Genomic DNA, 144,179 nt, shown 5'->3' on the forward strand with positions numbered 1-144,179 from the left:
AGATGTTGCAATTGCTTATTTGTTAGACCCAGATAAGGCCTAACCCATTGAATATCTTTCACGGAGCGACACTCATTAGCCCAGTGAATGATTTCCTTTCTTACATTTGGGACATAAGCTAGGACATGGCCCAGAAGCACTTCCTGCTCTCGCCTGCTGAGGGTACTGTCTCTTCATATGACCTGGTTGACCACATCGAAAGCATCCAGTGCTTCCGGCACCACCCTTTCCTCTTGAAACCTGGGCTACAGCAGCAGCCAAGCCAGCATTAGTCAAGGGTCCTCCAAGCTCTCTGCACACCTTCATCCAGACCTCCAATCCGCTATTCTTATAAGGAATAATAGCTTGTCTACACTCCTTGGTGCACTGCTCAAAAATCAACTGTTTTACAAGCGGCATGGCTATGTCGGGATCCCCAAAAGTCTTGCCTGCAGCTTCCACAATTCTAGCCACAAAGTCTGCAAATGACTCAGTAGGGCCTTGCAAGATCTTCGTTAAGTTGCAGCTGACTTCTCCTCTGTTGGGGAGAGCCTTCCAGGCTTTGGTACACACCTTATTAATTTGTTCATAAACTTGAAGTGGATAATTGGTTTGGGTTGCAGCAAACCTCCCTTGCCCCAATAACATATCTTGATCCCAAGCGTCCTGCCCTGCCCCAGCATTCTGAGCTGCTTGCTCACCAGCAAATTCTATGAAAAAATGATTTCCAATCCAGATACTGACCCAGGGACATGCAAGCACAAGTGAGGTTCTGCCAATCGCTCCTCGAAAGGCAGACTCAAGCTGAGCCACCACAAAAGCAGCAGTCACTCCATATGCCCTTATGCCCACAGCCAGTCTCTGTATAATCTTCCAGTCTAATGGTTCATGTAATCTAGCTCCTTGTGCATCCTGGAACACTGGGTAGCACTGTGCTCCTAGCTCTCTCCATGTCTCTGAGTATAGAGACCGTCCGGACGTCCCCCCCCCCCCCCCCCCGATCATATGACAGCAGTCGCAGAGGACCTGGTGCCGAAGGCTGAACCTTCACTCTCACTTTTTTGAGACTGTCCACAAGGCTTTCTAAATTATCCTCGGACAGGTCCCCCTCTACAGCTACTTTCTACATCAGACTCCTGTGATCTCTCCTCTCTTACCTCCTCTCTTACTTTGTTCAAAGCCTCATTCCCTTTCTGCAACTCAGCCCCGCACTTCTCCATGTCCTTAATACAGTTACATACTAATTTCCATACCGGAAGCACCCCCTTGACGAGGACCCCTTGCTCCTCGGCAAACTTCAGATCCTTCCCTAATTTCTCCCAACTAGGCCCTGTAAGATGCCCTGAAACAGGGAACCACGGAGCCACCTGATGAACGGCCTTTAGAAAGTTTTCTCCTTTTTCAGCCCGATTCCTTTTACTTTCAACAAATCCTTTAATGCCTGGCGAACAGACTGCCCTGAAATTATGTTAGCCATAACTGTTTTTTCTTAATCGTCCCTAACCAGGAACCTTATTGTCTCTAACCGAGAACTTGAATCGTCCCACTTACCTGGGAGCTTTCCAGCCAGCTACCCTGACCTTTTGAAGGGGGAGAGGGTGGGTAGGGGAGTGGGGGTGGGTGGGTATGGGGTACTTTTGGTATAGCATTGGAAATGTAAATGAGCTAAATACCTAATAAAAAATGGAAAAAAATGAAAAAAAAAAAGAAGTTCTGGACACGAAGTGCTCTCTCAAAGTAGAAGTCCCCGTACGGGCCACCACTTGTTGCATCCACCCCAACCAGCAGGAGAGACGCAACACCACGTTGTCCTTCTTCAAGCAGGTTTATTCAGGCACACTTCGCATTGCAATGCAGGAATGGGAATCCGCTGAACAACCCTAGGGCATGCCTTAAATACCCTACTGACTCCTCCCAATCACCCCAGTCACGTAGAGGAAGTCCATTGGTTCACAGCAAGTAACGACACCTCAGGTGAGCTGAGGAGGCATGGCGTCCATCTGCACAGTGCAGGAGGCTGGGATGTGGCTAAATCAGAGGTAATGAGGAAGTCAGGCCCAGGTCATAAGACCTGGCAGCCATCCCTGGCGCCATGTTGGGGCAGTTGACGCACCTGCTCCTCACATACCAGTCTTTCATATTTCCTTAGTACGTTTATAGATTTGTCCACTTCACTCTTATCATCCATTGGCTTGTGTACTGGGAACAAGGATTAACTGACCAAGTATATGAGTTAGGGTACTTCACCAGACAGGCTATTTTAATTTGAAGTGTCACTTTCAGATGTCTTCATCATAGGTAAGTGGCAGTAAGTGCCCATGTTCAAAGAGAATCAAGCCAACAAAAGTATCTGCCTTCACAAATATCCAAACTGAGATCCTCCCTTGCTAGACTTGGGTTGACAAATACCATCAATCTATTTAGGTGCATCTGCAAATAGAGACAGACAAGCTGAAAACTTTAGTAAACAAAGAGATCCAGTTGTAGAACAATAACAGTACAGTTGATTTTTCTATAAAGGCCACTCTTTATCCTCTAGCTTATAATCAGGCCAGGACTGTGTGTAGAAAAACATTAGATATTCCATTCTTAAGGTGAATGGGAGAGATCCCAATGAGTAAGGCTACAGTGAAGGAGAGTCCTTACCAACATTGAAACATCTTCCACATCTTTGTCTCCCTTTGCAGCTTATCCTGAAGTTACTAGCTCTTATTCCTGTTCTCATGAGTAAGCATGAGAAATGCAAGCATCTATCTGATTAGGCACTTTGCTTTTTATATAAGTCTGATATAAATAGAATATGTAATGTATCCTCCCATTCTTTTTTTTTCCATTTTTTTATTAGGTATTTAGCTCATTTACATTTCCAATGCTATACCAAAAGTCCCCCATACCCACCCACCCCCACTCCCCTACCCACCCACTCCCCCTTTTTGGCCCTGGCGTTCCCCTATACTGGGGCATATAAAGTTTGCGTGTCCAATGGGCCTCTCTTTCCAGTGATGGCCGACTAGGCCATCTTTTGATACATATGCAGCTAGAGTCAAGAGCTCCGGGGTACTGGTTAGTTCATAATGTTGTTTCACCTATAGGGTTGCAGATCCCTTTAGCTCCTTGGGTAATTTCTCTAGCTCCTCCATTGGGAGCCCTGTGATCCATCCATTAGCTGACTGGGAGCATCCACTTCTGTGTTTGCTAGGCCCCAGCATAGTCTCACAAGAGACAGCTACATCTGGGTCCTTTCAATAAAATCTTGCTAGTGTATGCAATGGTGTCAGCGTTTGGATGCTGATTATGGGGTGGATCCCTGGATATGGCAGTCTCTAGATGGTCCATCCTTTCATCTCAGCTCCAAACTTTGTCTCTGTAACTCCTTCCATGGGTGTTTTGTTCCCAATTCTAAGGAGGGGCATAGTGTCCACACTTCAGTCTTCATTCTCCTTGAGTTTCATGTGTTTAGCAAATTATATCTTATATCTTGGGTATCCTAGGTTTGGGGCTAATATCCACTTATCAGTGAGTACATATTGTGTGAGTTTCTTTGTGAATGTGTTACCTCACTCAGTATGATGCCCTCCAGGTCCATCCATTTGGCTAGGAATTTCATAAATTCATTCTTTTTAATAGCTGAGTAGTATCCTCCCATTCTTCATCAGGGAACAGAAAAAGGGCAGCCTGTTAGGATTATCCATTCCTAAAGATGTAACTCTTTAATGCTTGTGACCTTACGGAATTATCTCTGTATTTTATCTGGCTTATTTTAACCTGTTTGTGCAAACCTTAATCCAGAAAAACACCTGAAATACATATATTGAACCTCACATAAGAAAGAAATCAGAAAAATTCTAAAAATTCTTATAAGTAAGATGGGGGTTGGCTTTCCTGTGGGTTTAACTTCCAATATTTTCTTTAAACACTCCTTTTGACATTTTCCTTCAAATGTATAATCTTTTTTTCGATTTTATTTATTTATTTATTATTAGATATTTTCTTTATATACATTTCAAATGCTATCCCGAAAGTTCCCTATACCCACCCTCCGCCCAGATCCCCTACCCACCCACTCCCACTTCTTGGCCCTGGCATTCCCCTGTATTGGGGCATATAAAATTTACAATACCAAGGGGCCTCTCTTCCCAGTGATTGCCGACTAGGCCATCTTCTGCTACATATGCAGGTAGAGATACAAGCTCTGGGGGCACTGGTTAGTTCATATTGTTGTTCCACCTATCAGGTTGCAGACCCCTTCAGCTCCTTGGGTACTTTCTTTAGCTTCTCCACTGGGGGCCTGGTGTTCCATCTTATAGATGACTGTGAGCATCCACTTCTGTATTTGCCAGGCACTGACATAGCCTCATATGAGACAGCTATAACAGGGTCCCTTCAGCAAAATCTTTCTGCCATTGTGCAATAGTGTCTGGGTTTGGTGGCTGATTATGGTATGGATCCCCGGGTGGGGTAGTCTCTGGATAGTCCATCCTTTCATCTTAGCTCCAAACTTTGTCTCTCTAACTCTTTCATGGGTATTTTGTTCACAATCTAAGGAGGAATGAAGTATCCACCCATTGGTCTTCCCTCTTCTTGATTTTCCTGTGTTTTGCAAATTGTATCTTGGGTGTTCTATATTTCTGGGCTAATATCCACTTATCAGTGAGTACATATTGTGTGAGTTCCTTTGTGATTGGGTTACCTCACTCAGGATGATGCCCTCCAGGTCCATCCATTTGCCTAGGAATTTCATAAATTCATTCTTTTTAATAGCTGAGTAGTACTCCATTGTGTAAATGTACCACATTTTCTGTATCCATTCCTCTGTTGAGGGGCATCTGGGTTTTTCCAGCTTCTGGCTATTATAAATAAGGCTTCTACGAACATAGTGGAGCATGTGTTCTTCTGAGTAAATGCCCAGGAGAGGTATTGCTGGATCTTCCAGTAGTATTATGTCCAATTTTCTGAGGAACCTCCAGACTGCCTTCCAGAATGGTTGTATAAGCTTGCAATCCCACCAGCAGTGGAGGAGTGTTCCTCTTCCTCCACATCTTCGCCAGCATCTGCTGTCACCTGAATTTTTGATCTTAGCCATTCTGACTGGTGTGAGGTGGAATTTCGGGGTTGTTTTGGTTTGCATTTCTCTGATGATTAAGGATGTTGAACATTTTTTCAGGTGCTTCTCATCCATTCGGTATTCCTCAGTTGAGAATTCTTTGTTTAGCTCTGAACCCCATTTTTAATGGGGTTATTTGAATTTCTGGAGTCCAGCTTCTTGAGCTCTTTGTATATATTGGATATTAGTCCCCTATCACATTTAGGATTGCTAAAAATCCTTTCCCAATCTGTTGGTGGCCTTTTTGTCTTATTGACAATGTCTTTTGCCTTACAGAATCTTTGCAATTTTATGACTTCCCACTTGTCAACTCTTCATCTTACAGCACAAGCCATTGCTGTTCTGTTTAGAAATTTTTCTCCTGTGCCCATATCTTCGAGGCTTTTCCCTACTTTCTCCTCTATTAATTTCAGTGTCTCTGGTCTTATATGGAGGTCTTTGATCCACTTAGACTTGAGCTTTGTACAAGAAGATAAGAATGGATCAATTCACATTCTTCTACATGATAACCACCAGTTGTGCCAGCACCATTTGTTGAAAATGCTGTCTTTTTTCCACTGGATAGTTTTAGCTCCCTTGTCAAAGATCAAGTGACCATAACTGTGTGGATTCATTTGTGGGTCTTCAATTCTATTCCATTGATCTAGCTGTCTGTCACTGTACCAGTACCATGCAGTTTTTATCACAATTGCCCTGTAGTACAGTTTAATGTCAGGAATGGTGATTCCCCCAGAGGTTCTTTTATTGTTTAGAATAGTTTTTGCTATCCTAGGTTTTTTTATTATTCCAGATGAATTTGCAATTGCCCTTTCTATCTCAGTGAAGAATTGAGTTGGAATTTTTATGGGGATTGCATTGAATCTATAGATTGCTTTCGGCAGGATAGCCATTTTTACTATATTAATCCTGCCAATCTATGAGCATGGGAGATCTTTCCATCTTCTGAGATCTTCTTCAATTTCTTTCTTCAGAGACTTGAAGTTCTTATCATACAGATATTTCACCTCCTTAGTTAGAGTCTCACCAAGGTATTTTATATTATTTGTGACTGTTGTGAAGGGTATTGTTTCCCTAATTTCTTTCTCAGCCTGTTTATCCTTTGTGTAGAGAAAGGCCATTGATTTGTTTGAGTTAATTTTATATCCAGCTACTGCACTGAAGCTGTTTATCAGGTTTAGGAGTTCTCTGGTTGAATTTTTGGGGTCACATATATACTATCATATCATCTGCAAATAGTGATATTTTGACTTCTTCTTTTCCAAATTGTATCCACTTGATGTCCTTTTGTTGGAGAATTGCTCTGGCTAGAACTTCAAGTACTATATTGAATAGATAGGGAGAAAGTGGGCATCCTTGTCTAGTCTCTGATTTTAGTTGGATTGCTTCGAGTTTCTCTCCATTTAGTTTGATGTTGGCTACTGGTTTGCTGTAGATTGCTTTTATTATGTTTTGGTATGGGCCTTGAATTCCTGATCTTTCCAAAACTTTTATCATGAAGGGTTGTTGGATTTTGTCAAATGTTTTCTCAGCATCTAGTGAGATCTACTGATCCCTATTATACTTCTCAGTCTAGGTAGGAGGCAAGCACTCAGAGTAAAGTCCACTTGTCAAAGATTGTTTTCTGTAAGTCAGACTGCCTAGATTAGAAGTGTTATAGTATAATTTACCATATTCAATCATGAGTTGTATGGCCATAGTTTAGAGCAATGGTTCTCAACCTTCCTAATGCTATGACCCTTTAACATAGTCCCTTCATCCCCAATCATAAAATTACTTCATTGCTACTTCGTAACTCTAATTGCTACTGTTATGGCCCATAATGTAAATATCTGCTATGTAGGACATCTGATATGAGACCTCTAAGAATCTTACAATCCACTGGTTGAGAACCTGTCACAGTACTATTATGTCACAGTAACTAAAAAGTAAAAAACAAAAGCATTTTTTTCTGAAGCAAAGTTCCCAGGACATGATGAATCTAAAATAAAGGTTAACACCAAACTTGGAGTAAAGGAGTCCTAGGTATCTTAGAGAAACACAAGATTAGGGATTCCAGACTGTGGTGATTTGAATATGCTTCCCCAAGGGTGTAGTACTATTTGGAGCTGTGGCCTTGTTAGAGGAAGTTGTGTCATTTTGAAGGTGGGCTTTGAAGCTCTACCCAGTGTGGAAAAGTCAGTCATCTCCTGTTTGCCTTTGCAACAATATGCAGAATTCTAAGCTCCTTCAACATCACATCTGCCTAGATGCTGCCATGTTTCTCACCATGATGTTAATGAACTAAACCTCAGAACCTGTCAGTTAGCCCTAATTAAATGTCCTTTATAAGAGTTGCTTTTGTTATGGTGTCTCTTTACAGCAATGAAAACCCTAAGACACAAACATTAAGACATATCTTACATCTCCAGCCTCCCAAGAAAACTGGTTCCTTGTCACCTCCAGATGTTGTCATTGCCCATTGGCAATCTTTGTGTCCGTGTGTGTGTGTGTGTGTGTGTGTGTGTGTGTGTGTGTGTGTGTACCCCTTTGGGATCTGTGAATTCCCAAGACTTGGCTCTAGGCTGATCAAATGTTCATGAACATTCTAAGCCTACCTCTTTCCAGTGCCAGCTTCCTTTGATACATGGGTAATATTGGAGGCACAAGGCTAGGAATTTTCTCAAGTCCCCTCTAGCAGACAGTAAATATAACATACAGCAATGTGTAAAAAATTAAATCAAAATGAAACAAACACCATAAAGCTCTGGTGTTATTTCTTAAGTATAATATGGAGTAAGTGAGCCCCTGAGAGCTCATTGGCACCAGGAAGTTTATGGGTGCCACCATGTTGATTCATACCATGTGGTTATATTAACCAAGCTAGTGGTAAAGTTATTTGACTTTCACATTTTTATAATGTCATTACCAAAGATAGCCACAAAATCACACAATTTAATACTATTGCCTCTGTCTTAATGAGGTCGTCACCCAAAATGGTGGTAAAAAGTGTTTACTTCCTATTCATGACCCAAATTGTGCCCATAAGGGCACAATTCCTCTGGGATCCAAACTTAATACAGATTATTTGTGTATAGCCACAGTCAGGCACACTGGTATGTGCCTCTAATCGTAACACTAGGGAGGCAGAAGCAGGTCAATCTTTGTGAATTGGAGGCCAGCCTGGTCTACATGATGAAACCATGCTCTAAAACACTACAAAATAAAATGTGAATGATTTTATTCATTTCTTTAAAGTGATATCTCAATTAGTTTAATGTTGATATAGGAGGAGATGGTACCTGTGGCCTACACAGTTAGGCCCAACATAACAAAGGAACAGAAGAAGAAAGTCCTTGGTGTTAATCCATAAAAATGAGTCCATATGTTTTAGCACACACATTTTAGCTGTGGGTAGCTAGCATTGTCGTCTGGATTGTTTTACCTCTTCTCAGTAGCCAGACACAAAATGTTGTTGGGCCCCATTTTATACTACTCAAGTATGGTGTGGGCAGAGATCAAATAGACATGTAACTCTTCACGTTGGCTGGAATTTAAGGCTTTTTGAAACCAACCTGTTAAAACAGGCCTAATTTAAAACCTCAGTGGCCTCATGTGTGGCACTTTACCAAGTTAGAGAAGTAGCTGCTGGATAGCATCATTTAAGGCTGGCAGACTTATCCATACCAAGAGACTACCCTTGTCTCTTCACGCAGACCAGATCCAAGGTTTTTCAAGTTCTCTGAAGGAGTTGCATGGTGAAGGAAGAAAAGGAGAAGCACATGCTCAGAGAGAGAAAACTGGCAGTCAAATGTATGTGTGGAGAGCTCACATGTTCAATCTATCCTTAGTTATGGTAGGAGGATCACATTAAAAGTGCTGATGCAGCATCTGGTCCAGCCAGTGGATCTTTGGTTTTTCTTTTTCTATTTTAGTTTAGAGCTCTTTTTACCTTATGTTTTTTCATATTGAGAAATATTGTATGCAACAGGCCTTCATGAAGATTTCTTGACCCCTAGGATAAGCCAACACCTTAAGGAATATTTGCTGTTCCTACTGCATTCCTTACCATTGGTTTGTGCACAGAAATCCTGATCACAGTAACTTCGCTGGGTCACCCCTCCCTGTGCTGTCCAGAGAATTCCAAAGATGGAACCTTTGCTAATGAGGAGAACACCAGAGGGCCACTTGCCCAATGACAGAAAACAAACAAACAAACAAACTTACAACATTTTTCTCCTGGAAGGAGGCCTAAGACTCTCTCTCCTTGTGTGAGCTAGGATCCTGGACTCAGATTCCAAATTGTTAGAAATAAGTTTGTGGTCTTAAAGAAAGAGATCATTATTCTAACTAAAGTGTTTAGATATGGGGCAGTGAACCATGCCAGGAAACCTGGTAAGGTTTAGAAGCCCTAGAACCCAGTCAGGGATGGTAGGAGCTTCACCTGCTTCTGACCAGGCCCTTGTCCCCTGTCACATGACCACAGCATCCCATGGAGAAGATTGTGATTATCAGTCAAGTAGGGACAGCTCCTTCAAGCCCCTCCACATGCAGATGAGACATCCCTAACATCTAAGACCAAGCTAATAGAAAGCATCTGCTGTCAGACCCCAACCCAACCCAAAAGTCTATATAAGATCCTATCCAGAAGGAATAAAAGTGTGTGAAAATTTCTTCATCACCTGAGAGCATCTGTCATATAAGAGTGTGAGGAGCAGGAGTGGCAGCAGTCCCAAGATGGCACCCGGGACTGCAGCCAAATCTAATGACTTGCACCTGACTTCCTTATACACCCTGATTAAGCCATGTCCACTGGGTGAACTGCGCAGGTACACCATGATGCAAGATTGGACCATATGACAAGTGGTGATTCTGGCCAATAGACTGCTGTTATGTGGACTGGGCTGATGGGGCGTGGTAGAGGGGTTATATAAGGGATTGCAATTGGGGGCTAGAGAGATTTTTTTTCCTGCATGCATGTTGAAAGGTTCCTGAATAAACTGCTTTGAGAAGAACGCTGTGTCGTAGCTCTTTTCTGCTGGTCAGAGACAGAAGCAACATAAGAGCTGTAGCACTTCCTGGGTAAGAGAACACTCAGAAGCTGTTCTGCATCTTGCTTGCTAGCAGAACTACCGCTTTCCCCACCCCTACCCCCACCCCCAACAGCTCGGCTTTGCCCACCACAGCATCACATTGCCTTGGAGAAACAAAGGCAGATGGCACAAGAGCAGTGGCGGCAATTGCACTTCCTTATTGCCTGAGACCTCTCCCCTTCTCTTGAACACTCCTGCTGGGCCAGCGATCTCCAAGGATAACACCAGTAAACAGACCAGCATATAGATGAGAAAAGCTTTTGATCAAGAAAGTGTGCTTGGAAGAACAAACATGACAAAATATATTCACCAATTCTATATCTTACAAAGGGCTAATATCCAAAATATATAAAGAACTCAAGAAGTTAGGCAACAGCAAGCCAAATAAACCAATTAAAATGGGGTACAGGCCTAAACAGAGAATTCTCAACAGACGAATCTCTAGTGACTGAGGAAACACTTAAAGAAATGGTCGACATTCTTACTCGTCAGGGAAATACAAATCAAAATGACTCCAAGACTCCACCTTATACCCATCTATAATCACAATCTTCTCCATGGCTAAGATCAAAACCTCAAATGACAGCACATCCTGGTGAGGATGCATAACAAGGGGAACACTCCTTCATTGCTGGCGGGAGTGCAAACTTGTACAACCACTTTTGAAATTAATTTGGCAGTTTCTCAGAAAATTGGGAATAGTTCTACCTGAAGACCCAGCTACACCACTCCTGGGCATATACTGAAAAGATGCTCCACCATACCACAAACTCCACTGTGTTCACAGCAGCTTTATTCATAATAGCCAGAAACTGGAATGCCCCTCAACCAGAGAATGGATAACGAAAATATGGTTCATTTTCACAATGGAGTACTAGTCAGCTATTAAAAACAATGACTTCATGAATATTAATATGAGGGGGGCACCAGGAAAAGGGTGGGCTGTGATTGGGGTATAAAGTGAATAAGAAAATAAATTAATGAAAAAAAGAAAATTAAGAACACAATAAGGTCATGAACAGAAAAAACAAAAATTGATTCTCATCACACACCAAACTTGAAAGCAATTTGATTTTAAACTTGCCAGTCTCCAGAACACTGAGAAGCAAACTACTACTACTCGTAAACTATTCTGCTTGCGTTATTTTCTTGTGGTAATCCCAGTAGACTGCAGTATCTTCCTGTCACATTTCTTCTCATCCCCTTGCCAACATCTTCTAGAATCAGCATGTACATTCCACTCTCAATCAAAACCATGACTTAGTGTCTGCTTTTGGGGTATATAATAGAGGCAACTTAAAATTTGATCCCTCTAAACGTAAATACTGAATTTATATCATCTTTTTTTCTGTTGGTGCTACAAAAATACATGTATTCCTATGTAATGAGACAGGAGTTATATCAAATTTATGTTCATCCACTGTACTATAAAAGAAAAACTTATTCTATGCTTTAGTTATTTTAGGAACACTTGGAAATGCAATGAAATATTCTTAACATGAATGTTCTTAAATGAAACTCATTTTAAAGCAATATACTCATATAAACTCATTGGAAAATTTCAAAGCAATAGTTAAATACCTCTTCCAATATATTCTGGGCATTTGTTCAAGAAGAATCAAAATATATTAGAATTTTGTTTTCATTCCACACAGATACTCTCAAGTGAAAGAAAATATCTCTCCTATATTTTCCATGTAGTATGGCATCTGGTTCTCATTTACAGACTTGTGTAATGAAGATCTGACTCCATGAATTTACTTATTCTTCTACCTGATAGTCCCCTAGAAGTGTTACTTTTCAAGAGAAAAATGTCTCATGGAAAATGTATACATTACCAGTAAGCTAAAAACTAACATTTCTCCTGGAATCTATCTCATGAAAATCTATAGAGTTTTTTCTCCATCTTTGAATAGTTAATAATCTTTGCTCATATTCTACCAACTTTTACATTGTATTCTGATATAGAAGGAGCAAAACAGAAGTACAAGAAGAATCGTGCCAAAAAGCATAATTTTTCATCAAGCATGGGGTTTGCCAGAGTGATGAGACAATTAGGTAAAGTAATGAAGCAATTCGGAGAGCAATAATAGCTAACAAAAATGTTCAATGCTTCTCACTTGGCATTTACTCAGGCAAATTCCATACATGGAGAACCTAGATGAATTATTTCCTCAAATTTATGGGGGTCATTCCTATAAATATTTTCTTTTTATAGAGACTGAAAAAATTGAGAGTTTAAGTTAAACCATTGAGAGAATGGTGGAATTGGGACTTAGGTCCAATTGCTCTGATATAAATATGCTTTGTACATCAAGAGCATTTAATGACTTAATTAAAACTAAGTTAAGTCATTTCTAAAAATGACATCTAGATATCTTTACTCTGTTAGTTTAAATCATAAATATAAGCAACATTATTTTTGAAGCTTATTTAACAATGTTACATTTGTATGAAAGTTTAAGGTAGAAATACTAATTTGGAACATACTTTCTACATGATTTCTTGAGTATTAAAAATGGAAAAGTATTACAATTTGATTGTAAAATTACTTTTACCTAAGTAAGCAAAATACTGGGGAAAAAAAGATGTCTAATGACTTAAGTGTTCTATCTTAAAATAGTAACACCAAGGTTTGGCCAATTCATTTCCTTATTTATCTACTCATTCATTAGTTCATTCATTCATTTATTCATTTGGTATTCTAGACATGGCTGTCCTGGAACTTGCTCTGTATACTAGGCTGGCCTAAAGCTCAGAGATCTGCCTTCCACTACTTCCTAAAAGTTGGAATTAAAGACTTACAGTCTGGCATGTTTGGATGATTCTTAAGCAAATTAAACAAACTGGAGAACAAGCAAGTAAGCAATGATTCTCCATGGTCTTTACCTCCAGGTTCCTGCCTTGAGCTCCTGCCCTGATCCCCTCAGTGATAGATTATGACCTAGAAAACATACACACACTAATAATGATTAAAGTAGTGTTTTACTGCAGTGTTTTACTGTACTACTTTTGAACATTTCATATGCAATCCTCACAGTAAACACTTTTGGTTTGGCTTCCAGATTGTTTTTCAGGAAAGATTTTGTGTAGCAGAAGTTAGCCTCACAAATGGATGGGTCTGGAGGGTATTATTCTGAGTGAGGTAAGCCAATCACAAAAGAACTCATATGATAAGCACTCACTGATAAGTGGATTTTAGCCCAGAAACTTAGAATACCCAAGATACAATTTGCAAAACACATGAAACTCAAGAAGAAGGAATACCAAAGGGTGGATACTTCGTTCCTCCTTAGAATAGGGAACAAAATACCCATGGAAGGAGCTACAGAGACAAAGTTTGGAGATGAGACAGAAAGAAGGACCATGCAGAGACTTCCCCACCCAGGGATCCATCCCATAATCAGCCACCAAACGCTGACACTATTGCATATGCCAGCAAGATTTTGCTGACAGGACCCTGATATAGCTGTCTCTTGTGAGGCTATGCCAGTGCCTGGCAAATACAGAAGTGGATGCTCACAGTCATCTATTGGATGGAACACATGACCCACAATGGAGGAGCTAGAGAAAGTACCCAAGGAGTTGAAGGGGTCTGTAACCCTGTAAGAGGAACAGCAGTATGAACTAACCAGTACCCCCTGAGCTCGTGTCTCTAGCTGCATATATAGCAGAAGATGGCCTAATCGGCCATCACTGGGAGGAGAGGCCCTTGGTCTTGCAAATATTACATGCCCTAATACAGGGGAATGCCAGGGCCAAGAAGTGGGAGTGGGTGGATAGGAGAGCAGGGTGTGTGTGTGGGGGTAGGGAACTTTCAGGATAGCATTTGAAATGTAAATGAAGAAAATAATTTAAAAAATGAAAAAAAAAAAATACCAGGCATGAAATCTATCCTGTGGAGTAGATTTTAAATCCTCTTCAGAAATTGGTTGGTTACTCCTATACCATTCATGCCAGTATTGTACCAGTGAGTATATCTTGACCTGCCAGTTGTTATTATACCTGACAAGGTTCACAGTCAGATACAACTGCTGATATCTTTTTCATCTCTAGTAGCATGCATAGACTCCTCTAGTACTTTGAAAGCAAACCAATAGGAATGAAACTTCCATTTCAATACCAGCTTGTTTTCTCTGTATCCTATGACTCAGGTATGCGGTTCTTACCATCAAGTTTTGGACAAAGGGGAGACTGAAAAAGAAAAATGTCAACAGTCTAAAATGCTTGAAGGGAATCTATGATACTCTGCTGTCTACCAATTTGAAAAGAGGTCTATACTTGGCACTAGGCATTTTATTGGGTAGTCAATAGTGTTTGGGGGAGGCTTCTGTTATAGGATAACTCCATTTAAATTCCATAAAGGTATCCATATACATATTTTTTGTGTACTATTTTTTTATTACGTATTTTCTTCAATTACATTTCCAATGCTATCCCAAAAGTCCCCTCCCCCCCCACTCCCCTACCCACCCATTCCCATTTTTTGGCCCTGGCATTCCCCTGTACTGGGGCATATAACGTTTGCCTGACCAATGGGCCTCTCTTTCCAGTGATGGCTGATATTTTTAAAAAGCCTTAATGTTAAAGCATCCCTATACCCTCAGCTGTGTTCCACCTTCCCACTCCCACTCCCTTTAAACTTTCTGTTTGATAATTCCCTTCCTTTCTTCATGCCATCAGCATTCTTTTCTCCTTTCCTTGAATTCTCTTCTTCACGTGGCCCCTTACTAGTTTCCTAACTTCTGTGGATATTCTAATTAAAACACACACACACACGCACACACACACACACACACACACACACACACACACACACACATCTAAACAGTTAAAGCTAGCAACCACATTTAAATATATATATATATATATATATATATATATATATATATATATATATATATATATATATGGCATTTTTCTTTCTGGATCTGGATCAGTTCACTCAGAATAATTGTTTCCAGAACAACCATTAATGTGGAAATTACATTTTTCATCTTTTTAAAAATTATCTTTAAATTTTTTTTTGTGCAGCTGCTATGCCCTTCATGGTCTATCCTCTGACAGTTCTTCATACCGTTCCTCCTTGCCGCCCATATCAAAGATGTCCCCACTCCCCACACCACCCTGTCAAGGCCCCCTACTCCCTGGGGCCTAAAGTCTCTCAATGGTATGTGCATATTCTCCCATTGAGGCCAGACCATGCAGTCCTCTGTTGTATATGTGTTGGGTGCAACAGACCATCTAGTGCATGCTGCCTGGTTTGTGGCTCAGTGTCTGAGAGATCTCAGGGGTCCAGGTTAGTTGAGATTTCTGATCTTCCTATGGAATTACCCTCCTTCTCAAATTCTTCCAGCCTTTTTAACCACAGGGGTCCCTGACTTCAGTCCATTGGTTGGATGTAAGTATCTGCATCTGTCTCAGTTAGCTGCTTGTTGGGGCTCCTAGAGGACAGCCATGCTAGACTCCTGTCTGTAAGCACTCCATAGCATTAGTAATAGTGTCAGGCCTTGGAGCCTGCCCCTTGAGAGCTGGATCCCAATTTGGGCCTGTCACTGGACCTCCTTTACCTGAGTGTCTTTTTGTTCTTGCAGTTCTTTTAGACAAGAACAATTCTGGGTCAGAGTTCTTGACTGTGGGATGGCAACCCCATCCCTCTTCTTGATGCCCTTTTCTTTCTACTGGAGATGGACTCTTCAAGTTTTTTCTCCCCACTGTTGGGCATTTCATCTAAGGTCTCTCCATTTGAGTCCTGAGAGTATGTTACCTCCCAGGCCTCTGGTACGTTCTTGAGGGTCCCTCCCGCAATGTTCCACCTCCGGGGTTTATATATTTCCATTCATTCTGCTGGGCCTCAGAGCTCCACTCCTGTTCTCCATCCCAATACTTGATCATGTTCCCCTTTTCCCCTCCCCCTCTCCTCTTCTACCCAGGTTACACTATCCCACTGTCCTCCATGATTTCTTTCTTCTCCCCCCCAAGTGGGACTGAAGCATCCTCAGTTGGGCCCTTCAGCTTGTTAATATTCTTGAGTTTGATTCTTGAGTTTCCTGGATATTCTGTGCTTTTGTTCCAGGCATTTTCTTTGAGGTAGTTTTTGTCACTGAGGTATGTTTCTTATATGCAGCAAAATGCTAGGTCCTGTCTACATATCCAGTCTGTTAGATTATCTTTTTTATTGGGGAATTGAGTCCATTGATGTTAAGAGATATTAAAGACCAATGATTGTTGGTTCTCATTATTTTTGTTTTTAGAGGTAGTATTGTGTTTGTGTGGTCCTCTCATTTTGGGATTGTTGTGAGATGATTAATTTCTGGGTTTCTCTTTGGTGTAGCTACTCTCATTGTGTCAGAATTTTCCATCCAGTATCCTCTGTAGGACTGGATTAGTTGAAAGATATTGTTTAAATTTGGTTTTGTCATGTGATATCTTGGTTTCTTCTTTTATGGTGATTGATAGTTTTTTCTGGGCTGGCATTTTTGTTCTCTTAGAGTCTGTATGACATATGCCCAGCATCTTCTGTCTTTTAGAGTCTCAGTTGAGAAGTCTGGTATAATTCTGAAAGGTCTGCCTTTATATGTTACTTGGTCTTTTTTCCTTAACGCTTTTAATATTCTTTTTTTGTTCTGTGTATTTGGTGTTTGGACTATTATGTGATGTGAGAATTTTCTTTTTTTTTTTTTTTTTTTTGGTCCAATCTATTTGGTATTCCCTAGGCTTCTTGTATATGTATGGTTATCTCCTGCTTTAGGTTAGGCAAGTCTACTCTTATGATTTTGTTTAAGAAATTTTCTGACCCTCTGAGTAAAGATTCTTCACCCTCTTCTATTCCTATTATGCTTAGGTATGATCTTTTCATTGTGTTCTGAATTTCCTGGATATTTTGGGTTAGGAGCTTCTTACACTTTGTATTTTCTTTGGCTGATATGTCAATATTTTCTATGGTTTCTTCTATGCCTAAGATTCTCTCTTCTATCTCTTCTATTCTGTTAGTGATGCCTGATCTCTTTCCTAAGTGCCCATCTCCCAAGTTGCCTCCCTTTGTGTTTTCTTTATTGTTTCTATTTCCATTTTTAGTTCTATTCCTTCCCCTGCTTGATTGCATTTTCCTGTATTTCTTTAAGCAATTTATTTCTTTCTTCGATATGGCTTTCTGTTTGCCAGTGTTCTCCTGTATTTCTTTAAGGGAGTTCTTTATATTCTCCTTAAAAGCCTCTATCATCTTCATGAGATGGGATTTTAGGGCAGTATCTCACTTTTCATGGGTATTAGGGTTGCCAAGACTTGTTGTGGTAGGAAAACTGGGTTCTGATGGTGTCAAATTGCATTGGGTTCTGTCACTTATGATCTTGTGTTTGCCTCTGGCCACCTGGTTCTCTCTGGTGTTAACTGGCCTGACTGTCTCTGACTGGAACTGGCCTCCTTGAAGGCAGGTAGAGCCCTGTGACCTAAGTTAGAGCTGGTCTCCTTGGAGGCAGGCAGTGTTGCCCTCTTGTGCCTCTTGTTAGAGCAAGCCTCCTGTGTCCCTGGTTACTATGACCTTCGGTGCCCCTGGTTACTGCAAACTTCCTGTACCCTTGGTTACTATGGACCACCTGGGAGGCTTGCACGGTGTAGTGATTGGGCATGTATAGGGCTACTACTCTGGCCTGGGGTAGGGGGAATGGAATAGAAGGTAGGTGGAGTCTAGGGTGGTTGTAAGGTTAGATTTCATGTCTGTTGGGTTGTGTGGGTGTCCCAGCTAGTGTGGGTACTTGGGTGAAATTCTCACCTGTGTCTTTGGTCACTTCAGACCTCCTGAGAAGCATTCAGGCTACAGCATTTGAACAGGTATTGGGCGGGCTGCTGATCTGGCCCAAGTAAAGAAGTGTGCTAAAAGGAAAGTCTGGTGAATTGTTTTTATAGCTTATTTTATTTAATTTGTTTTGTGTTTTTAAGTTTTATATGTATTTAATAAAATAATAAAAATTGTTTTATTATATCCAATATCAGATAATGTGAAATATGTCTGTATATGAATCCATAATGATCTCTTTATCTAAAATTCCTAATTGTAGTAAAAATTATTAAAAATATGCACACATATGTTCAAGTGACTATTTTTAGGTGAGGGAAGAAAGAATGGTCAAGGTTTCAGAACTGCCCAACATCACCTGTATATCAGTGGTATGGAAAAGGTACATCTAGTTTCCTCATGCTTATTCCTCAAAGAACTGAGGCAAATTCTTGTGGATACGTCTAACATTTTCCTTATTGTTGTTTATCTTGCTATTTTTCTTTGATTATTACTATAGTTGAGGTTTTTGCCTTTTACTGTCTATTGTAATGCTAAGTGCAGGCCTCACAAACCTGGAGTCTGCAGTAGCCTCTGTGACCTGGCCCCCAGTTAATTTTGATTGGTAAATAAGTAAGTCAGCTCAGCCTCAGCAGCAGCGGTCGCCATCTGGGTTCCGGGACTCCGCGGGACCTAGGAAATTAGTCTGAACAGGTTAGAGGGTGCGCCAGAGAACCGGACAGCTTCTGGGACGGGCAGAAGCACAGAGCCACTGAGGCAGCAGCCTGGGCGGGCCACAGACAGCCGGCCACCGTCCGGACCAGAGGACAGGTGTCCGCCTGGCTCGGGAGACGGCCTCAGCCTCAGGAGCAGCGGTCACCATCTTGGTTCCAGGACTCCCTGGAACTTAGGATTTTAGTCTGCACAGGTGAGAGTCTGCACCACAGAAGCTGACAGCTTCTGGGAACTGCCAAAGCAACACAGCTTCTGAGAGAGGCCCTGTTTTGGGCCTTCTTCTTCGACCAGGAGGAGGTCCAAAAACAAGATATCTGCGCACCTTCCCTGTAAGAGAGCTTGCCAGCAGAGAGTGCTCTGAGCACTGAAACTCAGAGGAGAGAATCTGTCTCCCAGGTCTGCTGATAGACGATAACAGAATCACCAGAAGAACAATCTCTAAACAGAGTCAACTATAACTACTAACTCCAGAGAGTACCAGATGGCGAAAGGTAAACGTAGGAATCCTACTAACAGGAACCAAGACCACTCACCATCATCAGAACCCAGCACTCCCACTTCGCCCAGTCCAGGGCACCCCAACACACCCGAAAACCTAGACCTAGATTTAAAAGCATATCTCATGATGATGGTAGAGGACATCAAGAAGGACTTTAATAAATCACTTAAAGAAATACAGGAGAACACTGCTAAAGAGTTACAAGTCCTTAAAGAAAAACAGGAAAACACAATCAAACAGGTAGAAGTCCTTACAGAAAAAGAGGAAAAAACATACAAACAGGTGATGGAAATGAACAAAACCATACTAGACCTAAAAAGGGAAGTAGAAACAATAAAGAAAACTCAAAGTGAGGCAACACTGGAGATAGAAACCCTAGGAAAGAAATCTGGAACCATAGATTCAAGCATCAGCAACAGAATACAAGAGATGGAAGAGAGAATCTCAGGTGCAGAAGATTCCATAGAGAACATCGGCACAACAATCAAAGAAAATGGAAAATGCAAAAAGATCCTAACTCAAAATATCCAGGAAATCCAGGACACAATGAGAAGACCAAACCTACGGATAATAGGAGTGGATGAGAATGAAGATTTTCAACTCAAAGGACCAGCAAACATCTTCAACAAAATTATTGAAGAAAACTTCCCAAATATAAAGAAAGAGATACCTATGAACATACAAGAAGCCTACAGAACTCCAAATAGACTGGACCAGAAAAGAAATTCCTCCCGACACATAATAATCAGAACAACAAATGCACTAAATAAAGATAGAATACTAAAAGCGGTAAGGGAAAAAGGTCAAGTAACATACAAAGGCAAGCCTATCAGAATTACACCAGATTTTTCACCAGAGACTATGAAAGCCAGAAGAGCCTGGACAGATGTTATACAGACACTAAGAGAACACAAATTCCAGCCCAGGCTACTATACCCAGCCAAACTCTCAATTGCCATAGATGGAGAAACCAAAGTATTCCACGACAAAACCAAATTCTCACATTATCTCTCCACGAATCCAGCCCTTCAAAGGTTAATAACAGAAAAAAACCAATACAAGAACGGGAACAATGCCCTAGAAAAAACAAGAAGGTAATCCCTCAACAAACCTAAAAGAAGACAGCCACAAGAACAGAATGCCAACTTTAACAACAAAAATAACAGGAAGCAACAATTACTTTTCCTTAATATCTCTTAATATCAATGGTCTCAACTCCCCAATAAAAAGAATAGACTAACAAACTGGCTACACAAACAAGACCCAACATTTTGCTGTTTACAGGAAACTCATCTCAGAGAAAAAGATAGACACTACCTCAGAATAAAAGGCTGGAAAACAATTTTCCAAGCAAATGGTATGAAGAAACAAGCTGGAGTAGCCATCCTAATATCTGATAAGATTGACTTCCAACCCAAAGTCATCAAAAAAGACAAGGAGGGGCACTTTGTTCTCATCAAAGGTAAAATCCTCCAAGAGGAACTCTCAATTCTGAATATCTATGCGCCAAATACAAGGGCAGCCACATTCATTAAAGAAACTTTAGTAAAGCTCAAAGCACACATTGCACCTCACACAATAATAGTGGGAGACTTCAACACACCACTTTCACCAATGGACAGATCATGGAAACAGAAACTAAACAGGGACACACTGAAACTAACAGAAGTGATGAAACAAATGGATCTGACAGATATCTACAGAACATTTTATCCTAAAACAAAAGGATATACCTTCTTCTCAGCACCTCATGGTACCTTCTCCAATATTGACCACATAATAGGTCACAAAACAGGCCTCAACAGATTCAAAAATATTGAAATTGTCCCATGTATCCTATCAGATCACCATGCACTAAGGCTGATCTTCAATAACAAAAAAAATAACAGAAAGCCAACACTCACGTGGAAACTGAACAACACTCTTCTCAATGATACCTTGGTCAAGGAAGGAATAAAGAAAGAAATTAAAGACTTTTTAGAGTTTAATGAAAATGAAGCCACAACGTACCCAAACCTTTGGGACACAATGAAAGCATTTCTAAGAGGGAAACTCATAGCTCTGAGTGCCTCCATGAAGAAACGGGAGAGAGCACATACTAGCAGCTTGACAACACATCTAAAAGCTCTAGAAAAAAAGGAAGCAAATTCACCCAAGAGGAGTAGACGGCAGGAAATAATCAAACTCAGGGGTGAAAACAACCAAGTGGAAACAAGAAGAACTATTCAAAGAATTAACCAAACGAGGAGTTGGTTCTTTGAGAAAATCAACAAGATAGATAAACCCTTAGCTAGACTCACTAAAGGGCAAAGGGACAAAATCCTAATCAACAAAATCAGAAATGAAAAGGGAGACATAACAACAGATCCTGAAGAAATCCAAAACACCATCAGATCCTTCTACAAAAGGCTATACTCAACAAAACTGGAAAACCTGGACGAAATGGACAAATTTCTGGACAGATACCAGGTACCAAAGTTGAATCAGGATCAAGTTGACCTTCTAAACAGTCCCATATCCCCTAAAGAAATAGAAGCAGTTATTAATAGTCTCCCAGCCAAAAAAAGCCCAGGACCAGACGGGTTTAGTGCAGAGTTCTATCAGACCTTCAAAGAAGATCTAATTCCAGTTCTGCACAAACTTTTTCACAAGATAGAAGTAGAAAGTACTCTACCCAACTCATTTTATGAAGCCACTATTACTCTGATACCTAAACCACAGAAAGATCCAACAAAGATAGAGAACTTCAGACCAATTTCTCTTATGAATATCGATGCAAAAATCCTCAATAAAATTCTCGCTAACCGAATCCAAGAACACATTAAAGCAATCATCCATCCTGACCAAGTAGGTTTTATTCCAGGAATGCAGGGATGGTTTAATATACGAAAATCCATTAATGTAATCCACTATATAAACAAACTCAAAGACAAAAACCACATGATCATCTCGTTGGATGCAGAAAAAGCATTTGACAAGATCCAACACCCATTCATGATAAAAGTTCTGGAAAGATCAGGAATTCAAGGCCCATACCTAAACATGATAAAAGCAATCTACAGCAAACCAGTAGCCAACATCAAAGTAAATGGAGAGAAGCTGGAAGCAATCCCACTAAAATCAGGGACTAGACAAGGCTGCCCACTTTCTCCCTACCTTTTCAACATAGTACTTGAAGTCCTAGCTAGAGCAATTCGACAACAAAAGGAGATCAAGGGGATACAAATTGGAAAAGAGGAAGTCAAAATATCACTTTTTGCAGATGATATGATAGTATATATAAGTGACCCTAAAAATTCCACCAGAGAACTCCTAAACCTGATAAACAGCTTCGGTGAAGTAGCTGGATATAAAATTAACTCAAACAAGTCAATGGCCTTTCTCTACACAAAGAATAAACAGGCTGAGAAAGAAATTAGGGAAACAACACCCTTCTCCATAGTCACAAATAATATAAAATATCTTGGCGTGACTCTAACTAAGGAAGTGAAAGATCTGTATGATAAAAACTTCAAGTCTCTGAAGAAAGAAATTAAAGAAGATCTCAGAAGATGGAAAGATCTCCCATGCTCATGGATTGGCAGGATCAATATTGTAAAAATGGCTATCTTGCCAAAAGCAATCTACAGATTCAATGCAATCCCCATCAAAATTCCAACTCAATTCTTCAACGAATTAGAAGGAGCAATTTGCAAATTCATCTGGAATAACAAAAAACCTAGGATAGCAAAAACTCTTCTCAAGGATAAAAGAACCTCTGGTGGAATCACCATGCCTGACCTGAAGCTTTACTACAGAGCATTGTGGAAAAAACTGCATGGTACTGGTATAGAGACAGACAAGTAGACCAATGGAATAGAATTGAAGACCCAGAAATGAACCCACACACCTATGGTCACTTGATCTTCGACAAGGGAGCTAAAACCATCCAGTGGAAGAAAGACAGCATTTTCAACAAATGGTGCTGGCACAACTGGTTGTTATCATGTAGAAGAATGCGAATCGATCCATACTTATCTCCTTGTACTAAGGTCAAATCTAAATGGATCAAAGAACTTCACATAAAACCAGAGACACTGAAACTTATAGAGGAGAAAGTGGGGAAAAGCCTTGAAGATATGGGCACAGGGGAACAATTCCTGAACAGAACAGCAATGGCTTGTGCTGTAAGATCGAGAATTGACAAATGGGACCTAATGAAACTCCAAAGTTTCTGCAAGGCAAAAGACACCGTCAATAAGACAAAGAGACCACCAAAAGATTGGGAAAGGATCTTTACCTATCCTAAATCAGATAGGGGACTAATATCCAACATATATAAAGAACTCAAGAAGGTGGACTTCAGAAAATCAAACAACCCCATTAAAAAATGGGGCTCAGAACTGAACAAAGAATTCTCACCTGAGGAATACCGAATGGCAGAGAAGCACCTGAAAAAATGTTCAACATCCTTAATCATCAGGGAAATGCAAATCAAAACAACCCTGAGATTCCACCTCACACCAGTCAGAATGTCTAAGATCAAAAATTCAGGTGACAGCAGATGCTGGCGAGGATGTGGAGAAAGAGGAACACTCCTCCATTGTTGGTGGGATTGCAAGCTTGTACAACCACTCTGGAAATCAGTCTGGCGGTTCCTCAGAAAATTGGACATAGTACTACCGGAAGATCCAGCAATACCTCTCCTGGGCATATATCCAGAAGATGCCCCAACTGGTAAGAAGGACACATGCTCCACTATGTTCATAGCAGCCTTATTTATAACAGCCAGAAGCTGGAAAGAACCCAGATGCCCCTCAACAGAGGAATGGATACAGAAAATGTGGTACATCTACACAATGGAGTACTACTCAGCTATTAAAAAGAATGAATTTATGAAATTCCTAGCCAAATGGATGGACCTGGAGGGCATCATCCTGAGTGAGGTTACACATTCACAAAGGAACTCACACAATATGTACTCACTGATAAGTGGATATTAGCCCAAAACCTAGGATACCCAAGATATAAGATACAATTTCCTAAACACATGAAACTCAAGAAAAATGAAGACTGAAGTGTGGACACTATGCCCCTCCTTAGAAGTGGGAACAAAACACCCTTGGAAGGAGTTACAGAGACAAAGTTTGGGGCTGAGATGAAAGGATGGACCATGTAGAGTCTGCCTTATCCAGGGATCCACCCCATAATCAGCATCCAAACGCTGACACCATTGCATACACTAGCAAGATTTTATCGAAAGGACCCAGATGTAGCTGTCTCTTGTGAGACTATGCCGGGGCCTAGCAAACACAGAAGTGGATGCCCACAGTCAGCTAATGGATGGATCACAGGGCTCCCAATGGAGGAGCTAGAGAAAGTACCCAAGGAGCTAAAGGGATCTGCAACCCTATAGGTGGATCAACATTATGAACTAACCAATACCCCGGAGCTCTTGACTCTAGCTGCATATGTATCAAAAGATGGCCTAGTCGGCCATCACTGGAAAGAGAGGCCCATTGGACACACAAACTTTATATGCCCCAGAACAGGGGAACGCCAGGGCCAAAAAGGGGGAGTGGGCGGGTAGGGGAGTGGGGGTGGGTGGGTATGGGGGACTTTTGGTATAGCATTGGAAATGTAAATGAACTAAATACCTAATAAATAATGGAAAGAAAAAAAAACAAAAAAAAATAAGTAAGTCAACAGCCAATATCTGGGCAGAAGTGACATAGTTAGGGTTGAGGTTTTGCGGGCTTGGAGAGAGAGGACTACAAGGAGGAAAGAGGAAGCTGACATGAGATAAAGGAAGAACAAACAGGAGGAAGAAGAGTCTTCATGGGCTAAGGGGCAATAGAACCTAGCCCGGAGGGCTGCCCAATGGGAGTTAAGTGCAGCCCAGATGGAACATAGCAAATAGTGATAACTTGGGCTTACCAATAGGAAGGTAGATTCTAAAAACATGGAAGGTGGGCAATGCCCAGCTATTGTGCTACCTATGGCTATTTGAAAATATAAAGGTTATATGTGTCTTTCATCTGGAAATATAAGTCATCTAAGGCAGGGAAGAAGCCCCGTGCCAGGATTTTTAATAATTTTTATTACAAATATGAATTATTAGGTAAAGGAATCATTATAGAATTCATAAACAGAAACATGTCACGTTTGCATTATCTGACATTAGATACCATAAAACAATTTTTACTATTAGAAGTAGAAATTCGATTTATCAAAATTACTTAGACATGTTTGGAAACCTCTTTGTAATGAATGTTAATGTGAATCACAGTCTATGTACTTTTGTGTTGATTCTATTTTTGCATCTTAAATTTTAAAATAATGGAGGAAGTCTAAAAATGGAAGAACAGGAAGAGGGTGAACCAAGTTGAAAAGTGGGAGAACAGGAAGAGAGTGAACCAAGCAAACAGAGAGTGTTGTTTCATTGGGTGCATGAGAGAAGAAGTTTAAGTGGAGATTTGAGAAAATGCACATTTTTAAAATTAAAGACACATCTGTACTGGCTAGTTTTGTGTCAACTTGACACAGCTGGAGTTATCACAGAGAAAGGAGCTTCAGTTGAGGAAATGCCTCCATGAGATGCAATTGTAAGGCATTTTCTCAATTAGTGATCAAGGGGGAAAGGCCCTTTGTGGGTGGGACCATCTCAGGGCTGGTAGTCTTGGTTCTATAAGAAAGCAGGCTGAGCAAGCCAGGTGAGGCAAGCCAGTAAAGAACATCCCTCCATGGCCTCTGCATCAGCTCCTGCTCCCTGACCTGCTTGAGTTCCAGTCCTGACTTCCTTTGGTGATGAACAGCAGCATGGAAGTGTAAGCCAAATAAACCCTTTCCTCCCCAACTTGCTTCTTGGTCATGATGTTTGTGCAGGAATAGAAACCCTGACTAAGACAACATCTGAGATCATTTTTCAAAATGAAGTACACAGATACTAAATTAGCATATCAAATTCTCTCTAATACATGAGTGAAACAGAACCTCTCAGGATCATTTTGTGTGCTTGTGAATACATATGCTGTACCTATAGCAAGTATTACAAACTCCAAACTCTACTATGATGAGTTGGGAAAGTGGCTCAGGTGTAGTGGCTACCAGATCAGAGTACTTGCCAGGCATTTCTTATTTCTGGATGTTGCTGTGCAAAAATAAGGACCCAGTATTGCATGATCTGATTGTCAGTCAGAAATAGGACTCTCTAATTTTTTCCCAAATGTTGTTTAATTTATTTTTTAATTAGGTATTTTCTTCATTTACATTTCAGATGCTATCCCAAAAGTCCCCCAGATGCTCCCCCCCCCAACTCCCCTACCCACCCACTCCCACTTCTTGGCCCTGGCATTCCTCTGTACTGAGGCATATAAAGTTTGCAAGACCAAGGGTCCTCTCTTCCCAATGATGGCCGACTAGGCCATCTTCTGCTACATATGCAGCTAGAGACACAAGTTCCGGGGGGAACTGGTTAGTTCATATTGTTGTAGATTGTAGGGTCGCAGACCCCTTTAGCTCCTTGGGTACTTTCTCTAGCTCCTCCATTGGGAACCCTGTGTTCCATCCAATAGCTGACTGTGAGCATCCACTTCTGTGTTTGCCAGGGCCCAGCATAGCCTCACAAGAGACAGCCATATCAGGATCCTTTCAGCAAAATCTTGCTGGTGTATGCAATGGTGTCAGCGTTTGGAGGCTGATTATGGGAATGATCCCCGGGGATGGCAGTCTCTAGACCAAGGGGCCTCTCTTCCCAATGATGGCCAACTAGGCCATCTTCTGCTACATATGCAGCTAGAGACACGAGTTCCGGGGGTACTGGTTAGTTCATATTGTTGTAGGTTGTAAGGTTGCAGTGTCTCAGCTCCAAACTTTGTCTCTGTAACTCCTTCCATGGGTGTTTTGTTCCCAATTCTAAGAAGGGGCAAAGTGTCCACACTTTGGTCTTCTTTCTTCTTGAGTTTCATGTGTTTTGCAAATTGTATCTTGTATCTTGGGTATTCTAAGTTTCTGGGCTAATATCCACTTATCAGTGAGTACATATTGTGTGAGTTCTTTTGTGATTGGGTTACCTCAATCAGGATGATGCCCTCCAGCTACATCCATTTGCCTAGGAAATTCATAAATTCATTCTTTTTAATAGCTGAGTAGTACTCCAAGAAATAGGACTCTCTAATTTTTAAGCTTATTATTCTAATTTTCATAGACTAGCAACTGTTATGAAAAATATTCATATAAAAATAATATATATCTAATATTCTGTACAAGTTAAATTGAACAAGTGTCTGGTCTGAACCCAGTTTGTCCCCAGTCTGATCTGTAGAACCAAGGCAAGGATAGCTGTGGAACTTGAACAAAGAACTGTCATTCCAAGGAAAAGTTGTTTCAGAGGATTACCAATAGTCAGGCAGAGCTAGGACAGAGAATATGGCAGGTGTGAGTCATATAGGAGGTTGTGAGATCAGGCTTCTTCTATCACATGCCTATTTAATGAAGGAATGACACATATTGAGATAAAATTATAAAATTTTATAATATTTCTTTTGTTATATTTATATCTGTGTTATTACCAGAAAACCCCAAGTGATCATAATTAGATCACAATAATTTTTAAAGTTTAGCTTTATGTATTAGGACCTTGGAAAGAATAGGAGGACTAAGAAATCTCACTTTTAGTTATAAGTAAGCTTTGCGGGTGGAAATTACCAGCCTACATGTATAGTGAATAAGATAGACTACTACTGTGGGGAGAAAATGTATCCCAAGAATGTTATCCAATATTTGAAAGCTTGGAATAGACAAAAATGGACATTAGACAGCAATCAAATCCTGGGAGAATGAGAGGTGGCTGGTCCAAGTAGAAGCCAAGGTGATATCCTGAGCCAGAAATGTTGGATATAGACCGAGGATCAGGAGGCAATTTGGAATGATATATATCTGAAGTGAGGGAGAGCAGAGCTTTCATTCAAATATGTACCCCCTAGTTTAGTAGTTTTAAAATGGAAAAAAAAATTGCTAAACTCATAGTATTGTATAAAATAGTATTTTTTCTTCCGCCTTTGTTTTTAGTCCATGTTGAATTAGAAGTTAAACCAATTTAAAATCTGGAATTTTGTTTAAAAATTAAAACACTGAAATTTATCATCTTTCTAAAAAATGTTTTAAACATCTCTTTCAGCCAAGTTGCTTAATATCAGAAGTTGATTGGAACTGCATATGTTCCTCCACGCTCTGTTGATTGTAGGATGAAAACAGGAACCCTTGGGAATATCTGTGAGTCACAAATGTAGACAACTTTCCAAAGCTGTTTTCTTGCTAGGATGGAGAGTTCTAATCTTACATTGGCAGGCTTTGCTACATGCAAGGTACAGTGTTTACTTTGATTCTTTCTCAGCTGTTCTTTGTGCTCTTGGATCACCAAGTTTTGATATTTGGAGCAGGAACATATTAGAGAAATACTGTAAATGAAAATTGGGATTCCAATGTGTGCTTCTTTCGTGCACATTTTTATCTCACTGTGAAGAAAGGGAATTGGAGCATAGCCACAACCCTGGAACATTCCCTGCAAGTCTGAACTCTTACACTGCTAGTAATTGGCAGTGAATACTTTCCTTCAATTAAAACGAGGTGTTAAGATACATTTAAAATTTAGTCCAGAGGTCCTTCTGGCTTGCACCTATATCCTGGAGCAGAGCCTGTGCTCTGAATTCTCTCTCACTCAGCCCACACTCATTCACAGCTTGACCTCTAAGGTGTTCTGACATATCCAGGATGATGGGTGAGACAGCAAAACCCGCCCCAATACCTGGGGTAACCAGGATCCCTGGGACCCAGGGACTCAAGTACCCTGCCCAACCAGAGATGCATTCAACTTCCAGCTTCCACCTGGGCCTGAAGCAGAGCCTGTGTTCTGGATCCCCATCCACTCAGAAGACAGGCAGATGTCCTCAAGGACACATCTAGGATCACAAGATCACAGGCTCTCAGGAGAGACAGACTTAATTCAGAGACATCAAGGCCAGTTAATACCAGAGACAACCAGATGGTAAAAGGCAAGCACAAGAAAATCAGCAACAGAAAACAATACTACTTGACAACATCAGAACCCAATTCTTCTACCACATCAAGCCCAGGATACCCCAACATACCTAAAAAGCAAAATTCAGATCTAAATTCTCATCTCATGAAGAAAATAGAGGACTTCAAAAGTGACATAAATAACTCCTTTAAAGAAATATAGGAGAACACAGATAAAGATGTAGAAGCCCTTAAAGAGGAAACACATGAATCCCTTAAAGAAATACAGAAAAATACAAACAGGTGAAGTAATTGAACAAAACTATCCAGGATCTAAAATTGGAAATAAAAAGATTAAAGAAAACACAAAAGGAGACAAGCTGGAGATAGAAAACCTAGGAAAGAGAACAAGAGTCATAGATGTAAGCATCACCAACAAAATACTAGAAACAGAAAAGAGAATCTCAGGTGTAGAAGATACCACAGAAGATATTGACACAACAGTCAAAGAAAATACAAAATGCAAAAATCTCCTAACTCAAATCAGTCAAGGAGTCCAGGACACAATGAAAAGACCAAACCTAAGAGTAATAGGTATAGAAGAGAGTGAAGATTCCCAATGAAAAGGGCCAGTAAATATCTTCAACAAAATTATAGAAGAAAACGTCCCTAACATAAAGAAAGAGTTGCCCATAAACATACAAGAATCCTACAGAACACCAAACAGATGAGATGAGAAAAGAAATTCCTCACATAACATAATGATTAAAAGACCAAATGCAAAGAACAAAGAAATAATATTAAAAGCAGTAAGGGAAAAAGGTGAAGTAACATATAAAGGCAGACCTCTCAGAATTACACCAGACTACTCAACAGATACTCTAAAAGCCAGAAGATCTTGGGCAGATGTCATACAGACCCTAAGAGAACAAAAATGCCAGCCTGGGCTACTATACCTGGCAAAACTATCAGTTACCATAGATGGATAAAGCAAAGTATTCCAAGAGAAAAACCAAATTTAAACAATATCTTTCCACTAATCTAGCACTACAGAGGATAATAGCAGGAAAGCTCCAACACAAGAAGGGAAACTACACCCAAGAAAAAGCAAAAAATTAATCTTCTCACAGCAAAACCCAAAAGAAGAGAGGCACACAAACATAATTCCACCTCTAACAACAAAAATAACAGAAACCAACAATCATTGGTCCCTAGTATATCTCAATATCAGTGGACTCAATTCCCCAATAAAAAGACATAGGCTAACACACTGGGTATGTAAACAGGGCTGAGCATTTTGTAGCATACAGGAAACACACCTCAATGCAAAGACAGACACTACCTCAAAACAAAAGTTGGGAAAATTTTCAAGGAAATAATTCCAAGTAACAAGCTTGAAGAGCCATTCTAATATCCAATAAAATAGAACTTTTACCAAAAATTATCAAAAAAGATGAAGGATACTACATACTCATCAAAGGAAAAATCTACCAAGAAGAACTCTTAGTTCTGAACATCTTTGCCCCAAATGCAAAAGCACCCACATTTGGAAAAGAAATGTTACTGAAGCTCAAAGCATACATTGAACCTCACACACAATAATAGTAGGAGACTTAAACACCCCACTCTCACCAATGAACAGATCATGGAAACAGAAACTAAACAGAGACACAGTGAAAATAATAATAATAATAATAATAATAATAATAATAATAATAATAATAATAATAATAATAAAGAAGAAGAAGAAACTATGAAACAAATGGATCTAACAGATATCTATATAACATTTCACCCTAAAACAAAAGAATGTACCTTCTTCTCAGCACCTCACTGTACTCTCAAAAACTGCCCATATAATCTGATACAAAACAAACCTCAATTCATGCAAGAAGATTGAAATAATCCCATGCATTCAATCAGATCACCATAAACTCAGGCTGGTCTTCAATAGCAACAAAAACAACAGAAAGCCCATATACTGAACTCTCTACTCAATAATAACTTAGTCAGAGAAGAAATTCAGAAAGAATTTAAAGACTTTTTAGAATTTAATGAAGGTACAACATACTCAAACTTATGGAGAAAAATGAAAGTAGTGCTAAGGGGAAAACTCATAGCCCTCGGTACTTCCATAAAGAAATTATAGAAAGCATACACAACCAGCTTGACAGCACACCTAAAAGCTCTAGAACAAAAAGAAGCAAATACACCCAAGAGGAGTAGACCACAGGAAATAATCAGGGCTGAAATCAGCCAAAAAGAACCATACAAAGAATCAACAAAACCAGGAGCTAGTTCTTTGAGAAGATAAACAAGATAGATAAACCCTTAGCCAGACTAGCCAGAAAGCACAGAGATAGTATCCAAATTAACAAAATAAAAAATGAAATGCGAGATATAACAACAGAAAATGAGGAAATTCAAAAAATCATCAGATTCCACTACAAAAGCCTATATTAAACAAAACTGGAAAATCTGGATGAAGTGGACAATTTTCTAGACAGATACCAGAAAACAAAGTTAAATCAGAATCAGATAAACCATCTAATCCATGTCATAACCCCTAAGGAAATAGAAGCAGTCATTATAAGTCTCCAAACCAAAAAAAGGCCAGGACAAGATGGTTTTACTGCAGAGTTCTATCAGTTCTTCTAAGAAGACCTAATACAAATACTTCTCAAACTATTCCACAAAATAGAAACAGAAGGAACAATACCCAATTCTTTCTATGAAGCCACAGTTTTGCTGATATCTAAACCACATAAAGACCCAACAAAGAAAGAGAACTTCAGACCAATTTGCCTTATGAATGTTGATGCAAAAATACACAGTAAAATTCTCACAAACAAACTCCAAAACACAGCAAAACAATCATTCACCATTATCATCCCAGGAATTCAAGGATGGTTCAATATAAAGTAATCCATCAATGTAATCCACTATATAAACAAACTCAAAGTTAAAAAAAAAACAAAAAACACATGATCATCTCATTAGATGCTGAAAATGCAATATACAGCAAACCAATACCCAACATCAAACTAAATGGAGAGAAACACAAAGCAATCCCATTAAAATCAGGGACAAGACAAGGCTGTCCACTCACTCCTTATCTATTCAATATAGTACTCAAAGTTCAAGCCAGAGCAATTAAACAAAAGGAGGTCAAAGGAATACAAATTTGGAGGGAGGAAGTCAAGATATCACTATTTGCAGATGATATGATAGTAGACATAAGCAATACCAAATATTCTACCAGAGAATTTCTACAGCTGATGAACAACTTCAGCAACATGGCTGGATATATAATTAACTCTAACAAATGAATAGCCTTCTTCTACTAAAAGAGTAATTGGATTTAGAAAGAAATTAATGAAGTAACACCATTCACAATAGTCACCAATAATATAAAATATTTTAATGTGACTCTAACCAAGCAAGTGAAAGATTTGTATGACAAAAACTTCAAGTCCCTGAAGAAAGAAGTTGAAGATCTCAAAAGATGAAAAGATCTCCTGTGCTCATGAATTGACAGGATTTACATAGTAAAAATGGCCATCTTACCAAAAGCAATCTACAGATTCAATGAAATCCCTGTCAAAATTCCAACTCAATTCTTCATAGAGTTAGAAAGAACAATTTTCAAATTATCTTTTCCTCTGTCTTTTCCTCTGATTCTCATGGAAAAATGACACAAAAATAGTGATGTATAGTATGTGGAAAAAAAGAAAGCATGTTTGAAGTAAAAATTCATCACATTTTAAAACTTCTCTACATATTCATGAGTGCATTTGTGGGTGAGAGATACCCCTTTGTCTCTTTCAAAGTGTCTTTGATTTTTAAAATTTTTCCCCTTGAAACTGTATTCCTTCTATTCATATAAAAATTAAAAATTTAAATTATAAATTCATTTTCATGTTTATATCTTTTATTTAATAACCAATTTTGTTCAATATTTCCTTGATATTGTATGACATTTCAACTGCATAATGAGTATTAAGCTTTGTGTTTTAATCTCTATTTTTAAAAGTAATTTTTAAATTCTCAGTAATTATAATATAATTAGATCATTTCACCCTTCATTTTCCTCCTCTAAATAATGCCATGTACCCTCCATGTTCCCATTCAAATTCATGGTCTTTTCAGAAAAATTATATGTATTTCTTTTTTTTTTTAAGATTTATTTATTTATTATGTGTAAGTACACTGTAGCTGTCCTCAGACACTCCAGAAGAGGGCGTCAGATCTTGTTACAGATGGTTGTGAGCCACCATGTGGTTGCTGGGATTTGAACTCCAGACCTTCTGAAGAGCAATCGGGTGCTCTTACCCACTGAGCCATCTCACCAGCCCCATGTATTTCTAAATAAATAACTACAACTTACTCTATCTGTATAATGTTATTTGTGTGTGTGTGTGTTTTCCAGGGCTGGTCATTTTGTATTGGATAAGCAATAGGTGGCCTCTTCCTTGGGGAAGATACCTTCTCCTGATATCATCATTCCTTAGTTGTCTGTAGCTTTTTGTCTAGTGTTGGAGCTTCCTGGTCTTTACCCACTGAAGCATGTCTATTATTTTTGTCCTTCACCTCATATTTAGGCAGTCATGGTGTGACATTATGGGTGTAGCTTCTGACATTACTAGGAGACAAGACATATTCTTTTTTTTTCCCCCCTAAGGAAACATCTTTTTAAATTTACATTTCAAATGTTATACCCTTTCCAGGTTTCCCCTCTGCAGATCCCTTATCCCACCCCCCCCCCTTGCCCTGATTCTAAGAGGGTGCTCCCCACCCACCCATCCACCCACTCCCGCCTCACCACTATTCTGGGGCATCAAGCCTTCACAGGAACTCCCCTCCCATTGATGCCAAATAAGCCCCCTTAAGTTTCTTTAGTCCTTCCTCTAACTCCTTCATTCCCCATGCTCAGTCCAATGGTTGGCTGCAAGCATCTGCATCTCTGTTGGTCAGGATCTGCCAGAGCCTCTGTGAGAGAGGATGAATCTAATCCTGAAGAGACTTGTGCCAGGGTCAAGGGATACCCAGGAGGGACTTCCACCATCTCAGAGGAGAAGGGGGAAAAATGGGGGAAGGGGGCATGGGGGACAGCAACCAGGATGTAAAGTGAATAAATAAATTAATTAATGGGGGGAAAAGAAGATGAAATAATTTCCTTCTTTCATTTTTAAAGAGTAAGCTTTTTAGGAGAACCTACATTTGTAAAGAGTGTATACAGTAAAATAAATTGTATTTTTTTATCTTCTGTTTTTTTTAAATATGTATTAGTTGCATGTTTTAGTGAGGTTTATTGTATTATTTCCACACACTGCATATCATACACTGCTTAAAGCCACTTTTCCTTCATTCACAGCCTCCCACTTTATTCTCTGTATATCAGTATTCTTTGTTCAAGTGAGTGACTTTTGGCTTTCTAATTAACTTTTGAGCAAGGATTTTTTCCTAAATATTTATGGCTATATTTATGACTAATCACTTGTTATTGGATCACACATCAATGGCTGGTCCTTGGAGAAGACTGATTTCATGTTATTCAGCAAACACTAGCCTGTAGTAGTTCTTCTATGGGTCTAGGACCTGGGTCCTTGTGAGATTTTCCCACCCACTTTAGCATGTCAATCAGTGTAATTATGTTTTAGAAATTATTTAAACAGCCATATTACCACTCCTGGGCATATACCCAAAAAATGTTCCAAGGTCACATGCTCCACTATGTTCATAGCAGCCTTATTTATAATAGCCAGAAGCTGGAAAGAACCCAGATGTCCTTGAACAGAGGAATGGATACAGAAAATGTGGCTCATTTACACAATGGAGTACTACTCAGCTATTAAATAAAATGACTTCATGAAAGTCTTAGGCAAATGGATGGAACTAGAAAATATCATTCTGAGTGAGTTAACCTAATCACAAAAGAACACACATGGTATGTACTGAGTGATAAGTGGATAGTAGCCCAAAAGCTCATAATACCCAAGATACAATTCACAGGCCACGTAAAGTCCAAGAAGAAGGAAGACCAAAGTGTGGAGGCTTTGGTCCTTCTTAGAAGGAAGAACAAAACACCCACGGGTGGAGACACAAAGACAATGTGGGGCAGAGACTGAAGGAAAGGCCAGCCAAAGTCTGCCCCACCTGGGGATCCATCCCATATATAGTTACGAAACTCAGAGGCTATTGTGGATTCCAAGAAGTACTTGCTGACAGGGGCCTGATACAACTGTCTCCAGAGAGGCTCTGAGAGATCCTGACAGAACAGATCTGGATGCTTGCAGCCAACCATTGGACTGAGCACGGGGACCCCAATGGAGGAGTTAGAAGAAGGACTAAAGGAGCTGAAGGAGCCTTATCTGGTATCAATGGTAGGGCAGGTCCTTGTTCCTGTGAAGGCTTGTTGCCCCAGTATGAGGAATGTTAGGTTGGTGAGGCCGGTGTGGGTGGGTATGGAGGCACCCTCATAGAAGCAAGGTAAGGGGGAATGGGATAGGGTGTTTGCAGAGGAGAAACAGGGAAAGGGGATAACATTTGAAGTGTAAATAAATAAAATAATCATTTTTTTTAAAGTATGAGAACATCATGAATTTTGCAGGCAAATGGATGGAACTAGGAAATACCATCCTGAGTGAGGTAACTCAGACCCAAAGGACATGCATAGTATGTACTCATCGATAAGTGGATATTAGCCAAAAAGTACAAAATACCTAGAGTTCAACCTACAAACTGTAAGTGTAACAAGCAGAAAAAATATTAATCAAAACATGATGTGATGTTGCTACTTTATATATATATATATATATATATTTTTTTTTTTACGTTAAAAACAAGTCATGAAGAAAGAAAAAAGAAAACCATGGTTTTCAACACAGAGTTTTAATGGAGGTTAGAGACACAGAGTTAACTTAGGAAGCAGTTACAGACCTGAGACACAGGAAACAAAGGGTAAAGATAAACAGAACCTAGGAGATAGCAGGAGGTGCCTCACATCTGGTACTATGAAGAAAGGATGTATGCTGCTGCCGGCAGTGGGTTCCTCTGAGAGAAAATTATGAGACTTCTTATAGAAGTGCCAATAGAAGCAAGAGGCTGGGACTACCCTACAGCTACCATCACAAACTGATGCTTAGTGGTTGAACAGAATAGTAAAATAGAGACTGGAGAATGCCTTGCCCCCTCTCCCACTCTCACATTGCAGTATCAAGTCTTACTCAACGCTTTCAGAAAGCTGAGTCTGAGGTATGTGACTTCTAAGGTCACTGTCCTGGAATCCCAGAGAAGAGTAAGTAGAAGAAAGAATGTGAGAGGTTAACAGACAGTATAGATAGACAGCTCACAAAACTAAGTAAAACTGTGGGTACAAAACTGATGTTGAAAAAAAATCTCTTACAGAATGGGTCATCAAGGGATTTACACATGAGCAAATGAGCACAGTTGAGAGAAAAGAAGGAGAGATGTTCCATTCTTAATACACACGGGGCTGGAGAGATGACTCAGCAGTTAAGAGCACTGACTGCTCTTCCAGAGGTTCTGAGTTCAATTCCCAGCAACCACATGGTGTCTCACAACCAGCTGTAATGGGATTCGATGCCCTCTTCTGGTGAGTCTGACAGCTATAGAGTACTCATGTACATAAAATAAATAAATCCTCAAAAATAAAATATACAACATGAACCAAGAGAGAAGAAAGGAAAAACATTTCAAGTTAATAGAAAAGATCTCTATTAAAAATGGAGGCTAGTGTTGCACATATGTAACCCCAACACTCACAAGGCTGAGCCAAGATTTCAAGACCAATCTGGAATGCACAGTGAAACTCAGTCTCAAAATAAACAAGGGTGCAGGGTATAAGTCAGTGGCAGAATGTTTGCCTAGCATGCAAGGGTACTGAATTTGATTCCCCAGAACATAGGAAGCAAAAGTGAAAAATAACAGTATTTAAAATACTGTGTAATGAAACAAGATCGAGACATGACTCTTAAATCAGTCCCACGAGCCACTATTAAATGTTTCATAAAACCATGCTCCCTGAAATATAGGCTTGACTAGGTCAGGCTCATGAGCTCCACTAGTGAGGAAAGGCCCCAGAGTTAGACAGACCAACAGTGACATCTGCTGCCAGGGACTTACTCTGAAAGTGGCCTGCTGCAGCATTTGCAAGTAGAGTCCTGCCAAACCGAACTGATGAGTCAGCAGGCAGGAACTCCTGTTTGTCGTTTATGCTATTAGAAGGTTTCCCAAGGCGAGCACAGAACATGGGAAAATGGGAATGTTTGAAAATGTAACTAAAACAAACAAAAACAGTGGAGGCTGAGTTGTAAGTGATGAGACAAAGACCTCACTCTATCGTTCTTCATCATGTTCCCCTTTAGCTAAGTAAATTCAAATGAATTCTGTAGTTGTTAGCAAACATGAACTTTTCCGTGAAAAGGATTAATTAAACCATTGCCAGCTACAGTGGATTCCAGCATCATACGCAGGCCAAAGAGAAAAAAGTCCAAAGATCAAAGGAGAGTGTGCATAAAATTTTAGGGTAACCCTTACTTAGAAAACCACTTCCTAATTATCTGTCTACCTACGTCCTTCAACATCTGCTGACCCTCGGGCATTTTTTTTTTTTTTTTTTTTTACTTTTCTGAAAGCTAATGAACATAAGGTTTGAATCAGACATCACATTTAAAATAATAACTGCCAGTATAAAATGTTCAATGTGACTCAATTCTGTAGAGCAAAAGATATGAAAGAAAAAGGAGTTCGGTTCTCGTTTATAAAAATGCAGAATGATAATGAATTCAGTTACTGTGAAAGCAGGTGAGCACAACCAATATTTGTATTAAAGAATTCCTGAGTTTGTAGTTCTTTTCAAAGATTTCTGCCATACTTAATGTGGCATTTTGAGCAAATTATACTTCTCTGGGCCTCATGTTCCAGTGCTGCAAAAATGAAAAGATTGGACTATATGTAGGATGGCAGATGGATTACCTGCTTATGAATTCATCTTATAGCTACATGCAGACTGCACCAGCTGGGTCTATTGTGGATGACAGAACTGTGGAGTCTCCACGTGCACCTCATAGATGATCTGGTTTGCTGTGGAGGACAGAAACATGGAGTATCCATGTGCACCTCACAGATTCTTGCCTCTGGCAGGAAGATCTTACTCTCCCTGCTAACCCCCAGTCGTTGATTCTGTTATTAGCTACGCGTTTAGTGCAAACTATGATTTCCCTCTACAAGGTGCTCAACAAATATTATTTCTGGTATTCACAGTATTCCAAAGACAAGGAAAACAAGCCTCAGAAAATACAAGGAATTTCCCAGAGTCAGAAAACATGGAGTCAATAAGTAAGATAATCTCCTGCCACTCCCTGTCATAAATTATCTTAATTTCTCATATTTTGGACCATACCCTAGCCCTCCTAAAACATAAAAGCCATATATTCTAGCATCATTATGCATTGTCTGCCTGTACCTTAATACACACATGTGCCTGCACAAAGAAAATGCAGCTGTTTGGGCATGAAATTCAGCTAGTCCATACAAACCTGAAGTGACATTACAGAAGCTCTGGGGCAAAAGCATTCAAGAAAGAAAGCTTTTCTTTCAGAAAACAGACTAAAAGAGTAGTTTTCTAAAGATTAAATGCAGTAAATGATAGAACAAATGATATATAAAAGTCATATTCAACTTAAAGAAAATGTTTTTATTAACTGAATGCAGAATGATACTAAAACCAAAGTTGGAAAAATCCCTATCTATGTGTCACTGTGTGTTGTACCAATTTGGATGTCTAGCTGATGTCTGCTACAATATTCAGAGTTGTATTTGGTATAAGGGAATATTCAATAAGTACTGGTTGATGGTACTGGTTTATAAATAATGTGAACAATTAATTAATACTATGAACAATATTTCTGAGGTTTCCTTAATTTGAGGCAGTGACTTGGCTTTAGCCATACTTTAGGTTATAGTATCTGTATAGAGCAGAAAACACTCTAACTTTCCATTAGAGCACACTTACCTCTTCCATCAGATCGCAAAACCATCAGCAGCCTTCAAAAGTGGTCAATAATTGCAGATTTACTCACTGATGTTTTCAGTGAAAGAAAATTGCCTTTGGAAAATTACAGGGAAAGATAGTCTTAAAAAAAAAAGCCAGATACAAGAGTGGACCCATAGAAGAAAAAAAAATGAGTACTAGCAGCCAAATTAGATTTTATACCAAAGTACTGTGTGGTCTTGTTATTACCTAGTTGATTCATCTCTGTTATAAACATTTGTTCTTCATTTGTGAATAAATTCTCCAATTACTCATCACAAGGAACATACTTACAAATCAGCCTAATTTTAAGAGGCAGGTAAGTGAAGCTAGAGAGATGGCTCAGTTAAGAGCACGTGTGGTTCTTGTGACATACCAGGGTTCAGTTCCCAGCACATACATGGCTGCTACTCCCTCTTCTGGCCTCTGTGGGCATCCGGCACATGTGTGATGCACAAACAGACGTGCAGGCAACCACACATACACACATAACAAAAATAAATAATCACTTTTAAATTTAAAAAAATCAGACATAATTGGTTGAATACAGGCATATAAATAAATTAAAATACAAAAATCACAAGGTATATGTACACTGGGAACAAAAAGTAATTTTTTTCATGGGAAGAATACTGAGAGATGAAAGATCAGAAAGACACAAAAGCACATGAAGGAACTGGAGATCATTGTGTTTCTATAGACACCAATAATTTATGTTTTTTCATAATATTAAAATACTAATAAAAGATAAACCTGAAATACAGACCCACATGTACATAAAATAACTCTACAAAGACAACAGTCAGCAATTACTGAGAAAGACTTCTTATCTAACCATGCAAAGCAAAGTCCTACATTATATTTTATGCCTAGTGTTTGGCATCAATATCATTCCAGGGTGTGAAGGCACAACATGATATCATGCGCTGAACCTGAACAAGAAAGTTCTGCAGAATGCTGTTCGACAGTCTCTCCATGACTAATTCTGTTTGCAGAGTGAGCTGTGGCTGTGGTCATATTCAGCCAGCCAAGACAATGTTTCCAGAGTGTAATTGTTCCAGGCATCAAGGCACTTTACAACATGTTCCCATTGCCTTTTGATACTCTATGGCCAGGAGACTGCTGAGAAAATATTATTCACCAGAATTAGACTGGACTAGTCAGCTGCCTGGTTATTACATCGCACGTCAGCTCAAGCCATGTCTGCAACTGAACTCACCAGATGTTTCCAATTTCTCTTCCTTCTGAACTACAAGTTGAACTTTTTTCCTGGCTTTGAAATATTTTAAACAAATAGTTTTCTGGGATGTCTCATAAAACTTACATAATAAAGTCCCAGGTAGTATCATAATAAGAGTCCAGGCTCTCCTGAGCTGCCATAGACCTGACCCACCTATTGCCACTCACATTCTTTTAATGAGGTTTTCACACAGGAGTCTCATTCCTATCTAGAAATTTCCATCAAGCTGACACATTTTCTTTTCTTTTTTTTTTAATTTTTATAAGATTTATTTGTTCCTTCTTTTATTTTTTTAAATATTTTTCATTATTGCGTATTTTCCTCAATTACATTTAGAATGCTATCCCAAAAGTCCCCCATACCCCCCCCACTTCCCTACCCACCCATTCCCATTTTTTGGCCCTGGTATTCCCCTGTACTGGGGCATATAAAGTTTGCGTGTCCAATGGGCCTCTCTTTCCAGTGATGGCTGACTAGGCCATCTTTTGATACATATGCAGCTAGAGTCAAGAGCTCCGGGGTACTGGTTAGTTCATAATGTTGCTGCACCTACAGGGTTGCAGATCCCTTTAGCTTTTTGGATACTTTCTCTAGCTCCTCCATTGGGGGCTCAATTCTGAAACTACTATACACCCTCTGTTAAAGTATTAAATAAAATACATTTTGCATGCAATTAAGCTCTTTTATGCACAAAAGTCACAAATTTTATGCACATAGTACACCTTTCAAATACGTACTATGTTTTCAAGGATACCCAAAGATTTTGCACATACTTAAAAAGAAACATACAAGAATATTCACTACAGTCATTTTTAATCAAGAACTGGAACTTAGAATCAGCAAGCACACCCTTATTAATAGAAATTGGCAGTGAATTTTATATTGTGTCCAACAGAAACACTACACAAACTTAACATAATTATGCATTATGCATACAGATTAGGATGAAAAATCTCCATAATGATAATTAGGTGAAAAAAAAAATCAGAACTAGGTCAACACAAATATGTATGTGTAAATACACACAAATACCTACATATACTATATAATTTTGTAGCTGTGGATTTTATTTTGTTTTAATGTACAAGAATTCTTTACTTAAATATAAATAACATTAGAGAAATAGATCAAAATGAAAATAAACTGAAAATATGAGGATTTAATAAATCTACACACATGAATTAACAGAAAGGAAGAGGGGGTAAAAAGGAAGAAGAGAAAGCAACTAGCTCTGGGAGTCCCTGCTTCCCAAAGGCCTCGAAAATGTGACATGACATGACATGTCATGACAACTTTCAGCAGTGCTACTGGTGCCCATCTCAGCTCAAATTCTTTGTAGCTTCTCAGAAGCAGCATTTGACCCTTCACCCCAGTTTCCCCTCTTCCATTAATTATCTTGCCCTGATTCCCAATATGGCCTCTGGCAGCCCTCTCAGCTCTCTGTCAGTCCAGCACCTCCTTTCCTACCCACTAAAGTTATGTCTTCAAAGTTTTGGCCATAGGCACTGCCTGGAGAGTGGAAGTTGGTTCTCAATGTTTTGCTATACTCCCTTAGGGAGATAATAGCACTTATGTTTCCTAGATCTCCAATCTATACCTCTGATACTGATATGTATACCATCATTTTTTCTTTCTTTCCCTTCTCCAAATTTTATCCACTTTCAGTTTGGTTACAGAGAGCTTCCTTCAGATGCTGTATAAAATGCCGATTTAATCTCCCTCAGTCTCTCCTTCTTTTGTGTTGTGTGTGTGTGTGTGTGTGTGTGTGTGTGTGCATGTGTTTATGTGTGTATAAAATGTATTGGCTATATATGTGCATATGTGTGTATGCATATATTAACTTAAAAGCTGAATTTCAAGTTTGTCATAGCTAAAAACTAAATTTTTTAAAATATTTTTTATTACATATTTTCCTCAATTACATTTCCAATGCTATCCCAAAAGTCCCCCATACCCTCCCCCCACTTCCCTACCCACCCATTCCCATTTTTTTGGTCCTGGCATTCCCCTGTACTGGGGAATATACAGTTTGCGTGTCCAATGGGCCTCTCTTTCCAGTGATGGCCGACTAGGCCATCTTTTGATACATATGCAGCTAGAGTCAAGAGCTCCGGGGTACTGGTTAGTTCAAAATGTTTTTCCACCTATAGGGTTGCAGATCCCTTTAGCTCCTTGGGTACTTTCTCTAGCTCCTCCATTGGGAGCCCTGTGATCCATCCAATAGCTGACTATGAGCATCCACTTCTGTGTTTGCTAGGCCCCGGTGTAGTCTCACAAGAGACAGCTACATCTGGGTCCTTTCAACAAAATCTTGCTAGTATATGCAATGGTGTCAGCGTTTGGAAGCTGATTATGGGTTGGATCCCTGGATATGGCAGTCTCTAGATGGTCCATCCTTTCGTCTCAGCTCCAAACTTTGTCTCTGTAACTCCTTCCATGGGTGTTTTGTTCCCAATTCTAAGGAGGGGCAACGTGTCCACACTTCAGTCTTCATTCTTCTTGAGTTTCATGTGTTTAGCAAATTGTATCTTATATCTTGGGTATCCTAGGTTTTGGGCTAATATCCACTTATCAGTGAGTACATATTGTGTGAGTTCCTTTGTGAATGTGTTAACTCACTCAGGATGATGCCCTCCAGGTCCATCCATTTGGCTAGGAATTTCATAAATTCATTCTTTTTAATAGCTGAGTAGTACTCCATCAACGACAGTCATCTTTCTACATATTCTTTAGCCGAGATTACTATTCTATAAAGTCTTAGTAAATACATTTTTGTGAGTAAACTATTTTTCCCTCATGACCACTATTCCGAAGACCCAAATTTCTATGCATAACATCTAGGAATTTCATTTGTGAGCTATTGATTAACTGTTTTGGGGGGGGGGTGCTTTGGAAGGTTTTGGTTGGTTGGTTGGTTGGTTGGTTGTTTTTGGGTGGTGGTAGTGGTTGGTTTGGGGTTTGGGGGTGGCTTGTTTGACAACAGGACTATGGATGGTTTGAGGGATGGAAAGGAACAGGAAGTTGGTGGCTGTGGTCTGACCTCTGCCCACAGAACCTGTCCAAAATGGGTTAAAAATAAAAAAGTCTCTTTCACTGATAGAAATAGAGACTGAGCTGTCACCTGACCCATGCAGTCATTTTGGGGCTGGGTCCTATTCCAACCTAGGATCAGGGCCTCAGGGTACCTTTCTGTCTTCAGAGTCAGGCATCTCTGGTTCCCCAGACTTTGGGGTAGTGTGCATGCATGGCCTTGGGCATTGGGGTATCTAGCCTAAAGTAGGTAGGCGGGCCTTCCTCAAGCCAAGAGGGGTCTCCTGAAGGCCCTGGCAAGCAAGGCAAGCACCATGACTGGTTGGGTTTTTTTTTTTTTTTTTTTGATCCAAGCTATACTACAATGAATTTGAAATGGTCTGCCTACTGATTACTCGTTTATGACTTCCTTCCTCATCAGGCTGAGCTGTTTGAGACTAAGATCCTGTTTTCATGTTTCAACAGAGTGAATCTTACTAGCACTTTACATTCATCTTTGCAAAAGAAAAAAAAAGAAAAGAAAAAGAAAATGCAATGTCTTTTTAAAAAACAGGGACTTATTGTTTAGTAAAACAATTTATTTCTATTAAAAAGAAATGTATACTTGCACAAGATATGATTTATCTTTCTCGATTGCATCAGGGTAATGAAAGCCTACAAAATTACATATGTGATAAATAAAATTAAAGTTTTATTACGTAACTGAATTATTACTAAGAGTCTGAAAAGTAGACTAAAATCTGCAGCTGAACGTTTCCTGATGATCTCCCGAGTCTCTGGAGCCATATTAAGGTTCACTGGAGATAGGAGGCCAATATGGTCTTCAAGCAGGCTCTCATATAACTTCTGGAGAGGCTGTCTTACTATTGCAGTGTTTAGGTGAAAGCTTTGGTACCAGTCTTGGAGCATAGAAATCCACCCGCATGAAGTTATCATTCGCCATCTGTTAGAGCCCCCATGGGTTACTGCCTTACTAGCCTCTAAACAAGCCCTGCCTTCTCCCGAACATTGACAGGAAACAGAATGGAACACTTAGATGTCTACATACCAGGAACTTTTCTGTCTCTCTCCTCCCTGAACAACCCATTAGTTTTTGTCCTGATGGTAACCATCCTTCCAAATATGCAGCCAACAGACTTTTCTCTGCTTTCACATGCACTCTATTTTACAGATTACACAAATCCCCATTTTATTTATAAGGTTCGAATTTCTAGAACAAAAGCCAAGTTTTGTTCTTTCACTGAGCTTCATCTATCCCTTGAGAGATGATGAGCTCCAAACCAAATGTTTAAATCGAAAGATAAAAGAAAAACACAGCACGTTCCTCATAAACTAGGTTACCCTCACAACACATGGCTCAGGTCTCCTTTCCAGCTCATCCATCACTGGTCTCTTGTCTTTCCTGCTTCGACTTTAGTCTCATTCTCATTCTACTCCCATCTCTCCCTTTCCTTAGGCCCTATCAACTTACACCTGAATTACGACCACAGCCTCCCTGTACTTCTAAATCATGCTGTTGCTTCTTTTTTCTAGGAAAGGCTTTACCATGCTTCTATATAATCTTCCACTGGCTATCACAGAAAATAAAAATTCATCTGCTCACTTGAAAACCATAAATGCAAGTTGTCTCAGTCTAACTCAATTTGATCTAGTTTCTACCATTCAGGCTTTTCCCCAGAGATTAGTCATTAATTTGTCCCCTCATGCATTCCCTACACATTTATGCAGCATTACTTTACCTTACATGGTTACTATCATTTTCTCATCTTATATTAAATCTATCCAACTTTTAGAATGAATCTAGATATACCACTGAACCAAATCTCTCTCTGCTCCTGTGCAATGCAGTTAAACCATAAATAATGAATTGTCCATATTAGTATATAATTCTCTTATTATGTACCTATTTCTTTTATTTTGCTTTTTCGTATGCTCCATTTGTTGAAAACACCTAAAAGACAGGCTGCATGTCTTCTTCTATGTACTCACCACAGACATAAATGTGATAGACAACTCATGGGAATTACCTACCAACATGGCATCTTCTCAAGTGAACTGATTTCTCCCACCATCAACATGTACAGGACTACATGACATCTTTACCCACACTAAAAAACAGAAAAAAAAACTTTTATAGTTTATAGTTAACACAGAAATTTGAAAAATAAAAATAAAGAATAGAACTGATAATTTTCAAAATTAGGATATAAAATCACAATAGACAACAAAACAGTCATAAGTCTAAAATATAGAGCATGAAATAGATTTGTCAAAAGATAATAAAAATAAAATAATAAAAGATATAAAAACATATTAACTTTTCTATTTAAGAAGAAACATCATAAAATTATTTATTTTATTTTTTATATTATACTATAATTACACCATTGCCTCTTCTTTTTTTCAAACCTTCCTATATACCATTAGTCTCTTTCAGACTCATGACCTCTTTAATCATTAGTTTTTTCTACACAAATTATATATATACATATATATGTGTATATATATACACACATTAATGTCTCTTAGTTGTAAAATAAGAGCATGCAGGGAAATAACAAAATTTAATGTTTACATGGCATTTTTTCCTTAGCAGAGCCTCCACTCTATCATATGCCCCGTTTGCCCCAAACAGGAGTAACAAGAATCTCAACTGTTCTGTTTCCAATCTACTGCCTTGGTAAGAAACAAGTAACTGCTCCAAGTCAATAGTAGCACAAAGAATAGAGGGACTTTCAGGACCTACAGGGAATAGGAAGCTGGAGCCTTAATTGCATGACTTAAAACCTAAGTGCCTTCACTTTAAAAATAATAATAGAAGAAACAGAAAGAGAAGTAAGTCTACAAGCCATCCTGGAAAATGACCAGACTAAACTTGTGCCTCTAGGTTAAGTAACTGTTCAGAGTAAAGTTAGAGCTATAAACAATTGATGATGATGATGATGATGATATCAACAATGACAATGACAATGATAATAACAACAACAAATACTTAAGCTATACAGGCAAATTTATTGCTTAGGAAACATCAAGTTTATTGAGTCAATTGACCAAATAATTAATTCCTAGTTGATTAACTCATAATAAAAAGTTTTAAAAAGACTCAAGACTTGAAAACACAATTTCTAAATAGTCTTGAGACCATTTTAAGAAACAAGATAAAATTTAAGTTAGAATAATCTCATAGATCAAAAAATATCCCATAGAAAAGTGTAACGGCAATATAATTTGTTTTACTAGGCATGAATATAATAACCTTTGTATACGTAAATGAAACCATGCATGATAACAGCACAGTTACCAAGAGTAACAATACAACGAGCAATTTTAAAATAGTTATTCTTATGCAAACTAAGATGCATAGACTATAGGAAAATGAGGAGGCAGTAACATTAAGAGACTTTGCAAAACTTATTTTATAAAATTTCAGGAATCTATACATTTCTATCATCATTAACAAATCCTCAAAGGAAAAATATTACATATGTCATGTTTGGATACTGACATAATGGTTTAAATGGCCACCAGGGCATAAAAAAAACATAGTACTATAAATGTATCAATTTAGAAAAAAGCTTTCAACTTATCTCGTAAACAAAAGCATCATATTCCCTTCTCCTTTCTTCCTCTCCTAGTCTTCCCAGCACCATCCATTCAACTAATGATACTGAAAGAACAATGATGGAAACTTCTAGCTGCTTGTTTCCACCTCTCATCCTACAGTATCAGATGCATGATGAACTACTTGTCTGGGTAGAAAATGTTCTAGCTGTATTCTCACTGACAGAAGTTTTTTTTAAAAAAATGATTTATAACTTTTCCAACAAGCACATTATTAACTTTTTATACCTGGAGTTAACTGCAAAAATGAAATCAATAATTTATTTAATATAAACATATCCTTATTCTTCTAAGTAAACTTAATGTTTGCTTACTGAGAAAATGTTCAGTGTGAAGCAGTAAATATCAGCTGCAAAACATCTTTTATTTTAAAAATACAATCTAAACAATTAAACATTATAATGTTAATTATAATGTTAACAATATAAGGTTAACAATTAAACATTATAATGTTGGTTGAGACTGCATATGGAAGTACTACTCTTAAGTCATCAAAAAAATGTGTCCGGGGAACGCCAGGGCCAAAGGGGGGGAGTGGGTGGGTAGGGGAGTGGGGGTGGGTGGGTAAGGGGGACTTTTGGTATAGCATTGGAAATGTAAATGAGCTAAATACCTAATAAAAAAAAATGAAAAAAAAAAAAAAAAAAAAAAAGAAGAGCGAAGAAAAAAAAAAAAAAAAATGTGTCCATAACAGGAAGGAGGGCTTGAGTCTCACTTGGAAGGGGGAATGGAATGATCAGGGAAGGCAAATGGAGAGAGGGAACTGGATGAGAGAGGGGATTGAGAGGGGACTGCGGGGGGTCAGGGAGGGGAGAGTCAGATGAGGGGAGAGGGAGGGGGAATGGCCAGATGACCAAGAGAATGGATGAAAATCTGCAACTGATGGTTGGGAGCAGAGGGGGGGCATAGGGGGCATCTCCAAAAAGAGACAGAGAGACATGGGATATGGGAGACATTCAAGAATCAATGAAGATATCCTTAGATATGACTCACAGAACTGGGGATATGGATCCTGGGGAAGCTGCCTCCTATAACCAAGTAGGACCCCCAGGGGAGTGATAAGGACACCAACCTAACCACAAAACTTTTGACCCAAAACGTATCCAGTCTACAAGAAATGCAGAGAATGGATATGGAGCAGAGACGGAGGGAACAGCCAACCAGTAACCAGCTCAACTTAAGACCAAGGTTCCAAGTGGGGGGATGCCCAGGGGACCTCAACTGCTCAGAGAAGAAGGGGAAGGGGAAAGAAGGGAGAAGAGGGGTTGTGGGAGGGAGTGACCTGAAGGGGGCAGTGAGTGAGATATAAAATGAATAAGTAAAAATAATATTTTCAAAGTACCCATGAGATCTCAACAATATGGCGATTTAAATAATTCCTGAAAAATAATTACACTGATTGACATCCCTAGACCCATAGAAGAACTACTACAGGCTAATGACTGCTGAATAACATGAATGATGTGTGATCCAATAACAAGTCGTCATATATATATATATATATATATATATATATATATATATATATTAAAATTTGAGAAATAGAGCAGAGGCAATGAAAATATTTTGAAAACAAAAACAGAAAGAAAGGGGGAAAATATAAGTACAGCACTCATGTATGAGATTTTCAAAAGTAAATAAGATGTATTTTACATGTAAGTTCCTTAAATTAGTAATTAACAAAATAATGCAACCAGGCCTTGGTAGTACACACCTAAATTCAAAGCACTTGAGAGGTTGAAGCAAGGAATGCATGGTCAGCCTGGGGTATATAATAAGTACCAGACTAGCCATAAATATTTAGGAAAAATCCTGGCTCAAAAGTTAATTACAAAGCCAAAAATCACTCACTTGAACAGAGAATATTGATATACAGAAAATAAAGTGGGAGATTGTGAATGAAGGAAAATTGGTTTTGAGCAAAGTATGATATACAGTATATGAAAGTAACACAAAAAGCTTCATTAAAACATGAAATTAATACATATTAATAAAAAACAAAAGATTAAAAAATACAATTTATTTTACTATATACACTCTTTCCAGATGTAGGTTCTCCTAAAATATTTACTCTTTAAAGGTTAAAAAAGGAAATTATTTCACCTTCCTTTTTTCCCCATTAATTAATTTATTTATTCACTTTACATCCTGGTTGCTGATCGCCATTTCACCCTCGAACAATCCCTCCCCCCATTTTCACCCTCTTCTCCTCTGAGATGGTGGAAGTCCTTCCTGAGTATACCCTGACTCTGGCACAGTAAGTCTCTGCAGGGTTAGGCACATCTCTCACAGAGGCCAGACAAGACCGTCCAGCATGGGGAACAGATTCCTCAGACCCAAAATAGCTTTAGATCCAGCCCCTGCTCCAGCTTTCGGTTTCACATGAAGACCAAGCAGCATATCTCTTACATATGTATGGGGAGGGCTGCCAGGGGTGGCAGGGGGAGGTTAGGTCCAACTTGTGCATGCTCTTTGGTTGATGGTTCAGTGTCTGAGAGATCCCAAGGGTCCAGCATAATTGACTGCGTTGGTCTTCCTCTGGAGTTTCTATCCCCTCCAGGACCCTCAAGCCTTCTGCCAACTCTCCAGAAGTGTCCCCATGCTGTCCAATGTTTGACATCTGTTTCTGTCAGTTGCTGGGTCTCTCAAAGGACAGTCATGTCCTGCTAGGTTCCTATCTGCAAACATAACAAAGTATCATAAAAATTTCGGATGCTTCACAGATTTGCATGGCATCCTTGTGCAGGGGCCATGCTATTCTTCTCTACATCATGCCAGTTTTAGCATACATGCTCCTGAAGAAAGCACTTGTTTCAGTTTTTTAATGCTGATTTATAAATGTATTCTGAACACTGTATAGAATCCCCAGAGGAGACAGACATGTTGGAAATACTACCCTAACCATTATTGCCTTCTGCCTCTCTCTTTCAACTAGAATGTTATCTAGGGCCAAATATTATCATAGCTTGTCTGAAGAAGTGTACCTTTCCTAGTAGTATGCAGTGAAATAAGCTGCTAGGCACTGGGACAGGATGCCTAGAACTGACTAGTGAAATCCCTGTCCCAAGAGGGACCTAAATGTAAAGCTCAGTTCAGGAGAGACTGTACACACGGAGGTGGGAAGCTCTGTATGATTCAGGGTTTAGTGCCCTGGCACATACCTCAAGACCAAGTTCGGATATCCTTCCAAGGCACCTATTCAAAGCTTGTAAAAATAACTAGTGATGTTTCCTAATAAATTAGAAATAACCAAACAAAACCATGTTGAAAGAAGGAAGTAAATGTTCCAGAACAGTGGATAGTCCCAAATTAATGTACTTCATGGGACTTGAGAGCCCACCAGTTGACTTTCTTTGGGAGAGGCTGGAGAACATTTCATTAACTATGGTGCTAAGGAGAATACTCAGCAAGGACAGAGTTGCTGAGAAGCTTCCTAATGGCTGCCCTGAAGACCAAGGCTGATAGCAGATACTAGTATTCTGGAACTTATCACTGGGAGCAATGACTCAAGAGGAAACAAGAATTGACAGCAGCATTTGGTTGTCACATAGACCCTATGTGTAATAACTGTAAGTGGTCATCAGGTTGAAAGGGCATCTAGAACATAATGGCCAAGAGATATTACAAAAATGGCTCATAGGACATGCTTTCTAAAAGCAAGGAAGACAAGAAGGACCTCTAGGTAGTCAACAAGAAAACAGGGGCAGACAGAAAGGTAAACTACACATGAACACAGGTGATACGACTTAACTGGAGGGAGGGGAGTATGTCATGACGACTCATTTTGGAATTGCTTGGTATTTCCATAGCCAATAGTAAGTGTGCATGTGGAATTAGAGCAATTGTTTTATTTTAAGGACAAGGTACTTAGAGACTTAGACAGTGAAAAATATAAAATAAATAGTAGGAGAATAAATAATAAATAGTGGCAATTCTTAGTCAAATAGATAGAACTAGAAAATATCATCCTGAGTGAGGTAACCAAATCATAAAGAACACACATGGTATGCACTCACTGATAAGTGGATATTAGCCCAAAATCTCAGAATACCCAAGACCACATGAAGCTCAAGAAGAAGGAATGCCAAAGTGTGGGTGCTTCAATCCTTCTTAGAAAGGGGAGCAAAATACTCACAGGAGCAAATAGGAAAACAATGTATCAGAGACTGAAGGAAAGGCCATCCAGAAAATGCCCCATCTGGGGATCCATCCCATATGCAGTCATCAAACCCAGACACTATTGTGGATGCCAAGATGTTCATGCTGAAAGGAGCCTGATGTAGCTGTCTCCCGAGACACCCTGCCAGAGCCTTACAAATACAGAGGTGGATGCTCGCAGCCAACCATTGGACTGAGCATGGTGTCCCCAAAAGAGCAGTTAGAGAAAGGACCGAAGGAGTTGAAGGGATTTGCTACTCCATAGGAAGAACAACAATATCAACCAATCAGATGCCCCAGAGCTTCCAGGGACTAAGTCATCATCAAAGGAGTACACATGGCCCCAGCTGCATATAAGCATGGAGAGGGAAGATGGGAAAAGGGGTTTACAGTACTGGGGGAAACTGGGAAAGGGGATAACATTTGAAATGTAAATAAAGAAAATATCCAATAAAAAGAAAAAATAGTCAAAACACTGAGCAAACAGAAGAAAGAATATTAAAAGTTGCAAGAGAAAAAGACCAAGTAGCATATATAGTCAGATCTATAAGAATTACACTCTACTTCTCAATTGTGACTCTAAAAGCCAGAAGGGCCAACAACAACTACAACAAAATCATAAAAATTAACAATCATTGATCATTGATATCTCTCAATATAAATTTTCCAGTAAAAAGAAACAGATGAACAGAATAGATGCAAAATAAAGATCCATTCTTCTGCTGCATACAAGGATCACACCTAAACATGAAAGAGAGACATTACCTCAGAGTTGGAAAAAGATTTTCCAAGCAAATGATTCCATGAAGCAAGCTGGTGTAGCTTTTCTAACAAAATAAACTGCAAACCAAAGTTAGTCAAGAGAAATGTGGAAAGACAGTTCTTACTCATCAAAAGAAAATTCACCACCATGTTTCTCAACATCTATGTCCCAAGGGCACCTATATTTAAAAGAAACTTAAATTGTAAAAGAAACATTACATATTTGTAAAAGAAACATTACTAAAACTTACATCATACACCAAACCTCATACATTAATAATGGGAGACTTCAATAACTTACTCTTACTAATGAACAGGTCACCTAACAAAAATTAAACAGAGAAATAAATAATGAAGCTAACAGATAGCATGACTTAAATGGACCTAACAGATGTCCTTAGAACATTATACCCAAACACAAAAGATTACATATTTTTCTCAGCACCTCACAAGACTTTCTCAAAAGTTGAACTCATGCTTGGTCACAAAGCAAGACTCAACAGATAGAAGAAAATAGAAATAACCCCTTGACTCCTATCAGACAACCCAGGATTAAAGCTGGATTTCAAAAATGACAGAAACTCCATGGTAACTGAACAATTCTTCATTGAATGACCTCTGGGTGAAGGCAGAAAAGAAGAAGGAAATTAAAAACTTCCAAGAATTCAATGAAAATTAATACACAACACACCAAAACTTATGGGACATAATGAAAGCTGTGCAAAAAGGAAAAAAAAGGAAGGTTCATAGCATTAAGTGCCTTCATAAAGAAATTAGAAAGCTCTCATAATAGCACCTTAACAGCACATATGAAGTCTCTAGAGCAAAGAGAAGCAAATACACCCAAGAGGAGTAGACAGCGCGAAATAATCAAGCTTGAGGCTGAAATCTATCAATTAGAAACCAAGTGAATAATACAAAGAATCAATGAAACCAAGAGCTGGTTCTTTGAGAAAATCAACAACATAGATAAACTCTTATCTAAACTAAAAGCCAGAGAGAGAATAGACAAAATAAAATTGGAAAAAAAAAAGAGGGCACATAACAACAGACAGCAAGGAACTCCAAAGAATCATTAGATCATACTTCAAAAACCTGCCCTCCACATATTTGGAAAATCTAAAAGAAATTGACAAATTTCTTAATAAATACCAGTTACCAAAGTTAAATCAAAATCAGAAAAGTAATCTTAATAGATCTAAAATCCCAAAGAAATAAAAACACTCATTAGAAGTTTCCCAACCAAAATTAGCCTTGGGCCAGATGGTTTTAGTGGAGATTCTACCAGAACTTAAAAGAAACACTCATTTACATATTCCTCAAATTATTCTTCAAAATAAAAATAGAAGGAACATTGCCAAATTAATTATATGAGGCCACAGTAACCCTGATACCTAGGTCACACAAAAGTTCAACCAAGAAACAGAATTACAGACCAATTTCCTTCATGAATGTATATATGTGTGTGTGTGTATTTGCAATTTAGTGAGCTCTTGTCCATGATGATGCAAACAGCATTGAAGCTCATTTTTATAATTCTTAGCTACCTCAATATATGTTTTTAATCTTTGTATTTTTCCTTTTTATCTCAACAGTTTCAAGAATTGTTTTTGTAAAGTATTAAGCAATTCCAGAAAGTAGGAAAATCATTAAGCCATCATCTTTTCTCTTAGCACCAGACTTTTTATCCATCTCCAATCTCTATTTGGATCACACATATAAATAACTACCTCCTTTAAGGAGTAAAATTGTCGTGTCTGCTCTCGACCAGCAAGAACGACAAGACCACCAGTCCTTCTAACAGCAGTTTATTCAGCAAACTTCCGTCTTCATCTCTCTCACTTCAACTTTTTCCTCATCTATCTCCCTTCATCTTTCTCTCCCGAACCCCGGGCCTCTCACTCTTATATACTCTCAGTCCCCATCCACTCACAACAGGTCACATCACCTCACCAGGCACACAGCTTCAGCCAACCAGGGCGGCAGGGGCATGTCTCCACCAAATATGGACTTGTTTAAACCGCCAGCATCATGGTGCACCTGTGCAGCTCTCACGATGGTCATGGCTTATTTTCAGGTGTATGAGGAAGTCAGGTGCAAGTCATAAGACTTAGCTGCAGTCCCAGCCCCTGGCACCTTCTTGGGACTGCTGCCACACCTGCTCCTCACATAAAGTAACTATCATTTTTAGTTGCTGATGGTTTCTGTGGAGGAGACCACCATTTTACCAATATTATATAGTCATCTATATGAGCCTTGGCTGTTTTTTTTTTTCACTATTCCTCTTTCTTTTGTGATCTAGGTTTTTTTCCTCTATTGATCAAATCATGTCTCCTTTCTTAATATCTTTCTGCCTAAGATGACTCATTATTGCAGCTGCCTTTGTTCTTTCAGGTCCATGAAGTCCCTCATACAATTCATACTGCATCCTTATGTTTTGCATAGTTGAGAAATCTTATAAAAAAAAAACACTCTTTCTCTGATTTATGTATTTTTGAACTCATGTTTACAGAGTTCTTTCCCACAGCCTTAAAGACTGTTCTGAAGGTCACAGAATCACCATTTTCCTGAAGATCATCAGACACATTCTTACTTTCCAGAATTATGCTGTTTCTAATTATCATGGAGTCGTTAACCTTGGCTGGGAGAACATTTCCCAAAGAAGAACATGAAGTAAAATATTCCCAATCTGTAGACTGCCACTTTGTTTCATTGATGGTGTCTTTTGCAGATGCTTTTCATAAGGTCCTATTTATTAATTGTTGCTCTTAGTGCTTGAGCAATTGGTGTTCTGTTCAGAAAGCTGTTTTGTATGCCAATGCATTTAAATGCGCTTTTGTCAGTTTCAGTGTGTCTGGTTTTATGTTGACATCTTTGATCCAGTGAAGAGGCTTTGCCTACCTGTTCTTCTGGCTGTTATGGCCTGCACAAGAGTAGAGAATGTCCTCCAGAGTTGGGAAAATGGGACACAGCAACAGATCCACCAGGGTTTTGGTGAAAAGGATGAAGTAGGATTGTGTCTGTGAGAACTGAAGGAGTAGAAACTCCTCAGGTCGGAGATCTACCTGTTATTCTGGCTGGCATTGTCTGTTCTTCAAGAATCCATTTTCAATTTAAAAAATTGTTTAGAAAGAAGGAAAACTAGCTTATGAATAAGGTAAAAGATCCCCTTTCAATTTGGATTCACTTGGGCATTTATTGGGACTGATAAGTGTCAAGGATAACTGTACTAGTAATAACTCCCTTATGTGCCTTACTGGAACCTCTTTTAGGTAAGTATTCTCCATTTATTAGGAGACAGTTACTTGCTTCTCTAGCAGAGCAAAAGTTTGCCTGCTAGGCAGGGTCAAAACATGTTTGCTGTCCTGGCAAGATGTTCTGTGGATAAGCAGATTTCCTGGATGATAACAAATGGAACAATAAGATGAGATATATTTGAGATTCAAGGCGAGGGGCTAGATATTCTATTAACCTTGGTGGAAGAAATTGGGAGGCTTCCAGATGAGAACAGATATCATATGTGTTTGTCAACCATATTTTCTACTAGCTTGTGGTTTTGTTTCCCATGGTCCTGTGGGGTATAAAAAGGCCATACCAAATGAACTTGGGGCTGCAGTATTCACTAACAGTCCTCCCAAATCTATCTCTTGTTTCTGTGTCTTCTTCCTGCCTTTCCTCTCTTTAATTCTCATTCCCCCTTCAGGAACTGTTTGATGTTCCAGCACATCCATTGTCTGAAGATGATCTTGAAGAATGGAATGAGAAATTTGATAATCAATGTAATTTTAAATTCCCTCTGCTTCCTAATGAGGATTTAGTAAAGCCTGTGAAAATACTAAGTATAAAACCTGGGCAGGCTAGGCCATTACAGGGATTGCTTGTCAATTCCTCCCTGGCCTTGTGATCCCCTCTTAGTGTTTCTAGTGCACTAACCAATCTATTAAGAAATTCAGGAGAGAAGACATTGGACAGTTCTCAGATATTATCTTGAGAGGCAAGAAAACTACAGCTATTTTTGAATCCAGGCTAAAAGAGACATTTTTATATCATGCATATCTTCTGCTGACTTTAAACTCATTTCCCCCACTAAATTGCCCACTATAGGTATTATACCACAAGATGATAAACCTTTGGAATTAATTTATTTATACTATAAGGGCCATAAACTACTGCTTACCTTACCCTTTCTGCTCAATTAGTAAATCAGGGGAGGACCTGATATCAACAATTATATGGATTTGATCTTTACTGTATTATGCTACATTCAACTCACAACCAGTTTTTAAGAGCATTACAAAAATCTGCCGATTTCATTTGCAGATTATAATGATAGGATAGGAAATTATTATCCAACTGGAAAGGTACACTATCTTCTCACACAAACTGATTTTTTTAATTTAAAATTGTCCAAACTCTTCCCATTCTACAGGCAAATACTTATTTTACTGATGGTACATCTAATGGTAGGAGAAATTCTTGGTTCAGGTATTCATCAATTAACATTTCTTTCTTTTTTTCTTTTTAGCACAACAGATAAAATTGGGTGTTTGATTAATCTATTATGGTTAATTCATAAATGTTTAAATATTGTTTCCAATCCTGATTATTATTTCCAGCAATAGATTCATACTTGTGCACACTCTAATCTCCCCTTATTTTATTGCAGAAAGAAATTTGCAAGCTGATCCACTGAGATGCTTTATATCTACTTCTCCTGAAGAAAACTAGGGAGGGGCATATATATGTCATTGCAGATGGATTCAATGAAATTGTCTGGAATTCTCTTCAACTCCTCTTACTCTAGGTCTTCATTGACTGTTTTAGAAGGTGGGGAGACAGTGAAAGTCACCAGAAAGATAGCTAAGTTAGAAACTTAGTCACCAGAGACTCCCAACTAAACAACAAAATGAAATATTGACCATATCATCAGAAGTCATGTCTGCCTACTTAGGGCTAAGTTTAAGCCATATGCACCATAAAAGAAGTTATTCTCTCAAACACAGAGCCTATGTTACCTGAGAATATTTCTGGCAATGCTTTGAACTATGCATCTACAGTGAGTGTCTCTAAACATATATATTGGTCCTCAGCCTCCTTTGCTTCAAGTTATAGATTGGATGGGTCCAGCTTCTATTATCTTTACTAGTGACTCTGTGATTATTCTGGATTATAATAAACTCATTCCATCATCTGCAGCAGGAACTGTGGTCTGTTTGTTTGTTTTTTTCCATTTTTCACTAGTATTTAAATCACTTCCTATTTTCATAACACCTTATAGCATTTTCATTGTTTTAAAAGGACTTAAATTCTACAAAATACCAGAACCACTAAAAGGTCTCTTTCTAAGCTATTCTCTAGATTTTTCTGATCAATATAATAATGTAACAAATAGTACTGGACATAGTTTTGTTTGGATCCTTGTTCTTGGTGGCACAATATTATGCACAATGTTTTCATGGTTCTAATATAATTGCTTATAAGATACTGGTATAACAAATGAAAATTAGATTTATCTACGACATATAAAATCAAAACCATTCTGGATACCCTGCATTTAAAAAGTCAAAAGGGAAGAGATGCTGGAATACGGTCAAAGAATGAAATCATGTGAGATTTCTGAGTTCTCGTGAAAAGACTCCAAGACCACAAGGCAAGAGTCCTGTGACCTTAATTTCTTCATAAACATGAAATTGTTCTTGGATTATGTTTTCATGCTCCTTCTAAGTACAGTGTATAGGTAGGAGCAAGTTTACTTGAGATTTTTCATTACAACTGGCTATTGTTATTTGTTTATGTTCCTCTTTGTTGTTTGTTTATATTCCATGCAACTTGGCCACCACATGTATCTTGTCTGCCATGTGTGGCTTGCCATGTGATTGTACACATTACTCACATGATTATTATTACCCCTCAGTATAAATTATTTTATGCTCTGAATAAAGATGGCTATTACATGAGACTTTAGTTTGTCTTTTTTAAATCAGCTCCATTCTCCCAGGTCCTACAAACTCTACAGCATAAATGGGGGAAACGGAAAGCAATTGTGAGGGCAAAGAACTTGATATCCTGTATGAAATAACTTAAGACTACAAAGGCAATAAAAAATGAATGACATTAAAAAAAACTTTGGTGTGGGGCATGGTGACACACACTTTTAATCCCAGCATTAAGGAGACAGAGGCAGGTGGGTCTCTGAGTTAGTGAGTTCCAGGACAGTCAAGGCTACACAGAGAAACTCTGTCTCAAAACAAAACAAACAAACAAAAATGAAACAAAACAAAAACAGACAATGGAAGCAGCAGCAAGAGGATGAAGAGGAACAGGAAGAGGAGGAGGAGGGAAGAGGAGAAAGAGAACTGTCAACCTTTGGTACAAGCCCAGTGTTGTTCCTACCTGTTGACTCTATCATCTCTTCCTTCTAGCTCATTCCCATTCCTTTGTGTCAGTTGTCTATACCTGGAAACACTTTCTACCTGAGACCCCCAGGAGAAACACCAGGCTGACACTCAAGTAGGTGATTTTCAATCTCCTTTCTGTCCTCCATTACAATCTTGCCTGTTTCACACACACCCACCCCCACACACACACACACACACATCAGCCTGCTTACAAGTGCCCCTCCTTCTACCTCATCTCCATATACTGAATACTCCAGCTCTTGGTACAGATCAAAGTGCTCCTAGTCCTTCATCCCCATTTCTCCAGGCATACATTCTCTTTGTCTTGCCACTGTTAATGTTTGTATTTTTATGGTGGTGTCTAGGCATCTGGATTTAGGATTATTGAGATGATTTTAGGTATTGATATCTGGTCTTTGGTAGTGGTTGCTCCATTCCTGGTTTTGATACCTTTTTGTCATCTTAGGAAGGTGTGGTGGCTGTCAGTGGATGGTAGAGAGGAATAGAAATGAGCCACAAAAAAAAAAAAAAAAAAAAGGCTGAGAGGGCCTACAGAAATGCAAAAAATTGATCCTGTATACATTGAAAAGAAGGGATCCCCAAAAAGTTTGGGATGTGGCGGGAGGTAGGGAATCCTGCAAGTATATTGCAATAAGACAAAGAGTGTGTCTGAAGAGAAATGGATGATAGGGCTAGGAGGACCCAGAGTCTATACCAAGAGTGGGAATCCCTAACAGATGAAGGTAGAGTAGGAGGCGAGGCACCTGTAAGGCAACAGCTACAGAGCTAGGGGTGAAAATGAGATTGTAACAGGGAAGGAAGGAGAGTGGAAAATTGCCTATCTGAGTCTAAGGCCAGTGTGAGACTATATGGGTTCCAGGGAAAAAAAATGTTTCCAGGTATCAGCAGCTGACACAAAGGAATAGGAATGGGATAGACCAGAAGGATGAAAGGGTCCACAGATAGCAGTCTCTGCACTAAGGTTCTGGTAGTGGTCTCAAAGAATGGACATAAAATAGATACACTGCAAGTAGGCTGCTACAAGACTAGGAGTGAAATTGAAGAGCTGGATTTTGAGTTTTGATCCATTCAGTCAACCTGTGTCTTTGGGTTGAAGAATTGAAGCCATGAATATTTAAAAAGTTTCATTGAAATGTGTATTAACTGTGGTCACCATGTTGTTGGTTTTGACTGTTGTCATTTGCATTCACCTCTGTTGTGGTGGTTTGAATAAAAATAGCAACCATAGGCCACCATATATTTGAATGCTTAGTCCAGATAGTAGCACTATTTCAGAGAATTTAAAAGATTACAAGCTGTGGCCTTGGAGGAACTGTATCACTGAAGGTGGACTTTGATATTTCAAAGACCCGTGCCAAGACTAGTGTCTCACTCTTTTCCTATGGATCAGACTGTAGCTCCCAGCTACTGCTCCAGTACCTGCTTGTATGCTGCATCATGCCATAATGATAACAGACTAAACTTCCAAAACTATAAGCAATCCCCTAATTAAGTGTTTTCTGTTATAAATGCTGCCTTGGTCATGGTGTTTCTTTACAACCATAGACCAGTGGCTAAGGCAGTGGTATTTCGCATTTTAATAATAATAATAATAGTGTTATATTCCTTTCCATGGTCTCTGCTATGTTCATTTCTCTTTTCAGGAGTATTTGAGTACTCTTCCTGTGTTTTCTTTAAGTTTGGTTTGCTGGACACAGAATTTTTTAGGTTCTCTATACTGTGGAAAGTTTTTCTTTCTTTTTTAATTATGGAGGATACTTTTGCTAGGTAAATCAGTCTAGACTAACCTTCACTGACTCTTAACTTAGAATACATTACTCCAAGTTCATCTTGCTTTCAAAGTTTCCATTGAGAAATTAGGTCTTATTTTAATCAGTTTTCCTTTGTCTGCTTTATTCTTTCTTTACATCTTTCTATACAGACTCTTCCTTCCTTTCTTTCATTTTTGAGGTGGTTTGAGGCTTTTAGATTTTTTTGATTAAATTCTTTTTAAATATTTTTATTAGGTATTTTCCTCATTTACATTTCCAATGCTATCCCAAAAGTCCCCCATACCCTCCCCCCCCCCACTCCCCTACACACCCACTCCCACTTTTTGGCCCTGGCGTTCCCCTGTACTGGGGCATATAAAGTTTGCAAGTCCAATGGGCCTCTCTTTCCAGTGATGGCTGACTAGGCCATCTTTTGATACATATGCAGCTAGAGTCAAGAGCTCCGGGGTACTGGTTAGTTCATAATGTTGTTCTACCTATAGGGTTGCAGATCCCTTTAGCTCCTTGGGTGCTTTCTCTAGCTCCTCCATTGGGGCCCCATGATCCAGCCAATAGCTGACTGTGAGCATCCACTTCTGTGTTTGCTAGGCCCCGGCATAGTATCACAGGAGACAGCTATATTTGGGTCCTTTCAGCAAAATCTTGCTAGTATATGCAATGGTGTCAGCATTTGGAAGCTGATTATGGGATGGAACCCTGGATATGGCAGGCTCTAGATGGTCCATCCTTTTGACACAGCTCCAAACTTTGTCTCTGTAACTCCTTCCATGGGTGTTTTGTTCCCAATTCTAAGAAGGGGCAAAGTGTCCACACTTTGGTCTTCATTCTTCTTGAGTTTCATGTGTTTAGCAAATTGTATCTTATATCTTGGGTATCCTAAGTTTCTGGGCTAATATCCACTTATCAGTGAGTACATATTGTGTGAGTTCCTTTGTGATTGTGTTACCTCACTCAGGATGATGTCCTCCAGGTCCATCCATTTGGCTAGGAATTTCATAAATTCATTCTTTTTAATAGCTGAGTAGTACTCCATTGTGTAAATGTACCACATTTTCTGTATCCATTCCTCTGTTGAGGGGCATCTGGGTTCTTTCCAGCTTCTGGCTATTATAAATAAGGCTGTTATGAACATAGTGGAGCATGTGTCCTTCTTACCGGTTGGAACATCTTCTGAATATATGCCCAGGAGAGGTATTGCAGGATCCTCCGGTAGTACTATGTCCAATTTTCTGAGGAACTGCCAGACTGATTTCCAGAGTGGTTGTACAAGCCTGCAATCCTACCAACAATGGAGGAGTGTTCCTCTTTCTCCACATCCTTGCCAGCATCTGCTGTCACCTGAATTTTTGATCTTAGCCATTCTGACTGGTGTGAGGTGGAATCTCAGGGTGGCTTTTAGAATTTTTTGTTTGTTTGTTTTATTTTTGTTTGTTTTTAAAGATTTATTTATTTTATGTATAAGTACACTATCTATGTCTTCAGACACACCAGAAGAGGGCATCAGATCCTTGTGGTTGCTGGGAATTGAACTCAGAACCTCTCGAAGAGTACTCAGTGCTCTTAGCCACTGAGTCATCTCTCCAGCCTTGGGTTTTGGTTTTTTAAGACTGGGTTTCTTTTTATAGCTCTGAATGATCTGGAACTCACTCAATTGACCAAGATAGCCTCCAACTCAGAGATCTGCCTGCCTCTGTCTCCTGAGTACTGAGATAAAGGTATGTGACACCACCATCTGGCTACACTTTCTTTGTTCTGTATATGTAGTGTTTAACTGTATTATGCCATAGAGATGATCTTTTTTGCTCTTGTCTCTTTCATGTTCTATGTGATTTTTTTTGTCTATATGGGTGTGGGCTTTCTTAGTTTGAGGAAGTTTCCTTTCATAATCTTGTTGAAAATCTGGCCTATGTCAATGACTTGGGATTCTGTTCTCTCGACTATGCTAACCATAATTCAAAAGTTTGGATTTTTTTAAAAATGGTATCCCACATTTCCTATATTCTCTCTCTCTCTCTCTCTCTCTCTCTCTCTCTCTCTCTCTCTCTCTCTCTCTCTCTCTTCCTCTCTCTTCCTCTCTCTTTCTCTCTCTTCTATCTTCTCTCTCTCTCTCTCTCTCTCTCTCTCTCTCTCTCTCTGTTTTAATTTTTCACATAACTTTCTTATTTGATCATTACCCTCTAGTCAATATGCTTCTTGAAGTTTTCCAGTTGTGATATTGGATTTTTAAATTACATCTTCACTTCAGTTTGATTCCTCTTCAATCTTTCTATCTTCTTTTAAATTCCATCCTCAAGTCCTAGATTGTCCTCATCATTTCCATTACCATTATGCTTGTGTTTTCTTGGTTGTCACTCAGATGTTTATTCTCCTTAAGTTCTTTCTCTTTCATTTCATTGAGCTCTTTCTTCGTGTCTTCTTTAAACTTCTTGAATTATTTAGTAGAGTTTATGATTGTGGTTTTAATTTAAATTCCAAGTTCTAAGTTTCATCAAGGTAATTATAATTGACAAATATTTCCATACAGCTGGTAGTTTTGGAGAAAAGATACTGACTTGATCTTTTATATTATTTGGCTTTTGTACAATGAGGTCAGGGCATGTGGACTTCTTTTGTCAGTTCTGTGTCGAATAAAGACAAAGCAGGTTGGTGCAGAAGAAAGGATATGCCAATGGTTGGGCCTAGAGGTTGGAAATTGTCTAGGTGGAATGAAGTACACCAAGGAAACTAGGTTATGCCTCCCAGTCAAAACCTGAGGTGTGGGGTGGATTTGACTGAGTAGAAAATTTAGATATGGTGTAGTAGGCATCTGTGGGTTGGAGGATAGATGAGGTCTTTGTAGGAGCCTAGAGGCTGGTTGAGATGCATATGGGAATGAGTAGCCAAACTAAGCCAGAGCAGGTAAGTGGTACCTAGACTAGATCTGGCAGGCTGAAGAGAAGAAATTGATGAGGAGGTCAGAGAGACTCACCAAGATAGACCCTGAAGAATAATGTAGGTAGTGTTACTGGATGAAGAGGCTGGATACAATGAAGAAAGGATCTGTGTGTAGTATGGTTCCTAACTGAAGCTTAGAGGCTGGTTTAAATGAGGTCAGAATGGCCAGACTGCAAGTAGAACCCAGTGGATGGGGAAATCAAGGAGACTCACTGGGCTAAATTCGAAGAAGTGGGAGATCCTCACATTTCTGGAATAAACTGTTTGGTTATGACCTATTTTAATTATGAAATTTATAAATGTTTTATAAATATGTTCAATATAATTTATTTATTGAAATGTTTTCAATATTTTTCCATTAATTTACTTTTATTCACTTTACATCCTGATTGCAGCTCTCATCTCCTCCCAGTCTTCCCTTACACAGCCCCTCCCCTACGCCCTCACCCTTTATCCTCTGAGGATCCCCCTAGGTACCAACCCACCCTGGTATATGAAGTCACCACAAGAATAGGCACAGCCTCTCTTACTCTGGCTAGACAAGGCAGCCCAGCAAGGGAGACAGGATCTACACGTAAGCAACAGAGTCAGTGAGAGCCCCTGCTTCTATTGTTGGGAAATCTACATGAGAACCAAGCTGTACATATGATACATATGGGGGTTGGGGGTAGGTCCAGCCAATGTATGCTCTTTGGTATGTGGTTCAGTCTCAGGATACTAAAAGGTATACTTTTATACTTATGATACTAAAAGGTCCATGTTAGTTGACTCTGTTGGTCTTCCTGTGGAGTCCCTATACCCTCCAGGTCCCTTAATCTTCCCTCCAACTTTTCCACAAGACTCCCTGTGCTCCATTTAATGTTTGACTGTGTGTCTCTGCATCTGTTTCCATTGGCTGCTAGGTGGGGCCTCTCAGAGGACAGTTATGCTATGCTCCTATGTACAAGCATAACAGACTGCCAGGGATTAATTCTTACCCATGGGATATGTCTCAAATTGGGCCAAACATTGGTTGGTCATTTGCTCAGTCTCTGCTCCATCTTTGTTCCTGCATTTCTTATAGCCAGGACAAATTTTCCATCAAAGATTTAGTGGGTGGATTGGTGTCATTATCCCTCTACTGGAGTCTTGCCTGGCTACAGGAAGTAGACTCTTCAGGCCTCATAGCCCCCACTGAAAAGCATATAAGATTAATAGCCTATTAGGACTAACAAGAAGATTTCAGAAAAGATTATCACCTCCATACCAGTCTTCTCTCATGTGATTTGTCTGAACTCATGTGTGGCATTGTCATCTGGCTAATTATGAAAAGTATAATTGATAACACACTTAGCTTCAGTTTAGTGAGGTCCACACATGGTTCATAGTAGCTCCCATATAGAATGATAATCTTTTCAAATCAGGATGATTTTTAAGGATCCTCCTGTATAACCCATCTACTGCAGGCTGTCTTTTACCTCGTAGCAGGATCAGTCCATAAAGACAATAAAAAGAACATTTCAAGTGAACAGTGCCAGAAACTAATGTAAAGAAATTTTCTTTAAACATCTACAACTGAAGGCTATAGAATTAGAATGTGCAAATGCTTAATGAAAGCAGGAGTAATTTATCAGTAATATATGTGATAATACATTTCAATCATCACTAATTCACCATGCATTTTCCTCTTTTAAATGTAAACAAATAACATTGTGTAGAGTCTTCAGATTTGAAGAACAAAGACCTGTAGCTGCTTTGCTAACTACAGGTACATCTTTATCACTAAATATGGCTATATCTGTGTATGGTGTCTTATGTTCTCCTCATTTCAGCTATCAATAGCAAATTATTTATGTTTAACATATAAGTTAAAAACACACCACCATTCTATCCTTCCTACAAGTGAAATACACTTTTCAAGATTTGTGACTTGAAGATGTGCCTTTAAAGAATGCAAGCACTTCTAACTTTAAAACTGACAGATACATGACTGGGAAATATCACTCTCACCTTACAATAAGAGAAAAAAATACTTCAAGATAAAACCTAATGACTTCTCTTGGACCCATCAGAGAACAAACTCACAATCCAATCCCACACCCAAAGTCTGAGAAGACAAGAGACTAGACTAAAGAGAAACACACTGAGATCAATTTACCTGGAGCAGAAAGTATTAGAATCATGAACTAGGGTAATATGTGTCCTGGGAATTTTGACAAATTGTTGTGGATAAGGTGTGGACTAGCTTTGGATAAGAACCTCCTAGGGCTACAGTTTTATAGCTCTCACACTTTCATGAGCTTTGCCTCCAGGAATGCCACCAGGTCTCATGGTGATGAGCCAAGAAAAATGACTTCATGTCTTTGGCAAGAGGAAAGGGAAAGTGGCCATTCTAAGATATGCTTTTGCTGCAAACAAGACCTAGCCTCTATGAAAATGATTTTACCAGACTTCCAGATGGAGAGGCAATTTTCTAACCCCAATTTCACCTACGTTTTCTCACATGTGTGGCAAGCAGAAGGAAAATACTAAGAGATTAGAAACACTTTGAATGCTAACAGCCAGGAATATGCCACCAATAAAAGACTAACATTTAATCACAAGAACATTAATTATTTGTCTTTTGCTGCTGCTTAATACAGTGTCAACAAGACTTCAGTAAGAGAATAGACAATACTAGAAGAACTGCAGAGTGATGGCTGCGCTTTAGAAGATTTTCTTATTGATACCCAAAGTTAACAGAAGAAACAAGGGTACTGCAGGCATCAAGGCCTTTGGAGAAATGTAAATACTAGGAGGCTCAGATATAACATTGGTTTTATAATTATCAGAAAATGTAAAATAGCTATGACTAATGTGCTAATGGCTCTAGGGAAAACAGACATCACACAAGAATAAATATTAAGTCTATTTTTTTACAAGCTATAAAACTTGTCAACATGCCAACTCTAACTCAGTCAGCAGACTCAACACACTATCAAGCAAAATCCCTGCAATCTATTTTCTAAATGTTGGCAACAATGTTCTCAAATCTATGTGAAAAAAACAAAAATTTCAGAATGTCTAGTGCAACACTAAAGAGTAACGCAGAGGCCTGAAACCATCTAACTTCAAGAATTCTTTTTAAATATTCCAAGTTATTTCTAAATGTCTTTTAAATATCTAGTCTATTTCAATCTTTCTATTGTTAAAACTTTTATCAGCTGTGAACTTCAATTGTTATAGTAGAACATTGGTACAGACCAAATTATAAACCACTGTACTGCCAGGAACAGTAGCATATCCTATAACCCTAGCATTTGGAAGGCTGAGACAGGATGTTTGTGAATTTGAAGCTAGCATAGGCAAATAAAAGTTCCCTCTCCTATAGACTTGTAAATATGTGAATTCATGATCATTGCTAAGGAAATACCTAATTTCAAACATTTCACTTTACCAGACAGTGGAGGCACATGCCTTTAATCCCAGCACTTGGGAGGCAGAGGCAAGTGGATTTCTGAGTTTTCAAGTTTCAAGGCCAGCTTGGTCTACAAAGTGAGTTCCAGAACAGCCAGGGCTACACAGAGAAACCCTGTCTTGAAAAACAAAAACTAAAACTAAAACAAAAACAAAACAAAACAAAAAACAAAAAAAAGAAAAGAAAAAAAATCAAACATTTCACTCAAATACTTGCATGAATATAGACAAACAGATAGACAGACAGACAGATAGACAAACAGATAGATATTGATATATAAGCATATATATGTATACATAATAATAATGAATATATGTATATATATTCATTATCTTCAACTAAAAGTTACAAAGTTAAAAAGAACATACTGTTCATACATCATCATCTTTTGTTCAATGTGTTTTACATTATTTTGGATGTGACTTTAAAACTTCCTATAAAGCTATATACTACTGATGAAGAATACAATAGAAAATCCAGCAACAAACCCACATGTATATACTCAGCTAATCTTTAATAAAGAAGCCATGGCAATCAGCAGAGGAAAGTGAGAACACAGTCCCTGCTTCTGGACATCTGAACAGACATCAAAGTCTCTGGGTACCTTGTCTTTAATATAATATACTTGCTCTAGTTCCACATATACTTAATTGCTATTAGCGATTGAAGAACTAAAAACATTCCACAAAATGGAATTCTATGAGCCATTTTAATGATTATTTTCTCGTTGAATACATGAAGATCTCTCTGGCCCCCTTTCTTCTGTGAGTCATTTGTTACCCTAAAGCTGGCTTTAAGAGAGGTAATATATATGGAGTTGGGCATTCATTTTGACAAATGTAATACATTTTTCCCCTCTTAAAAATCAGAGATTACAGCACCTTCTGGCTTCTACCTGTGCTGGTCAGAAGCAAAAACTGATGCTGGGCCCAATCCCTCAGAGTACACACCCCAGCTGCAGTTTGATCCCCCTGGTATTCAGACAGATCCAGCTTCATAGGTAACACCTTAAACCTGGCCCCAAGACCAGGCATACTGGGACTCCTGCAACCTGGGTAAGTAGATTCCTGCCCAACCAGAGACCCAACCACCTTCCAGATCCCACCTTTGCCTACTGGGAGCAGAGACCTGATCCCACACAGCACACACACCAGTGGCAGCTCAACCCCCCAGGTATTCAGGCACATCCACCTTCACAGGTTGGGAGTAGAGCCCCTATGCCAGACCTATCCCCCACAGCCCACATACCAGTTGCAGCTCAATTCATCAGGATCACAGGATCACAGGAAGAACAGGCTCCAGTCAGAGACAGGGAGGACAGATAACAGGAGACGTCAGATAACATAAGAACATAAACAAAAGAAACCAATTTGACTTGGCAACATCAGAACCCAGTTCTCCCACCACAGCAAATCCTGGATACCCAAACACACCCTGAAAACAATATTCATATATAAACTCTCATTTAATTAAGAGTATAAAGGACTTTAAGAAGGACATAAATAACTCCCTTAAAGAAATGCAGAAGAATACAACTAAACAAGTAGAAGCCATTAAAGAGGAAACATATAAATCCCTTAAAGAAACACAGAACAACACAATCCAATGGGTGAAGGAATTGAACGAAACTGTCCAAGATCTAAAAATTGAAGTAGAATCATTAAAGGACACTAAAGGAGAGACATCTTTGGAGATAGCAAACAGGAGTCACAGATGCAAGCATCATCAACAGAATATAAGAGATAGAAAAGAGAATCTCAGCAGCAGAAGATACAATGCAAGACATATACAAAACAGTCAAGAAAAATACAAAAAGCAAAAAGCCCCTATCTCAAAACATTCAAGAAATCCAGGACACAGCGAAAAGACCCAACCTGGAAATAATAGGTATAGAAGAGAATGAAGATTCTAAACTCAAAGGGCCAGCAAACATCTTCAACAAAATTATAGAAGAAAACTTCCCTAACCTAAAAAAAGAGATACCCATAAACATACAAGAAGCCTTCAGAACTCCAAAAAGATGGGACCAGAAAAGAAATTTCTCTCATCAAATAATAATTAAAACACCAAATACACAAAACAATATTGAAAGTAGTAAGGGAAAAAGGTGAAGTAACACATAAAGGAAGACCTATCAGAATTACACCAGACTTTGCACCAGAGACCATAAAAGCCAGAAGATCCTGGGAAGATGTCATACAAACCCTAAGAGATCAAAAGTGCCAGTCCAAGCTACTATACCTGGCAAAACTTGGAACTACCATAGATGGAGAAATGAAAGTTTTCCAAGACAAAAACCAATATCTTTCTACTAATCCAGCCCTACAGAGGATAATAGAAGGAAAAGTTCAAAACACAGAAGGTCCCCAAAAACAAAGAAGGAAAACTACACCCTAGAAAAAGCAAGAAACTAATCTTTTCACAACAAACCCAAAAGAAGAGAAAGACACAAAGGAAACTCCAACTCTAACAACAAAAATAACAGAAAGCAATGATCATTGGTGCCTAATAGTCTCAACATAAATGGCATCAATTGCACAATAAAAAAACTTAGGCTAACACACTGGATATGTAAACAGGATCTAGCATTTGGTAGCATACAGGAAACACACTTCAGAGTCAAAGAGAGACGTTCCCCCAAGGTAAAAGAATGGGAAAAAATTTCCAAGCAAATGTTCCCAAGAAACAAGCTGAAGTAACCATCCTAATATCCAACAAAATAGACTTTTGCCCAAAGGTATTAAAAAAAAAAAACCTACATACTTTTCAAAGGAAATATCCACCAGGATAAACTCTCCATTCTGAACATCTATGGCCCAAATGCAAGGGCACCCACATTTGTAAAAGAAATGCTACTAAAGGTCAAAACACACATCGAACTTCACACAATAATAGTAGGAAATTTCAACACCCCACTCACACTAATGGACAAACAGAAACTAAACAGACACAGTGAAATTAAAAGAAGTTATGAACCAAATGGATTTAACAGATATCTACAGACATTTCTCCCTAAAAGAAAAGAATATACCTTCTTAGCATCTCATGGTACCATCTCAAAAACTGACCATATACTTGAGCAAAAAACAGACCTCAACAGAAATAAGAAGATTGAAATAATCCTGTGAATACTATCAGATCATCACACATTAAGGCTGGTCCTCAATAGCAACAAATACAACAGGAAGCCCACATATACATGGAAGTTGAACAACTATCTACTCAATGATAACGTGGTCAGGGAAGAAATAAAGAAGGGAATAAAAGACTTTTTAGATCTAAGGAAAATGAAGGCACAACATACCCAAACTTATGAGACACAATGAAAGCAGTGCTAAGAAGAAAACTCATAGCTCTGAGTGCCTCCAAAAAGAAACTGGAGAGAGCATACACCAGCAGCTTAACAGCTCATCTAAAAGCACTAGATCAAAAAGAAGTAAATACATCCAAGAGGAGTAGAAGGCAGGAAATAATCTCAGTGCTGAGATCAACGAAGTAGAAACAAAAAGAACTATACAAAGAATCAACAAAACTAAGAACTGGTTCTTTGAGAAAATCAACAAGATAGACAAACCCTTATCCAGATTAACCAGAGGGCACAGAGACAATATCCAAATTAACAAAATTAGGAATGAAAAGGGAGACATAACAACAGAAACCAAAGCAATTCAAAAATAATCAGATCCTAGAAGAAAAGTCTATACTCAAAAAAAAAAAAAAAAAAATAGAAAACCTGGATGAAATGGATGATTTTCTAGACAGATACCAGAGGCCAAAGTTAAATCAGGATCAGATAACCCATCTAAACAGTCCCATAACCCCTAAAGAAATAGAAGCAGTCATTAAAAGTCTCCCAACCAAAAAAAGACCAGGACCAGATGGGTTTAGTACAGAATTCTATCAGACCTTCAAAGAAAACTTAATACCAATACTCTTCAAACTATTCCACAAAATAGAAACAGAAGAAACACTTTCCAATTCTTTCTATGAAGCCAGTTACACTGATAGCTAAACTACAAAAATGCCCAAAAGAAAAAGAGAACTACAGACCAATTACCCTTATTAACACAGATGCAAAACTACTCAATAAAATTCTTGCAAACCAAATCGAAGATAACACCAAAACGATCATCTACCATGATCAAGAAGGCTGAATCCCAGGGATGCAGGGGTGGTTCAACATCCAGAAATCTATTAATGTAATCCAATATATAAACAAACTGAAAAAAAAAACCCATCTGGTCATCTCACTAGATGCAGGAAAAGCCTTTGACAAAATACAATACCCATTCAAATTAAAAGTAATGGAGAGATCAGGAATTCAAGGTACATAAAATAAAATAAAATAAAATAAAATAAAATAAAATAAAATAAAATAAAATAAAATAAGTATAAAAATAATAAAAGCAAAATACAGAAAACCAATAGCCAACATCAAACTAAATGTGGAAAACTCAAAGCAATCCCATTAAAATCAGAAATTAGTCAAGACTGCCCACTTTCTCCCTACCTATTCAATAAGTACATGAAGCTCTAGAGAGAGCAGTTAGACAACAAAAAGAGATCAAAGGGATACTAATAGGGAAGGAGAAAATCAAGATATCACTATTTGCAGATGGTATGATAGTATACATAAGTGACCCCAAAAATTCTATCAGAGAACTCTTAAAGCTGATAAACAACTTCAGCAAAGTAGCTGGATATAAAATTAACTCAAACAAATCAGTAGCCTTCCTCTACTCAAAGAATAAAAGGGATGAGAAAGAAATTAGGGAAACAACACCCTTCACAATGGTCGGGAACAATATAAAATATCTTGGTGTGACTCTAACCAAGAACTGCAAGTCTCTGAAGAAAGAAATCAAAGATCTCAGAAGACTGAAAGATCTCCCATGCTCATGGATTGACAGGATTAATATAGTAAAAATGGCCATCTTACCAAAAGCAATCTACAGATTCAATGCAATCTCCATCAAAATTCCAACTCAATTCTTCATAGAATTAGATAGAGCAATTCTCAAATTCATTTGGAATAACAAAAACACAGGATAGCAAAAACTATTCTCAACAATGAAAGAAGTTCTGGGGGAATCACCATCCCTGACCTCAAGCTATTCAATAGAAGAATAGTGATAAAAACCGCATGGTATTGGTACAGTGGCAGGCAGGTAGATCAGTGGAATAGAATTGAAGACCCAGAAATGAACCCACACACCGATAGTCACTTGATCTTTGACAAACAATCTAAAACCATCCAGGAGGAAAAAAAAAAAAAAAGACATCATTTTCAACAAATGGTTCTGGCTCAACTGGCGCTTAGCATGTAGAAGAATGTAAATTGATCCATCCTTATCTCCCTATACAAACCTCAAGTCCAAGTGGATAAAGGACATCCACATAAAACAAGATAAACTGAATCTAATAGAGAAAGTGGGGAAGAGCCTTGAATACATGGGCACAGGGGAGAAGTTCCAGAACAGAACATCAATAGCTTATGCTCTAAGATCAACAATCGACAAATGGGACCTCATAAAATTGCAAAGCTTCTGTAAGGCAAAGGACACTGTCAATAGGACAAAACAGCAACCAATATATTGGGAAAAGATCTTTATTAACCTTACATCCAATAGTGCTCTAATATCCAATATATACAAAGAAATTCCAGCAGCTAGACTCCAGAAAATCAAATAACCCTATTAAAAAATGGGAATCAGACCTAAACAAAGAATTCTCAACTGCGGAATATCGAATAGCTAAGAAGGACCTAAAGAAATGTTCAACATCCTTAATCAGCAGGGAAATGCAAATCAAAATAGCCCTGAGATTCTACCTCACACCAGTCACAATGGCTAAGATAAAAAACTCAGATGAAAGCAGATGCTGGAGAGAATGTGGAGAAAGAGGAACACTCCTCCATTGCTGGTGGAATTGCAAGCTGGTACAACCACTCTGGAAATCAGTCTGGAGGTTCTCAGAAAATTGGACATAGTTTTACCCGAGAACCCAGTCATACCACTCCTGAGTATATACCAAAAAGACACTCCAACATATACCAAGGACACATGCTCCACTATGTTCATAGCAGCCAGAAGTTTATAATATTTCATTTATTTATAATAGCCAGAAGTTGGAAAGAGCCCAGATGTCCCTTAACAAATCATGGATACAGAAAATGTAGTACATATTCACAATGGAGTACTTTGCAGTGATTAAAAACAATGACTTCATGAAATTCACAGGCAAATGGATGGAACTAGAAAATATCATGCTGCATGAGGTAACCCAGACACAAAAGAACACACATGGTATAAGTGATACTAACCCAAAAGCTCACAATGCCTATGATACAATCTACAAACCATATGACACATATAAAGAAGGAAGATCAAGGGGCAGATGCTTCAGTCCAGGATGATTGTGGGAGATGGAATGAGAAGGGGACAAGGGAGGGAGGAAGGAGGTGGAAATAAGAGTGGCAGTATTAGAATCTAGAGGAGACGTGAGAGAGGTACATAAGGGCAGGAATTCGAATAAATATAGGTAGCAGGGGAGAAGAGAACTGGGGGTAGCCACTGGATGGTCTCAGACACCAGAGGAATGTGGGGCTCCCAGTACATTAGCCATAATGCGTAGAGAAGGGGAGATAGAACCTGTGGACACCACCTCCAGTATATAGGCACAGCCCCTTGTCGAGGGATTGAGCCACCTACCCATTTCAAAGTTGTTTTATTTTTTTTAACCCAGAAATGTTCCTGTCCAAAGGAAGAACAGGAACAGACTAAAAAAAGGGTCAACCAGGGAACAGCCCTGTAAGACCCCAACCCTCATTCATTGGTACTTATTTCAAGATACCCCTGAGTGAGACACTGAGATGCAGATGGATGCAAAAGCAAGAGGCTTATTTTCTGGCACATTGGGGTCAACCCTCAATCAATTCATCTAGGAGTGTGACCACTAATGGCAATTACAAACAGTTTTTATACTTTTTAGGGGCACAGGTTCCATCAGCAAAGTTACAGTTCAAACTTATTGGCTAAGCGTATTGACCTTTAAATCTATGGCTACCAAGCATGACACACATTTGAACTCTACCTGGGACTTTCCAGAGGGTCAGGTGACTATCAGTCAGTACATTCTGACAATTTTATTTTTTACTCAAGAATGTTCCTGTGGGTGGAGAATGGAACTTGGCCTAGCCTTGAGCCCAGGCAGGAGGGGGAAGCTATAAGGAGGGTGTGGAACTGGAAAAAGCCCTTGGTGTCCCTCAACCCCACCTAGGAAGACTTCATGTCTGCAGACATCAAACCCAACACTGTTGCCAAGGTCAAGAAGCACTTGTGGACAGGAACCAAGAAGGGCAGTTCCTGGGGAAGGCCTGGCCAGCAACTGACCAAAGCAGAGGAGGAGACTTGGATCCATCCATCAGGGAACCTGGTGGGGGAGCTGGCAGAGAACTGAAGGAGCAGGACAGGATTGCAACCCCATTGGAAGAAAAACATAGGCTAGCCTGACTACCCATTTTTTCCAGAGTCTATACCACCAACCACTGGGTGTACCTAAAGGGGTCTTTGGCTCCAGATACATATATAGCAGAGGATGGCCTTGCCTATCAACAACAGGAGGGGAGGCCCTTGGTCCTAGGGAGATTTGATGCCCCAGAGTAGGGGGACGCTGGATCAGTGGGGCAGGAGAGTGTGAGTGGGTGGGGGAACACTCTTGTATAGGCAAAAGGGAGGCGGAAGGGCATATGTGGGATGGGTGGTGGCTGAAGGGTAACTAGGAAGTGAGATATTATGGGATAGGGGGGGTTGGTGGAGAGGGTAACCAGGAAGTAGGATATCATTTGAGATGTAAACGAATGGAATGATTAATAACAATAAAAGAAAAAAATTTTAAAAATCAGAGATCACCAGAAAGACAAATCAAATTAATAAAAAATAATATGGGCAATAACCTTTATATTACAGGTACAGAGACACAGAAATAAATTAAAGAAAAAATGGAAATACATACTAAGCAAATTTCCAGCAAAAACATTGATCAGTACTTACAGGGAACAAAATGCACTCAGACTGTCAGGAGGGAATTGACTAATTTGACATATACATCATTGTGGCACTTGAGATGCTGAGGCAAGTAGATTACTGTGAACCTATGCAAGCCTATACTATATTATGAGTTCCAAGCAAAACTGCCTTGAAAACAACCAAAGTAACCCAGCCAGTCAAAACAACAAAAATCCAAATATATATATATGTATGTGTGTGTGTGTGTGTGTATACACATATATATACATATATGTGTGTGTGTGTATAAAATCATTTTTTAGTATAAGTGTTACATGGTTTAAGTGTTTGAAAAAATCAGTTTCTTCTGGTTTGTAAAAATTGCTCGCATTGTTTGGTGGGTTTTGTTTTTTTGTTTGTTTGTTTGTTTGAATGTGTTTTTAAATTCTGAGTTTTAGTATGTTAGCCAAACAGTTATTTCTTGATTTTCAGCAACAATAGTGATACAATTTCATGGCCAATATGAAATCATTCCTGCTTTCTATATTTTAGTGGGTGGCTGACACTTACTCATTACTAAGAAATTAACCTTAGAATGGGAGAGCCCTTATGGATCAGTCCTTAGTCAATACATGGGCCCGGTGATCACCACACACCACAGAATAGGTATGGCATAGAAATCTTCATCATGCATCAGGGCTGAGAAAGGCAAAGGTCTAAAAACTTTTCCTTGACATAAGCACAACCTCTTTCTTAAAATATATGTGTTGCTGAATAAGGACCATTAGTTTGATTGCTTCCTTTCAGATAATTGGGGTTTGTGTCTAGTTGACAAAACTAGCCAGCACAGAGAGAGAACCTACAAGTACCACTTTACTAAATCAGTGTAATCCTTAATAAGATACAATTTGCTAAACACATGAAACTCAAGAAGAATGAAGACTGAAGTGTGGACACTATGCCCCTCCTTAGAATTGGGAACAAAACACCCATGGAAGGAGTTACAGAGACAAAGTTTGGAGCTGAGACAAAAGGATGGACCATGTAGAGACTGCCATATCCAGGGATCCACCCCATAATCAGCTTCCAAACGCTGACACCATTGCATACACTAGCAAGATTTTATCGAAAGGACCCAGATGTAGCTGTCTCTTGTGAGACTATGCCAGGGCCTAGCAAACACAGAAGTGGATGCTCACAATCAGCTATTGGATGGATCACAGGGCTCCCAATGGAGGAGCTAGAGAAAGTACCCAAGGAGCTAAAGGGATCTGCAACCCTATAGGTGGAACAACATTATGAACTAACCAGTACCCTGGAGCTCTTGACTCTAGCTGCATATGTATCAAAAGATGGCCTAGTCGGCCATCACTGGAAAGAGAGGCCCATTGGACACGCAAACTGTATATTCCCCAGTACAGGGGAATGCCAGGACCAAAAAAATGGGAATGGGTGGGTAGGGAAGTGGGGGGGAGGGTATGGGGGACTTTTGGGATAGCATTGGAAATGTAATTGAGGAAAATATGTAATAAAAAATATTAAAAAAAAAACAACATTCCAATATGGGTCCTTATACCCACAGATAATTGTTGTCTCTATTCTTCATTAAGGAATCTTTTCGTTGCAACAGATGGAGATGTTAAGGAAAAGCACAACCAATCAAAATGCAGATTTGTGGATTCCACTTCCAAGGGATACATCTATAATATAACTAAGACTCAGGGAACACTGGGGAAGAGGTAGCAGAAGGATTTTAACAGTGAGAGGATCAGGGAATTTTTTATGAGACAGTGTGTCCTAGGTATGTCAGAAGCAGTACCCATTAAGGCACCAACATGACTGTCTAAATGTAAAGTTAACAAGGACAACTACAATAGACAAGCTAATGTGGATGCAGTGGGGTGAGACCAGGAGGTCTCAACCTAACCAAGGAACTGTAGACAGGTAAGGAATGCTGAGAGTGGAGAAATAGTCTTCTCCATGGATGAGCACACCAAATGGCTATACATTATCAAATGGTCAGCCCTGAAAACATATATACAAGTAACTAACTACAAGTAACATTGCATAGACTAGACAGGTTGTATCTATATGTGTAGAGAGGTGTGTGTGTTTGTGTGTGTGTGTGTGTGTGTGTGTGTGTGTGTGTGTGTGCTTAGAGGGAAAAAAGACCATGAATTTGAAAGAGGACAAGAAAGTGTATATAGAAGGGTTTGGAGGGAAGAAATGGAATGAAGAAATGATGTCATTATAATTTCAAAAATTAGAAAAAATATTTTTTATAAATATTGTCAGTCTTAAGGGGCATTGGTAAACAACAATTATTTCTACTGTCACTTGAAGCTCAGATGCATCTGAAAGCCTGGATTCTGTGAAATTAGAGCAATGTATTGCATTGTTGGCAACTATGATATGATTGAAACCAAAAACTAAATTACAGCTAGAGTTCTGCCACTCCTATTTCTTGTGATTGCCTTGTGAATGACTGAGGAAGAAGTGGTCTGGTTGTAGGATCTGATTCTGTCTGGTTCATAATAGTTTATAATATTAAAAAAGTTGAATCTCACATTAGGTATACTGCAGAATCATGGTATTAGAGTATCATCCATGTAAATAAAAAAGATTAAGGAAAGTGCTACTAATTTATCTGTTCCAGAATTTATCTCTAAACCACTCTTGGCTTCAATGACATAGGTGTGAAGTCAACAAATAAATAGATCTTGTTTGTACAGATGTATTAGTAGCCCACAGGGAAGGACTTTACCAGTCAACAAACCTTATCATTGAAATTGAATCTTCAATAGCTAGTAATCAGAAGCATATCAGCAGAGCAGACTGTAAAGGGAAAAATCTGTTTACTGTTTGTCCATAAATAAGCTAGAAATATATCCATAAAATCATCTAAATTATAACAATACAAACTTTTTTTAAATCTTGAAATAAGTTCTAAATGTTTAGAGGGATGGCACAGCCTATAATCCTAGCAGTTGGCAGGAAGGGGCAGGAAGTTCACATTTTGTTAGAGTTGACATATTGAAAAAATATAGTTTTCATATGCTACACTTGGCACTAACTTCAAAATGTCACAAAATGTTCTGGATCATTTCATGGCAAAATTAATTTCTATATTACCTCACTTTTCCCCCAAAAGCATGTCCTTATGTTCAAGTTAAACAGAAATTCATATCTCTGCTGGGAATATATGACTCATGTAATTCTTATAATAGTCTTTCAGTCCAAAGTATTATAGCTCAGTTACTACAAAGAATTCTTCCTAACAAATATTTATTAATCATCTTCTGTATGACAAACGAGGATAATTTCTAGAGTTAGATACAGAGCTCAGTGTTATCTACTGATCAAATATCCAGGATCAAAGGGGAAAAAGAACCAAAGTATAAATCCTAAAGACTAAGAACCCACAAGATGGGGAGGCCTTTCTAGTTTGCCCTTTTCCAATGATACTGCAGTTTTCCATTCACACTGATATTCCTGTTTTCTGAGTTCCTGCCTGGTAAAAGCTCTTTACTTCTCTTTCTTCCTGGAGCTATGAGCACCCATAAGTAATCAAGCCCCGAATAATATTTTCCATAAAGGACAATGCTGACAAATTTTTAAGTTTCAGTTCTTGAGGTATTTGACTAACTTTGGAATTTTTTTTTATATAGGATGAGAAATAAAGATATATTTTTAACTTTCTACATGGAGATATCCAGTTTATTTAGGACCATGTTTGGAATATAATATCTTTTCCAAAATTCAGTTTGTGGCACAGAGTCATTTTTATTTTTGAGTCTTCTGTTCTATTTATATTTTTATGCCTATACTATGTTCTCTGAATAATAGCATCTGTATTATAATTTGAAATTTAGTACTGCTATTTATGCTTAATATTTAATTGATTATTTACAGTCTTCTACTTTTCCATGTAATTTGCAATTGCTATGGCCTTTCCTCATAATCTGTCACCACTCTCAATGGACTGAACAGAACCTTGGTGGAATGCCCTCCTTTTGACCCTCCTCTATACTTCCTAAGACTTGCACTGTAGCCTGCGTCCATTAAGCTTCAATACCTAGAAATACACTTTACCAAGAACTTCCAGTAACCATACCTATTAGGATTCCAGAAGAATTTCTTATTGGGCAACACACAGCCATCACACTCTAATAAGAATCAGAGAGGAAACAGAAACCAAGGAACAAAACACTCACTCAACATTTGAAATGTAAATAAAGAAAATATCCAATAAAAAAAAAAAACAGCAACAACAACAAGCAGTTCTCCCACCACAGAAAGTCTGGGATACCAACACAGCAGAAAAGCAAGATTTAGATTTAAAATGACATCTCATGATGATGATAAAGAACTTTAAGACAGACATAAATAATTCCCTTAAAGAAATACAGGAAATTCAGAACACTATGAGAAGACCAAACCTAATGATAATAGGTATAGAAGAGAGTGAAGATTCCCAAATTAAAGGGCCAGTAAATATCTTCAACAAAATAATAGGAGAACACTTCCCTAATCTAAAGAAACAGATGACCATGAGCATACAAGAAGCCAAAAGAACTCCAAATATATTTGACCAGAAAAGAAATTCCTTCCATCACATAATAATTAAAACACCAAATGCATAAAACAAAGAAAGAATATTAAAAGCAGTAAGGGAAAGCATCAAGTAACATCTAAAGGCAGACCTATAAGGAAAAGCACAACCAATCAAAATGCAGATTTGTAGATTCCACTCCCAAGGGATACATCTATAATATAACTAAGACTCAGGGAACACTGGGGATCTAGAGGTAACAGAAGGATTTTAACAGTGAGAGGATCAGGGAATTTTTTATGAGACAGTGTGTCCTAGGAATGTCAGAAGCAGTACCCATTAAGGCACCAACATGACTGTCTAAATGTAAAGTTAACAAGGACAACTACAATAGACAAGCTAATGTGGATGCAGTGGGGTGAGACCAGGAGGTCTCAACCTAACCAAGGAACTGTAGACAGGTAAGGAATGCTGAGAGTGGAGAAATAGTCTTCTCCATGGATGAGCACACCAAATGGCTATACAATATCAAATGGTCAGCCCTGAAAACATATATACAAGTAACTACAAATAACATTGCATAGACTAGACAGGTTGTACCTATATGTGTAGAGGTGAGTGCGTGGTGTAGATTCCACTCCCAAGGGATACATCTATAATATAACTAAGACTCAGGGAACACTGGGGAAGAGGTAGCAGAAGGATTTTTAACAGTGAGAAGATGAGGGAATTTTTTATGAGACAGTGTGTCCTAGGAATGTCAGAAGCAGTACCCATCAGAATTACACCAGACTTCTCAAGAGAGACTATGAAAGTTAGAAGATCTTGGGCAGATGTCATACAGACCTCAAGAGAACACAAATACCAGCCCAGGCTACTATACCCAGCAAAACTCTCAATTACCATAAATAGAGAGACCAAGATATTCCACAAAAAAAAATTTTTTTACACAATATCTTTCCACAAATCCAGCCCTACAGAAAATAATAGATGGAAAACTCCAAAACAAGGAGGGAATATACACCCTAGAAAAAGGCAAGAAAACAATCTTCTTACAACCAACCCAAAAGAAGATAGCCACACAACCATGATTCCACCTCTAACAACAAAAATAACAGGAAGCAATAATCACTTTTCCTTAATATCTCTTAACATCAATTGAATCAATTCCCCAATAAAAAGACATTGGTTAAGAGACTGGATACTTAAACAGGACCCAGCGTTTTGCTGAATACAGAAAATACATGCCAGTGACAAAGAGAGACACTACCTGGCTGGGGAAAAAATATACTGAAGTGACTCCAGAAATTCTACCAGAGAACTCCAACAACTGAAAAACAACTTCAGCAAAGTGGCAGGAGATAAAATTAACTCAAAAAAATCAGAAGCCTTCTTCTACTCAAAGAATGAACAGGCTGAGAAAGAAATTAAGGAAACGACAGCCTTCACAATAGTCACAAATAGTATAAAATACATTGGTGTGACCATAACCAAGCAAGTAAAAGATCTGTATGACTAGAACTTCAAGTCTCTGAAGAAATAAATCAAATATGAGCTCAGAAGATGGAAGATCTCCCATGCTCACCAATTGGCAGGTTTAATACTAAAAATGGCCATTTTACCAAACAGAATCTATACATTCAATGTAATCCCCATTAAAACTCCAACTCAATTCTTCACAGAGATAGAAAGGGAAATTCTCAAATTCATCTATAACAACAACAACAACAAAAACAGGATAGTGAAAACATAATAAAAGCAGTTTATAGTAATCCCATAGCCAATATAAAATTAAATGAAGAGAAATTCAAAACAATACCACTAAAATCAGGATCAAGATAATGCTGTCCATTCCACATAGTGAGGTAATCCAATCACAAAAGAAAACATAGGATATGCACTCACTGATAAGTCCAGAAGCTCAGAATCCTTCTTAGAAGGGGGGAAAATACTCATAGAAGGAATTACAAAGTTTGGAGCAGAGACTGAAGGAACAACCTTCCAGAGACTGGCCCAGTTGGGGATCCATCCCATAAACAACTATGGCAGATGCCAACAAGAACCTGATGACAGGAACCTGAAATAGCTGTCTCCTGAGGGTCTTTGTCGGTGCCTGGCAAATACAGAAATGGATGCTCACAGTCATCCATAGGACAGAGCACAAGGTCCCCAATGAAGGAGCTAGAGAAGGTACCGAAGGAGCTGAAGAGGTCTGAAGCCCCATAGAAGGAACATCAATATGAACTAATCAGTACCCCCAGAGCTCCTTGGAACTAAACCACCAATCAAAGAAAACACATGGTGGGACATGTAGCACTAGCTGTATATGTAGATGAGAATGGCCTAGTTGGTCATCAATGAGAGGAGAGGCTCTAGGTCCTGTGAAGGTTCTATGCCCAAGTATAGGAGAATGCCAGGACTAGGAATGGGAGTGGGTGGGTTGGGGAGCAGGTGGGAAGGGGGAATAAGGGATTTTCAGAGGGGAACCTAGGACAGGGGATAACATTTGAAATATAAATAAAGAAAATATCTAGTAAAAAGGAAAAAAAAAAAAACTATTGCACTTGAAGCCTTAGCTAAAGCAATAAGAAAACTGAATGAGACCAAAGGAATACAAATTGGAAAGGAAGAAGTCAAACTACCATTATTTGCAGATAATATGATAGTATACATAATGACCCTAAAACTTTTGCAGAAAAACTACCACAGCTGACAAACACTTTCAGCAAAGTTGCAGAATACAAAATTAACTCACAAAAATCAGTAGCCCCCTGTCTTAGTCATGGTTTCTATTCCTGCACAAGCATCATGACCAAGAAGCAAGTTGGGGAGAAAAGGGTTTATTCAGCTTACACTTCCACATTGCTGTTTATCACCAAGGAAGTCAGGACTGGAACTCAAGCAGGTCAGGAAGCAGGAGCTGATGCAGAGGCCATGGAGGGATGTTCTTTACTGGCTTGCTTCCACTGGCTTGCTCAGCTTGCTTTCTTATAGAACCCAAGACTACCAGCCCAGGGATGGTTTCACCCACAAGGGGCCCTTCCCCCCTTGATCTTGAATTGAGAAAATGCCTTACAGCTGGATCTCATGGGGGCATTTCTCCAACTGAAGCTCCTTTCTCTGTGATAACTCCAGCCTATGTCAAGTTGACACAAAACTAGCCACTACACCCTCCTATATATAAATGACAAACAGACTGAGAAAGAAGTCACAAAAAACAGCACCTCTCATGAAAGCTTCTGCAGGGCAATGGGCACTGTCAATAGGACAAAACAGCAGCCTGCAAAATGGGAAAATACTTTTATCAAATATGCAACCTATAGAGGGTTAATATTCAAATTACATACAGAACTCAAAATATGGATAACAAAACACACATACACACACACACACACACACACACACACACACACATACACACACACACACAACTCACTGAAAAACTGGAGGACAGATCTAAACAGAATTCTCAAAAGAGGTAATGCAAATGGCTAAGAAACATTTAAATAAATATTCAACATCCTTATCCATTAGGGAAATGCAAATCAAAACTACTTTGAGATTTCATCTTATAGCCATCAGAATGGCTAAGATCAATAATACAAGTGACAACTGGTACTGGTGAAGATGTAGAGCAAGAGGAACACTCCTCTATTGCTTGTGGGAATGTTGTATAGCCACTATGTAAATCAGTATTGTGGGTCCTTGGGAAGATGGGAAATAGTCTACCTCAAGATCCAGCTATATCACTCTTGCATATATACCCCAAAAAAATAAATAAATAACTTCATCCTACCAGAAAGACACTTGCTTAACCATGTTCACTACTGCTCTATTCAAAATAGCCAGGAACTGGAAACAACCTAGAGGTCCTGCAACAAAGGAATTAATAGAGAAAATGTAGTATATTTAAATAATTGAGTATTTCCCAGCCAACAAAAATCAAAACAAACAAAAACAACAAAAACAAAAAACTAAATCATGAAAATCTCGGCAAATAGATAGAACTAGGGGAAAAAAAATCATCCTGAATGAGGAAATCTCCCTCGCAGAAAGAAACTGTGGTATGTAGTCACTTACACGTGGTCATTAGCTGTTAAGTTAGATAACCAAGCTAGCATCTATAGAGCCACAGAAGGTAGATCTAGTAATGTCTAGAGAGCTGGGGGAAAATAGATCTCATTAGAAAAAGGAAATAGAATAGACAGTGATGGATGGATGGATGGATGGATGGATTGAGGTACAATATTGAAACAATACAGAAAAAAGCTTCCTAAAGTGTATACATAAAATGAATCTAGAACATAGAGAAGTCAAACCGATGTCTATAGAGAGTCCTACAGTCTAGTTTCCTTGCTGCAGGAAGATACTCTGCATGCTACCAAAAAACAACAATAAACATCAAGCCAGGCATAAACACTTTGATCTACAATGATGCTCTGCCTATGAGATATGCAAGGGCAATGGTGGCATAAAATCTGTGGGAGTAACCAACCAATATCTGAATTGACTTAAGGCCCACCCCACATGATTGAATCTATGCCCAACACTGCTTGGATAACCAAGAACCAGAGACTAGAGAGCCCAGGGACCTAAGATAAAACCAATACCATAGGTCAAAAAAGTAGCAATGTAGCAATGAAATACCTAATCACCTAATGACTTTCTTCTGTATTCATAGATGAGTGCCTTGCTTAGCCCTCATCAGAAATGCTTCCTCCTATAGCAGATGGAAACAAATAAAGGGATACAAAGCCAGATATTTTGCAGAGAGAGAGGCCTTAGAACACTCAACACTACAAGGGATGTGTCTATCAAGTTTTTCCCCTCAGGGCTCAGGGAATCTGACAGCAAAGGAAATAGAGTTTAAAAGCCAGAGGGGATGAAGGACACAAAGAAAACAAGACCCTCTAAATCAACATTGTCAAAGCTCATATGAACTCACACAGACGCAGCATGCACAGAGTCTGCACAGGTCTGCAGCAGGTCCTTTGCATATATATTACGGCTTTTAGTTTAATATTTTTATAGGATTCCTGAATATACAAAAGACTGGGTCTCTGTTTTTTCTTCCTTATCTTGGGCTCTTTTTCTATTTATTTGTCTTGTCAAACTCCAATGACCAAGATAACTTTAAAATAAAGCATTTAATTAGAGGCTTGCTTAAAATTTCAGAGTGCGAGTCCATGGCCATCATGGCAGGGAACATGGCACCAGAAAGGTAGGCATGGCACCAATGCTTACATCTTATTTGCAAGTTGAGGAGATGGGAAGGAGATTGGGCTTGGCAGGAACTTTTTGAACCTAAAAACTCACCCCCCAGTACTATAGCTCCTCTAGCAAGGCCACACCTCCTAATCCTTTCTAAAACATTTCAACCAACCAGGATGTAAGCATTAAATATGTGACCTATGGGAGCCATTCTCATTCAAACTGCTATAGCTGGGTTTTTGTTTTTGAGACAGTCTTACACTGTAACCCTGGCTGGAATGGAACTTGCTGTATAGCCCAGGCTGGCATTTAATACAAAAATATCCACTTGCCTCTGCCTGCCAAGCACTGGAATTCTAGGTGTGTGCTACCATGCCCATCTCACTGGGCTGCCAAGATGGATTCACAGGTAAAGGTGCTGACCACCAAGCCCGACTATCTGAGTTCAATACCCAGTATGGTTGCCCTATAATAAAAAGTGCACACACACAAACACACAAAGAGAGAAAGAGAGAGAGAGAGAAGGAGTATGGTTGCCCTATAATAAAAAGCACACACCCAAAACACAAAGAGAAAGAGAGAGAGAAAGAGAGAGAGAGAGAGAGAGAGAGAGAGAGAGGGAGAGGGGAGAAGGGAGGGAGGGAAGAGAGAGTGAGAGAGAGAGAGAGAGAGAGAGAGAGAATTAAGTAAAAGTTTTAAATAGAGAAAAATAAAGAAAAAATCTTTCTAAAAGCAATCAGGTATTTAGAATAATAAAGCAATTTGCTAAGACTGATATTGCCTATTTTTACAGTACACTTAAGTCTAGAAGGGACTGTATGGACAAGATTGTAAGGTCCAAGGCCTTGACTCAAGGTAGGTTTAAAGGGGTTAATAATCCACATAACTTAATAAAGGTTCTGATATGTGAAAATAATTACATAGCCATTAAGAATTCAGTGGAGAAGCATTATTTAAAAAGAAAAAAAATAGTTTTGTGACTGTGTCTGCTAACATGTTAACAAAGTTCGAAGTTAGCTAGCAGAGGACAGAGCCATTGAAAGAAATCTCCAGCCTTCTGGGAAAATTTTAGCTCAACCCCTGGCTCCTCCTCTTCTTGTTCTCCACAGGAATGCTTTTCTCCTGGGCACACATGGAGACTTCTCAAAAATGCCTTTCCACGGTGTGGAAGAAAATACTGCCTCCCAGCTACTGGAGAGTGCTATGCCTCCTCACTCATTGGTTCTCTTGTTGACTACTTTTACACAGAAAATTTATACTGATTTCTATGCAACGCTAAGCAATACTGACATTTGATTACCCAGTGAGAACTTGCATTTTACCTTTTGTTTCTCTTTATACACTTACCCCTCTGTCACCTGATAATAAGAAAGGACTTGCTTATTCTATCATCTTGCACATTGCTTCCTTCATGGTTAATCCTATATAAGATTTGTGATGTGGCTTCTAAGCTAAGTCATTTAATTGGCTTTTTCAAACACATCCTTTGTGCTTTTGAAACAAGATAGAATATGGTTGCATCGTAGTGAATCAAGACCCGTTTCCCAACACATACAAATAAGGACAGCAAGCCATGCAGCTGTGACTTCTCTGTCTAGCTCATGGAGCACGCTCTTCATTTGTAGCAGTCTTCCCTACACAGTCAGATGCAGGCCCCAAGTCATTTCAAACAATGTTCTAGGCAGCAGCTACTTTTCTACAAGCATTGGCACAGGTGTATAAGCACATATGCATTCTCTAAAATCAGAAGATGTATATCATTTTGAATTTATGTTATCTATGCATTTGTGAAAACTCTATGGTTGGTAATTCTCCATTAACTCGACTAACATCTGAAATCAATATCCAACTTGTTTTGGTGATTACCAGCAGACAAAGCATTTTATAGCTGCTTACATTATTTAGAAAAAAGTGATCATCAATAAGATACAGGAAATCATTAGTTTTCAGTTTGTTTCAGATTTATTAAGTAGAAAAGGATGATTATTTTAAGTAAACAGCAGTGATTACTACTTCATTAGAATTTTAAAATGCAGCTAAATGTGCATTTCACAAATCAAGTGTAAACAGAGGAGCAGTTTATTCTATTTAAAAAAATCTAGACATTTTAAAAGGACAAAATGCTGTTGGCAATATGTTCTGAACTTTTCATCTACATCCTCCATAATACTTTCTTTCTACTATGTGTCCACCAAATATAAGTTACATTATATCTCTACTGAATATTGCCCACCTCCTTGTATGTGAGGTTCTTCCCCTATCAAGTTTATAATTTCACTTATTGGCAAAGAAGCAAGCCAACATCAGCTCCTATCAAGTCTTCTCTAAACTTACCGATACCAATAATCTTCATCCTTTATCTTTAGATAAAGGCCATGTTCAAACTTGTAGTGCTCTCAGACTGTAAGGACAGACTTTTAATCATATATGTACATATGTGCAAGATTCTCATAAACAGAAAAAAGCATTGTGTATTTATTCTTTCTTGAACATTACTTATGGACAGAAGAAATTAAATAGTTTAAATAAATACATTAATTAACACATTTATAAATCAACTTAAAATAAATCCATGTCCTAACTCTATACTAATGTCAATATAACTCTATCCATTTTTAAAAAAATGTTATTACATTTTATTGAGGGATGTCAGATATCCTGGATTCATGAAGGTTAGAGACATGTTATAGAAGTCCATTCAATTCTTCTATGATATGGGTCCTGACAAAGGAGTCAGACTTGGAGGAAGGTACATTTTCCTGCTGAGTCACCTCTATGTCCCGCTATCAAGTTGTTTATTACAGCATCATTTTGTGTCAATGCATCAGTGACAAACCTGAAGCTTGAGCTTTTTCCAGTTCTCATCTCTCCACTCTCCTCCCTCATTCCTAGAGGAAGGAGTGAATGCAAAAATAAGAGACCTTGACTTAAGAAGAAACATAAAATATGAAAATTAATAACTGATGTCTTTTTTCTTTTTGTAAGCTTTTTAGTAATTTGTATTAAGTAAATGATCTGAATTGTTCTGAGAAGCTCATGAACCACACTTGGTCTACTCTTTAAGGCCATAAGAGACACCCAACAGGCAAACAACAACAACAACAACAAAAATGTTCAGTAGTTACTTAACAGTGCTGGGCATAGTGGCACGTGCCTTTAATCTTAGCATTCTGAAGTCAGAAGCAGGTAGATCTCTGGGAGTTAGAGGCCAGCCTAGCTTATATGGTAAATTACAAGAGAACCAGAAAGACCCTGTCTCAATACAAACAAACAAAAATGAACAAAAGTACACACACACACACACACACACAAGGCCAAATTATTATACTCCAAAGAAATACTCCCTTGCTTTCATTGCTGCTTAAGAATTTGCCAGTGCGGCTTAACAAAGTGCTTCTAAATTTTACTTGAACTGTAAATGCTTTTGAGAGGACTGAGTCAGTCAGCCAGAGCCAGGCTCACCCCATGACAGGCTGCAAACTGGCAATTTGGGAGACTAAGCCAAAGTTTCTGTTTCCCAGAACTGGGAAAGTAATTCAATTCCAGGAGAAACCACCCCTCACAGACAGCCAACAAGAAAGCTGCCCCACCACCTAACCTGAGCCAACCTCACTGGCAGCCAATAGGGAGCTGTAGCCGCTGCCCCACCACCTATCTTGTGCCAAGTATAATCAGTAAAAGTCCCCAAAAATCTCCCAAAGCCTTGACCAATCACAAAGGCACCCATGGAGACAGAACCAACCAATCAAGGGAAAGAAAGGTAAAAGTCACCTACTCACACTCTAACAGACTTTACATTGACCCTGCAAAGTTCACAACTCCATATTCCATCCTGAAGTATGATAGACCCCTGCATGCATGTTCTCTGCAGAATAAATGCTCTTTGCTGTTGCATTGTAAGGGTCCATGTGTTGGGCCCCATTTTGGCCCTGGTTTGGGCCTTGAGGACAAACCCAAGCCTGGCTCGAGTTTCTGCAGCCTTGTGGGAGAGCCTAAGCCTGGCTCAAGTTTTGAGACCTGTCTCGGTCACTTTTGTATCGGGGTGACTCAGCAAGACCTGTTTGGCCCTACCTCTGCCCTGCCATTGCTGATGTAGAACTTTGCCATTGGTCCTGTCAGTCACTCCATACCCTCCATCACCCTTCCCCGCTTCCTATGGCATCTTACCCCACCAAAAATACCCCCCTCCCTATGTTCCAAACTTATATAAGCAAGAAACTGATGCCATAAAATTGAGTTCCGGCTTCAACAAGACTCCCAGCTTGGTGTGTTTCTTTTGTGTTTCTTCAATACTTGCTGTCCCACTCAGCACCGGAGAGACCCCAGCGAGATGGGGCCTCTCTCTTCTTGCTTTGACCTACCTGCAAGGAGCCAGAAAACTGGTGCCCCGTTTGAGGATCCCCTCCCTCCTGAAGGAAGAATGCTGACAGGCCAATTGATCTGCAGGTGAGTGTAATCCCATAAATTATGGGGAAGTTCTTACCCAGGTCTAACCCCCCCACCCTCTGAGCCCCTATATCCCTCACTCAATCCCTTTGCCAGTACCCCTTGATCCTCCAGTAGATCTCCACTCCCAAGACCACCTCCCATGGACCCCCGACTAACCCCTTCCACGTTCTGCCTTCTGCCAGTACACCACCAGCCTTTATTCAGTGAATGTCAACACCGGCAGTAATGGACTGGTGGCTTGGTATTCTTGGGACCCCCAAGAGATTGAAGAACTTTAGAAGGCAGTGGCTTGAGGACAGCCCAAATTCCCCCTGGGCTGAAACTATACTTGAGGGCCTGGCGCACCACACATGCATCACTCAAGACTAGAAGGATTTGGCTAAAGCCGTCCTTTCAGGGCCGGCCTACCTAAAATGGACCACCTACTTTCAAGAAGAGCACTGGTTTCAGGGAGAGCAGAACCAAAGTGCTCAGCCCCCAATCCTCATCACTGCTGGCATGCTTGCTGGCACAGCCGATCAGTACTCTACCAGCGTCCAACAAGCAGCCATTCCCCCTTCTTATCAAGAATGGGTTTGAGCCTTAGGCTTAGCAGCCTGGAAGAAGCTCAATGAAGGGCCTGCTGAATCTCTGATTTCGTGACTTAGCCAGAAAGTTATTAAGGGCATTCCCCCGTTTATTGATGGGGTTCATAAAAGCCTAAAGAGAAAATTTCTGACCGGCCATCTTCGAGATTGCTTTCTCAGATCACTGGTCTGGGAGGGCATGAACACCGATCATAAACTTGCTTGTGACAGGGCTAAGCAACCACCATATTGACTGATGGATAATTGCCGCTCGGGATGTAGGCTCCTCCTACTACCAGACCTGAGCCTTGGCTGCCGCCCTTAAAGAGGCCCATAAAGAAGACATGGCCATTCTTGTAAATACCCAAAAACAGACCTCTGTTGGCCAGGGGAAGACTTGTTTTGGCTGTGGCAAAAAAAAAGGGGCTACTTTAAGAGAGAGTGGCCCAACCTGTCAAGGGGTACCCCCAACCCATCTACTAATACCCCTCACACACCTTGCCGCTGATGCAAAAAGGGCTTCCACTGGGCCAGGGACTGTAAGTCTAAGTTCAACCTAAATGGTCAGTCTTTAAACTACCCCCGGTGCCAACCCCAACCCCGCTAAATAAGGGGGAGCCTCCAGTTAGTACTAACAGGACTGTGCCTCTTGTCCCTGGGTTCCGCCCTAAGATGACCCTTGTCATAGGTGGAAAATCTTTCCAGTTCCTCATTGACACTGGTGCAGATCCAATGGTGATTAGAAAGGAGGAAGTACCCCACTCTTGGCAGCTAGTTCCAGGCCCACCCTTATTGGGTGTGAGTGGACAATCAACCTCATGGGAGACTGCCACCTAGCTCTCCTGGGAAGACCATGATGGCTATTGTGGTGAAGTGCGCTCTCTCGTGGTTTCTGGCCTGATGACTAACATTCTGGGACAAGATATACTTCAGGAGGCTGAGGCCTTTATTACCACTGATCATAAAATGTTTTATTATGACCTTTTAGATACAGAAGAGTATGAACAGTCTTTTGAATAGGGAAAGATAGTTTTTCCAAATGGTAGAGACGATGTTCATCTTGAGAAGACATGCCAACAATGCCCTTCATCTCACCCCTAGTTCTAAAGGCCACTGCATGGGCCCCTGGCAACTAACATCCACTGGAAACTGGGAGACCCCATATAGGTTGAACAATTAAAATTGGGGCATTGTTTCTTCTCCGTTTCCCTACACCCTGAAGATAGTGAGAAGTTTGCCTTTCTATTCCTTCTGTTAATTTTGGAGGGCCTGATTCTAGATTCAAGCAGAAAGTTCTACCCCAAGGTATAGCCAATAGCTCCCTCATGTGTCAATATTATATGCTTAATATTTTTTCATCCTTTTTAGATGATTCTAATATTTTATTTTACATTTATATGGAGGATATTATTTTGGGTGCCCCTAGATTTTTGGGCCTCCAGGGACGTACTGATAAGTGTCTCTCCATCCTTAAATATAATAATTTTCAGGTTTCTCCTGAAAAGGTTCAAAGATGCCACCGTTTAAGATCCTGGGCTCCATGTTGTTCTTGGATGCTGTGTTCCTTGTCAAGCCACAACTACAAATTCAAGATTCCTATGCCCTCCCACAGTTACAAAAGCTTTTGAGCAAAAATAACTGGATGAGGTCTTGTATTTTCATTGCCACAGAAGATCCAACACCATTATTTGACTTCCTTAAGGGAAATGACCTCTCTACCCCTATAGTGCTGACATCTGACCTTATACAGCCGTTGAATAAGATTCAACAGGCTATTGATTCGGCCACACTTAAATGATATGATCCCAACATACCCCTTATTTTATATATTTTTCCTGGAGAAGCGTTGTGAACTGTGCTACTTGGTCAAGAGAGCAAAACCACCCATTGGATCCACTTCAGTGGAAAGGCTCCTCAAGTTTATTCTCTGACTAACCAGCTGGCCAATTACTTTGTTAAGGAGAGAGATCTTTCCATTAGGCTCTTTAGAACAGGGCCTTCTGCCCTCATTACCCCACTTAAAAAACACAGATTTCCTTTGGTTACAGAGAAACAATAGCCGGGGTTGCTCTGGCCCTAGAAGGCATTCCAGGCGAAATTGATTGCCACTTTGGACCATATAAGTGGATGAGTTCCTTTTCCAAACTTGAATGGAAGCCCCCTAGACTCTTTCTTTCTAGCCCCAACCCAAATTATCTCACCGTCTTTACTGATGGTGAGCACCTGGGGTATTCCATTGTTGTTTTCCCCCTATGGACAAAGGTCCATCGCCTATAAAGTCATACCTCCAAGAAATTGAGAGATCTTCCCAATTTAAAGAATTGTTTGCAGTGGTTATGGCATTATATATGATTTCTGAATCCTTTAATTTGTTTTCTGACAGTCTCTATGTAGTAAACTTACTGCCTAAGTTGGTAGAGGCTCATATCAGGTTTAATTCTAACCCCATCTCACACACACACACACACACACACACACACACACACACACACACTGATGATTCAGGCATGTACCCAATATCCTATTTTTCTCCAACACCTTCAAGGTCATCAAGACCTCCCAGGGTTCCTATCCATCTGAAGCCGTCTGGCAGATCAACTTGCCTGGGGCTAACAATGCCATAATGTTGCTGAGGTGTCTCAGTTCCTCTCATTAATTCATGTCAACTGGACGGGCTTAAGACATAAATACCACCAGGTCCCAATAGAAGACCTTAAAAAGATTATCCATACCAGGAGGTCTTGTCAGCCAATCTTACAGGTACCTCCCCTCCAGTCCAAGGGGAGAAATCCATGGAGGCTCTACCCTAGTAATCTTTGACAACTTGATGTTAATCACTATTCCCCATTTGGGAAACTAAACTATGTATTTGTGACTTGTAGCCTCCCCCAGCCTTGAGCAGGCTGGCTCAGACCTTGCTGCCAATGAGAATTAGATCACCTGGGGTGGAGCCTTCCCACCTAGATAGTTCTATTGTTCTGTCACTGGTGCTGTTCTTCTTCAAGACACTGCTACCTGCTGAGAGGCTGAGAGATTCCTGAGAGATTCCAGAGACAGTAGGCAACCCAGTGATTGACACCTTCTTGCCTAACTAATGCTGTCAGACAAATTGCTTACAGGCTGGCAACAGTCATCAAGAGTGGGTCTGTGGGAGATGGGCTTTCCCCCTATATAAGCACAAGTTTTTAGTAAACATTAGGCTTTGATCAGTTGTCTTGGCTTTGTCCATTTCTTGCCATCTATTCTCTTTTAGCCCCAGCCTGCTTTTCAGGAGGACCCAGTTCATGTGACCACTAATGGCCACAGTGACTGTTGATACCTTCTCCAATGCCTATTTGTCTTTGGCTCATGCTGAAGAAAAATCTAAACATACCATTAGCCATATGCTTCAATGTTTTGCCATTCTCAGACTTCCAGGTCAAATTAAAACAGATAAGGGCCCTTGTTTTACAAGCAAACCTTTTTCAGAGTTTCTCTAGACATGGAATGTCTCCCACACTATGGGCATCCTTTATAACCTGCGAGGACAGGCAATTGTTGAAAGACAAAAATCAAGATTTAAAATTTCAGTTACAAAACAAAAGGGAGCGTCCTTACCCCAAAATGATCAGCTAAAAAAGGCATTATTCACTTCATATATTGTAAATTTTTCAAATGAAAATACTCAGTTGTACCTGTTTCAAAGACATTTGACCTCCTCCAACTCCTATATCTTGATACGGATGGAAGGACCCACTGACAGGAGCCTGGAGAGGACCAGACCCACTCCTGACAGCCAGGAGGGGATTTGGCTGCATATTTCCCCAAAGTGAAAAAAGACCAATCTGGATACTGGCCAGAGATATAAAGTATGTGCCTCAACAAGGGGAGGCTGACAATGACATTTCCAGGAAGTCTTCCTGCCCTGAGAAGCCCCCATTCTTCTCCCTCAGGAGGCCAAGATGATCAAGAAAATGACCCTGCTGCTGACATGAATGCTGCTCCCCATCTTAACTGAGGGAAGATTTGGTAACACACAACCCCCCCCCCAAGGAGCACAAGAGATCCTCAAAAAACAATTGGGTATGTCCTGTGACTGTAAAGGAGACACCTATGGCCTGGGAGGCACCAACCTATAGATTATTGACTGTGGTACCAAATCTGGTTGCCAGCCTCAATAATGTCCCCATTCAAAAGTGGGGAAAATGCTACTTCTATGCTTATCTATCCAGGATCGTCAAAAAAAAAAAAAAAAAAAAAAAGATAAAGAAGCTTCAGGAAGACCTAGAAAGGAGGTGAAGAGAGTTCCAAGACAACCCGTTGTGGACTGGATTTCATGGCCTATTACCCTATATCCTCCCCCTCCTTGGTCCTTTCTTCTTCTCCTTTTCTTGACTGGCAGGCCATGCGTGATCAATAAGCTCACTCAATTTATCCATCAGAGGCTAGAGATGATCTGGCTTCACCAAATTGAGGTCCATTACCAAAGAACTGTCTCTTCCAAGCCTCGCTCTACATATCCCTCTGCCTATGAGCACCCCTCCTCAGCTCTTCACCTGACCAATGACGGGTAAGATATCAGATGTGCTGAGACAACCTAAGACAGGTCGTGGACCACCACCACCACCCCCCTTTTTGAGCCAGAGTGACACATGGTATCCAGAGACAGGTAAGATCCCCATGTGGGTGACAACTTAAGACAGGAGCCATGTAACCTGTTCATTACAAAAACAAAAGGGGGAGATGTTGGGCCCCATTTTGGTCCTGGTTTGGGGCTTGAAGACAAACTCAAACCTGGCTTGAGTTTCTGCAGCCTTATGGGAGAGCCTAAGCCTGGCACGAGTTTTGAGACCTATCTCAGTCACTTCCGCATGGGGCTAACTTAGCAAGACCTGTTTGGCCCTGTCTCTGCCCCACTGTTGCTGATATAGAGCTTTGCCAGTGGCACTGTCAGTTACTCCATACCTTTCATCACCCTTTCCTGCCTCCTATGTCATCTTACCCCACCAAAAATTCCCCTATGTTTTGAACTTATATAAGCGAGAGGCTGATGCCATAAAGTTGAGTTCTGCTTCGAAAAGAGTCCCAGCTTGGTGTGTTTCTTTTGGGCAGTCAACACTCAGCCCCAGAGAAACCCCAGCAGGACCAGAACCTCTCTTCTCTTGCCTGGACTTGCCAGCAAGGATGTCAAAGAATGACAACCTGGACTCAAATAATATGTAAATACAAAGAGTGTTTTATTTTGCAGAAGCACAGCATGCTGGCATTTCCCATTGCCAAAACAGAGAGAGACAACCAAGTGAGCTCTCAGGCCTGAGTTAAAGCACATTGGAATTCCAGGTTAGATGAGCTTTATCTTGCTCTATCTGTAGGCATTCCAGAACAATTATCAGGGTGTGAAGGCTGGAGCCTGGATTTTTTCTTATTAGTAATTGACTTACCTGGGTTTGCCTGGACTTGCCCAGTTCTTAGACCTGCTCTCCTTACCTGACAACCCGAAGTCTGTTGTAGAATCAGCCTAGCCTTCTCATTCCCCACTTTCAGCAATGGGCTATCTCAAATCCTTGAGATGTTTCTGAGGCCCCTACACTAGCAGCTCTAGCCACTGCTATGTCAAAGAGAGAGCCTAGTAACACAGCAGAAATAGACAAGCTTTTAACTCGATTGTTTGGAGGTGCTAGCTGGTTGAAGACATCCTCTCCAGAGTAATAAATCACTCTGGGTACAAACTGTAATAAAATATAAAAAATCCTCAATCATATGTACAACCAGGCCATAAATGCATGGAGTAAGCCCTGAGGTGCAAATCCATAAAGCATTCCCTGGAGGCAACATATATCCTGCAACAGTAGAGGTTACAGTGTGGTTGCAGAGGTGGAAGTAGGCTAGGGGTACCTTATTTCCAATGCAGAGTAGCCAATAGTTCTATGTTAAGTCCAGGAATAGAGATGGCTCAACAGTTGAGAGCACTGACTTCTCTTCCAGGGGTCCTGGGTTCAGGTCCCAGCAACCATATGGTGGCTCACAACCATCTGTGGTGAGATCTGATGCTCTCTTCTGAAGACAGCTACAGTGTACTTAGATATAATAATAAATAAATCTTTAAAATAAAATTAAAAAAAAAAAGAACCTACAGTCCAATTAGCCTTCTTGCCAGCCACTGTGAACTTGACAGCAAGTTACCCATATAGTAAGGGGGCTAGTGGCTGGTGCAGCAAATTGTAAGCTGCAAGCAAGCAGGTTCGGAAGCTCTGGAATTGCAGTTTCCGCAGTCAACAGGATGTGGAGTGAACTTTCATCGTTCTTGTGTAAGTTCTTCTGAAAGTCTTCTCCTCTGGGATCTCAACTGCTAGATCATATCTCTCTTGGGAGGCTTAAGATGAGAGTGGTATATCCACATCCTGATCCCATCTACTTTAACAGCCATGGGTATGGTCAGGATCATGGTGTGAGGTCCTTTCCATTGAGGTTCCAGAGTCTTGTGCATATGTCTCTTAATATAGACTTTGTCACCAGTTCAAAGCAAAGGGAGATAAGGGGGAGGAGCAGAACAATTAACCTGGCAAATGGCAGGCCAGAGTTTCTTCTGAACCCTGTGGGGTATTTTTAAGTATTTTGAAAACTTACATTGGTCACATACAGCTAAGATATCAGACTGGAGGTTAGGCAGCCTCCCATATAGGATCTCAAAAGGGCAAGAGACCTAAAGTATATGGGGTGTTCCTAACCCTATATAAAACATAGAGTAGGAAAGATGCCCAGTCACTGCCAGGGGTTAATTGAATCAAGGCCTTCTTTAGGGTAAAATTTATCTTCTCTACTTACCCTGAACTGTGAGGTCTGTATGTACATTGTAATTTCCAATTGGTCCCCAGAATCCATTCTAGGGATTGACTTACCTGAGAGATGAGTGCTGGCCCATTATCAGATCCAAGCAGGGTAGGGAACCATACCTGAATATGATGTCTTCCAGAAGCTTCTTTGCCATTACGTTGGCAGTCTCCTTTTTTGTAGGGTAAGCTTCTACTCATCCTGAAAAGGTATCTATAAAAACTAGCAAATATTTATATCTATACATTCCTGGTTTTATTTCTGCATAATCTATTTCCCAACTAGCCCCTAGCTGTTGACCACTGATTCTGGTTCCTGGAATGGCTCCTTGATTGGGGCCTGAGGAATTCACATCCTGGCAGATGGCACAGTCTGGGAATACCTGATCAACCAAGTGTCCTAAGTCAAATACTTTGTACTTTGCCCCTCACAGCAGTTCCTTCAGTTTTCAGTGACAAGGTGTGAAGCTTGATGAATCTGATAGATGAGTTGCTTAGCAAACTCCTTAAGTAGAATAATGCAGCCTTCAGAGGTCAGTAATGATCTGTCTCTTCTGTAAACTCCTTGATATTTAATATGATCTCATTTGTCTTCAACAGAAGGCTGGGAGAAAAGGGGGCAGCAAAGCTACCAGGATGTTGGCAGTGAAACTTGGAAGTCCTCCCTTTCAGCTTTAGCAGCTAGCCTGTTCCCTAAGGCTATTTCTGATGTCCCTTTCTAATGCCCAGAGCAATGAATTATAACCATTTTGATAGGAAACTATAATGCCTCCAAAAAAGCAAGTATTCCTTTCTAATTTTTGCTGGCTTTTCCTTCATCAGTCAATAATCTCATCTGCTGTCAGTATAAATGTTAGCTATGGCCCCTTTTGCCAGTTTTAAAGACTGGGTTAGAGCCTTTAGTTGAACTTTCTGGGCTGAAGTTCCCAGCAGCAAAGCAGTTGCCCCAATAATAGACTTGGACTCTGCCTATTACTAATAGGCATGGCCTCTGCATACCTAAGTCCATTCTGGATAAAGCTACTCCCATTCCTGAAGTAGATATGTTCCATGTCTGGCCAGGATATGTCAGCTAATTCTGCCACGATGCTCTGGACATGCCCCAGAACTATAGAGCAATCATGCTGAATGTCTAAGGACCGGTCAGCTATCGGGTAGCTGAGTACAGCATAGATGATGGGTTAATATTTTGTGAGGGGAGTTCAAAAGTAGAGCCTGAAAGTACACCAGTCTAACATTGTCCAGCCACTGGCTAGGTGGATTCTTGAGGATCATCTCTCAATAGCATGGAGGGTGGTGATAACAAGTTCCTGCCCCATGGTTATTTTATCAGCATTCTTGACTAGTAGGACAGTGGCAGCTATGATCCAGAGGCAGGCTAGCCAACCTTGGACCACTAGGTCCGGTTTCTTAGATAAATAAGCCACAGGTCTTATCTATGGTCCCAAAGTTTGGGTGAGCACCCCCTTTTGCTATCCCCTTTCTCTGATCCACATACAAGTGGCAAGGCTTGTGAATATCCAGGAGACAAAGTCCAGAGCCTCCAATAAGGCTTTTCTTAAGAGTCCTAAAAGTCATGGCATAAAAGGGCCCATTATCTTCTTAGCCTCTGGTAGCCTCAGCTATTTCAGTGAACCCTGCCATCCAAAATGTACAAAACCTGGCAGATCCCAGAAATTCTCATACTTGCCTTCAGGTTAGTGAAACTGGGATGCTAAGGATGGTTTGCTTCAGGGGTATCTGACAGACGGTTTTGGCTGACCACTCCCCCCCCCCCGAATATGTACCCCAGATAAGGTGACCTCAAGTTGACACAGCTGGGCCTTCTTAGCAAGTTGACTCGTATAGCAGGTTTCATGTGGTCTCCTGGAATGTCTCCAAGTCAGTGGCTCACAGTACATATTGCAGCACAGTTACTTGGGGATAGATCCACCGGTACTCACCCAAGTCCTCATGCCATGCCTCCTCAAAGGTGGTGGGTAAGTTCTTGAATTCTTGAGGCAGGTATGTCCAAATTAGTTGTCCATTGAAGCCTCTCTCCAAGTCTTGCCATCCAAAGGCAAATAGAGGCTCAAATTGGGCACCAGAGGCAGATCGAAACATTCAGTGGCTGACCATTCAATGGGATGTCAGGGGCAGCTTGGTTAACAAAAGTCATGTTCACAGCTGACACTCTCTCTGGCTTCAGGGTCAAAAGGAGTGTAGGTTCTATAGGCTTCTAAAAGTCTTTCTAGATTTTCCCTAGGGTGTGGGAAGCCGCCCCCACATTCGCCGTCACAAGATGGCGCTGACATCCTGTGTTCTAAGTTGGTAAACAAATAATCTGCGCATGAGCCAAGGGTATTTACGACTACTTGTACTCTGTTTTTCCCGTGAACGTCAGCTCGGCCATGGGCTGCAGCCAATCAGGGAGTGATGCGCCCTAGGCAATTGTTGTTCTCTTTAAAGAGGAAAGGGGTTTCGTTTTTTCTCTCTCTTGCTTCCCTCTCTTGCTTCTTACACTCTGGCCCGATAAAGATGTAAGCAATAAAGCTTTGCCGTAGAAGATTCTGGTTGTTGTGTTCTTCCTGGCCGGTCGTGAGAACGCGACGAATAACAATTGGTGCCGAATTCCGGGACGAGAAAAAACTCCGGACTGGCGCAGGAGGGATACTTCATTTCAGAACCAGAACTGCGGATCACGTTTATAAAGGTTCCCGTAACACAGACTGTTGAGAAGGATTCAACTGCCGAATTCAGAACTCATCAGCTGGGGAACGACGGTGATAAAGGTTCCCGTAAAGCAGACTGTTAAGAAGGATTCAACTGTATGAATTCAGAACTTTTCAGCTGGGGAACGAGGTAAGTCTGATCTTGAACTTTCTAAGGAAATTCAAGACAGTCTATCAGAAGTAAAGTGGAAAATGGCTTTACAAGTTATGTTTGGCCTTAAATTTTTTCTAGTGTTAGAAGCCCTTCTGTTCCTTTTCACATGTTATATAGTGCTTAAGATAGGGCTGAAAATTCTAGAGGAAATTCAGGACAGTCTATCAGAAGTAAAGCGGGGAGAGAGAGTAGGAGCAAGGAGAAACGGTAAGTATACAGGCCTTTCCAAGGGTCTTGAACCCGAGGAAAAGTTAAGGTCAGGTAGGAATACCTGGAGAGAGATTAGAAGAAAAAGAGGAAAAAGGGAAAAGAAAAAAGATCGATTAGCGGAGGTCTCTAGGAGATACTCGTCACTAGATGAGCTCAGGAAGCCAGCTCTTAGTAGCTCTGAAGCAAGTGAAGAATCCTCCTCTGAGGAAACAGACTGGGAGGAAGAAGCAGCCCATTACCAGCCAGCTAATCGGTCAAGAAAAAAGCCAAAAGCGGCTGGCGAAGGCCAGTTTGCTAATTGGCCTCAGGGCAATCGGCTACCAGGTGCACTCCCGCCCTATGCGGAGTCCCCGCCCTGCGTAGTGCGTCAGCCCGTAGTGCGTCAGCAATGCGCAGAGAGGTGCGCAGAGAGGTGCGCAGAGAGGCAGTGCGCAGAGAGGCAGTGCGCAGACTCATTCATTCCCCGAGAGGAACAAAAGAAAATACAACAGGCATTTCCAGTCTTTGAAGGAGCCGAGGGTGGGCGTGTCCACGCTCCGGTAGAATACGTACAGATTAAGGAAATTGCCGAGTCGGTTCGTAAATACGGAACCAATGCTAATTTTACCTTGGCGCAGTTAGACAGGCTCGCTGGTATGGCACTAACGCCTGCCGACTGGCAAATGATTGCAAAAGCCGCTCTCCCTAGTATGGCCAAATATGTGGAATGGCGAGCTCTGTGGCAGGAGGCGGCACAGGCGCAGGCCCGAGCAAACGCTGCTGCTTTAACTCCAGAGCAGAGAGATTGGACTTTTGACTTGTTAACGGGTCAGAGAGCTTATTCTGCTAAACCTGATAAGAGGTATCAATGGAAGGTCTTACCACAGGGAATGTCCAATAGTCCTACTATGTGTCAACTTTATGTACAAGAAGCTCTTTTGCCAGTGAGGAAACAATTCCCCTCTTTAATTTTGCTCCTTTACATGGATGACATCCTCCTGTGCCATAAAGACCTTACCATGCTACAAAAGGCATATCCTTTTCTACTTAAAACTTTAAGTCAGTGGGGTTTACAGATAGCCACAAAAAAAGTCCAAATTTCTGATACAGGACAATTCTTGGGCTCTGTGGTGTCCCCAGATAAGATTGTGCCCCAAAAGGTAGAGATAAGAAGAGATCACCTCCATACCTTAAATGATTTTCAAAAGCTGTTGGGAGATATTAATTGGCTCAGACCTTTTTTAAAGATTCCTTCCGCTGAGTTAAGGCCTTTGTTTAGTATTTTAGAAGGAGATCCTCATATCTCCTCCCCTAGGACTCTTACTCTAGCTGCTAACCAGGCCTTACAAAAGGTGGAAAAAGCCTTACAGAATGCACAATTACAACGTATTGAGGATTCGCAGCCTTTCAGTTTGTGTGTCTTTAAGACAGCACAATTGCCAACTGCAGTTTTGTGGCAGAATGGGCCATTGTTGTGGATCCATCCAAACGTATCCCCAGCTAAAATAATAGATTGGTATCCTGATGCAATTGCACAGCTTGCCCTTAAAGGCCTAAAAGCAGCAATCACCCACTTTGGGCAAAGTCCATATCTTTTAATTGTACCTTATACCGCTGCACAGGTTCAAACCTTGGCAGCCGCATCTAATGATTGGGCAGTTTTAGTTACCTCCTTTTCAGGAAAAATAGATAACCATTATCCAAAACATCCAATCTTACAGTTTGCCCAAAATCAATCTGTTGTGTTTCCACAAATAACAGTAAGAAACCCACTTAAAAATGGGATTGTGGTATATACTGATGGATCAAAAACTGGCATAGGTGCCTATGTGGCTAATGGTAAAGTGGTATCCAAACAATATAATGAAAATTCACCTCAAGTGGTAGAATGTTTAGTGGTCTTAGAAGTTTTAAAAACCTTTTTAGAACCCCTTAATATTGTGTCAGATTCCTGTTATGTGGTAAATGCAGTAAATCTTTTAGAAGTGGCTGGAGTGATTAAGCCTTCCAGTAGAGTTGCCAATATTTTTCAGCAGATACAATTAGTTTTGTTATCTAGAAGATCTCCTGTTTATATTACTCATGTTAGAGCCCACTCAGGCCTACCTGGCCCCATGGCTCTGGGAAATGATTTGGCAGATAAGGCCACTAAAGTGGTGGCTGCTGCCCTATCATCCCCGGTAGAGGCTGCAAGAAATTTTCATAATAATTTTCATGTGACGGCTGAAACATTACGCAGTCGTTTCTCCTTGACAAGAAAAGAAGCCCGTGACATTGTTACTCAATGTCAAAGCTGCTGTGAGTTCTTGCCAGTTCCTCATGTGGGAATTAACCCACGCGGTATTCGACCTCTACAGGTCTGGCAAATGGATGTTACACATGTTTCTTCCTTTGGAAAACTTCAATATCTCCATGTGTCCATTGACACATGTTCTGGCATCATGTTTGCTTCTCCGTTAACTGGAGAAAAAGCCTCACATGTGATTCAACATTGTCTTGAGGCATGGAGTGCTTGGGGGAAACCCAGACTCCTTAAGACTGATAATGGACCAGCTTATACGTCCCAAAAATTTCAGCAGTTCTGCCGTCAGATGGACGTAACCCACCTGACTGGACTTCCATACAACCCTCAAGGACAGGGTATTGTTGAGCGTGCGCATCGCACCCTCAAAGCCTATCTTATAAAACAGAAGAGGGGAACTTTTGAGGAGACTGTACCCCGAGCACCAAGAGTGTCGGTGTCTTTGGCACTCTTTACACTCAATTTTTTAAATATTGATGCTCATGGCCATACTGCGGCTGAACGTCATTGTTCAGAGCCAGATAGGCCCAATGAGATGGTTAAATGGAAAAATGTCCTTGATAATAAATGGTATGGCCCGGATCCTATCTTGATAAGATCCAGGGGAGCTATCTGTGTTTTCCCACAGAATGAAGACAACCCATTTTGGGTACCAGAAAGACTCACCCGAAAAATCCAGACTGACCAAGGGAATACTAATGTCCCTCGTCTTGGTGATGTCCAGGGCGTCAATAATAAAGAGAGAGCAGCGTTGGGGGATAATGTCGACATTTCCACTCCCAATGACGGTGATGTATAATGCTCAAGTATTCTCTTGCTTTTTTACCACTAACTGGGAACTGGGTTTGGCCTTAATTCAGACAGCCTTGGTTCTGTCTGGACAGGTCCAGATGACTGACACCATTAACACTTTGTCAGCCTCAGTGACTACAGTCATAGATGAACAGGCCTCAGCTAATGTCAAGATACAGAGAGGTCTCATGCTGGTTAATCAACTCATAGATCTTGTCCAGAAACAACTAGATGTATTATGACAAATAACTCAGCAGGGATGTGAACAAAAGTTTCCGGGATTGTGTGTTATTTCCATTCAGTATGTTAAATTTACTAGGACAGCTAATTTGTCAAAAAGTCTTTTTCAGTATATGTTACAGAATTGGATGGCTGAATTTGAACAGATCCTTCGAGAATTGAGACTTCAGGTCAACTCCACGCGCTTGGACCTGTCGCTGACCAAAGGATTACCCAATTGGATCTCCTCAGCATTTTCTTGCTTTAAAAAATTGGGTGGGATTAATATTATTTGGAGATACACGTTGCTGTGGATTAGTGTTGCTTCTTTGATTGGTCTGTAAGCTTAAGGCCCAAACTAAGAGAGACAAGGTGGTTATTGCCCAGGCGCTTGCAGGACTAGAACATGGAGCTTCCCCTGATATATCTATGCTTAGGCAATAGGTCGCTGGCCACTCAGCTCTTATATCTCACGAGGCTAGACTCATTGCACGAGATAGAGTGAGTGTGCTTCAGCAGCCCGAGAGAGTTGCAAGGCTAAGCACTGCAGTAGAAGGGCTCTGCGGCACATATGAGCCTATTCTAGGGAGACATGTCATCTTTCATGAAGGTTCAGTGTCCTAGTTCCCTTCCCCCAGGCAAAACGACACGGGAGCAGGTCAGGGTTGCTCTGGGTAAAAGCCTGTAAGCCTAAGAGCTAATCCTGTACATGGCTCCTTTACCTACACACTGGGGATTTGACCTCTATCTCCACTCTCATTAATATGGGTGGCCTATTTGCTCTTATTAAAAGAAAAAGGGGGAACTGTGGGAAGCCGCCCCCACATTCGCCGTCACAAGATGGCGCTGACATCCTGTGTTCTAAGTTGGTAAACAAATAATCTGCGCATGAGCCAAGGGTATTTACGACTACTTGTACTCTGTTTTTCCCGTGAACGTCAGCTCGGCCATGGGCTGCAGCCAATCAGGGAGTGATGCGCCCTAGGCAATTGTTGTTCTCTTTAAAGAGGAAAGGGGTTTCGTTTTTTCTCTCTCTTGCTTCCCTCTCTTGCTTCTTACACTCTGGCCCGATAAAGATGTAAGCAATAAAGCTTTGCCGTAGAAGATTCTGGTTGTTGTGTTCTTCCTGGCCGGTCGTGAGAACGCGTCTAATAACACTAGGGCTCTCACTCTTTCCCTAAACCACCTGGTTCATCTTAGGTAAATTTGTGGACCATCTGACAGCTTCTGGGAGGCCCCTCCATCAGAATCTGGTGGTAGAACAGGAGCCTCTATTTAACCTTCAGGAGTGTTAAAATCCCAGTCAGGCTGAGTCAAAGGAAAGGCTACATCAATATCATCCTGAACTTGAGTGGTAGCCCATTTGCTCCCTGAACCAATTTCTGTGTGACTCCCATGGTACTCTCTCTGTCTTTCCTTTGTTGTGAAGAGGACCTGGAGTAATTGCTGATAACCATCCTAGATGAGCAAGTGAGTCAGCATGATTGAACCTAGACGACCTGTGAGAGCTGATGGTCTTTCTGAAAATGGGGGGGGGGGGCTCTTCAATTATAAGGATCATTATGGGCAAATGACACATATGTCATAAACTGTCTACCCTGAGCATCTGTGGGATCCCATAGCCTGAAGGAGAAAAACCATAGTAGAGTTGACCCTCCAGGCAGTATGGGCCAGAGTGTGAATTAGAGTCAGGGCAGCAGTAGCAGGATCAGGAGCATAAGGAGAGGGACAGAGATCCTCTTCCAGAGCAGAAAGGGAGAGCAAGGCAGGGGGCTGAGGCTGACCCTCCTTTAAATGAACAGTGGGGAGAAGTGAGGCCCATAACAAAAAAAGGTCTCATCCAAACAGGGGGCTTCTCAACCAGGTATTGCCATGTGGTGATATATGGCACTTGGTCTGGGTGGCCCTAAACCTCATAAACTAAACCTTTACCTTGTAAATGATGGGGAGATGGAAAGTCTCCACTTTAGGCATTAGATAGGCCATTCATTCCTGCAAAAGATGGTTAGTTTGCTGGGACGAACAACCAGATCTGAGTCTTCTGTTATTTGGGGAAAGTCTTTAAAATGGTTCAGGACCAAGCCCAGTGGGGCGCTTTGTACCTGTCCCATCCAAGGAATTTAAGAAAATTTTGTACCAGAGGACAAAAAGCACAAAGAGAACACACAGAGACAGATACAGAAAGACATTCCTGAGAAAACAAAAGCAAACTGAAAGGCTGTCTCAGCTGGTCTTCCTCCCTACAAATGGGATGCCCATAGGCCCACAGCCCGTTCAGAATCCAGATAAGAACTAGCAAGTTCTCCAGCTTCTGGTAGGGTTTCAGAAGCATCCCCTTCTTGCCCCTGGCCAGGTGAAAATACTCATCCATTTTGTCCCTCTTGGCCTCCAGATTAAAGGAGGAACAGAAACACACATATGAACAAGAAAAAAGACAATCAGTTGCCCCAACATACTGATTGAAAAAACACCACCATTTGGGTCAAGGGGTCTCCAGTGAGTCCCAGGATGCGCCCCAAAACGTAAGAGTCCATGATTCGTCAAAGACTGACACCCTGGACTTAAGTATTACCAAGATAGAGAGAGAGACAACTAAGTGAACTTGCAGGCCTGATTTAAAGCATATTGGAATTCTGGGTAGATGAGCTTTATCTTTCTCTCTCTCTAGGAATTCCAGAACCATTATCAGGTCATGAAGGCAGGAGCCTAGGGGTTTTTTTCTACTAGTAATTGTAAGAAACGACATAAGAAAATGGAAACCAAGTCTACAGTGTGTTTGCAAGTATGATAAGGTAGAAGCCCAGTGAAGCAATGTGTGAACACCTTAATTATGACTGGCTAAAAATAGCTTAAAAATCCCGGTCTAGCTCTGCAACTTGCTCGCTCCCAGAGCCCTCCAGAGACGCTGCCATGCTGAGAGTCGAGTACCCGGATGCCCTCCAGATGAGGCCACACCATCGAGCCAGGCTACAACATTAGGCCATACTGGAGGTTAGTGAAGAGTGTGTGTGTGTGTTTGTGTGTGTGTGTGTGTGTGTGTGTGTGTGTGTGTGTGTGTGTGTGTATGTGTGTGTGAACAAGCATGATCCTATTTTGTCATTTATTATTTATTGTTTATTGCTACTTATGAATAAATAAGCTGTTATAACCTAACCTCCAAGTCGGAGGCTTCCTTCTTGCCTCTGTCCTCAATCCCAATTCAAGACAATTTCAATACAGTAATTGATTTGCCTGGGCCTGCCTGGACTTGCCCAGTTCTTAGGCCTAGTCAATTTGAAGTCATGCAATCTGCCTCATCTTCTCAGCATACTATTTGAGCCTGGGGTATCATTTGAAAATCATGGACCCTTACACTTTCAAGAATCTTTTACCCTTTCACTTTCAAGAGTCTTTATTGGCAAAATATACAGCACAAAATATATAGAATGTTGGATTGTATCATTTAAGAAGTTTCTTTTGAATTCTTGAGACTCATCCATAGACACCAATGACAAAAATATAGATGGATTAGCTACAATACTTAATAATTTGGAGATTTCAAATTTCTGATAAAAGATGAGAAGAAAATAACTCAAGGTTACCTTTCTGGTGAAGTCCCTAAAATATTTCCCCTAAATAACTGAAAACTTAAGGGAAAATTCCTCCTCCTAATGATAATTTTTTTTAAAAATGGATATTTTACTTATTTACATTTCAAATGTAATCCCCTTTCCCGATTTCACCCACAGAAACCCCCTATTCCATCCCCCTTCTTCTGCTTCTATGAGGGTATGCCCCTACCCACCCACCCACTCTCGCCTCCCTGCCCTCACATTCCCCTACACTGGGACATTGGGCCCTCACGGGACCAAGTGCCTCTTCTCCCATTGATGTCCAACAAGGCCATCCTCTGCTACATATATGGCAAGAGCCATAGTTCCCTCCATGTGTACTTATTGTTTTGTGGTTTAGACCCTGGAAAGTCTGGTTGGTTGATGTCGTTGTTCTTCCTATGGCGTTGCAAACCCCTTTGGCTCCTTCAGTCCTTTCTCTAACTCCTGCTTTGGGGACCACGTGATTAGTTCAATGGTTAGCTATAAGCCTCTGCCTCTGTACATGTCAAGATATGGCAAAGCCTCTCAGGAGACAGCTATATCAGGCTCCTGTCAGAAAGCATTTCTTGGTATCCACAATAGTGTCTGGGTTTGGTGACGGTATATGAGATGGATCTCCAGGTGGATGGCCTTTCCTTCAGTCTCTGCTCCACACTTTTTCTCTGTATTGGCTCCCATGAGTATTTGGTTCCCCCTTCTAAGGAGGACTGAAGCACCCACACTTTGGTCTTTCTTCTTGAGCTTCATGTGGTCTGTGAATTTTATCTTCTGTATTCCCAGCTTTTGGGCTAATATCCACTTATCAGTGAGTTGCATACTATGTGTGTTCTATTGTGACTGAGTTAACTCATTCAGGATCATATTTTCTAATTCCATCCACTTGCTTCAGAATTTCATGAATTCATTGTTTTTAATAGCTGAGTAGTATTCCATTGTGTAAATGTACCACATTTTCTGTATCCATCCCTCTGCTGAAGGACATCTGGATTCTTGACAGCTTCTGGCTATTATAAATAAGGCTGATATGAACATAGTAGAGCATGTGTCTTTGTTATATGTTGGAGAGTCTTTTGAATATATGCCCAAGAGTGATATAACTGAGTCCTCAGATAGTACTATGTCCAATTTTCTGAGAAACCTCCAGACTGATTTACAGAGTGGCTATACCAGCTTGCAATCCCACCAGCAATGGAGAAGTGGTGTTCCTCTTTCTCCACATCCTTACCAGCATCTGCTGTTACCTGAGTTTTTAATCTTAGCCATTGTGACTGATGTGAGGTAGAATCTCAGGATTGTTTTGATTTGCATTTCCCTGCTGACTAAGGATGTTGAACATTTCTTTAGGTGCTTCTCAGCTACTCAATATTCCTCAGCTGAGAATTCTTTGTTTAGGTCTGATTCCCATTTTTTAATAGGGTTATTTGGTTTTCTGGAGTCTAACTTCTGGAGTTCATTGTATATATTGGATATTAGACTGCTATTAGATGTAAAGTTAATAAAAATCTTTTCCCATCTGTCGGTTGCCATTTTTGTCCTATTGACAGAGTCCTTTGCCTTACAGAAGCTTTGAAATTTTATGAGGTCCCATTTGTTGATTCTTGATCTTTGAACATAGGACATTGGCATTCCGTTTGGGTACTGGGTACTTTTCCCCTCTACCCAGGTATTGAAGGCTATTCCCCACTATCTCCTCTATAAGTTTCAGTGTATTTAGTTTTATATGGAGATTCTTGATCCACTTGGACTTAAGCTTTGTACAGGGATATAAGAATGGATCCATTTGCATTCTTCTACATGTTGACTTCCAGTTAAAACAGCACCATTTGTTGAAAATGCTGTCTTTTTTCCACTGGATGGTTTCAGTTCCTTTGTCAAAGATCAAGTGACAATAGGTGTGTGGGTTCATTTCTGTGTCTTCAATTCTATTCCATTGATCTACCTGCCTGTCTCTGTACCAATACCATGTAATGTTTATCACTATTTCTCTGTAGTACAGCTTGAAGTCAGGGATGATGATTACTCTAGAAGTTCTTTTATTGTTGAGAATAGTTTTCGATATCCTGGATTTTTTTGTTATTCCAAATGAATTTGCAAATTGCTCTTTCCAACTCTATGAAGAATTGAGTTGGAATTTTGATGGGAATTGCATTGAATCTGTAGATTGCTTTAGGCAAGATGGCCATTTTTACTGTATTTATTAATCCTGCCAATCCATGAGCATGGGAGATCTTTCCATCTTCTGAAAGATCTGTATGACAAGAACTTCAAGTCTCTGGAGAAAGAAATGATGATTCCTATGTGAACAATAGTTACTCTGAGAGAAGTAGCAGTTGCCTCAGGCGTAGTCACAGCTGGATAAAAGGTTTATGGTGGCTACAGGATCAGTCATAATATGGACATCTTATTATTAAACACCACAGGGAATCAGGTTAGAAGCTCAATTAAAATCAGACTTTCTTCAAAGGGTATTTGATATTCATTTGGCTCAAGAAACAGTAAATGATGCCTAATGTTGCCTTTGTCTTTGGTTTGCTTACCTACATTATGTTGTTACCTGGGAAATCAGAGTCTCCTTTTTCTGTCCTTGGTCTGTGCCGGAATAAATTTTAAAAACAGACTCAGGAGGTAAACTTTATGAGAACTTTAAAGAAAAACAACAGGATAGACAGGATGTAAATCTTGGCAACTATGGAAGGAGAAAGCAGAGAAAATTCAGCCTTTTGTAAATAGTTATATGGTGGAATTGGGGCAGGCAGGCAAGTAATTTCAGAAAAAGAGTAAAATAGCCTGGAGTGTCCAGGAAACCTTGCTCGGGCTTTGTAAAATGAGATATAAGAAAGAGGAAAATCAGAAAAGTGGACAGGCTTACCAGAGCTCTAGCGACCTCATGAAGACAAGGTTTCTAGGTAGGGTCAGCACGTTTTCTTATTAAAGGAATAATTATGAAATCAGCCTCCACTACCACCATCTCAAACCCTAGCCCCCCTATACACACACACACACACACACACACACACACACACACACACACCACATCTCAACAGCATGCCTTTAGATGACTTGGCCATTCTGAGGTATGGTCTCTTAGCCAGGTGATTGACATTATAGGTTCAGTTCAATTAACTCTTAAGGGTTGAGACAATAGTATGTAATGTGTCTTTGGAGCAGATAAGAATGTCACACCTCTACACACAGCCAGAGGGGGGACTCCTTCTTTGACCAAGAAGTAATAGCTTCCCACCAATAAGTCTAAACAGAGGCCCCATTTCTATCCTTAATGGCTTGTAGAACTAATGTAACATTCTTCACACAAGACCTTAAAATCATTTCGAAAGTGGGATGGAATCAGATGATGCATACAACCATATGTATCACCTATTTTCACCATAAAAATTCAGAGACCGAATTCCAAAACTGTTCCCCAAAGGGGTAGTGTCTAGGCTGGAATTTCAGTCATACCTTCAAGTATACACTCTAGGCAGGAACCCTTTTAGGAGAAATAACATGAAATAAGAGCTGTCTTCTGACATTTCTGGCATTTAGCCAGCAAAAAACCAAAAACATTCCTGCTTCTGTCCAAAGAATTAGAGCTATTCACTTTCAGATTCCCTAACCCCTAACTGGGCCTAATTTGTTACTCAGTCTGATCCTTCATTGATTTCATTTAACTCTCACACTAGTCATTGTCATATTATTAATATGAGAAAACTAGGGTTCAGAGATGTTAAACAACTTACCAGTTTCTCAGTTATGCTATAGGAAAGATAACACTCAACCTAAGTTGTCTAGCTCTGTTCAGGTCCTTCTAACAAGCCATATTGAAAAGCCTCGTTGGACATAACTTTGCCTACTAATTCCAGAAGACTGGAAACCCTACATTCTAAGAAACCCCTTCTGTAACTATGCTCATAAATATAGTAAATAAAGGCAGTGGGGATAGTTTGGTGTGTATATTCTAGCTATGCAAACATGAGTCTCTGAATTCAGACCACTAGTTTCTTCAGTATATCTCCATGGTGTTATTTTCTTCTTTCCTTCCTTGGAAAATCCTCTCCATGTCCTTACTAGGAACCTCACCTCCGTGGTTATTCAGATACTGAATAGCATACATACTAGAAGCATAATAGGTAATGTCCACATGTAAGAGAAAACATATATTTTGAGGTCTGGGTTATCTCACACACAATGATTTGTTTTCTAGCCTTGTCCACCTGCAAATTTCCTAAGCTCCTTTTTGTTAAAAGCATATTATATTCCCTTGTGTAAATGTATCACATTTTCATTGCCCATTCACCAGTTGGTAAACATCTAGACTGTTTCCAATTTTTACTATTATGAAGAATGCAGGAAGGCACACAGATGAGCAAGAATTCCTGTAGTAGGATATAGAGTTCTTTATGTATATGCCCAGGAGTAGTACAGTTGGATCTTGAGATAGATTTATTTTCAGATTTTTTAGGAGCTGCCACACTGATTTCCATAGTGGCTAGAACATTTGTCCCTCATACCAGCAGTGAATAGAGTTCCCCCTTTCTCACATCCTCACCATCATATGCTACCAATTGTTGTACTAATTTTAGTCATTCTGAATTGGGTAGGATTCAATCTCAAAGCCTTTTAATTTACATTACATTAAGTGCTTCACAACCATTTGTATTTCATCTTTTGATAAATGTTTAGTTCTATATATTTATTGGGGTTTTTTTCCTTGATGTACCTTTTTTTTTTTTTTTTTTTTTTTTTAGTTCTTTGTATAGTCACATGTAAAGCATTTTTCCTGCTCTGTATGATGCCTCTTTGCTCAAATGAAGGGGTCCTGGGCTGTAATAGAAACTTTTAACGTCATTAGAACCATTTGTTGGTTTTTGGTCTTAATGCCAAAACTATTGAGATCCTGCTCAGAAAATCCTTTCCAGATTCAGGATGTCTAGTTTTATGTTGCTGTCCTTGATATCTTTGGAGTTGCATTTTATACAGGCTGATAGACATGAATCTATTCTTATTCTTGTATGTGCAGCTATGTAGTTTGATCAGCATCACTTATTGATGATTGTATCTTTTTTCAAAATGTATTGTTTTGTTTCTTTGTCAAAAATTAGGTGTCCAGCACTAAATCTTTCCCAGGCCTGCTGCTTGGTGCCGGTCTGGGGACAGACAGTGCTATACTAGCGCAGAGGAAATCCAGGCAAGCCATTTCCATCTGCCCTGGGGCCTGTCTCTACAACTCTGACACACTCCCTGAGGGGGAAAAAAATCAGGTGTCCACTAGTGTAGGGACTTATATCTTCATCTTCTATTCAATTCTATTGATCAACATAGCTGTTTTTAATTCAATATCATGCTGTTCTTATTACCATGGTGCTTGAATTCAACTTGAGATCAGAACAGTGATACTACTAACCATTCTTTTATTATTCAGGATTGTTTTAGCTATTCTGAGTTTTTTGTGTTCCCATATAAAGCTGAAAATTTTCCATTCAAGTTCTTTGTAGAATAATGTTGGAATTTTGATGGGATTGCTTTGAATCTTTACATTACTTTGATAGGAATGTCATTTTACTATGTTAATCCTACCATTCCACAAGCCTGGAACATCTTTCAATCTTCTGATATCTTCTTCATTGACTTTCTTCAATGTTGGAGCCGGCCTGTGGCTCTCATGTCCGGGTTCGAGCCTGGGAGGCAACTGGAGCTGAAAAAGAAGAGCGAATCTAGGTGGGTTGAGAAATAATGGAACCAAGACACGCTAGTCTGTTCAAGGTTCCAATGTTTAATTAAAAAGTCTGCTCTTATAAAGAGGGAAACCCATCCCCTATCACGCCAAGTTTCTTGATGTTGTCAGCACAGCCTTTTAGCAGCAATTCGCCAGATTCACAGGTTGTAGTTAACTCTGGAAAGTCTTGGAGAACCAGTTCAGCCTCACGGCAGATGGCAGGCAATATCACATCAAAAGAAACTATTTGAGTCAGAGAAGCAGCACGGCAGGTGGCCCTGCCTCAGTGGCATACAGTCTGAACCAGCCTGCCTAGGCTGAAGGAGGTTACATTTCCCCCCCTTTAAATAATATTAAATAAAACTGGACTGAGGCATAAATTTTATTTTTGCTCTATAGTCCTGCCTGGGAGTTATGGTGGCTGGCAGCTGTGCCTGTCTTAGGATCTCAGATTTTCCCAAACCATCCAATTCCATCTTGGAGGCTACATGCAGCTAGTTTGTGTTATATTTCACACAAACATGGCTCTGTGGTGTGTTATCAACAGCCACGGCCTTTTGGCATGTACATCTGTCTTAGATTGATATGGCTCAGAAATCTGGTTGCCCGTCATTGACTAACCAGCCCTTATAGCACACCTTATTCCCAATTCAGACAAAGACCACAATATGTACTTAGAATGCTTCTTGGTGAAGATTAATAACTGCCACCTGCGCTGTTAGAGGCAAGGCTTTACACCTGCTGCAGTTAGGCTGAACAGCGTGGCTGACCTGCTTAAGAAACAAAGGTGGGGCAGTGAAAAGCAACAGTATAAAAGCTTCTTTGGAGAAGTCCAGGTACTCCATTCAGTTGCAAATTAACAATGACCAAGCTAGATCTGAGCTCCCAGTGTGAAGGAGCTGGCCTTGAGAATCACAGAAAGGCTGTGATCTTCCTGGGAGAGGAAGCTGTGCTCCAAATTAACTTTGTTAGGTAAATAAGAATATTTAGCTATCTTTAATATGAATCTCTAACACTGGAGTTATTACTAGACCAGTCTAAGATTGAGTTAGAATAACTGGTAACATGAGGGAAAGAGAAGAATCACTATAACTCTTTTTATATGACTAATCTTTCTAAGTCAGATTACACAGTCTCTAATGTTCTTATTACCATAAGGTTTAAAAGCTTGAAGCGAGGCAGCTTCACTTTTCCAAACTGGAAAAATGGCAAGCAAAGGTGGGTCGAAAATATCTACCCAATTCAGCTTTCTTGTTACTACAGTCAGAGCACTGAGTGAACTTACCTGTCAGCTTGTCACACGAATTAGCCATCATGCTTCTGCAACGTTCTCTGGAGATAACCTATGCTTTTCCCTTTCCTAATAAGGTAGCTGTTCAGGATCAAGCCATATGCCAATAAGTAGATCCTTTTAAGATATTATAAGGCATTTGTTAAGTTCTTTGACATCCAAATTACAAAATTCTAAAATAAAAGTATGATTTAAATAATGTGCACGGGAATACATTAAATAATATGCACGGGGATATAATTTCCCCCTTCTTTGTCTTTTAAGAAGCTAAAGTTTTAAAGTTCTACAATACCTTGTCCTTGAGAATTAATAACTTGTTGACAAAACATCTCAAATACTTGACTGTTATAGTCAGTATTAATGTAACATGGGCAGTGACTAATTGCACTTTCAATAGTTTCTCTTGAAGAGTGATTGTAACAAGAAAGGTTGAAGTTATTAATAGTCATATGTATATAATTTATTTATTAACTTAGAAATAAGAGCATTTATTTACAGCAATTTATTAAGTATAAGTCCTCAAAAATTAACACTATTATGTGGAAACAAGTAGGAACTGAGGACACTAAGAGCAAAAAAAAAAAAATTTTTTTTTACAATTTGACATGCACATTTTCCAAGAATACCAAAATATTATCTTAAACCATAACTGTTTTGAATATATAAAGAACGAGATTATATATCCAATCCATCTTATATGTAGGACCTAAGACTGCCTGAGAAATAAATCCAGCATTTTTAGTTATGAGTTATATATGCATAAGCAATTGCAAATTTGAGAATTAATAGCATCCGGGAGATGAATAATCTTAAGCAATTGTGAGCTCTGAGATATAATATTGACTATTAATATACAAATTAAGGTTTGATTGTTCAGCATTTTAAAACACCATCCACAGCACACAACTTAATTATCTGTGCTGATACAGGAGGAAACTCAAAAGAATAAACGTGTGATCTAATTCACATCTACTTATTTCCCATAGAGGGGTTGTTTTTAAACACAATAATTGGGATGCATGCATGTATGAATTTACAGAAGACACAAAAGCATGCATAAAAACAATTTTTAACTTATCTTTGGGATATTGATTGTCAATTTTATTTAAAATGATGGTATGCAATAGATCAATTATTAATATTCTGTAATAACCAATATAATTGCTGTTTTGAACAAGGAACAGACACTTTGTCAGGTTCTTAAGACACAATTTTTGTTATAGTTATCCCAAACTTTATGAATTTATCTTATAATTTTTTGTTAGCACCACAGTGGCCTTAATAGGATGCTGAAACTGTGCTTTAAGGTGAACGCCATCTCAGCCTCACCCACCCTCGGCCTTCCTCCCAGGTGGAAGAGGCTGAAGGCAGCCCAATCTGTTGTAGGCCAGAAAACCCAAGCGAGGGCGGCAGAGCAGCCCGAGTCTTAGTGGGGGGGGGGGGACATACGGCTACCCCTGGCGGGGACAGGCAGAGGCTCATGGGGGCAATGGCGAGAACAGCCCTGTCCTGAGTTCGCTACAAAGCTGCCCGCTTTCCATCGGCCTCCCACACCACCACGCTCAGGGAAAGCTGCATGCCCCAAGGCCCTGCCCCACAGCAGCCAGCTGGCTCCACGTGGGCCAACAATCAGCCGGGAGGATAAGAAAAATAACTTTACAATAATGTTTTCTCTTGTCAAAGAATACAGAAAATAAAGGGGGTAGGAAGTCACAGCAGGCAAAGTACATTGAAGTTACCTGACACAAAGGAATGACTTCAAAAGGATTTACAGGAATCAGATAAATGTTTACAGTAAAAATAAAGCAGCTCTGCTTAGGGTCAGATTAATGACAGCTAAGGATTTCACACCCTAGTCACAATAGTGCTACCCCTGTGAGCCTTGTGAAAGCTAGCACCAGCAGGTTCTGCTCTAGCAGACCTTGTGACTAATAGTGCAATACTACAACCTCACTCTTTCCTAGGCTTTGATAAATTCCTATATGAGTGTAACTTTTAAGTATCTGTGAAGAATCTCCATTGTCAGAAGAATTCACCAACTTGCTTCTAATATGCAATGCAGCCTACTAAAGAAATGCTGTGGGCACATTTAATATTTAATTATCATTGATCATAATTGATAACAATTATAAAAGCTTTATTTTCTGCAAAGCCTTTTATAGTATACTAAAACCCTAAGTATTAAAAAGATATTGGTTCTGAATCTTTTCTGGAGCAACAGCTACTCCCCAGAACTTAAAAGGTCCTTGTATGAGAGGAAGGATTTAAAGTAATTATCCTCCTTTGCATAGTCCTTTTTTACAAAATAAAACCACTGACTCTAATTTGTGCTGGCCATATCTTCCTGGGTTTGGGGCCACCTAGTGGAGTACAGTTGACCCAGGGGACACACCCTTGAAGATTACACTTTCTGAACCAGTCATCAACTGTCCAGAGCTTCCTAGTTAGGGTGAGGGACTTGTAAAACCCTGTCCCTTTTGTTGATAGAATGTTTACTACAAATCTAATTTCTTTTTTCTTTTCTTCTTCTTTTCAAAAGTCAAAGTATTTTAATAGGAAATAGTTCAGTGTTAGATTTTCATAAATATCAATACTGACAATAAATTTTCTCAATAAGTGAAAGTAAATGCAAACATATACTGGAAAAAAATTTTAACCAACAAAATGTTTACCTATAAGATGTAACGTACCATTTTCAAAATGAGTGCCACCTTTCAAACTACTTTTTTTTGTTTTACTGAAAATAGATTTCCTTTTCTCTCCAAAATGTATCCTGATTACCATTCTATACTCTTTCCAGTTCCTCTCTACCTCCTTTCCCATTCAGATTCACTCCCTTTCTGTCTCTCATTAAAAAAACAAACAAGTTTCTAAGGAATAATAATAATAAACAACAAAATAAGTTAGAATAAAATAAACAAAAACTAAGACATCAGAGTTGGGACAAGCCAGGCATGGTGGCGCACACCTTTAATCCCAGCACTTGAGAGGCAGAGGCAGGCGGATTTCTGAATTCTGAGGCCAGCCTGGTCTACAAAGTGAGTTCCAGGACAGCCAGGACTGTACAGAGAAACCCTGTCTCGAAAAACAAACAAACAAACAAACAAAACAGAGTTGGAACAAGATAAAAAATCAGAAGGAAAAGAATCCAAGAGAAGGCACAAAAAACAGAGACCCACTCTTTCTGTTTAGTCCCCTCAGGTTAGGGATTCAACATGAGCAAAGGCTGTCATAGGTGGACTTCCATAAATCTGGGTTTGGTCGGGCATGGTGGTGCATGCCTTTAATCCCAGCACTTGGGAGGCAGAGGCAGACGGTTTTCTAAGTTCAAGGCCAGCCTGGTCTACAAAGTGAGTTCCAGGACAGCCAGGTCTATATAGATAAGCCCTGTCTTAAATAAATAAATAAATAAATAAATAAATAAATAAATAAATCTGGGTATGAGCCCAAGAGTTTGGACTTGGGAGAATGGAGGGAAACATGAAGATCTGCAGTTAGCCTATCTGCTTTGATGATCTGGGGTGGCCTATAAATTACCAGGGAATGCCTGCTGAGGTTAGTGGTTGGGATAAAGAAATGAGTAGGGGTAAGGAAATTTAGATGGCATCAAGGGAGGAATGAAGGCTGCAGAAGGTGATCTGCTACAAAGCTGTACATAAGACTGGAGAATTTGTTTTGGAGGGTGGGGTTTGAATTTAGAGGAGCAGAGGGAGGGGTGAAGATCTGCAGTCAGCCTACCTAATTCCTTTGGAAGCTAATTTCTTAAAATAGTAAGTTTTTTTTTTTTAATCATGAAGTTGTTTAGTTTAAATGTGAGTTTATTAAGGGTGAATGAAAGGTAACTCATTAGTTGGGAAAATATCAATTCTCAGGTTTCAAAGGTTTGGGGTTTTTTTAAACTACTTCTGAGGTATACTCTAAAACAATGATATTACTTTGATATTTAATTTTTGCTAGTCCCCTTAAGGTGACATTTAAGATTGGACTATGGACTTGAGTTTAATATTTGTGTTGCACAGGATCTTAGGTGGTGTAGAAGTAAGATAGTGGTTATGTATCTACATGGCTATGAGAAGAAAGAGCACATCTGACTTACACCGATCCCTTTCTGTAGGTTGTGAAGTGATATAAAGGAGTCACAGTAGCTCTGATTCACCCTATTTTGGCAGAGGTTGACAAATTTAAAATGAGAAGCTACTGATCCTGTAAAGTAAGTTTATCTACAAAGCTGGTGAGATGATGCTGTGCTAATTTAGGAACCAGAGTATGGATTCCCACTTCCATATAAATACACAAACACTGAATGGGTGTGGTGGCCCATCAATTCTTAGCCTTTGGGGAAAGAGACAGAAGGGTCCCATAGCAAGCCGTCCAGCCAAAGTAATTGAGTCAAGAGAGCCCCAGGTTTAGTTCACAGAGTCTTTGCCTTGATTTGTAAGGTGAAAAGCAATGGAGAAAGCTACCTGGTAGTGGCCTCAGGCTCCCACGCGCATGTGCTCCAACACATGATGTGTACCCATACACACCACACAAACATTTTAAAAGGGATGGAGAAATCTACCTGTTCTCTAAAAATAGTTGATTGCTGGGGGTCAAAATGTGTAGAACAGACCTGGAGAGGTGGCTTTACAGTTAAGAGCACTGGTTGCTCTTCCAAAGGCTCTGAGTTCAATTTCAAGCAACCACATGGTGGATCACAACCATCTGTCATGGGATCTGATGCCCTCTTCTGGTATGTCTGCAGACAGTGACAATATACTCACATACAGTAAACAAATCTTTAAAAAAAGAAAACAAGAACAAAAAAACAAAATATGTAGAACAAAGCAAATGGAGTACACAATATTATTGACTCTATAGCTGATATGTTTAACATGCACACTGTGCCTCAAAGAATATATTGCTCTGAAACAAATAGTCACTCATTATGAAAATGTGGATCTCAACGACTTTTTCTGATATACTCATAGACTGTCTTTTTCTTATACTGCAACAAGAAAACAAAAGAACATTAATATTTTTAAAACCTTACATTCATAACTACCATACAAACTAAAATTATATTTTTGTGGTTGATTTCTTAACTAATTGAACACCAATTTAAAGAATATGCCTTTTATATTAATTGTGCATTAAATCGTGCATTAAATGTTGCTAAATTTGGCATCATTTTAGAATGTTTTCAGTCAGAAATAATTTTTATGAGCTGTTCATGTTCAGCTGCAGAATAATTTTATTTTTATTAAAATGTATGCAGAGCTGGAGAGATAGTTCAGTGACTAAGAGCACTTAACACTGTTGCAGAACACCAGAACTCAATTCCCATTGCCCACAGTGAGCAGCTCACAACCACCTAGACTCTAGCTCCAGGGAATCTGACACCCTCTTCTGTCCACCACATGTACATCCACATAGCCACACTTACATAGACATAAATAAATGTAAAATAAATCTTTAGGGGCTAAATATATGCTATGAGGAACTGGTATTGGAAGGTGGAGGCTTCTAGAGGGGGAAAATCATTTTCTTTAGTAGTGTGGTTGCTAGTGGGATCTCTGAACTTCAGCAGCTGACCCCATGCGGTGTACATAAGAGCGGCACTAACTGAACTCAGAGGTTAAAATGTTTTAATTAATTAAAAATTAGAAGGATATGAATTTGGAGGGAGATGTGATGAGGGTTCTTGAGAGAGCTGTAGGGAAGGATGGAGGATTGGATAGATTCAAGATATATTGTTTACGTTTATGAACTTTTCAAAAATAAAAATAAAATTAATTTTTAAAACTATGAAGAGCTAAAAAAAAAAAGTTATAACTTTAGACATGAGGCTTAATTTAAACACCCAAATTCCATATAGCCTGGAAAATAAACACTGACATTCTGAGAAAGCTGCTGTACTGTTTTAAGAATGAGTATCCTTACAACTCTGCTCATAAGTCTTGATTTAGTCAGAACTAGAAATATGTACCACACAGAGGAAACACCTGTTCAAAAACATCCTTCATTGACCAAACCAGCTCAGTCAATCAACAGGGTCTCAAAGGAGGGAGTGAGGACTGAAAAAAAAAAAAAAAGACAATTAAACAACATTATAGCATGATTCCAGCCAATGCTGAGGTTGAAGCAGATTTGTTTGTTTTTTTCTAGTCTGCTTTTATATCATTCTAAGTACATACAAAGAATATGGTCAGTCCTAACACATAAACAAAGTAGTCAAGGAACAAACAAGGCATAAACAAAGATCCTAAGATTATTGTATTCAGGGTCTAAACAGGACCCATCAAGATACAAAGAGCACATCCCTCAGCTGTTTTCCTCTTAAGCCTACTTCCTTGTCCTACCCCAAAGTCAAATTCCTAGAAGTCAGCCCCAAAAGCTCTCCACAACTCTTCTTCTCTACATTGTAGGAAAGTCCTTCTGTGGCCCTTTATTCCACTACCTATCATGTCATCAAGCCATTACCCATTCTTTTAAACTCTTAAAATAAATCAGAGTTGGTGTGTCCTCACCTCTGTTGGCAAAGAACATTCTTCTTCCTCTATCCTTACAGGACAAATGTGTTTTCACATATCTTGATTTAAAACGCATACTATTTCCCTGCATCACCAGCATCTGACTCCCATCTATTACTCCTAAGCTGTAACAGCTTCAGACCCAGCCTTGCAGCAAGGAAAAGAAAGAAAATAATAATAAAAAAACAGGGTAAGGATTTACACTTGCAGGCACAAGAGACAACGACTGCACTATCTCACAGATTGTCTCATAGTCACGTCTTATTACTGTTATTTATGCACAGTATTCCTCCCACAAAAGTGGAGCTTTCCTGTCTGAACAGGGAAATTAAAGCAATTCTTTGTGAATTTGCTCTACAGCACTAGATATATACCCTGAGAAGTCACAGTTTCTCACATTTGTCAGCTTTCTTAAAATATTCCAATTCTCCTTACAGAAAACCACAGAGAATTTAGTTCTATCTGTGACTCCATCCCATAGGTCTAGAACATGATGATTCTCCAGCCTTGACTCTAGTGATGCCTAATTTTTTTTTCTTTAACGTTTAAAAAATAAGTATAAGATGAAAGGGAACCAATGTCTAATTGTGAGTCAATTTCACTTGAAAGTAGTTAGGAAAATTCAACTTTATACATTCTTATTAATTTACATTTTAATATTTCAACCAATTTAAACACTGGCTAGATGAATAGAGATCTGTCTGTCTATCTATCACATCCCTACTTAGTGTTTATGTGACTCCCATGTACAACCAGAGGTAAACATGAGTCATCAGGACTGACTATCTGTCTCCTGTCTGCTTGGTGAATGGAGCTTGGCAAGAAATACTGTGTATAACAGGAAGACTCAAAGTGGGGTCCCCTAGACTCTGCCAACATAAATAAGCCCCTAATCTACAAACAAGGATTAGCCATAGGGTGAGAACTGGCCCCTTCAGTAACTAATTCTTATCCTTCTGGCCCTAGAACTTCACTTTGGTCTGCTATCTCTGGACCAAAGATAGTGGTAAACACTACTGCTCTATGCCAGGATCCTTTGAATGTTTTTGGTACAATGGTGAGACATCCTAACATCTGGCTCTTCATAGAATGTAAGACTTTTACATTACATCAGCGAGCACAAGCTTCCTGATGCCCACCTGCCCTTACAGCCTTAAAAGACATCCTTTTCTATATGAATTTCCAGTCTTATTTATTACATTTCCTGCCTTTGAAGCCATTTCTCTGCATTCTGTCAATGCAATGTCTAACGTGGGATAGCTGCAGGATATAGTTTGAGAAACACTGAGAAAAATTTTCAAAATGAAGAGGCATTTCCTTAGGCTCTCCATAAGAAGGTTCTTTCTTAAAACAGGAGTACTTCTAAAATGTGTGTTACAAGATGAACTTTCTTTATTTTCACCAAATTCATATTTTTTACTTAAAATTCATATATTGTAGCTGTATTTTTTTTAAACATTAAGTATTTTTCTTTATAAGTTGAAGTTAGGAAACCAGGAAAGAACTCACCAAATGATTGCTCAGTTCCAAATAGTTAGCTGCCAAATCCAGCTTGGCCATATAAGGGATGGAATGACATGGTTTCTTACCCTGGAACAGAGCCAGCAGTGTGTGGTCCTCCATGAGTTTTGATGGTTGCTGTGGTTGTAAGGCTTATTTGTATAATAGTGTACATATTTTCATGTACCTCCTCTCTGCCAAGATTAATGACTACATGATAACTGAGACAGCACAGGTCTGGGAGGCAAGTGTGTGTCTAATGTCTCAGCAAAATGGTAGAATGCTATGACCTTCAAGACAGTCCTTAAGGCTTTTGGAGAGAACGATGAAAATATGAATTCAAAAATATATAATTTCTCAACTATGCAAAATATAAGGATGCTATAGGAATGATATGAGGGGCTTTGTGGACCTAGAAAAACAGAGGCAACTGCACTATGAGGCAGCCTGTCAGAAAGATACTGAGGAAAGAGATAAAGAGACTTAGGGAGTTATGAACGAAAGACAATATCCCAGCCAGCTAAATTTTTTTTGTTTATGTTTACAAAACAGGCAGATTCCTGAGTTCAAGGTCAGCTTGGAACAGAAGTGAATTTAGGTACAGGCCTAGTTGAGGTAGGAATAGTAATCTCAGAGTGGGGTCCCAGCCGGTTTAATAAAGGCAGGCAGATCTCTGAATTCTTCTGCAGTGTTAAAAAACAATATGCTTGCTGTCTCTTGCCAGGAATCAAGGGTCTGGGATCATAGAATGTTGATTCATGGGTAATTAAACAGGAACCTGGGGTAATAACTGAATTGATATGTAAATAAAATAGTTTGATCTGTAAGAGATGAGCTATCAAGAGAGTTTTCGGAATAGCAAGAAAAAAACTGCCTCAAACAGGACATACAGAGAGAGAGAGAGAGAGAGAGAGAGAGAGAGAGTGACAAGACAGACAGACAGCTGTCTGGAGAACAGAATTTAGGCAGAACTTGGGTCTTCAACTTGGACCCACAATTTGACTTCAAGTCATTTGTTTCAAAACCCCCAGACACCCTTTCCTCAGAACTCTGCAAGCTGAGGGGGGTCCTTGGAGGGAGAGGGCGGGGCTTACTCATCTCAGACACTGATGCAGCAAACCAGCAGGTGAGGCCTTATGCCCTCAGCAGGACACAGTTTTATAGGAAATGGTGAGTACGTGAGGTAGTTTCCAGCCTGGCAAGCATCTAATTGAACGACTACTGTATTAGCAGACAGGTAAGTGCTCTGAAGCAAAACCACAGACAATCACCAAAGGTCTGAAAGTACATTTGAAACAATCAGACTAGTCTTGAATAGCTCTTGCTAGGAAGCAGCTATGGAGTAACTCTGGGATATGATCCAGAGACAAGCCATGGGGTCCTTCCTAGTACTTGGGTGCAGCTTGAGTTCAGCTGCAGGTCAAGTTCTCAGGCTCTTTTTCTTTTAAGATGAGTAGGTTTGGCCTCTTAATCTGAGTCACTGAGTTCTGTCCTTTGGCATCCAAACCCTTGCTTTCCAAGTCTTTAAATCTAGGATCATGTTAGTGGCTACCACTAACTGATTGTTCTGCCTTGAAACTCTTCCATGACTACTACAGCATTCTTCAGCAAGAAGTTTTCCCTTCAATGTGAACTTAAAGCCATCAATTCTCCTACCTCTCAGAGTCTTCAGACTCTGATTGAACTATGTCATCAACTCTCATACTTCACCAGCTTGTATACGGTATATTGTACAACTTCTCTAACCAAGTTCTCAAAATAAATCTCCTTGTCTGACAATATGAGTTCTATTTCTCTAGAGAATCCTGACCAATATGATTAATACATGATTATATTCACAGTTTCCTCTCACTCATACCCACTGAAATTTTCAAACTTCACAAACACTGAGGTATAAACCTCTAGAAAGCCACCCAGTATTTTTCCAATAACGACGTATGTTGTTGCGTTTATGACTAATTCATCCTTTATCTGACATTAGTATGCCATTTTAATATGTTCATTCGGTTTCCTTTTGGTGTAAATTTGTAGATAAACTGCCATTTACTAGTTAGTTCAGATCAATTGCCTACTACCCATGATATCTCTATTTCTGTGTCTATAAAAAATAATAGTTTTAAGTACTTTGAAGAATAGCTACAAGATATAAATCAGACAGATCAGCAAAAGTTAGTTCCTGGATAATGGGAAACTCTTCACAAGAATTAGCCAATACTGTCAATATCACTAGAACTATCTGGCAAATAGGATTGACTAAGAAAATAAATAAGTAATACCCACCATTAACAAGTGTAGAGAGAATTTCTTATGTTTTATATAGATCCATCTATCACCTGCCAATTAAAAAGCCTATAGCTTATGGCTTAAGCAGGAAATAGTGGTGAGACAACTGCAAAGTGACAGAATTCAGGGATAGAGGCAAGAGGGAGATTCACAGGGAAGATATGACAAAACAGACACATGGTACCTGAGCACGGGTAACCAGCTATCTGGCAGGATGTAGGCTAGAATAAATGGGATAGTTTAAGTTATATCTAGTCAGAGAAAAGGCTAACTATATGGTCAAGGTATTTGTAAGGATATGTTGACTCTTGAGTCTTTTTTCTGCGAGCAGGGGGCAGAGAAAGAACCAAGGCCTATCTTCAACGAATAAGCCATATGATATCCATGTGTATGAGTAATTACCTTTTAATAAGGTTACTGTGTCAGAATTTGCTTAAAATCATTCTCTTCTTCAAAATGTCTTACATATAGGCCACTGACAACTATCAAAGAATCATGTTTTTACATTTCTAAACATTCGCTTTAGCATATTTTGCTACAAATTATAATCTTATCCCCATACTCCTTAATATATTCTTTAACTTAATATAAGATCAAGTTCTCCCAGAAGATGCAATCATTTAACTCTTACAAGAAAATTTCCATGGGGAAACCATCTGTAAGTAAATATAATTGGCCCAGCTTGGCCTCAAGGTACACAGCTGGTAAAGTAATTGAAAAAGAAAAGGCTTACGTGTGTGTGTGTGTGTGTGTGTGTGTGTGTGTGTATCTGTATTTTCATAGTGTAGGCATTATCAATAGTGTGTGTGTGTGTGTGTGTATTTTCATAGTGTAGGCATTATCAATAGTGTGTGTGTGTGTGTGTGTGTGTGTGTATTTTCATAGTGTAGGCATTATCAATAGTGTGTGTGTGTGTGTATGTGTGTTTTACATGTATATGGGTATTTTCCATATGTATTTGTGAAGGGTGCTGTTCAGAAGTAGCTATTCATCTGTTAATGGAGTTTCTAAGACATGGGGCATTCATCATTGTAATGCCAATGATCACCTTTTCACTGTGTTGAGACAAGCATCATATAGACCAATCATCAATAAAGCATTGAGAGAAATTGAACTCTAAAGTCTTTTTTCTGTAAGCTAAGTGAGAAATGGAATTGGCCTCCTGTCTCAGCTCAAATAACTACTGAGCAGAGTTATTTGGAGTTAGAGTGGTTAATAGTAGTTAGAGTGGTTATCTATAGTTCTTGGGTTCTGTTCTCACCACCAATATGGTGGCTTACAATCAGCACAATTCCAGTCTCAGGGGATCTGGTGCCCTCTTGGGAACTCTAAGGGCATGGGGCACACACATACTGCACATGCATACATACAGGGAAAACAACCATACACATAAAATAAATATTAGTACTAGTAGTAAATTCTAAGGATAAATAAGACTGGACATGTATAGGCCAGTGTGTTGGTTAAGGTCACATTCAGCAGAAAATGTTTGGAGGTTTGATAATGCCTACACTATGAAAATATTTTCAACCTCTGCAACATTCTTAAGAGGTTAATGTTTTCCTACTGTCTTTAGGCTATTGGGCTTAAGTATAAATTGAAATTCCTTTTCTTTAAAAGTACCATTTAGCTGTAAAGGCAATGGCTGTGAATGTGCCTGACAAGAAGAAAAATGTTAAATTTCTTAATCCTTTGCCTTGAGCCTGGAAAGTGTAAGAAGACAGAGAGGCAGAGGCAATGTTTCTGCCACTCAAAACAGGGCTGCAGCTGTTTTGCATCAAAGAAAAGGGTTTTAAACTCTACCACGCTGAGTTTAGAATACCTTAAAACTGCCTCCCTGTGCATTGAAAAGGAATGTCCACATTCTTAAGAAAGGTTTTAAGTTATTTACTGACCAACATCTTAACGTGACCTCGATCTAAAGTTTTAAGCACAAAAGATAAAACTCCTAATGCCTTTGCAAAATCTAAACTCCTCCAGCAACTGAGCAGCTGGCTATGATTAAAACTGTAAATAGGTTCAAGAGACAGAATCCTTTCCCAGGTCCTCTGTTTATGAATCACCCACCCAGAGACATAATTCTAGTGGAAAGAGAATTTCCTTCTAAAGCAAAAAATAAAGTCTCAGGCATACTGCAGAGGCCTCATCGTTCACCCACACTGTTGCTCTGCACAAACCAGGCTCATCTTTCTTTGCCATAAGACATTTGTAATGTTGATGTGTAATCAGGAAACAGTTTTCTCTGGTTTTCATTTTCATGGGAAAGGAAAACATTAAAGCTGCCTTCCCAGCAATTGCAACTTAAGCTCCAGATCTTGTTATGGCAAATGAAAGATCTTTTACCCAGCAAGCAATGTGCTTGGTGGTGAAAATCAAGCAAGTTACTTAAGGGTGCTCAAACCAAGATTAGACAAGCCAGACTTGAGCTCCCCCTGTTCCAAATGCAAATGTTTAGTTTACAGATCAAGATAGAATCCACTCTAATCTGGGGTGGCGCAGGGACTGCACTGGGTTGTTTAGGCAGTTATCTAACAAGTCCCACACTGCCTGTCAGAAAGCCCCTAATCTTCCTGCCCCAGCAAGAACAAAGGCAAGTGAATATTAACCCAAGTAAAAATGAGTTACAGGGGCTCTGGCTTAAGCTGAAGTTTTCTTAGGCAAGTTACTTCAAACATAGCCATTACTTTGAACACACTGCCAAATATATACCTGCCAAGTACACACACACACACATACACACATGCATACATACACACATACATATACATACACACACACACATGCACTATTGTGCCTGACCATGGCCACTTTTTTTTCTTTTCCTCTCAGAGAGTGTGATATTGAGAAAAGTAAATGCATAGATAGTATTAATATGAAAAAAAGAATTGACATACTACATTCAAATCAGACTTGAAAAATCTGCAACTGCTCTTTATATGGTATGAAACATAAAGAGAATAACCCTAGTGACTATGGTTGCCTTTAATAGTAATGCCTAAGGTGAAGTGACATGACTTCTAGGACTCCTATATACCTTCATCATCACCTTTGCTTTGCATTACTTTTCTGGATGTTGAATAGAAGCCGTGAAGGATAGATTCACCGTGCCCATGTCACTGACTTCCTGTAGAACAAGGTCACAGATGCACATGTGGCCAGGGCATTTTGTGTAAACTGTAACACTATCCACTCACACTGTCCTGAGATAGCCAGGCATATTGGTGAGGCAGCAGTGTTTTGAAATAACAAATTGGATTCTTTATTTAACTGATCCTTTCAAATTTTGTTGAAGAAACTTAACCTGGAAATAATAAAGCCGAGTAGAATAACTGAGAGAGCTCCAACCAAATGTTCTGCAAAGGTCGTTTTCCTGATGCGGTCATTGATCTGAGAACCTGCATTGGTCTTCACTTTCTTCGAAAAGTGAAGTCTTATGTAGAACCTTTTACTTCCCGGTGTCTATTCTTACCCAGAGATATACTTCCTTTGTATTTTTGGTTTTGTTGTGATAGTTGTTGTGTTTGTTTCAAGACAAAATTTTGCTAGCAAAATGGCACCAGATAGATTCTGATGTCATGGACTTATAGAAATTACCTTACACTCTGATTTTTATTGCCCTACCTTTACTACTAGGCTATGTACCCTAGTCCACAGGAAATACATGTCTAACTGCCCAATTAAAACTAAAGAATCAAGCCGGGAAGTGGTAGTACACGCCTTTAATCCCAGCACTTGGGAGACAGAGGCAGGTAGATTTCTGAGTCCGAGGCCAGCCTGGTCTACGGAGTGAGTTCATTAATTCATACTAGCTCTGAGAAATCATTAACATGAGAGTTAGTTTTCTACTTCGTATTGGGAGAGAGAATAGCAAACTAATAATTACCAAAAAAACAAACAAACAAACAAACAAACAAAAAAAAAAAAAAACAGATTTCCCTAGCCCTTAATTGCTTCAAACTTATCCTTTACTGCTAAGATGTAAAATCATTTTTGAAAAAAGTAAAACATAAACTTTAAAATACCCTTTTCTAGGACTGAAAATGTGACAAAAATATTTAATGGACCTATCATTTTTCAGAGACTTCCGTAAGTTAAATAATAGGAGGTTCATGGGTTATGAAATCATTAGATCAAACTAGAAAACCTACAGAATTTTGAAATTGTTTTCTATCCCAAGCCATGGTTTATGGAAACTTTGAAAAGGCAAGCATGCATAAAGCACATTTGTATTATAATTATAATTCAGGCAGAAAAAGCAAAACCTAAATCAAGTTTGGTGTCAGGCACTAAATAAAAGTGAGCAAACAAAGAGTTCTTTTCCTAACTTAGAAGCAGATACATAAAATAAGAATGAGTTTCTAACGCTTTTTAGAGATGTCCAGAAAGAGTCCCAACAATAACTTGCTTCTCTTTCAGGCATTCAAGACTCAAAGATACCTGATTTGAGACTGAAATAAATACAAAACAAGCAATACAAAACCCAAGTTTGAATTGGGTTTCAAAAATTTATTTTTGAACATTGTAAATTTGGTTTTACTTTGCAAGGAACATTCTGTCTGGGTACTCGAGGTGTTCCTTGGTTGTGGGTAATATACCTACCATGCACTCATCAAACTAGACACTGAGAAATGCCAAGTGGTCCTTTCCCCTCTAGTACAGCACTATTTCTGGGTACTGCAACATTCTTTACTAAAATTTAGCTTCCGAATTAAGAAGCTATAGGTGAACTTGAATGATTAATTATAAATGAATGGGTTTTTTTCAATGTTTATATAACAAAGCAGTCAGTTCTCAACCTTTGGGATAAGATCAAGTCTATAACAACACAAAACTTGTGTTAATACACATGATAGTGTCTAAATTTTTAATCTCCTCATATATTTTATTATATGCAATTAGAAAGTAACACATTATTGATACAGATATTTAAATTTTCATTATGGAAAGTTCTACATAATTATCTAGTAATAACATAAATCAATATACTTTAAAGTTCTAATTCTTTGTTTTTAATTCAAGAAAGTTTTATTTTCCTATTTCTAGTTTTTTTCAGCATGACTGTTGGCCTCATCTGCTTTTCAGCTCTCATCATGTCATCTCCATGGAGCCTTGGGAAAGCTTTAGGAACCCATATCAGAGCTTGATCTGTGCTCCATAAGCTATTGCACATTTTATTTGTCTACCAGGAAACTATTCTGCCTTCATTTGCCAGGGCAGCTCCCCTCTCTTTAAATCCCCAAACCACAGCATCAAGTGCTTCTTAGTACCTCAGAAAGAATACTGCTTCTTTCCTGTCAGAGATTTTAATTATGGTTTATTTCTATGTGTTTCATCACTGTACCATTCAATGCTCTTTATGAACAAGAATCTTCTATCCAACCAAGGTGTCAGCCCTAAACATACATACATCTGAACAAAGCTAAATGGACTCATATATTCGTCACACACACACACACACACACACACACACAGAGAGAGAGAGAGAGAGAGAGAGAGAGAGAGAGAGAGAGGAAGAGAGAGACTCATTCATTAGTCACAGAGAGAGAGAGGCACACATATATACATGCACACATGCACATATGCATACACGCATACAAGCATGCATGCAATGTTAGAGGGAATGGGGGACTTATGGGAGTCTGAGGGGGTGCAAGGAGCATGGAAATAACACAAATACAATACTCATGTAGGACAGTCTCAAAAAATACGAAAATTTTTAAAAGAGTGAAAACCTTTAATTACTCCTCCCCTCATACTAAAAATTGACCCTGGGACTTCCCATTTATAGACAAACACCCTACCACTGAGTATCTTTATTTTGAGACAGTTTCATTACATTGCCCAAATAGGTTTTGAACTCACATTGTTGGCAGCCTCAGTATCCCAAGAAGCTCCTATCGGCATAATCCATGATGTCCACATATCAACAAATATCTCTGAAAAGTGAAAGGAAAGGAGGGAAACTGGAATAAGAGGAGGAAACTGAGAGAAAAGAAGATAGTTGGCTCAGATCTGCCATCCCAGCTCCTCGGAGATAGGCAAATCATAAAGCTGAAAGATCACAAGTTGTAGGCCTACCTGGGCACCAGAGCTGGTTATGATGAGCCTAGATAACTTAGTGAGACCTTATGTCAGAATAAAAGTAAAGAGAGGGCTAATGCAATAGCTCAGTGGTAAAGTTCTTGCCGAGCACACATGCGGCCTTTCCAGTACTGCAAGATAATAGTTCTAGTTAATTTACTTTGGGGGGCAAATTACTAGAAGCATAAATCATCACAAGATTAGAAATGTGTTTATGTTGATCATCAACCAAATTGGAAGATACTTAAAATACACATAACGTTATTGGTCTTTAATATTTGCAAATGGGAGCAATTAAGAAGTCGTGTACATATTGTACAAACACCTATTCCCATTAACCTTGCAAAATAGGAACCAGAACTATTACCTAAGTGATAAGATCAGAACAATCTAGGTTGTGTTTTAGTAAAACTTGCATTACTGAGCTTCCTAAATAATAATAATAGACAAAGCTGTAAGTTTATAGAGATGGAAAGAAAAACATGCTGGTGCTAAGGAAATTTCAAACAGATTCCAAGACTTATTTGGGGCAACTGTTTCCCAGGAATGAATTGCTTCACAATAACGAGGTCAAACACACTGGATGGTTCTCTAGAGGCCTCTTCTATTCAAAAGGGCTTTCAAAATAAAGTGGGAATGGAGGAAGAGACTAGGGGATGATGCTTTCATGAGCCAAATGCATTCTCAGAGCAGAAACATCTGTTTCGGTTTACATAGTTGAAGTATGACATTGCACATGGAAATTAAACCCAGGCACCATGCCGAAAACGCAGCCTGTCTGCAAAAAAGCTACATGCCCTATCTCCAGCTGGGGTTTGTAGAGATTCACCTCCTACAGAGCATAATATCCTGTGAGCCACCAGTGACCCCCACTCTCAAAATCTAAATGTCACAAAACACCATCCTACCTCTCAGGAAACTCTTATAGTAGACAGAGAGAAAGGCCAAGAAGGAGAAGGATTTGGTTACGATATGGAAACATTATAGAACTTAAGATACTTTTCTCTAGAAAGGGAATTAAAAAGCCAAAGATATAATATCCTTACTTCGAACTAAGAAATGCCAACTCTATTTCATTTTACCAAGTTTCTTCATTAATTAGGTAAACATAATAACTTTTCTGCTTGATAATAGGCTCATTTCTAGTAGCTACGCAAATATTCGAACATAATGATGTGCCTCTGCTGCCCCCATGTGGTCGTCTTGTATCTCTACAGCTGTAGTTCAAGAATTTAAGCAGTGGTTTGATTTTGTTTCCGAAGCCATTTTCTTCGCCTCAGATTTCAGATGTGAAAAAACGATTAAGGACTTGTAATTTAGACTCTATTCACAGATAGTTTGCATACTAAGGAAAACAGTCAGTAGTAGTGAACAGCACATGGAGAACTTATTTTCTGGGGTCAAAACATGAGGAAACCAAGTATTAATGTGTTCAAGGGTTACAGGAAAACTGGATGACAATGAGCTCATTAAAAGTACTTACATGTTGTGAGCAGAAACTAAGAAGGTTCGAGAAAACACAGAAAAGAACTGGCAAGCCGCATACCTACTGAGGCAAGGCTATGACTGGCAAACGGAAGGGAGTTGTGTAGGTTGCAGAATAAAGGTAGACATCTCCAACCCGCATAGAAATTTATTAAATCAAGAGAAAGAAAAGGGATTACAAAGGTAAATCAAGAGGGTTTATAGCTGACTTTTACTAAACTGATTACCCTAGTCACAGGAACTCGACATGCATTTGCTTAATGGTCGACCTACTCCCTTGGTCACATAAGTATCTATGAATTTATATGAAAATAATCTATCTCCAAAACTGAAGATGTTCTAGTAGGTCATGGTCTCTAATCCTTCACCCTTACTAGGCAATTTAAACCTACAGAACCCTGAAATCAAAGCAAAGCAGCCAGTGAACACCACATCTCCAGAAGAGGGGGCAGGGGAGGCTTACCCAGATGAGAAACCTTCTCTTGGTATTTTACTGGGGTGCTCTGTTCTGACAAGGTGTGCTCGAGAGTGAAAACTTCACAGAAAAAAAAAACACAGCCTCACACACAGTTTCAACAGTCTACTATAATCATCTTGGAAATACAGGGTTATACAAGGACTGAAGACCTGGGACTCCTGTGACACAAATGAGGCTCAGGAGCAAACATGAAACTCCAAAATTTGATCTACTTGCTCAAAAGGTGCTTGATAATTTTAATAGAAAGTTTAATGTGGACTTGATTTTACTAGATGCTATTTTTTTTTAAATGGAGTGCCAGAGCACCACAAGGAATAAAGAATCCGCAGAATGAAGCTCAAATAACAACGTCTCAATCCTCGCTCTTGTGAAACAACGGGAGACATTTACATAGCCCTCAAGAGAAAATAGCAACCCTAAAAAAGCACGGAAAAAGGTCACACTGTAATTGGACGAGTTTTCCTAATGGTAACGTGGTAAGCACATATGTTATTAATTGTGACAAAAGCAGGGCCTCCGGTTGCTAGTCAGAGGGCACTGAGTCCTCCTACTTCCAGACTGCTTCCTGCCAGCAGTCCTTAAAGATCCCTCAGAGCCTGCACAAGTCCAAACCAGGCAAAACCCCAGCATGGAGACCTGGAAGTGGACACAAGTCCCACTCCCTAAGCAAGGAGCATTGCAATTGACAGTTTCTGGCAAAGGGGAACTCTGTTTTCTCCAACTGAGTGTTGCTGGATAGGCAACCACACTCCAGGGCAGGCGCCATGCCCAGAAGTAATTGGCCAACACTCCATGGTTTTGTTTTAAAGTTTTGTTTTAGGTTTTTGGTTTTTGGTTTTTGGTTTTGTGGAGGGTAGGGGTGTTTCTTGTTTCACTTTTTTGGTTTGGGTTTGGTTTGGTTTGGTTTGGGTTTTTTGGATTTTTGGTTTGGTTGGTTGGTTGGTTTGGTTTCTTGTTATCTGACTCACTCTTTTTTGATTTTCTTTTTATTTGTTTGCTTTTTGGAAATCTTGTGCAGGAAAAAAGCATGGAGCTGGGTAGGTAAGGAGAATCTGAAGACAGTTTGGAGAAAGGAAAAATATCAAAATAATTTTTTAAATGTTAAAATGCAGTACTTTGGTACAGGCTCGGCGAGATGGAGACGATGAGAGACGCAGCGTGAGAAGCCAGAGCAGCTCCAAACCTCATTGAGACCGGCCGCCAAAGCCCTCCACACCCACTGTATATTTTTGGCTATTTCAGCCCTGATGAATTCAGAGTTTTTGTTGTTGTTTTGGTTTGGTTTGGTTTTTTTGTGATCCCTGCTCTTCAGGTGAGCTCCCCCCTCCATACAGTGGGACTCTGTATAGCATACAGGCTGAAGATGAACTGCCAGATGCGTTCGGCTCATGAATAAGTTTATTAATATGCCCCTACCGCCCGAGCCCCGCCAAGCTGTCGGGGATAAAATAACTCCACCCAGGAGCTGCCTTTGAACCCACATACATTTACAGACAGTCATCAAGTCGAGCCTACCTGAAAAGGGCCGACCGGAGGACGCCAAGGAGTACCTAGGTTTCATCCTCAGTGGACTCCATGAGGAGATGCTGAGCCCGACTAAACTCCTCTCACCCACGCATGAGTAGCACTCTGTTTCCAATTGGCCTGGGAGCCACTTGATAGAGGAGCTGGAAGACACCAGTGTGGTCAGTGAGGACGATTGCAAGCAAGTGGGTCCCAAGAACAAGATGTCTGTCGCCTGACAGGCGGCGGATTTCGTCCAGACACACCTATCACTGGCATTTTCAGTGTACACCCAGCAGAGTTCCAAGGAGTCCGCCACTCTGTAGTCATTTTTCTCGCTGCAGTTGGATATCCTATCTGACAAGATATGCACAGTTCAGGATGGGTTGGAAGGTTTAGTGGCAAGAGAGTCTATCCAAGGTTACACCACCAAAACCGAGCAGGAGATTAAAGTCAGCCGCAGAGTGATTCTAGAGAAGCTTCCCCCAGTCCTCCCTCGTGCTCCACCTAAAGTGCTTCGTCGGTGAGAACACAGGCAGATGCCAGAAGCTGGTCAGGAACGTTGACGACACTGTGGACTTGGAGATCAGCAGAGAACGGCTTTCTCCAGGCTTCAAAAATAAACATTTTAAATGCCACAGAACGTAGAGGCTGTTCACAGTGGTTTCATGGTGCCAGCGCTACAATCGGCCACTACATTACGGACATCTTCCAGATTGGGCTTAATGGCTGGCTGTGAATTGATGACCAAACGGTCAAGGTTATTAATCAGTACCAGTTGGTGAAGTAGACTGCTGACTTCTGGCTTGCACAGCCTACCTCCTGCATTACCGCCATGTGGACCTGCTGTAACCGTGCCCGTGTGTCTGTGTGTGCCTGCTTCCTACAACTGCCAACTCACTCACTACCCACCTCTCTAGTGGCTCTGTAGAGAGACTCTCCCTCTGCGCCAATGGGCTTGGGAGATTCCTGGGGGTCTGCGCAGCGCAACTCAGTGAGCTGCCACTTCTGAAGAACTGCTGGTTCCTGGGCGGAGGCGGCGGTTTACACTGTGTCCCAGGCTAGTCGCATAGTAGAATAAGTCCCGCACCAACAGCTCTTGCAAATTTGTGAAAATGAATTTTATCTTTCCTTTAGAAAATATTTTTTAAATTCATCACACTTTCCTCCTTTACCCTTCAGTTTTTGATAAATGACAAAAATGAGCCAGTTATCAGATGAGGTAGTTCTTACTTCAAAAAGAAATAAATACAAGAAATATATTGCAGGTTCCTAACAGGAAATGCATTTTAACGATTGTGAGAGGGAAACCCGCTGACGTAGACACCGCGGGTCAGACTCAGGCTACAGAAGTGGGTAATTGTAACTTCGTTACCATGAAAAGATTTCAAATCTCATTCATGCTGTGTACACATGAACAGTGGGCAAAATGATGGACTGACACTTCCCAGTGTCTGCTGTGTAATCTCCTGCCACGCCTCTCTGATGCCCTGTCCCTCAGGTACACAGAATAGGATTCCTAGGAGTATAAAGTTGTCACTCTTCAATAAAGGTCACAAAGTTGGTTTAAAAAAAAAAAAAAAGTAATACTTTTCTTTATATAGTTCTTTGCCCCCTAGTGGCCAGCTGCTTAGCAATAAATAAATAAATAAAAATGCAGAACTCAAGTTATCCTCCTGCCTCAGCCTCCCACATGACATTTATATAGAGAACTTGGGCCCTCAAGAATTGTTATATATATAGAAGATCCTAGAATTATGCCCAATGAAGACACAGAGACAACTGCAATCACTTCGCATGAATAAGGCCCACTGAGGGAGTCTTCCTCTCTGGTTACATGTAACTTCACCTAAGAAATAGAATGCTCACACCCAGTATTTATTAAAAAGTTACTGTGGCTTTCAGGCTCAGCTCCTGTATCCTACTCTTAAGTGTGCAAATCTGGTGAGTTCCAGGCTTCAGAAACCCTCTACAGTTTCTTGGGATTTGTTTGAGACATTGTCACCTCTGAGATATTGTCTGCGTGTCTGAGATTTGAAAGTTATAAATTTAGTTTGATTTGATTGCTCATCCCATCAGCCTTATCTAACAGGGGTTCGGGGAGGTACTCTCCTAAAGAGCTCTAGAGGTCTTTTGTCCAGGGCTCACATAGAGTACATACTCAGGTATGGAGAAGATAACACAAGTCTATAATACAAGAATTGCAGCTTCCTCATTAGGTATTTGTGTGACAAAATGCAGGATTTGCTTTCACAGCTTCATGCAATGGGCACTCTGTACCTCATGCAGGGACACCCCAGCCACACACCTGACCTCAGCCGCTTTCCTTATTTTCAGGGGAAGATTCCATAATCCCTTTCTTATAACCTTGACTTTGAAGCCAGGACCACGTGGCAGGTGCTGCTATGTTCTACGGCTTGAACTTGGCCCTTCATTCCAGTACACTTTATCGGGTGTCTGTGTTTGATGGCTTCCTTCACTGCTTGAGCTTCTCTTTATTTCTTTTCATAAACTGGAAGCTTACTTGGGGTGGGGCGTGCGGGGGTCTTGCCCTGAGGTCACCACTCCCTTTATCCCATTTAGCACTATGGTTTTCTTTAACATTTGTATCTCCTTGAGCACTGGATTTAGCTCCATTACACTTCCTAGCACTCCTTTTCTCCTCAAACTGTACACTTTTTCATTTTTTTCTTGTTCATCTTGCTCCTTTGCATTATAGATCTGCATAAGAGTGACCACTATTCACCAGAGGAGAGAGTCAACACTAGGCTGTCTTGAAATCTCCTCTCCCAACACTATTAACTCAAAATTCTTCAATTTAGCCTCAAGAAGATATTTTGGACAGGGGCAAGAAAAGGCCGCATTCTTCACCAAAGTATCACTAGGCCACTTACTAATAGTCTTCTCTGAAAAGATAAAATCACCCTTAGCACCACTGTCTTTCATGTTCCTACACATATGACCCATTAATCACCACTTAAAGCATTCTTTACTTTCCTAATCCAAAGTCTACATTCTGCCAACAAGAAACATGGTCAGCCCTTTAACAGTAATAACTTGTTCCATGATACCAACTTCTGTGGTAATTGGTGTTCTATTGCTGTGAAGAGATACTATGACCATGGAAACTCTTATGAAGAAAAGCATTTAATTGAGGCTTTCTTTAACATTCCAGAGGTTTGGCCCATTGTCATACTGGTGGGAAGCAAACAGATCAGAGATCTCCTTGCCTTAGTCTCCTGGGATTAAAGGCGTGTACTACCTTGCCTCTGCACAAGCTTTTCATAGTCACTCTGTATCAAGATCTCCATGCCAAGATCTAGGTCAGAATCGTGTGTCTTCCAGTCTCAAGATCTGGATCACATATGAGCCCTCCATTTCTGGATTATAGTTCATTCCAGAGATAGTCAGGTTGACAACCAGGAATAGCCATTATAGAATTTTTACATTGTTGAGACAACTATAGACTATGGGGACTTTAGAAATTGGACTAAATGTATTTTTATTATGCTCTGTTAGGTATGTTAGGCTGGAAGTTCATAGCTATGGGGGTCAGGAAGACATTTCTGAGCTATACACACAGACAGGATGAAGTATCTAGCTGTCAATTGGAGGAATTTTTGGTGGAGGATGGAGAACTCCACATCAGTTGCATTCTTCCCTGTGCCTCTTCAGTTTCCAAAGTGGGAATCTCTGAATCTGTGAGTCTGAGTCTTTGGATTCATTTATGTTTTCAGTCATAGAGTGTCTATTTTGTGCCTACCTATTCTGTTTCTTGTGTTGTTTGGTCTTTACTTGTATTGGACAGTGATGGAAACCATGTGACAGACAGACTTGTTTCTTACCTTAATCTTATTCTGACTCATTTTAAGGAAGTTAGGGCTAGGGACCACTTATTGCAGCTTGGAGTGGCCAGCTTTGATGTTGGACAGACACCAGAGGGGGACCTTCCATCCCCCCAAGGTGTGGGCAGTAGAAGATAAACTGTTTCAAAAACTTTTTCTCCCTGCCCACTTCTAATGCTTCTTCATTAACAGGAGAAGCCACAGAATGACAAGGAACGACAGAAGACAGCCCCAGCCCAGCAGCCAACTCCAGCCCTGCCACCCTTCCCAGTGGTGTCTGTCAGTTTTAGGGTTGAGAGGGGCACCTGAGCTGGGAACAAGAAGTAGGCTGGAGAGATGGAGCAGAGCTTAAGAATACTAACTAATATTAAATTGGTCCTGAGTTCAATTTCCAGCAACAACTTGGTGACTTCCTTTTTTCTCAACATCCTCCTCCCCCTCTCCCTAGTGTAGGCACACAGGCATCCAGCGCCCCTTAAAAAAAAGTCTAAGGCTGGGGCCTCCTGCAGCCCTGAGTGGGCTCTCCCTGAGTGGGGAGGTGAGTTTTCAGAGAGCAGGGCTCCTTAGCTGGACAGACTAGGCAGGAGAGGCCCCAAGTTGGCAGATGTATCTCTCACCAGAGCTTGGAACAGACTCCTGGTCACTCACTTTGCTCAGTAAATGGCTACCCTTCTTGCCAGGAGAAGTGCTCACTCCTTGCCTGAGCAGATGTGGTATCGGAGTTGTGAAGAGAGGGTCTCCACTGACACTATCCTGCCACATTCAGCCCACTGAGAAGCAATAACCACTCTTTGCCATGTGCCTTAGGTACTCTGTACAGTCACCTAGCCAAAGCTCTTGCAGGTTTTCTTCACCACAGACAGACGCCAAGAAACAAGTTTCTGCCCCCCCCCCAGAGAAACCCACCCAGACTTGGACTTCACCACGGCTGAAGGAAGGGAACATCTCCAGACTTACCACCAGGCTCTTTCAGCAGGTTTTAAAAACAATTTGGCCAAGGTTTCAGTATGATGCTAGGCAGGAAATCGGTAAAAGCCCAGCAGTATTTCTTGAACAGGTCATGGAGTCTATGTGTGTATGACTATGTGTGTATAACTATACACACATAGACCCCGCGAAAACAGAGAATTCTAGCATGGTAGCCATGGCGTTCATCAATCAGTCAGCTGGACATTAAGAAAAGTTACAGAGACAAGAAAGATTAGGAGAAAAGTCATTCAGGGATCTAGTGGAAGTTGTAGAAAAGATATACAATAACAGAGAAAATGTAGGGAAAAAAAGCAGATTAAGACAGGAAAGACATTGAATCAAGATTTGGCTAGAGCCAAACACACCTCAGATCTAGGAGAAAGGAAACGCCAAGCTTCAACAGATTGCTAGAGTGAGAGGAGCTAAAGGGGTCTTGACCCAAAGTCTAGGACCATGGAAACAGCCAATGGTTTATTTATCAAAGAAACTGGGCCCCAGTGGCAGCAGGATGGCCACCTTGCCCACGTCTTATTGCAGCCACAGCACTGTTGGTTAAAGATGTTGATTAAACTTTGGGACAGAATTTGATCATGACTACCCCCCCCCATGCAATTGAAGGGTACTCATGCAGCCTCCTGATTGGTGGCTCAGCAACACCTGCATGATTCATTATCAGCCTTTACTAATCAACCCTGGCCGAGATATTTTCCAGCTGCCTGTTTCCCTAAACGCTGCAACTCTCCTACCTGATCCTGACTTGGACTATCCACTCCATCACTGTGATGAGGTTCTGGCCCAGGTACACAGTATCTGACCTGACTTGGGGGACTCTCCTCTGCCAGCAGAATGGACCTGGTTTACAGATGGGAGCAGTTTTATCCATGAGGGTCAAAGGAGAACAGAGTGTTGGTGACTATAGAAATGGAGGTAATCTGGATTCAGTTTTTTCCTCCAGGCACTTCGGCTCAAATGACTGAGCTAATAACATTAACATGGGCCCTCATCATGGGGAAAGGATTGGCTGTTAACATCTACAGGAACATCAGGTATGCATTTGCTACAGCGCATGTGCATAAAGCCATTTACCCGGAATGAGGGCTATTAACAGTAGAAGGAAGATCAAAAATAAAGATGAAATTCTACAACTCCTTAAAGCCCTCTGGTTTTAAACATTGGCAATCATTCATTGCCCAAGGCACCAAAAATGAACAGCACCAGTGACTAGAGATAACAGCTTATCTGACAAAGCTGCTAAGGATGTAGCCTTAAAGGAAACAGCCATCTCTGTATTGGCCACTGTCCTACCTGAACCATCCAGAGCAACCAGTATATACAAAAGAAGAAATTAAATGGACTAAAAACCAGTCCATGAGTCAATGTCTAGAGGGCTGGTGGCAATCTGAAGGTAAGCTAAATTACCTGCCTCTTTTGCAAGAACCATTCTTAGAAAAATCTAGTCACCTACATGGGTGTCAGAAGAATGGCAGAGGTGATCAGACAATCCAAAGTGACTTTCAAGGATATACACTCTTGAGGATATAGTGACAAACTGTAAAGCTTGCCACCTAACAAATACTTCCAGCAACTCCAAACAGTTCCTGAATGTGAGGTAAGAGACTGGGGCATACTGAGAAAATTGATTTTACAGAGGTCAAGATGGGAAGGTACAGCTATAAATATCTGCTGATATTTATGGATAATTTTCCCAATCGACAGAGGTGTTTCCAACTAAGGCTGAGACCACAAAGATAGTGGTCAAGGAATTGCTGGAGGATATCTTACCCAGGTATGGATTTCCTCATATGATAGGGTCAGACAATGGACCAGCATTTGTGTCCAAGGTAAGTCAGAACGCAGCTAGCTTCATTGGGGCAGATTGGAAATTACATTGTACATATTGACCCCAAAGTTCAGGGTGGGTAGAAAGAATGACTAGAACATTAAAAGAGACCTTAATTAAATTAGCCTTAGAGACTGGTGGGGCCAAGGTGACGCTCCTTCCCTTTGGCCTATATCAGGTAAGGAATTCTCTTTATCAGATAGGACTAACCCCCATAGAAATTATGTATGGTATCCCAGGCCCCATTGTACCCAGACTGAAGTCAGCAGCCATTGCAGAACTGGAGGATGATGATGTAATTGGAGGATGATGATGTAATATTTAGGGTCAGAGCTACCCAATGGGCTCATAAACATGTTTGGCCTAAATTATGTGCCCTCTATGAAGCAAGCCCAGTTCCAGAACCACACAAGGTTCAGCCAGGAGACTGGGTCTATATGAGGAGATTTCACCAAGGCATACTTGAAATCAGGTGGGAAGGACCTTACATCATCCTGCTAATCATGCCAACTACCATCAAAGCGGATGGAATCACAGCCTGGATGCACTACACTCACCCCAGACCTGCTAATTCACTCTCCCTAAAAGACTACCTGACTCCAGCTGTACTGGAATGGAGGGTTCAAAAGGACACCAACCCCCTCAACTTAAAATTGACTCAGTCTCAGTCCTGAGTCTGTTGTCCCTGCTAACTGTGGGCACTGTGTGTATTGTAGCCCCCAGCCCACAACAGCCTTTTGATTTAATTTGAGTGATTGAAAATCCTGAGACAGGCTATCATGTAATCAGCAGAGTCCCTCTGTGCAATGATGGTAAATACCTTTCAAATACTAAATGTTTCCAGTCCCCAAATTACCACCTCCTGTTGGTTATGTTATAATGCTAGGTCCCCCTTTTATGAAGGCATTGGGTTAATAGCTGAGTATAATGCTTCTGAAAGGAACTCTGCATGTAGATAGTCACAAGAAGGTCCAGCTTTAACCCTCCAGACTATATCAGGACAGGGTATCTGTCTGGGGAAAGTCTCTTTGTCACATTTACACTTCTGCAACTGGACCATTCCCATAGTTCATCCCAAATGGATTATTACCCCAAACCAGGCATGGTGGTTCAACAGGAATGACCCTTTGTGTGAATGGGGTGGTCCTGAATTCTACCCCAAATGGGTTCTGTATTTTGGTTCAGTTAGTGCCCCCACATAACCTATTATTCAGAGGAAACAGTATTGAAAGCCTTAGCAGAACAAATTGAGGGAGACCTTATGAGTCAAAGGAGAAAACCTATCTCTTTGACTTTAGTGTTCATTCTAGGGGCATGGCTAGCCTGTGTTGGCTCTGGGGTAGTTGTACTAGCCCTACAAGAACAGAATTATAACAGTTTGAAGGCAGACAAAGGTGAAAATATCCAGTGCCTAGAACCATCCATTTACCACCTGGAGTGCAATGTAGATTCTCTGGCTGAAGTGGTGATACAAAATAGGCAGGAATTAGGCTCCTGCAACAAGAGGGCTATGTGTGTGTCACCTTGCATGAGGAATGCTGCTTCTATGTTAACCATTCTGGTGTCATTTGTGAGTCATTCCTAAGGTCATTGAAAGCCTGGACAGGTGTCAGGAAGAACAAGAAGAATCTAAAAGTTGGTACCATTCACTATTTGATTCCTTCCCTGGGTTAACAACTCTTATTTCCACCCTCATAGGACCCTTAGTCATTCTTTAACTTCTACTTAACTTCAGACAGTGTATCATAAACAAACTTTTACAATATATAAAACAGAGATTGGGAGTTATTCAATTAATGATAATAAGATCTCACTATCAACAAATTAGCACAAACGATCTGGATCCAAGATTGGCCTCCAAAGCAACTAACTAGTTGGTGGAGGGGGTGGGGGATGAAGGGACTGAGGTAGCAGAATAAACTCCACTTTGCTCTTAAGACTCCATTTTATGTTAACTTGCCCTTAAAGAGACGTGGTCCCCACCGTTGAGGTCTGAGAAAAATCATGAAATGTTCTAGCAGTTGCAAAATAAACACAGCAGCTGGTAACAACAGAGTGGGCTAAGAAAACATAAGTCTTTCCCAGGTTGAAATGCTCCTTTTTGATGTATGCTAACTGTCTTAGTTAGGGTTTTAATGCTGGGAACAGACACCATGACCTAGGCAACATTATAAGGACAATATTTAATTGAATCTGGCTTACAAGTTCAGAGGTTCAATCTACTATCATCAAGGTAGGAGCATGGCAACATCTAGCCAGGCATTGTGCAGACAGACTTGAGAGTTCTACATCTTCATCTGAAGGCTGCTAGTGGAAGGCTGGCTTTCAGGCAGCTAGGATGAGGATCTTATAGCCCACATCCACAGTGACACACCTACTTCAACAAGGCCACACCTTTTAATAGTGACACTCCCTAGGCTGAGCATATATAAACCATGACACCATCTCCTTGTGGTTTAACCAAGTGCTATAAATTGATTAGCTTAAAGACCAACATTACTTTACCCTCTCATGTAATGCCAAGGCGTGGAAACCCCCAACTTTTGTTTATTTTCCTTTATAAACCCCCTTGCCCTAGACCTCTGGGTGGCTTTCCTATCCTATTGCACCAGGAAGGTCTGTGGCTCAAGTTCAAGCTTGAATAAAGACTCTCAAGTGTTTGCATCGGAGCTGTGGTACCTGGTGTTCTCTAGGGTATTTGCAATCTGTGTGCATCAGTATCTCAAACCTGGTCTGACATCCTTCAAGTGGACAATCCTGAGTTCCTATGACTTTGTTTTATCTGTCGTCGGTTTCCTTAGAGAAGAATCGCCAGTGTTAAGTGTTGGGAAGAATACGGAGAGGCTGGGCAGTAGCAGAGTTAGTATGAAGAATGACAAAAACAGACACAAGAATAGAGGAAAGGGAAGTTTGTGGAGGGCACATGGCCTGAGGAGCAGTAAGCAGGCCATGGATGTCCTTCCAGCAGATCTCTGTTCCTAAAAATGCATCGAGCAAAATAAGGGGCTATTTCTAATCCTAGGGCAGATATAGAAGGCATTAGCTGGTCCTTAAGTTGGGAGATGGAGGTGAAAGAGTCTCCCTGCCAGGGTCCAGCCTTAACATTAGTTGGGGGTTGTCAAGGACTAGGGATACCTGGTAGGCAAGTAAGAAAACACATCAGTTGAGGAGCTGACAGGTTTGTTCATTTCTGTGAGAGCTTTCTGAACTCAGAATCAGAGTGTCCATATAGACTTGACTCAGCCCCAGTCTTTTATTAAGATCATACAAAGAAGTTGGGTTACAAAGTTCATAGGGGGGTGCCTTCTCTGTTTTCCTATGCCAACATTTTCTTGTGATACAGAATAGTACAGATTTAGAACAGAAAAAAAAAAAAGGAACTATAAAATCTCAAACAAAACTTTTGTAGCAAGCACAATTTTTTAATATCTCCAGGTCTCTGGTGAGGATCAGGGCAGCTGTACTTCAGTTACAAAGTCAGTATCTTTCAGACATATGTGAGACAGTATGGTTTTATAAAAGGGCAAACATGTGGTCATACTGCTAACCTTGCATTCTCCAGGACCCCATCTGTTTGTCTACAAAAACATCCTCACTTAACCTATATGGAAAACTCCTAGGAGGCCACCACCATCATCTCTGAACCCATGGAACCCACTGCTGACTTTCTTGAAAATATCTGTATGTTATTTCATCTTCAGTTTTGTAATAAGAATGCCGTTTTTATTACACAGAATTGAGACTAAGACTAGGAGAACCGTTGAAGATTTACTCATCTCTAGGTTACTTTCATTTCCACCTCAAGCAAGTGACCATATCATACATTTCACTTGAATTCATTAGCATCTTTCACTTTAACATTATCAGTAACATCTAGTTCCTGAATATTGGAGTTGACCCCAATGCACCGGAAAATAAACCTCTCTCTTTTGCATCAATCTGCACATTGGTGTCTCACTGAGAAGCATCTTGAAGTAAGTACCTTACTTAAGTGTCTCCCTTGATAGAGGCCACTGTGAGAGCTTCAGATGGCTTCATTGGAGAGCCAATCAAGGCAGAGAGCATCAAATCTAACAGTAGCCCCTAGAATTGGGGATGATTTGGAGGAGGGATTTTAGGGTCTCCTTGAGTATGACTTTCTTTATAGGTAATATCCTCTATCTTGGTGTGGTTGAACTAACTCTAGGGCTTGTAAGATATCTCTCCCTAGAAGATGGGTGGCTACTTGAGCCACCAGGGCACATATGAGACCGGTAGCTCTATCAGAGTCCTCCCACCTATCAGCCTGTTTTGTGGTAGATATGTGAGAGGTACCCCCTATACCTAGGAGCTGGAGCCCAGGGATCCGTTGCCAGTCATGTGTGACCCTTACACATTACCAAGTCCTGCTGCAGTAGGAGTAGAACCTTGGCTATGTCTGGAACACAGCCTCTTTGTGCTTTCAGAAAGCACTTCCCAGAAGATGTCACCTCAACGATGCTGGTCTCTTCTTAATCACCACTAATTTCTTAGCTCCAGCTAACCAGCATCAATAGTCCCAGTAA

General features: G+C 39.9%; 2 long non-coding RNA genes, 2 other non-coding genes and 1 pseudogene across 8 annotated transcripts; 2 read left to right on the top strand and 3 right to left on the bottom strand.

Annotated features, from left to right (window-relative positions):
• Positions 1-49,139: 49,139 nt before the first annotated feature.
• On the bottom strand, positions 49,140-98,476 carry Gm39637. Of its 5 annotated transcripts, none has more exons than XR_865412.1 (5): positions 96,299-98,476; positions 87,188-87,239; positions 82,937-83,012; positions 82,365-82,420; positions 49,140-49,779 (listed from the first exon to the last, which is right to left on the bottom strand). It is a non-coding gene; the product is annotated as a predicted gene, 39637 (long non-coding RNA). The 5 variants fall into 5 exon arrangements; XR_865410.1 differs by having other exon boundaries at positions 86,985-87,239; XR_865411.1 differs by lacking the exon at positions 96,299-98,476 and having other exon boundaries at positions 87,188-88,825.
• Positions 49,803-49,909, bottom strand: Gm23216. Its single transcript, XR_003949181.1, has one exon. It is a non-coding gene; the product is annotated as a U6 spliceosomal RNA (small nuclear RNA).
• A 12,376-nt stretch (positions 98,477-110,852) lies between the features above and the next one.
• Positions 110,853-129,453, bottom strand: Gm51621. The gene is made up of 2 exons (XR_003947815.1): positions 129,297-129,453; positions 110,853-111,827 (listed from the first exon to the last, which is right to left on the bottom strand). It is a non-coding gene; the product is annotated as a predicted gene, 51621 (long non-coding RNA).
• On the top strand, positions 111,242-111,372 carry Gm23974. Its single transcript, XR_003949246.1, has one exon. It is a non-coding gene; the product is annotated as a small nucleolar RNA SNORA55 (small nucleolar RNA).
• Gm8307 (predicted gene 8307) lies at positions 132,858-133,830 on the top strand (annotated as a pseudogene).

Source organism: Mus musculus, chromosome 1, assembly GCF_000001635.26.
Source record: "Mus musculus strain C57BL/6J chromosome 1, GRCm38.p6 C57BL/6J".
Taxonomy (NCBI): Eukaryota; Metazoa; Chordata; class Mammalia; order Rodentia; family Muridae; genus Mus; species Mus musculus.